The 123,077-nt window shown below is 40.9% G+C and overlaps 2 protein-coding genes and 1 long non-coding RNA gene across 4 annotated transcripts; 1 reads left to right on the top strand and 2 right to left on the bottom strand.

Moving 5' to 3' along the window:
- Positions 1 to 2,171: 2,171 nt before the first annotated feature.
- ATL3 (atlastin GTPase 3) lies at positions 2,172 to 53,532 on the bottom strand. Of its 2 annotated transcripts, none has more exons than XM_039257674.1 (13): positions 53,291 to 53,532; positions 40,197 to 40,411; positions 39,913 to 40,056; positions 30,967 to 31,071; positions 30,418 to 30,468; positions 22,253 to 22,309; positions 20,946 to 21,038; positions 19,875 to 20,013; positions 10,054 to 10,181; positions 9,379 to 9,435; positions 8,037 to 8,108; positions 7,217 to 7,648; positions 2,172 to 6,465 (listed from the first exon to the last, which is right to left on the bottom strand). In XM_039257674.1, the coding sequence occupies exons 2-13, from the start codon at positions 40,401 to 40,403 to the stop codon at positions 6,379 to 6,381; spliced, it is 1,572 nt and encodes a 523-aa protein (XP_039113605.1). In that variant the 5' UTR covers positions 40,404 to 40,411; positions 53,291 to 53,532; the 3' UTR covers positions 2,172 to 6,378. The 2 variants fall into 2 exon arrangements, with proteins under 2 accessions (XP_039113605.1, XP_039113604.1); XM_039257673.1 differs by lacking the exon at positions 53,291 to 53,532 and adding an exon at positions 52,964 to 53,231.
- A 5,107-nt stretch (positions 53,533 to 58,639) lies between these two features.
- On the bottom strand, positions 58,640 to 60,363 carry LOC120249183. Its single transcript, XR_005532796.1, has 3 exons — positions 60,150 to 60,363; positions 59,875 to 60,059; positions 58,640 to 58,916 (listed from the first exon to the last, which is right to left on the bottom strand). It is a non-coding gene; the product is annotated as an uncharacterized LOC120249183 (long non-coding RNA).
- A 95-nt stretch (positions 60,364 to 60,458) lies between these two features.
- On the top strand, positions 60,459 to 120,297 carry RTN3 (reticulon 3). Its single transcript, XM_039257675.1, has 7 exons — positions 60,459 to 60,712; positions 112,300 to 112,507; positions 114,357 to 114,495; positions 114,922 to 114,991; positions 115,951 to 115,997; positions 116,809 to 116,867; positions 118,293 to 120,297. Exons 1-7 carry the CDS (start codon positions 60,574 to 60,576, stop codon positions 118,336 to 118,338), a joined length of 708 nt encoding a protein of 235 aa, XP_039113606.1. The 5' UTR covers positions 60,459 to 60,573; the 3' UTR covers positions 118,339 to 120,297.
- Positions 120,298 to 123,077: the final 2,780 nt, after the last annotated feature.

Raw genomic sequence — 123,077 nt, 5'->3', positions numbered from 1 at the left:
CAGACACTTAACCGACTGAGCCCAGGCGCCCCACCCCCACCCCCATTCTCTGCCTTCTAAGGTGGGGTTTGGCTACTCCAGGAGAATCCACTGTTTTGCCATTTGTGAGAGAGTAGGAGAAAATGGTTCAGGCTTGTGCTGAATGGCATGACGCCTTGTGGGGACCCCAAGCAGCTGGGGTAAGAGCAGCAAGAAGGCCAGGGCAGAAGAAAGGAGGAAAGGGGGTGGGGGAGGGGAAAGAGGGCAGGCAAGCCACATTTAATGGAACAGAATCCATTAGGAACATTTTGTGAGAACATGAGGGTTTCTGTTGCTTGACATTAACTCTCAAGACCTGAACACTTTTCAGGGGAAGCTGTCAGTCAACTGGGTACAGGTTGTTTTTTTTTGTTTGTTTGTTTTTTAAGTAGGCTCCGCCCAATGTGGGATTTGAACTCAAGACCCTGAGATCAAGAATTGCATGCTCTGCCAGCAACCCCTTAGCCAGCCAGGTGCCCCTGAAGGAAGTTTTTCTTTAAAACATTTATCCAGTATACTCTGGTGAGGCTCTGTGAATATGCCAGTTCTGCCAGCTTGCTCTGACTAGAAAAATCAGGATTGTATGAAAGCAAAGGAAGGTAAGGTAGAACTTCCTCCTCAATCTCCATCTCTGAAACTCTCGAAAGTCCTACTGAAGAGAACAAATCCCTGTTGAGAGGCCCTGAAGAGCTTCCCCTGCATCAGTGTGCAGCATAACCCCCACTACCTTCCCCGTGAAAGAACATTCCTGAAATGTCCCAGGCTTTATCATTCCACTGTTAAATGGCCTGTTTGGGGACTGTAATGGACATTCGATTTTGTCCAGAGGTCTTTCACTTGGTGACTCTATGTGGTTCTGGCGGAACCAAATCACACTACTCCATCCCGAATGGGGACATTTGTGACCTAGGTCCAGCTATCAGGCCCCAGCCCCCAGGCTATACCTACTGACCCTGGAAGGAACATATGACCCAAGCCAGACCAATCAGAAGCATTCTCCAAGATGGAGCTATGTATGTACACACTACACACACACACTTTAAAATGGGCAATGGGTCAAAAAAAAAAAAAAAACAGCCTCTTTCCTCTGGAGACATTTAAGTGGTATGATGCAAGTCTGGAAACATCTGTGACTTTCCTCCCCTGCAGCATGGAAGAAATCCATCCGCTTTTGGATTTACCGACAAACACCTGCGAGAAAAGACCTGTTGACATGCGTTCTTTCAGTGCCCGGTATCGATTTTACTCCTAGACATCCAGATACGATTGCTTTTTCTCCGATTAAGCTAATTAGAGTTGAAGTCATCTTTGCGAACTGATATATGGAAACCAAAGGCAAGAATGTCAGTGTGCCAAAGACGAACCAGTTTGCTGGGCTTCTCCCCGTCCACACACCCCCGCTTTCCCCCACCCTTCCCTTCTCCCCGGCTTATGCTAACGGGGGCATCTGCACTCTGATGAGCACCCAATTATTCACCGAAATCTTATCGTACCAGTTTTTGAGTTTGCGCCTTTCCTAACTAAACTGTGAGGACCTCGAACACAACAGCTCGGCTGGCACCTAACACATGACCGTCAGGGGGGATGGGGGGACGGATGGATGAATAGATAGATGGACGTTACTGACCCCAGCCAGCCTGTTTCAAACTAGAAACATACTAGAAATCCTCTTACTAGAGGGTCAAGTGGGCTATGTCTGGCAATTAGTCAATATTTGGGAAGTTCAATGCAACCTCCCACTGGTTCCAAGGTCACCAGTGAGACAGAAAGCTTTCGGTGGAGCTTGACCACACCCCAGTCCCAAAGAGGAACCATCTAACCAGATGAGTCAACCAAATGGAAGTGCTACAAGCTGCAGGGTCCTCACAAGTCCATGTTGTCTTAAATAAGATTTGCATTCGATGTTGGGCAGCGCCACCAAGTGTACTGCCCTCCCCAGCACTGTGCTAGGAAGACTGGTCAGTACAGCTGTGCAGGACAGAGAAAAGGTGACACGCTCAAACGACATTACCATTACCCCCTTTGACTTGGAGTTATCCACCCCTTAGATATCCTATTCGCTTTGCCAAGCCCAAATCTATCTCACACATCTTCCCATATTAAAGAATGGAGAAAGGAAAAAAAAAAAAAAAAAAAAAAAAACAACAGACAGATATGGTGCTGTGATCTTTATTCAATTAAATGACCTTACATCTAAGAAACAGAAAACATGCTTTTAAGAAACAAATTGCATAATCTCATCTCATTGCACTTTTTAAAAAGTATATTAAATTTTAAAGCCGTTCAAAGGCAAGGGTCTAGGAGAAAGTATTTTCAACGAATCATTTTGTAAAGAAAAGGAAGAAAAACTGAAAAGAAAACTTGTATATGCTCGGGATTAATATTGACCCCTTTAAGGCTTAAGTCCATGGCAGCATTTAGCCATCGAGATTAGAAAGCTTCCAGAATCAAATGCAATCTTCCCTTGGTCATAAGAGCACTCACTACATTTATATTTTTGTCTGGCACATGAAATTCCTTCCCAAGGAAGAAAAATTTCTTTTGAAAACTTTCTGCTTCTAGACCTAGAACTTGCAAACGTTCCTGATATGGGGTACTTTTGTCACTAATTTTCTAAGTGATCTCCTTTCTTTTCGTTACTACTTTTATTTATGGCTTCAGGTTTTCTGTACATGAAAGACGAGGGGTTCGAGCCAAAGTGCTGAATTTTTTTTTTAAAGAAAAACAGCTTTCAAAATAGTTTTTTCCAAATCCTAATGACATTTGTTAGTAAGTAGGATACGACGTGTACATTCCTTTTTCAGAGAAGGCACTATGACATTCTGATTTACAACAATGGTTTTAAGGAGCTCAGATGATCCTCTAGATGAGAAGCACCCTCCTTATTACTCTGAACATGGGAAAACTCTGAGCAGGGCCTCTGGAGGCAGACCACCCATTCGGGGCCTCTGGCCAGAGCTGTCCATCCGCTCGCCTCCAGACAGACAATACTGAATCGCGCTTCCCCACCCCCTTGGAGCAGTCTCTCTCATGGTCTCTGAGCACCACCTGCAATAGTGTCTATCAAAGAGGCAATTCCAGGGTCACAACCCAGACCCACCGAGGCCATCCCTGACATAAAGCTAGGAATCTGAATGCTTTTAAACAGGCTTCCCAAATAAGTCTTATACACTTCAAGGTAGATGAGAGCCACTCCCCAAATCCCCTAACTAAAATAAAACATAAGAACACTATTCAATGGCAGCAAATGGTCTTGTACAATGGACTTCTTAATGTCATTTAAAAAAAAAAATCACTTATACAAATGGTTTTTACTTTCGTGACTGAAGCCTGTCTTCATTATGCCCTATTCTTTGACTTAAATCTTGTCAGATCTAAACGTAAGGCAGAAAGATGTAGCCCACACTGGGTACCTTAGATGGTAGCCATCCTAAATCACCCTAAATTACATTTCAATAGTTCTATGTGGGTGGAGGGAAGTCCCATGAAGATTTCCATATAAATTATTAAAAAAAAAAACCTCTAGGAAAAAAATAAAACTTTTATAAGCCAGGTAGAGAACATTGGATATGACCTACTAAGGAAACACACTATCAGTAACAAGGCAGTTTACCTAAAGCCTTTCACTTCATGTAAAGAGAAAAGAGCAAGAACAGATAAAACAAAACAATATTCACAGGCAATTTTACCAAGTATAAAGTGTGTGTTAATACATCAGCCTCCACGGAATAGACTTGTTGATACACTGCTAAAATACGGTAGGACTCCAAAGATGTTTACCGTCATCTGTGATCATTTGATTATTCATGAAAGAACTGAAATTTTGATTCTATTATTTTTACCAGAAAGAGCTAATTTGGAACTATTTTAAAAAATGAAAAAACATTTTTTCCCAAAATGAGTACTTTTCATCGCAAGTCTGAAAACCTTTTATACATGAATAGGAAAATGCCCCGTATAACTATTAGAAGTAAACACGCTAAAAATGCTTGTGTGGGACGACTGGCCAGGAGTGGCAAGGCGACATGACCAAGCCAAGTTCATACCAAGTTGCAGTCTGAACTCCCAACCCACAAACTAAAGGCTGAGGGAAGTTAAGAGGTAAAAGATGTTCTTTTCAACCTGATTATAAATCTCTCCAGGACTACTTAAAGCCAGCAATGAGAATGCATCTTTTATTGGAAAAGATGATATAAAACCATCAACTTACTATAAAAATGGGCCAAAGAAAACTCATCAAGGATCCTCACTGAGAAAAACTTTATAAACACGCTCCAGAGGCATAATAAGTTACTAAAGACAAAAACAGTAAGGCTTCCCCAGAGTAATTAAACCGAATTATTTCTTTAAGATCCGAACAGAAATGGTGACTTAAACAGTAGCTAATCCTAAGATTTCCCAAAATCACACATCATATAATTATTTTAAAAATTCTAATACTTTAGTGTTAAAATAAGTTTTAAACACATAATCCTTTTCTCATTCTTTTTATGAGAATGCTTTAATGATGCTTTTAATGAGAACATCTATAAACATGTTTCTACAATGCATTAAAAGCCAAGAACCTCAACACTTGTAAGGTCTTTCGCTAGTAAGTAAGAACCTTCAGGAAGATGAGGGGCCACCTGGAAATGCACCAATATTTCAAAGAGAAGCTTTCAATGTAACAGTCAAAACTAAGCAACACTGATATGCAAGTAGACAGTTTTTAGAACAAGCTGGAACTTTCCTAAAATTTAATGGCAATTGAAAAAAAGAAGCAAGAACTTCAGGGCAAGATGGTATGTAAATATGGAAAAGTACAAAATGCTTGGAATTCAGGACTTATAACAATACTTCAGTAGTGAGGTGTTAAAATAGTAAAAAGAAACTTCCTTGATAGAGATTACATGCTAGACAAACCTTCTCTCTGCCTTCCATTCAGACTTCACGTATATAGAATCTACACTTGAGTTTTGCCTAAGCCTTCCTATCTTCCCCCAAAACAAAACAAAACAAAAAAAACCTTAAGAATTGAAGCTCTCAGACCTGAATGTTTATATAAATACTTGCAGGCAAGTTTTAGGAAGTTTTACAATGTACAATAATTCACCATTATAAATCAAAGGAAAAGGTAACTAATAGATAAAAGTGTTTTTTATCACACAATCAAGGTAAATAAAGATTTCTTGGCTACTTCTAGATACTGCCCATATTTGGGTGGGACTTTGGTCCTTACTAAGCCAAAGCTATTTTAAAGCTACCAGCCAGTCACGTAAAGTTAAATAAAGGAGATTCACTAAACAAAACTGACAATTTTAGCTTCATTATTAAAAATTAGTGCATAGCAAAAGACAAATGTTTTAGATAAAGACCTGATTTTACTGCTAGGCCACAAGAAACAGGACATCAATTAATGTTTGGTAATGTCTTTTCTCTAAAACTTAACAAAGTTCTGTTCTTACGCAGAACTCTTGAAAACAAGGCCTCTCAAATGGTAACTGTGAGTTATATATAATACGTATATCTATACAAACCGACAGTGAATCTGACCAAGGCACAAGTTCAAGTGACTTATCAGAGGTCACATAGTTCATTTAAACTCAAGCTTTTTTCTTAAAATATCAAGCTCACCCCTTTTATTATGAGCCACTCTGGCTTTTCAAGACATGTTTGCCTCTTTTCTAGAAAGAAGCTATAGGAATGAAGGCAAAAATAAAATAAAATAAAATAAGAGTATATCCCAACAAAACTGTCAGCCTGTCAGGTAAAAGACTGTAAATTTCAGCGTATGGTAGATTTCAATATGATACGATTTTTCCACACTATGTGGCAAACAGGATTCTCTAATATCATAAGACTTTAAAAGTGTAATGGCATCATTTTCAGCCTTTTTGTTCCGAAACTTCTGCAAGTTTTGTAAACTTTTTAAAAAGAGTAAGGTATAAAAAGAACTGACAGGTTTCACCCCAGAACAGTATCTTCCGTGAGGTTATCCTCAATCCCCTCCCTCTCATGTCCTCAAAAGCCTGGATTCAATCTTAAAAGGCACTAGGTGGCACATACAGGATTTAAAACCACATTTGCATTTTCTTTCGCTTTCTCCCCCATAAAGTGCACAAAGCAGAGAGTAATAAGGAAATAGACACAGGCTTGGATCTAGATCAGCAAGGAAAAGAAACGCTTCCAACAGAAATGGAAGTATGTTTAAGAATTGGAAGCCATGGGAAAGGTCTATCTGTTCATTTGTTACTGCCGAGTCTCAGCTTTTCCCGGATGATCCCAGATCTGCGCTCCTCTGGACTGGACCCGTGGCCGTGACAGAAACCCAGAAATCGGTGGGGGCTGGCTGCGTTCTCGTTGGCTCCTCTTATGAAGATGCTATTGAGCTTTTTTATCCGCAGGTGGCCTCCCAACAACCGCATCCCTCACGGCGGCCTGAGTAGAATTACCCATGTGGGAAGTAGCCTGCAAAAGTCCATTTATTCAAATGTGTAAGTTAATAAAACACAACACAGCATCGAGAGAGTACGACTGAGGAGATAAACTTTCAAAAATCTCGGTCTACATCACGGGTATGTTACAGAAAACAGGGAAATGAAAACGCAGGCGCTGGGTGAGCTAGAGGGCCCGCTGAGCCCCCTCCCTGTTACTGTAGTGGGGCGGGCAGCTCTCCCAGCTTCTCACAAGCTTCTGTCTTCACCCATCTGTTCATGCTACTCAGAAAAAGAAATCAATCAGTCTCGAGGGGTCTGTAAACCTGGAGATCACGTCAATGTCAAAAGCCACTGGCTTTTTAAAGATTTGAAGTAAAAAAGATGCCATTTGTTAGAAGTTAAAACAGAACATTTTCAAAGCTCTTGATTTTCAGGGAAGCAAATTAACCTCAGATGGGGGAGAATCACACAGGAACTGTGTCTGAAGAGCATGCGGTTAGAAGTTTCCCATGAGAAACACGGTTATGTCCAAGTTGAAACTTTGTTTGCATCAGAGGACAGTCTTTAGGCATGACAACAAAGTATTAGGAATAAATATTAATATCCTAAAGAAGGATGGTACAACATAACGTCTATCAAAAAAATAGATAAATAAAGAGCCAGGGGAAGCTTCTCATGCCTTCTTTCGCTATGAAACGCTTTTCAAATGGAAATACTTTGCAATAAAAGGACAAATGTCTGTCCCTTAACAACCCTTAGCCTCACCAGTTGGCACCACTTACCTGCTCTAACACGTAGGCTGCACCAGAATCGATGGCTCCGCCCAGCTCACGATATTGACCAGAATACCTGATGTACCCCCATGTGAGAAGCGCTATTAACAGCAGTCCAACCATACAGTTGAACAGCTGGGCCACCACCTCAAGACCGACAAAGCCAGTGAGGCCTGAGGCTATGTACAAAGCCACGATGCCTGTGAAAATCACTGCAGGGGTTCGGAAGGTGCTGAAGACATTCTTGCTGCCATTGTGTTTGCAGAAATTCTCATAGAGTTCCTTGATTTCCTCTTCCAGCTCCTGCTGGTAACGGAGACTAAAATCCTTCCCACCCATCTTCTTGGTCTTCTTAAAATGGTCCAGAGCAAGTTGTTTGAGTTCACAGTGCTTCTCCTCTAGAATGTCTGGAGACAAATAAGGTTTCTCTCCTCCACAAACCTAAAAAGAATAAAGACATAATGTGTTGAAGATCCCTTCGAAAACAGATGCCTAACAAAACAAGTGAAGACACTGCAAAAGAATATTTTAAGAGATTAGGAAAGAACTTCAAAATGATGACCAAGACCAATAAAGTCTGGTTTTGCCTCCTCTGAAAAGTGCACTTAAATTACCAGGCTGACACGGATCAGTGACAGCAATGACACTGTAAGAGAGCCTTGGTTAGACATGGTAATGACTGGAAGACCCCAATTACCCAGGGGACCTTAACACAGCCTGGCTGCCTCATCACATTAAGACACAGTAAACAAGGTGATGTTTGGGTCTCCAAAGTTGGCAACAGGCCCAGGTGATGGATCTTCCAGAATAAGACACATGCCCAACATACCTCCTCCATGCTGTTGTAATAGATGTCTTTGGCAGAGGCTGCAGCTGCTAAATTGTTGGCTTCAGCAGTGGCCTTTGAAGGAAGGAAAGCATAGACCATGAATCCTCCTCTTTTAACAGTCTTCCACAATCTCCTCTCACCCTATCTCCATTCTCCCTTTCTTATGATCCTTCTGCTATTTTTTAGGTTTCTATACAGCCCAATTTATAAAATGAAATCCAACTTTCTTCCAAATTTTCTGCTCAAAAAAGTGCTTATATATTAAGAGTCTTATTGTAAATTAAACCTCTGAAAATATCATTCCCTGTGCTTCTATTTTAAATGTTAAGAAATAGATGTTAAGTCAAAAAAGAAGGGTAAAATTTATCTTTACATGATCCCAAGCTCTAGCTTCCTTTGTGAAAATGTTTTGCTACCAAATAAATAAATAAACCTTTGTTGGTGCCTGGGTAGCTCAGTCAATTGACTTCGACTCAGGTGATGATCGTGCACTTTGTGAGTTCAAGCCCCACATCAGGCTCTCTGCTGTCAGCCCAGAGCCTCTATAACCGCCCTGGTCCCTCCCCCATGCACACACGCCTGTGCGGGCAACTCTCTCTCTCTCTCTCAGAAATAAATATTAAAAAAAGAAAGAAAGAAAGAAAGAAACATTTGGTAATAAATTACCTTATGTTCTGCACATGAAAGTCAGAAATGATATGTTTTAATGAAAAAACATCTTAAAAAACCGAAATATTGAAAATAATGGTCGCTGAAAACAAAAAATCTGACTAAATAAGTATGTCAGGATTTAACAGACCGCAGAAAACAGAAAAGTAATTGGTCTAAGATGAGCAGGCCTGGGGGCACCTGGGTGGCTCAGTTGGTTGGGCAGCCAGCTTCGGCTCAGGTCATGATCTCATGGTTCGTGGGTTCGAGCCCCATGTCAGGCTCTGTGCTGACAGCTAGCTCAGAGCCTGGAGCCTGTTTCAGATTCTGTGTCTCCTTCTCTTTCTGACCCTCCCCTTCTCTGCTGTCTCTCTGTCTCAGAAATAAATAAAACGCTAAAAAATTTAAAAAAAAAAGATGAGCGGGCCTGTTCTACCGGGTGCAGTAAAACAGAGCTCTCCGTGGTGCATCTGGTGGGAAACCCAGGCCCCGTTCTGCTTTCACTGTACCGCCATGAACATGCACAAAAAACCCAGAAGGCAGTCACAATGCTAAAAAATATGCTCAAAAATCACACACCTCAGCATAATATGCAAAGAGAGAGACAGTGTTCTCTTCTTAGAGGGTGCAGTTTCTCATCTATGGGTCACCAGTAACTAGACAGAACCATTTAAGATGTCAAAGAAGTGCTCACCTGAAGCATGGATTTAGGATGAGGCAGATCTTCTCCTTGGTAAATTTTAATATACGCCTTAGGATATAAACATAAAAACAACTGTGAAAACTTTCATTCTGTCACATTCAATCATTCTTTAAGTTTTTAAAAGCCGCCATACAACTGCATTTTCCTAAAGACCTAGATCAACACCCAGGAATTAGCAAAAACACAACACACCTTTCAGTGCATGTTAGCATATTTTTAGTTAACTGAGAATGTTCTCAAGCAGCAGGGGCCTACCAAGGCTAGGATCCCCACCAGATCCCCACGCACACTGGCCTCACCACTGCCTGTGGGCACAGTGACCATCCGCCTTGAGGTAGTCGTGTCACATCTAGGTGCCGTCTCCTCCTACTCACAGCAACTTCCTAACCACCTCCTGTCCACCATCTTCCTTGAGGAACAATCTTCCTTTAGCCACAGTAATTACTCCTCTAAGAAAGTGCAAAGAACATCCATTTGGTTCTTAGACCGATACTGCCACCCAGTGGCCCACTCCTGGAAGGACACCGAAGGTTCTGAAAAGGCCTCTCCCCATCTCCCCCAAGAAACGTTCCCCTAAGCTTTAAAATCGTGAAATTCAAGTTAGTTTACAGCCTAGATCAGTTTTACCAAAAGTCAAATATTTTGATAATTAAAACCCATATTTACCTTAAAATACTCCAAGAGCCCCCGACAGGTGACTTTTGAGCCATTGATCTCCTTTTCCATTAAGTTAGCTGGGTTTAATACAAATGGTACGAGGGTCTGCAACTGCTCTTTGAACTCACTGGCAATATCTATTCAGGAGACCATGAAGAAGAAAACAATAAGCAAAGCAGATTCACTCAACCAAGCAGAGCATAAAATGTGACCTTCATAGTCTATTTTAACATCTGCTGGTTGAAAGTGAAGGGAGGGGGTTCTCACTGTGTCTGACACTTTGCTTATGACCGGATTGCAGATGGACCTCTGTCTACAGGTACTTTTACTGTCTCTTTGGGGGGGGGGGGGGGGAGCGGGGGAAGAGCAGAGACAGAGGGAGAGAGGGGAATCCCAAGCAGGCACTGAACTCTACGATGAGCCCAAACCGGGGCTCGATCTCACAGACCTGAGCTAAAATCAAAGAGTCGGACACTTAACCACCTGAGCCACCCAGGCGCCCAGGAGAGGATTTTCTAAAATAAGACTTTAAAAGCACTTCATAAAATCAAAGGTGAATGAATCCAACCACATTTAAAACTAAGGCACCATAGGGGCGCCTGGTTGGCTTAGTCGGTTAAGCGTCCGACTTTCGCTTAGGTCATGATCTCGCGGTTCGCGGGTTCGAGCCCCGCGTCGGGCTCTGTGCTGACTGCCAGCTCAGAGCCTGGAGCCTGTTTCGGAGTCTGTGACTCCCTCTCTCTCTGACCCTCCCCTGCTCACGCTGTCTCTCTCTCTCCTAGAAATAAATAAAATATTTTAAAAAATAAATAAATAAATAAATAAAACTAAGGCACCATAAAAAAAAAATAATGATAAAAAAAGACAAGACACAAGATGGAAGAATATATTGGCAACACATAATCAGCAAAGCTTCATATCTTAAAATACACATACAGGATCTACACATTGCAGACAAAGACAAACCCCATCTAGAACTGAACAACAGGCCTAAGGAGGAATTGCAGAGGAAAGAAACATGGAAGAAACATGAATGTAAACAAATACATGAAAAGATATTCAATCCCATTAGCAACCAAAAAAACGCAATTTAAGACCATAATGACATTCTATGTCACAAATTTGGCAAAACTAGAAGTCTGAAAATACCAAACATTGCCAAGGATATGGGTCAATGGGAACTTCTTCATACGCTGATGAAGGGAGCAGAAATTGGAACTGTCGCTTTGGAAAACAACATTATCCAGTTGAAGGGAAAATACACAAATTCCGACATCCAATAAACTTGCTTCCAAAGCACATAGCTTTAGGAAACTCCCATTCATCCATATTTACCAGACTGTCCATGGCAGCACTGTTCATAATAGCAAGAAACTGGAAAAGCTCACATTTTTATTGAGAATAAACTGTGTTATATTCACAGAAGGCACAATTATACACAATGACCCATGACTACATGCAGTCATGTACAGATAATCTCAGAATAATACAGATAATCTCAGAAATAAAACTCATTGAAATGCAAGTTGGCCACGTACTATTTTTAATAAGTCAAAATTAAAGAAACTTAGCAACAGACTAAGTGATTCAAACACAAGCATTTTTTTTAATTTATTTTAATTCAAGGGTAGAATAAGCAAAATTTAGAATAGTGTTATTTCTGTGTGGGGAGGCAGGGAGCTGGGCCAGGGAAGAAGCACACAAATACAGAAAATAGCACTGGTAATGTTCTAGACAAGGGCAAACTATAGCCCTTGCGGCCAAATACGGGCTGCAAACTATAATCGTAAATAAAGTTTTATTGAAACACAACCATGTCTTCATTTATGCATTGTCTGTGGCTGCTTTCTTGCTATAACAGCGAAGCTGAATAATTGAATGGCCCACAAAACCTACAATATTTACTATCTGGTCCAATACAGAAAAAACCTGCCAATTCTGGTTCTAGATATTAAGTTGGGTAGTAGGTTCATGATGTTCATTATATGATGTATTAAGCCTTACATATATATGTTCTATGTATTCTTTTATATACATATAATACTGCTACATTCTTTAGGATACCTCACAGTACACTTAAAAATTTAATGTGGCACATTATTTTAATTTCGTTTCATTCCCGTTATTGGTAGTTAGGCCAAACTTTCTTCCATATTTCCTTTTCCCCTCCTAGGAGCCAGTATCTTGGAATACAGTCACTCTTCACAAACTAAACAAATATGCTATTCTTACATGTACTAAATTCTCCAGTCTGTTTGCCTTTTTTCAATACACATGAAATGATTAGGTATTCAAACCTACACCATTTTTCTTTGGCAATTTCTTTCATTCCTCCTAATTTTAAAGACCCCTTCCCCAATGGCACAAAAACAGACAGATCAATGGAACAGAATAAAGAACCCAGAAATGGACCAATGTATGGCCAACTAATCTTTGACAAAGCAGGAAAGAATATCCAATGGAAAAAAGACAGTCTCTTTAGCAAACGGTGCTGGGAAAACTGGATAGCGACATGCAGAAGAATGAACCCAGACCACTTTCTTACACCATACACAAAAATAAACTCAAAATGGAAGAAAGACGTAAATGTAAGACAGGAAGCCTTCAAAATCCTAGAGGAGAAAGCAGGCAAAAACCTCTTTGACCTCAGCTGCAGCAACTTCTTACTCAACATGTCTCCAGAGGCAAGGGAAAGAAAAGCAAAAATGAACTATTGGGACTTCATCAAGATAAAAACCTTCTGCAGAGCAAAGCAAACAATCAACAAAACTAAAAGGCAAACACTGGAATGGGAGAAGATATTTGCAAATGACATATCAGATAAAGGGTTAGTCTCTAAAATCTATAAAGAACTTATCAAACAAAAAACAAATAATCCAATGAAGAAATGGGCAAAAGACATGAATAGACACTTCATCCAGATGGCAAACAGACACATGAAAAAATGTTCAACATCACTCATCATCTGGGAAATACAAATCAAAACCACAATGAGATACCACCTCACACCTGTCAGAACGGCTAACATTAACAACTCAGGCAACAACAGATGTTGGCCAGGATGCAGAGAAAGTGGATCTCTTCTGTGCTGCTGGTGGGAATAGAAACTGGTGCAGCCACTCTGGAAAACAGTATGGAGGTTCCTCAATAAATTAAAAATGGAACTACCCTACAACCCAGCAATTGCACTACTAGGTATTTACCGAAGGGATATAGGAGGTGTGCTGTTTCAAAGGGGGACATGCACCCCAATGTTTATAGCAGTGCTATCGACAATAGCCAAAGCATGGAAAGAGCCCAAATGTCCATCGACGGATGAATGGATAAAGAAGATGTGGTATATAAACACAATGGAGTATTACTCAGCAAACAAAAAGAATGAAATCTTACCATTTACAACTATATGGATGAAACTGGAGGGTATTACGCTAAGCGAATTTAATCAGTCAGAGAAAGACAAATATCAAAGGACTTCATTCATATGAGGAATTGAAGATACTAACCACATGAACACAAGGGACAGGAAGCAAAAAGAATATAAAAGCAGGGAAGGGGACAAAACATAAGAAACTCTTAAAATATAAAGAACAAACAATGGGTTGCTGGAGGGGTTTGAACTAAATGGGTAAAGGGCATTAAGAAATCTACTCCTGGGGCGCCTGGGTGGCTTAGTCGGTTAAGCGTCCGACTTTCGCTTAGGTCATGATCTCGCGATTCGTGGGTTCGAGCCCCGCGTCGGGCTCTGTGCTGACTGCCAGCTCAGAGCCTGGAGCCTGTTTCAGTCTGTGACTCCCTCTCTCTCTGACCCTCCCCTGCTCACGCTGTCTCTCTCTCTCTCCTAGAAATAAATAAAAAACATTTAAAAAAAAAAAAAAGAAATCTACTCCTGATATCACTGTTGTACTATATGCTAACTAACTTGGATGTAAATTAAACAATAAATAAATTTTTTAAAAAAAGAGTACTTCCCCAAGTCCAGAGGTCTAATAAAATTAAAATTTTTCCATGCTTTAATTTTTATAATTTAATTTTGCAATCTATCTAGAATTTATTCATGCCTCTTAAATCAAAAGCTACATGGCCTTTCTCTGTAAACAGTAACAGGTACTTCTTATTTCCATCAATTCACATCCCATCTTTTTTTTTTTTAATTTTTTTTTTGTTTTATTTATTTTTGAGACATAGCATGAGTGGAGGAGGGGCAGAGAGAGAGAGAGGGAGACACAGAATCTCAAAGAGGCTCCAGGCTCTGAGCTGCCAGCACAGAACCTAATGCGGGGCTCGAACCCATAAACCGTGTGATCATGACCTGAGCCGAAGACAGACGCTTAACCGACTGAGCCACCCAGGCACCCCATATCCCACCCTAAATAACTGATCAATTATAAAATCTCGACATTGAAAAATTTTTTAGGTTTATAAATCTGTCCTACTAAAAAGTAAATTGGTACCAATCTCCCATCCAAATACTCTTCATTCTATATTCTCCTCAGGATGGCGCCAAAGTATGACCTATGCAGAAGTTAGAAAGGGATCAATCCCCATATTATACATTGATTAGTGGCTTAATATATGATAAAGGTGACATTTCAACTGGTGGAGGAAACTGGACTAGTCAATAAATACTATTAGAACAAATGAGCAGCCATTCAGAAAATAAGATGAATCTAAACTGGATCATAGGTTATAACATCAAAGATGAAACTGCAAAATTTCAAGAAAAAAATGGGACAAAATCCTTTACGACGTGAAGTGAAAAAAGCATAAAATTGTGTGTATACTATACTATTCTGTGTATATGGTATTCATATCTGCTTGCATACTCCAAAGAAAACTCTGGAAACCTATAAAAATGGAAGAGAGACTTCACTGAATTCTAATCCTTTTTGGGATTTTAAACATGTGAATGTATCACGTGTTTCAAAAAAAACCCTTTTTTTTTTTTTTTTACAGTTTCAACTTTTAACCTATTGAAAGACTAAGAGCTTCAAAAGTATTTCACTCAAGGAACTGGCACAATCTAGTTGCCATAGACTGTTCTTAAACTCGGGTTTACCCAGATTTAAAGACCCTCAAGCATTAATGCTTCTCTGAAGGTTGTACCAAAATACTAATTTAGACTCCGAATAGACCACAATGCTCTCCTGATACTCTCAAAATCTCATGCTGTCAAAAAAAGACCGTGCCCTACAAACTCTTTGGTTTAATTTCTAGCTAAACAACTCAGTGGTGGGGCACCTGGGTGGCTCAGTCCTCGATTTTGGCTCAGGTCATGATCCCAAAGTCATAGGATCAAGCCCCTAGTCGGGCTCCATGCTGAGCATGCAGCCTGCTTAAGATTCTCATTCTCTCTCTCTCTCTGCCCCTGTAACCTGCTCTTGCTCTCTCTCTAAAACAGACTTAAAAAACACACACACCTCTGTGGTCACTGCATTAAGTCTCTCTGCCCTAGAAAATACAAAGATGACAGTTTTCTTTATGGTGATGACACAGCCATCTGTGTCTGATGAAAGGGATCTCAAAAGTGAGCTAATCTTAGCTCACAGGAAGCAGCAGTTAAGCAGCAATTACAACAAAACTAAGATTGTGTCTGCCAAGTGTTCACCTCTGAATAAAAGGTCATTCTTAAAAAAAATAAAATAAAACAGGGGCACCTGGGTGGCTCTGTCAGTTAAGCAAACAACTTCCACTCAGGTCATGATCTCACAGTTCATGAGTTCAAGCCCTGCATCGGGCTCTGTTCTGACAGCTCAGAGCCTGGAGCCTGCTTCGGATTCTGTGTTTCCCTCTATCTCTGCCCCTTCCCCACTTACGCTCTCTCTCTCTCTCTCAAAAAGGATTAAACATTAAAAATAAATAAAAATAAAACCATTAAAATACTTAAGTATTTAGGGGAACATATGCAGAAAAACCTTCAGAATGTAGCTCTTATTAAATTTAAATGTTCTACAGTAATTACATTAAGATCCTTTCTAGGGGCGCCTGGGTGGCTGGATCAGTTAAGCTTCTGACTTCAGCTCAGGTTATGATCTCATGGTTTGTGAGTTCGAGCCTCATGTTGGGCTCTGTGCTGACGGCTCAGGGCCTGGAGCCTGCTTTAGTTTTTGTCTCCCTCTCTCTGTCCTTCCCATGCTCACACACTCTCTCTCTCTCTCTCAAAAATAAAAAACAAACATTAAAAAAAATTGGGGCGCCTGGGTGGCTTAGTCGGTTAAGCGTCTGACTTTCGCTTAGGTCATGATCTCGCGGTTCGTGGGTTCGGGCCCCACGTCGGGCTCTGTGCTGACTGCCAGCTCAGAGCCTGGAGCCTATTTCAGAGTCTGTATCTCCCTCTCTCTCTGACCCTCCCCTGCTCACACTGTCTCTCTCTCTCTCTCCTAGAAATAAATAAAAATATTTAAAAAAAAATTTTTTTTTAGTCTTCCTATGAATAGTCCTAACTGCTCCCAAGTTAATGTCTTTTCCAGGTTATATGGAATGGGGCTGCGGGATCTCAAGCAAGTCACTGTATAAGAATATACTTAAGAAAAGACAGCATCTAGGCATTTTCTTTAACTCTGAAAAGTATACCAGCTCTACTTACAGGTCCCCCATAGTAAAGTTTATGTGGTTCTCAATCAAGCACTTGCCAAATACTTCAAGTCACCAACTTAGCATCCAAGTTATACTTCACTCAAAACCCTTCAATACCTTGTTTAAAAGATTCCCTAAAATTACAAAATTTCTGTCTCCAAAGCTACGAAATACACAGACCTTTGCAGAGCTAATAAGAATTTTTTTTTGAACAATCCTAATGACTATAGTTCCTGAAATAGACACACAAGGGTGGACTATAAACATATTGTTAAAGTAAAGCAAAAAAGGAATTTTTTTATTTTTCAAATCTTTTCTTAAAAACATAATTATGAATATATATTTTGAAATAAATAGTATCATACACATATGCTACTGTGCAATCTTTTTACATTTAATAATATATCACAGACATCTATGTAAATACGTATAGATCCATCCATCTACCTTAACCTTTTAAAGAACTTTAAGTAACTTCTTAAAAGCTTTTAGAAGTGCAGATGTACTGGGGTGTCTGGGTGGCTCAGTCAGTTAAGAGTTCATCCTGTGCTTGATCTTGGTTCAGGTCATGATCTCACAGTTCATGGGATCAAGCCCTGCATCAGGCTCTGCACTATCAGCCCAATGTTTGGGATTATCTCTCTCCCTCCCTCTAGCTGCCCCTCCTGTGCTCACCCTCTAACTCTCAAAATAAATTAAAATAGTTTTAAAAGTGCAGATGTACTATAATTTCACCAACTCCTCAAAAACACCCATTTGTTTCCAATTATTCCCTATGATATAACGCTACAGTAGTATATATCCTTGTCCATACTTTTTAAAAATTCTTGTTTAATGTTTTATTTATTTTTTGAGAGAGAGAGATAGCATGAGCAGGGGAGGATCAGAGAGAGGGAGATACATACAGAATCCAAAGATAGGCACCAGGCTCTAAGCTAGCTGTCAGCACAGAGCCCTACACGGGGCTCAAACTCACAAGCTGTGAGATCATGACCTGAGCCAAAGCTGGAAACTTAACTGACTGAGCCACCCAGGCGTCCCCAAATGTGGCTTTCTGAATTGCCATCTAATAGGCTCTGAAGTCTCCTGTGCAGGAAAGCTGCCGACCACATAAAGATATCAGACAGGGACAAACAGAAGACAATGCCTCTCATACTCAGTTTCTTTTGCAATATTAAGACTAGCTGGAACGTAAATCTTAAGTTCAACAAGTATATTAATGTTCCTGGATCAAATAAGTCCAAAAAATTGAAAATGATGCATTTTGTGTTTAACATGCGGCTATGAAAAACTTCCACTGCCAAAGTTCTCCAGTTAACGAAACATTATATACCCTCTAAATTATTTCCCTGGGGCACCTGGGTGGCTCAGCTGGTTACGCATCAGACTCCTGGTTTTGGCTCAGGTCACGATCTCAGGGTTCATAAGATGGAGCCCCGTGTAGGGCTCTGCACTGACTCTCTCTGCCCCTCTCTCTCCGCCCCTCCCCCGCTCACACTGTCTCTCTCTCTCAACATTAAAAAATTTTTTAATAAAAATAAATAATTTTTGGGGTGCCTGGGTGGCTCAGTCGGTTAAGCATCTGATTTCGGATCAGGTCACGATCTCATGATTAGTGGGTTTGAGCCCCGCGTCGGGCTCTGTGCTGACAGCCAGCTCAGAGCCTGGAGCCTGTTTCAGATTCTGTCTCTCTCTCTCTCTCTGACCCTCCCCTGCTCATGCTGTCTCTCTCTCTCTCAGAAATACATAAAACATTAAAAAATTTTTTTAAAAATCAATAATTTTCCCAAAATAAGAGAAGAACTTCTATTTTAGCACAATATGACTCTGAGGCAAAAAGATTCTAGATGTGAATCTCTACCCAACCACTTATTAGCTGAGTACTTTGAGCAAATTACTTAACTTTCCTAAGCCTGTTTCTTCATCCATAAATAATGGAGATACTATCTGCATATGGAACCTCTGGGAGCATTAAGTGTGAAGCAACCACCAGCGCTGGTGCTATGGTCTGAAGGTCTGTGTCCCCCTCAGATTTGGCATGTTGAAATTCCAATCTCTAAAGATGGTGGTATTAGCAGGTGGGGCCTTTGGGAGGAGATCAGGTCCCAAGGGTGTTTATTCACAAGGGAGCCCCTGTGAACAGGACTCGGGTGCTTATACAGAGACCCCACAGGGCTCACTACCCCTCCCACCACCTGAAGGAACAACCAGAAGCCTGACAGCAGGAAGACTGCCCTCACCTGCCTGTGCGGGCATTCTGACCTTGGACTTCCACCCTCCAGAGCCATGAGAAATACATTTGTTTTGTTTATAAGCCACCCAGTGTATGGCATTTTGGTAGAGCTGCCCAAACAGACTGACGGTGGGGAGCATGGCTGAGCCTCTAAAACTGGCAGCTGTCTTTATTCCTACTTTACTGGGAACCTGAGAAGTTCAGATATGTTTATAAACAAGAGTGCTAATTTATCACCTGTATAAACAGAGGGCTAGTCATTAAATGACTCAAAGTCTTAAATGAATAAGGAACAAAAATAAGATAATGGAATCCAAGAGTCCTGACTCCAATTTCTCCAAGCTGCCATCTAGTCAACTTCCTGACAGTCATACATGACCCAGCTTCATGTTTTGGCGTAATCATAAAGACGAAAATGAATCGCCGTGCCATGCATCACATTACCATCCTTTGGGAACTGAATTTTACTTGATAAGTATTAGCCGACCTAATGTTTAGTCTTCCTTTATTTTAGCACTGTTATCTTTTTTTTTTTTAATTTTTAATGTTTTATTTATTTCTGAGAGAAATAAACAGACAGACAGCATGAGCAGGGGAGGGTCAGAGAGAGAGATACAGAATCTGAAACAGGCTCCAGGCTCCGAGCTGGCTGTCAGCACAGAGGCTGACGTGGGGCTCAAACCCACTAACCGTGAGATCATGACCTGAGCCGAAGTCAGAAGCTTAACCGACTAAGCCACCCAGGCGCCCCTAGCACTGTTATCTCTTGTAAACCAGTAATTACAACACATCTCTTAGAAAGACATTAATGAATATTACCACCACCATTTCAGATGGAAAATTTAAGGTGCACTTTGACGGTCACAGTATGGCAGATGCAAAAACTAGTCTCTAGCCACCATTCTCTCTGAGAGAACACACTATTCCTTGTAAGCATTCCCTGGACTCACAACTGACATTTTCTGGCCACTGGTTCTTCCAAAGCTTGAAGCACATGTCTAGAATAACATGACTGGTGACACACCTTTCAATTTCCCATCAAAGTCAGGGCTTGTGGCCACCTGGAGCCCTGGGTGCGGCAGGAGAAAGCAGGTGACGTTGGAGAAGCATGAGTGAATGTGATTTCGGACATTCTGAATTTCTTCATGCTGATGCTCTTTCACCTGTCAATGAAGACCGACAATTTACAAAAGACCGTTTGTGTTTCTACACTAGGAACCACTGGTACAGGGCAAAGGAGAGATGATATCCCAACTCTGATGCATCATAGCAGCCTATGTTTTGTCCAATGAGGAAACTCAGAACGCTAGAAGCACTAAATGCATACATCTGATTAGCCATGGCATGACTCCTAAAGCTACCCAAGAACAGGTACTAAAGACTTTCTTAGAAAAAAAGTATTGTTGGGGTGCCTGCGTGGCTCGGTCGGTTGAGCGTCCAACTTCGGCTCAGGTCATGATCTCACAGTTCGTGGGTTCAAGCCCCGTGTCAGGCTCTTGTGCTGACAGCTCAGAGCCTGGAGCCTGCTTCGGATTCTGTGTCTCCCCCTCTCTCTGCGCCTGTCAGACAGCCCATGCTCTGTCTCTGTTTCTCAATAATAAATAAATGTTACAAATAATTACAAAAAAGAGTATTGTACAATACTGAGGAAGAACAAGGGAAGGGTTGGCTTGCGGGCAGGAGGAAGATCTAACCAGCTAGTAGCGCCTGACAGAGAACTCTTGTATTTTAATTTTGGAGAACAGGCTAAGCCGGTTTATATCCACCCCAAAACAAGCAAGAATTGTGAATAAGAACAACAGAACAAGAGTTCTGAATATGACATTCTAAATGCACACGGAAAGCCTGGTGTAAAACGTGAAATGGAAATTACAATCAAAGCCTGGGCTTTTGCCGGAGTCCCTCTCTGCAATCTCTATGCATTATGTACCCAGGCTCTGTGCTCTTACACAAATACTATTAGTGTGCCGATATTTGAAAGTATTTAACACACTGAAAAGTTCTATAAATCTGCTTTAAATACAATAGTGAAAGGCAAATGAGAAAGTTATCAAGACGTGTAGGTAATTCCTCAGAAGATTTCAGTTCTACTTACCTGTAGACGCTTATCCAAAAAGGACATTCCTCCCTGTAGTCCATAGTTGTATTCATAAGGGAAACTCCAGTCTCGAACCAAAAACATCAGTGTCTATTTAGGAAAAGGGCAGAGCATATCACAAGGCTGCATAAATGCATAGCAATTGAAATACTTTTTTGTATAATACCAGCTGCTTCAATGGGGGCAAGAAAATATGAAGGATTTATGTCTTCTGTAAAGTCTTAGAAACCTTAAAAATACTAGAAGGACACGCAGAAGCCAAATGTGAGGGGAGCCCGGGTGGCTCAGTTGGTTGGGCATCCGACTCTTGATTTCAGCTCAGGTCACGATCTCACGGTTCATGAAATCGAGCCCCATGTCAGGCTCTGTGCTGACAGTGTGAGGCCTGCTTGGAATTCTTGCTCTCAAAATAAATAAACATTTTAAAAAATATATTTAAAAAAACAAAATAAACGTGAGGTCACTATATCTGTTTTTGTTCTCATGGTTTAGTAAGAGCAGAAGAAGAAATTGATGAGAAGACGTCAAATCTAGGGCCGTGCTACAAAGACAAGTATAAAGAACGTGGTAAAGGACAAGAAAACACGGTAGCAGCTAATCATAGAATCAGATCTACTTTTAATGTTAGAAAGGAAAACTGAACATTAAAAAAATTTTTTTTAAACACAAACAGGGCGCCTGGGTGGCTCAGTCAATTAAATGTCCAACTTCAGCTCAGGTCACGATCTCAGAGCTTGTGAATTCGAGCCCCACATCGGGCCCTGTGCTGACAGCTCAGAGCCTGGAGCCTGCTTTGGATTCTGGGTCTCCCTCTCTCTCTGCCCCTCCCCTGCTTGTAGTCTGCCTCGGTCTCTCTCAAAAATAAACATTAAAAAAAAAATTTTTTTTAAAGAAAGGAAAGCTAAATTAAGAATAATACTTAAAACCCCTCTAATCTCACTAAGGTTACTATGCATTCTCATCCTCATGAAACGATTAACTAAAGCCGGGGCCAGAAAACCTTTTCATATAAGATCTGGGAGTAAGTATTTTAGACTGCTATAATAACCAGCAGCTGTGGACAAGTGACTGTAATTGTGTTCCAATAAAACTTTATCTGAAACTTAAATGTCAGTGTCCACAGCTAAGGTACAGGTCATGAAATATTATTCCTCTTTTGATTTCAATCATTTAATAACAAAAGAACCATTCCTAACTGACAGGTCATACAAAAACAGGCAGCTAGCCTGATCTGGCCTGTGGCCTGCAGTGGGCTGATCTCTGAACTGAAACACAGACAAGTTACATTACAGTTAACATTCTACCTGGAAGGGTTTTTGGAAAATTTCATCCATTGCCAGACGACCATATTCCGTGAAGAGCTTTAAAAAAGAAAAGTCAATGGTTTATTAGGCAAAATTATTTTAAAGTATTTCTATGGTTATTCTTTAGCAAAGAATTCATTTAACAGACTCAGTGAATACTATTTATATAAGACCAAAGTTCTACAGCTTCAAAAGCTCAGAGAGCCACGAATCTTCCAACAATCTGTTATCCCTGTCTCACATCCTGTATCCCAATTCATCAGCAAAGCCAGAATCCGACCGCTCACAGCTTCTGTGTGGCTTGGAATATCACACAGCTTCCTTACCGGCCTCCCTGCCTCACCCTTCTCCGCCCCCCAGACCTACTCTGAATACAGCAGCCACGGTGGGTCTGCTCTGGGAAGGTTAGGTAGATCGCATCATGCCTCTGCTTAAAACCCTCCAACCTGGGGCACCTGGGTGGCTTGGTCGGTTGAGCGTCCGACTTTCGCTTGGGTCATGATCTCGCGGTTCATGGGTTCGAGCCCCGCGTCGGGCTCTGTGCTGACTGCTGGCTCGGAGCCTGGAGCCTGTTTCGGTCTGTGACTCCCTCTCTCTCTGACCCTCCCTTGCTCACGGTGTCTCTCTCTCTCTCTCTCTCTCTTAGAAATAAATAAAAAATATTTAAAAAAAAAAAAAAAACAAAAAACCCTCCAACCTAATCGTGTAAAAGCCAGCCCCTAACAGTGAGATCTGGCTACGCTGGCCCTCCTTGCTCTTCCTCAACCACACTGGGCACACACTGCCTCAGGGCCTTTGTTCTGACTCCCTCTGCCTGTAATGTTCTCCCCCCAAATAACTACACAATCAGCTCCCTCACTTTTTATAGTTTTACTCAAATGGCTCCTTCCCAAAGAAGCCTTGCAGACCATCTATCTAAGAGGATTACAAGTTTCCCCACAATTCTTCCTACCCCGTCTTTTTAATAGTCTTCCTTAACCCATCTCACTATGTGACACACTACACCTTTACTTATTTTGATAGTGCCTGCCTTCACTATTAGCGTATACACTCCAGGAGGGCAGGAATGTTTGCCTGTTCCGTGCACGGTCCCTCTGGCAGTGGGAGGACAGTGGGGCCAGGAGCATATATGCCGGGCAAACGACCAAATGAACAAGTTCTCTACGGTCAGGGTTTACACGTCCGTTCATCTCTATGTCCTTATGAAGGTCTGCACTAAAAGTGCAAGCAAAATGGGGGCACCTGGGTGGCTCAGTCCGTTAAGCCTCCAACTCCTGACTTCACCTCTGGTCATCATCTCATAATTGAGACTAAGCCCCACGTCTGCACTGACAATGCAGAGCCTGCTTGGGATTTCTCTCTCCCTTTCTCTCTGCCCCTCCCCTGCTCACATTCTCTCTCTCTCTCAAAACAAATAAACTTAAAAAAAAAAAGTATAACAAAATGAAGTTTAGAAGTTATAAACCCACACGACAAAGAAGATGAGAAATGATATGGGAGCAAAAAAGAGTTATCAAAAATACTCTGGAACGAAAATCGGCAAATGAAAACGATCTCAAGTGTTGGCTTTCTCTGCCTTAAGTTGTTTGTGACAGACAGGAGCCAACAAGAAATAAGCGCATTTTCTGAGCAGAATCCCTGAAAGGCTCGGAAGTGAGCAGCACCGGTCACCAAGAAGGAGGGGCAGGGAATGGGACTAACAACTAAACAAACAGTTGAAAGTCTTTGGAGAGAACACCTCTTGGAGCGCCTATACTCACAGATCCCGCTTCCTCCCGGCGCACCAAATCCTCTTCCTGCCCACGGAAGATGGGAAGTATACTGTCTGGAGGGGATAAACTAGAAAGAATTTAGACTTTGATACCAACTCAGCCAAGAGGAGTAAGTCCCCTACCTTACCGGAAACAGGCACTTGAGTCAAGATCTACGTACTGAACAGTGAAGACTCCTTAGCCTCTCACCCTGCTGGGGCCTCAGTAAGCTTCTACCCCCTCAGGCAGGGGTTTAAAGGCCTCTCTGGGGAAACTGATAGGCCAAGAACAGTCCGCAAATACAGACATTCAGGGCTTGCGACAAAATATCCAAGTAATCTTGCTCAGTCACCTCACTGTGATCCAGACCAGTGCACGAGGCTCACCCTCTTACCAAAGGTCCCGGTCAGATTTTTAATAACTCATCTTAAATGCACCAGCCCTTTGAGACAAGCTTCTAGAAGGAAAGACAAAAACTGGTGTCCTTTAATTCTAGAACATCATCTTACAGTATTCCTTTTATAATTTCTTTCCCTCCAGTTTCTCCGTTATCTTTTATTAAAATGCCTGTCATTATTAACAGGTGCCACGTCTCCTGAACTGATGCTCAATGTTTCCTTTGTTGCGGTGCCCTCCTGTCCTCCCTCTCCTCCACCTCTCCCTCTCCTCTCTTCTTCCCTCTTTTCCCTCCTCTCCCCTCCCCTCCCCCACCTTAACCCCCCACGCTTCTCTCTCTGCTTCACTTCCTCCCTCTGGTCTGATTTCCGCTCTGTTCTTTCATTCAACCTGCCAGCGAGATCTGGCGTCTAACTTCTTCTCTACAAAACTTTCCATTTTTGCTGTCATAGCTTTAATTTCCAGGAGCTTTGGTTTTCTGAATGTTGCTTCTTAACAGCATCCAGTTTTTTTCTTGGTTGCAACAGCTGCAACATTTTATCTTTCTGAGGATATGTATTTAAAAGAATGAAGAAAAAGCCCACACTAAGGTACATTACCATGAAAATTCATGCCAAGAATAAGAAGATCTTAAAAGCTTCAGAGAGAGAAAGGTCACATACAAAGGATCAGGAATCAGATGGTGTGGGACTTCAGCAGCAGCACTGGCAGCTGGAAGGCAATGAGGCAACGCCCTCAATTCTAAAAGAAAATTATTTCTATCCTATCATTAACTCTAGGATAAAATTAAAATATTTCAGACTTACATGAACTCAAAAAAGTTATCTGCTATGCATCCATTCTATCCTTTCTCAGAAAAGCTAGTGGAGAATGTCTGAATTAAGGAGAGAATAAACACCACCACCAACAACAACAACAACAAAGGAGAGAATAAACAAATAACAGGTTAAATAGGATCCAACTGCAAAAAGAATTGAAAAAAAATTCCCAGGCCCTGATTTCAAGCTATACTACTTCGAGCTATATTAATGTTTTGTAATCAAAAAATTGTATGGTATTGGTATAAAAACAGACACACAGATCAATGGAACAGAACAGCTCTCTGTTCTCCCAGAAATAAACACATATAGATGGTCAACTAACTTTATAACAAAGAAGCCAAGAATAATACACTGAGGAAAAGAGAGTCTCTTCAACAAATGGTGCTGGAAAAACTGGACAGCCACTTGCAGAAGAATAACACTGGATCACCATCTTACACCATACACAAAAATTAACTCAAAATGGATCAAAGACTTTTAAACCTGAAACCTGAAGCCCTAACACTCTTAGAAGAAAACATAGGTGGTAAGCTCCTTGACGTCAGTCTCGACAATTTTTTGGATTTGACAACAAAAGCAAAGGCAGCAAGTGGGACAACATCAAACTAAACAGCTGCACAGGAACTAGGAAAAGACTAACAAAATGAAAAAGCAACCTACCAAATGAGAGAAAATAATTTAAAATCACATATCAGGTAAGGGGTTAATAACCAAAGCATACAAAGAATTCAGGGCACCAGAGTGGCTCAGACAGTTAAGTGTCTGACTCTCAATTTAAGCTCAGGTCCCAATCTCATCGTTTATGGGTTTTTTAACAGCTTGGGATTCATTCTCTCTCTTTCTCTCTCCCTCCTCGCTCCCCCGCATGCACATGTTCTCTCAAAATAAATAAAAATAAACATTTAAGGGGCCCCTGCTGGGTGGCTCAGGTCATGATCTCATGGTATGGGAATTCAAGCCCCACACTGGGTTCTCTGCTGTCAGTGCAGAGTCACTTCAGATCCTCTGTCTCTCTCTCTCTCTGTCCTTCCCCCACTAGTGTACAGGCATATGCTCTCAAAAATAAATAAACATTAAATTTTTTAAAAAAGAAATAACCATTTTTAAAAATTAAAAAATTAAATTTAAAATTTTTTAAATAAAAAAAATGCATATAACTCAACAGCCAACTAAAACAAAAAGAAAACACAAAAAACACACACCCACAAAAAAACTACAATCCAATTAGAAAATGGGCAGAGGATCTATACAGACATCTTTCCAAAGAAGAGACATTGATACACAGTAAATGAAATTAAAATGAAAAAATGACAAATGTAAATGAAACTTCTCTATGATCTAGCAATTCTACTTCTGGGTACTTTTCTGAAGAAAACGAAAACAGTTTTCAAAAAGACACATGCACCCCATGGTCAATGCAGCTTTAGTGACAACAGCCAAGATATGGAAGCAACCTAAGTGTCCACCCATGTTTGAATGGATACAAAAAAAGGTACAAAATTCAGTGGAATATTATTCGCCATAAAAAAGGCAACCTTGCTGTCTCCAACAACATGGATGGGCCTTGTAGGCACTGTACTAAGTTTTACTAAGACAGAGAAAGACAAACACCATGTGATCTCACTTACATGTGGAATCTGGAAAAAATAAATTTAAAAACAAACAAGCATATGGCTACAAAGGTGGAGTAAGGGTAGGGGCAAGAAAGTGAAGGGGGTTACAAAGTATAAACTTCCAGGGGCACCTGGCTGGCTCAGCTGGTAGAGCATGCGACTCTTGATCTCAGGGTTATGAGTTGGAGCCCCACATTCGGAATAGAGATTACTTAAAAATCTTTATAAAAAAGAAGTATAAACTTCCAGCCATAAAATACATGTCATGGAGAAGGAACGTACAATATGGTGACTATAGTTAAGAATATGGCATTATATATTTAAAAGTTGCAAAGAAAGTAGATCATACATGTTTTCATCACGAGAGAAAAAACTAAAATTTTAAATTTTAAATAAAAAAAGAAAAAGAAATTGCCAGTGGGACAGCTGTGCACCAGGCCTAAAGGAAGCAGTCCAACGAGAGAAGAGCACTGAGACCAAGATGATGCCTCCCCAAGGGGTGAGGGAGTGTGGGGGTGTATGTAGATCACACTGAGAGGTTTTAGGAGTCCATCCCTTGAAATATATTAGTGATAAGCACACAGAACACTAAACTAACAACAACAAAAGACAGGTAATTCATTACAAGAAATGCAATCATAATTCACAAGAAACCTCAGTGATTAAAAAAAAAACATATAAATATACCCATATAATAAGGCAAATACAAATACCTTTTTAGTCAAAAGTTGTGACCTAACTATTGGAAGATGAGGGGAAGGAAGCTGTAGGTGAGGCCGGGAGAGGGCTAAAGATGCTAAATCCTAAATCTGCACAAGAAGCTAGGACTATTTCAATTGTAAAAATCCAGAAGGAACAGTAGAAGCATGTTCTATAAACATTTAGAAGCAAATAGCAGAAGGGGCGCCTGGGTGGCTCAGCTGGTTAAGCGTCCGACTTCAGCTCAGGTCATGACCTTACGGTTTGTGGGTTCGAGCCCCGTGTCAGGCTCTGTGCTGACTGCCAGCTCAGAGCCCGGAGCCTGTTTCAGATTCTGTGTCTCCCTCTCTCTCTGACCCTCCCCTGCTCATGCTGTCTGTCTCTCTCAGAAATAAATAAAAAATTAAAAAAAAAAAAAGAAGCAAATAGCAGAAGACACAGCCCAGAGTACAAGTGGTTGCCTCTGGATAAAGAACTAGGAGATCAAAGAATGTTCTTTTTCATCATGAACACTATGATTCTACTGACTTTTATACTGTGCGTGTGTATACATTATTTTGTGTGTATATATTATATACATTACTTTGTTAAAACAATAAAGCGATGCTTAAGAAAAAGAAATCATCTAAAACATATAAAATACTACATATAAACAAGACGAAAACATACATACAAAACCGTACAAAACCCATGATCTCTCCTATGTGTAATTCTGAAATCTAACAAGCTATAAAAATCACCCAAGTTAGGTGGCAAATTCATTTGGAGAAAAACCTGCCCTGAACTGATGTGAGGCTTTTTCTAAGCTTTATTTGTTCCATTTCATCTATCAGACATGCCTTTCACTGCAGAATTGCTATGATGTTTCCTTAGGAGGTATCACCTGAACATCCATTTCTGTCCTCGACCTCATGCTTACATGCACCATATTAATCTATCTAAAATCTATAAAATTTCCAATTCCAAACCACGTGTAGTCTCAAAGGGTTTGCATAAAGTGTGTAGTCACGTGTTACATATTTTCTACAGGGATAGATATGTGCTTACAAAGAAAAAGAACAGAAAGGATATATTCATACAAGATCTATGGTGAAGGGGGGCTTCAGTCTATCCAAAGTGTCCAATTTTTTGCAAGAACATCATCATTATTTTTAGAACAACATCATTCCTAATGTCGTAAGGAATACACTTAACTTTTAAAAACACAGAAACTTCTACAGTGACAGATATTGTATTACTAATTTGTAGAGCTAAATTCGGCCTCTACGAAGAAGGCATAGAGTGAAGACAGCCTCTCCACCAGGAAATGTCACTGGAAACAGGGCCTTCACAGAGGTAGTCACGTTAAGACAAGGCCATCAGGGTGGCCCCGAAGCCAAAATGGCTGGTGTCCTTATGAGAAAAAGTAACACAGACACAGGGAAGACGCAATGTGAAGACAAAGAGACACACAGAAGGAAGACGGAGGCAGACACTGAAGGCCTACAAAGCAGAGGAATGCCAAGGACGGCCGGCAAACTTCCGGACACCAGGCAAGAACGGAGCGGACTCTCCCCCACAGGCTCGGAGAGGGCATGGCCCCGGGGACAGCCCGATTTCTACTTCCACAGTAAGCGTGTGCTGTGTAAGCCCCCTCGCGTGCGGCCCTCTGCCACAGCGGCCCTCGTACATCATCCACGCCTACTCGTGTCTGACCTCTCACTGACTGGACTACTCAATCCATAAAGAATCACGTCCACTTCAGACACCACTGTGTCTACACCCTTGGGTCCGCTGCCTCACACAGGTAGCCATTCAGAAATGTGTGCAAGAGGAAAGAGTCCAGAAAGGAATCAGTTTCAGGGGAAAAGGTGTCAAAGGCAAGTTGTGACAGAAATGGTTAAGAATAGCACTCTCAACCACTGAGTCGTGGCACCGGTGCAGAAACGCCAGTTATCAAGTTCAAGCCCAGGTTGAGGAGTTATTTTCTTTGCTTTTTACAGGACTATAAATGAGAACTAACTCCAGGTAATCCCCATAATTAATGACACCCTCATTCCTTTGTATGCTGATGTGTTTTCTTGAATGTCACTGGGACACGTGGAATTAGAAAGACATGCCAAGAATTGCATCTCACTCTGGAGTCCCCACGGAACAGTATTTTACAGGGAAAACACATTAAGGACTGCTGCACGGAGAACGGAAGACGGCGACTAATAACAGTAGTAACAGTGTCAGTAAATAATGGCTCACGGTTATTAAGCACATACTCTTTTCCAGGCACACAAAGCTATGCATTTTACAAACACTGACTTATTTAGCCTCACCTGGATTACTGCAACAGCTTCATAACGAGCCTCACTGAACACACGCCTGTCCCCAAAAGTCTTTTCCAAATACCGCAGCCAGAGCGACCCTCTGCTCAAATAACATCACTGCTCCACTCAACACACGGCTCCCACCTCCCCCAGAGGGAAAGCCCGAGCCCTTGCAAAAGCTGAGCATCAGCAGGACCTAAATGCCTCGCTGATGTCATGGCTAAGCCTCCTCCTGTCACACTTCCCAGTCCCTGCCACTGGCCTCCTTGCTGTTCCTCGATTCTCCCAAGCACCCTCCACCTCAGGTCCTCTTGCTGCCCTGTCTCCTACACCACAACTCCCCACTCCCCCACCCCCCACCCCAGGTACAGCTGCAGAACTTACTTGCCCACTTTCTAGGGTTCTGTGCTCAACTCAGTAAGGCTTTGCCTGATCACCCAGCAGTATCAGGGCAGGACTGCTGTGAGCCAAACCCTTTCCCCCACTGTTCCACCTATTGCTATAACTACTCAGCTGTAAAATTTTTCTTAGTCTTAAAACTTTTAAATGATACATTATGACATTAAGACTTTTACGATGAATATATACCTGTAGCTGTTGAAGATCATCTTCCTGAATGTTCTGGGACAAATTATAAATCTAGAAAACAAAAATCCAGATTGATACCACTCTCGCTTACTTGAAAGGAACCCCAAATAAGCAAAAGCACTGAACAGAAGCTTTGTACAACTAAAGGTATACGTAGCAGTACCCAAGGTCTGTCCAAACAGTAATACTATCTGTCTTTTGGAAAACGATGCATCTAAGGTTGAAATCACATAATTCTTCCTTTACTGCTTAAAAAACAGTTTTCCTAAGTTCTTACCAAATCTCCAGTTCCTGTGTGTTGTAATTAATGTAATTTCAATTTCCACTTTTCTCACTTTTTTTGGAGAATTATACATATACTTACAACCAAAATAGAAAAACAGTTTAAGCTCCTTTTTGAGTTTGTAAGAGCTTAACTTCTATCTGTAGTCTAAAAAGAACATTTACACATCACCTAAGGATTCTGATAACAGAACAATAACTGAAAACAGATATACTCCATTTATCTTACTTCCTCTGGAAACTTTTATCCTAGTCGAGTGGTGTTACCTGAACAGAACTGGTCATGGTGCTTAGAGCGAAGATGGTGGCACAGTCCTTCACGGTGGACTGACTGTCAAATGCCCCCTGGGTATCCATCAAAACGACTGCCACCTAAGAGAAAGGAAAAGACCAACAGAACAAGTTAAGAGTAAGAAAGGGAAAAATGCAAAAAAGAAATTGAAAAGTATAAGTGACATGTAAATGAGGCTTTGGCACTTGTTTGTAAATTGCACAGAACAGTAGTTATTTAGGTGCTCTGTCTTGATCAGAGACTTTTCCTGGAGATTATCTACCCTGACCTGATGAGATGATATTAAACAAAGGCCTAAAGAGCAATACATATGGAAGGGAAAAGTCCCCCGCCAATTAAGAGTCAAATGTTGGGGACCCTGGGTGGCTCAGTCAGTTGAGTGTCCAACTTCGGCCCAGATCATGATCTCCCAGTCCATGAGTTTGAGCCCTGCATCGGGCTCTGTGCTGACAGCTGAGAGCCTGAAGCCTGCTTTGGATTGTGTCTCCCTCTCTCTACCCCTCCCCCAGCTCATGCTCTCTGTCTCTCAAAAATGCATAAACATTAATTTAAAAAAAAAGAGAGTCAAATGTTAAAACCAATTAGCTTACCTACCAAGCCAGTCACTCATTTTTATTCACAAAAATGATATTATTATTTTATATAACTTCTATATCAGATTCAAGTAATCACATTCTATATTTTTGAGTTTATTTTCACATACCCAACCCACTACTACTGTGGTAGAAGAGATATGATATAAATCCACACAAAAGAAAGTACTACGCATAAGGATAAAAATCAAACCAAATGAAGTTTCTGGCCTCAATACACTGAAACCTAATGACAGACATAAAGGCTTTGTCCTTTCCATACTTACTCATTTTGTGAAAAGGATACGGTCAAACTAAGTAATCAACACTAATTATAGCTGAAACAAAAGAATATCTACACACAAAAGGATCCCTACCTCACATCACTTATAAAAATTAACTCAAAATGGATCAAAAACCTAAATGTAAAAACTAAAACCACAAAACCCTTAGAAGGAAACAGAGGTGCTTCCAAGATCTTTGTGATCTTGGATTAAGCAAAGGTTTCTTAAATATGACACATAAAGCACAAGCAAATAAAGAAAAAAATATACAAATTGGATTTCATCAAAATTTAAAACTTCTGCACATCAAGAGACACTATTAAGAAAATTAAAAGATAACCTATGGAATGAATGAAAGAAACTGCAAATTATCTATGTTGATGAGGATCAAGTATCCAATATATATAAAGAACAATTCAACAATAAAAAGACAAATGATCCAACTAACAAGTGAATTTGATTTGAATAGATATTTCTCCCAAGAAAATATATAAGTGGCTAGTAAATACAGAAAAATATTCTCAACATCATTAGTCATCATGGAAACACAAATGCAAAGCAAAGTCACAATGAACCAAAATAAAAAGCTTTTGAACAAATGGAATTTTTAATTTTTATATTAAAAAGAAAAAAGCTCCTGCACAACAAAGGAAACAACCAAAAAAACACAAAGGCACTACTGAGTAAGAAAAGATATTTACAAATGATATATCCAATAAAGGGTTAATATCTAAAATATATAAAGAACTTATTTACCTCAACACTAAAAGGTAAATACTGATTAAAAGTGGTTAGAGAGGGGGGTGCCTGGGTCGCTCAGTCGGTAAAGTGTCTGACTTCAGCTCAGGTCATGATCTCACAGTTCGTGGGTTCGAGACCCGCGTCGGGCTCTGTGCTGACAGCTCAGAGTCTGGACCCTGCTTCAGATTCTGTGTGTGTTTCTCTCTCTCTGCTTCTCCCCCGCTCACAGTCTGTCTCTCTTTCTCTTTCAAAAATAAATAAACATTAAAAATTAAAAAAAAACAAAAACAGAACCCTATGCACTGTTGGTGGAAAAGTAAACTGGTGTAACCACTATGGAAAACAGTATGGAAGTTCCTCAAAAATTAAAAATAAGAAATAACAAGTATTCATGAGGATGTGGACAAAAAGAGCCCTCATGCACTTCTGGCAAGAATGTAAACTGGTATAGCCAATGCAGAAAACAGTATGGAGGTTCCTTAAAAACCTCCACCTGTATGGTTCAGTGGGTTAGGTGTCTGACTCTCGGTTTCGGCTCAGGTCATAATCTCACAGTTCATGGTTTGAGCCCTGTCAGGCTCCATGCTGACCATGCAGAGGCTGCTTGGGATTCTCTCTCTCTGCGCCTTCCCCACTTACACATGCTATCTCTATCAAAATAAATCATATCTTTTTTAAAAAAGTAAAAATAGAACTACCATATGATCCAGCAATTCCTCTTCTAGGCATCTACCTAAAAGAATTCAAATCAGTATCTCAAGATATATCCACTCCCATGGTCATTGCTTCCGTGGTCATAGACCGATGAATGAGTACAGAAAATGTGGTATCTACCTACAATGGACTACTACTGAGTCTTAAAAAGGAAAGAATCCTGCCCTACACAACATGGATGAACCCAGAGGATATGGAGATAAGCCAGTGACAGAAGGACAAATACTGCCCGATTCCACTTACATGAGGCATCTAAAATAGTCAAACTCAGAGAAAGAGAACAGAATGGTGGTTGGCAGAGGAGAAGGCTAAATGGGAGTTGCTTAATGGGTATAAAGTTTCAGTTACACATGATGGACAATTTCTCGAAATCTACTACACGGCATACTGCCTACCGTTAATGATACTATATTATGCACTTACAATTCTAAGAGGGTAGATCTCATGTTAAAGGCTCCTAACCACAGTAAAATAAGGAAAAAGAAAACCTAGGTTTACACAAAAACCTGTACATGAATGCTCGTGGTAGCATTACTCATAATAGCCACAAAGTAAAAATAACCCAAATATCCTTCAAATGATGAAAAGTGTGACACGTCCGTACCACAGAGTATTACTCAGCCATGAAAAGAAATGGAGCACTGATGATGCTACCCCGTGGATGGGGCCAGAGGGCCCTGCACTGGGTGTGGGGAGAGGCCAGACGCAAAGACCACAGGGACTCCATCTGTAGGAAACGCTGAGAGTAAGCAGATCCACGGGGAAGGAAAGCAGAGCAGGAGTGGCCTGGTGCTGTGAAAAGAGGGAAATGGGGGAGTGACTGCTAATGAGTACTAGGTGTCTTTTTGGGGTGATGAAAATGTTCTGGAATTAGACATTGGTGCTACTTGCACAGCCTCTTGAGTATATAAAAAACTGCTGAATTGTACACATTTTAACAAAATATTTATTTTGAGAGAGAGCGAGCAAGTAAGCAGGAGAGAGGCAGAAAGAGAGGGACAGACAGAACCCCAAGCAGACTCCGTGCTGTCAGTGCAGAGCCTGACATGGGGCTCAAGCTCATGAACCGAGAGACTGTGAGCTGAGCAGAAATCAAGAGTCGAGCACTTAACCAACTGAGCCACGCAGGGGACCCTGACTTATATAGTTTTAAAAGATGAAATTTATGATATGTGAATTATGTCTCAATAAAAAAAGAGTTCATCGTGGCACATATTACAAAAAGAAAAATAAGGCAAATAAGGGAAACAAGAGGAAATGCTAAAGAGAAGCTCTTGAGGCACAGGTCATACGTACACTCAGATAAAGTGCTGGACGTCTGGGGGAGATGGCATTCTCGTATCACGTAGTGAAACGGTAAACTGTCACAAGCATGGTCCAGAACAATTTCGCAGTTGCTAGAAAAGGGGAAATGGGCACTCACACCTAGCCGTTCCACTCCAAGGTGGCTCTAATGTTCTGGACCAGAACCCAGAGAAAGAAATATATTTAACATCATGACTAAATACATTACACACATACATAAGGCTGAAACTAAATTTGTATGCACACTGCACTCTGATACTTTCTGCTCTCTGTTCTAGTGCTTTTTTTTAAATACTGGTCATGAGCCAATAAATTGATTTCTCTACCCTTAATGGGTAGTGGACAGAGTTCAAAAACTGTAGCCTGAAGTCATGCTTACACAGTTACTCAAAGAGAGATTTATCAGATTGTTCACTGTAGCAAGGATTATAAAATTTTTTTAATTTTTTCAAATTAATTTTTAAAAAGGAGACAATCTAAATGGGTTTCATTTAATTTAATGGAGTAGGTAAATGGACAAAATAAAATAATACATATTCATGTGATTACCACAAAACAGTTAAAAAGAATAAACTGGAGCTACATATTTAAAAGTAGATATTCAATTAAAACATACAAATAAATGATCTACTTCTTTAGCCAGATAAGTGCTAAGCTAAAATCTCAACAAGTATATTTAAAAATTTTTTTTAATGTTTTATTTATTTTTGAGAGAGAGTGAAAGAGAGAGACAGCGAGCAGCGGAGGGTCAGAAAGAGACACAGAATCCAAAGACCGACTCCAGGCTCTGAGCTAGCTGTCAGCACAGAGCCTGAGGCAGGGCTCGAACCCACGAACCGTGAGATCATGACCTGAGCCGAAGTCAGACGCTTAACTAACTGAGCCACCCAGGCACCCCTCACCAACTATATTTAAAAGTAAGACAATCATGGAGCACCTACATGGCTCTATTTCTGTCCCTCAAAAATGAATAAAAGTTTAAAAAAAAAAAAAAGAAAGAAAGACAATCATGTGAAACTTTGATTTGGGAAACTTCTAAACAACTGCTTCTTGGCGCGGCACTTATCCATTATTTGTTGAAAGCATTCACGACCCTGCTGAAGGTCCAAACATAATGGTTTTAAAAAGAGCAGGATGGGGCACCTGGGTGGCTTAGTCGGTTAAGCGTCCGACTTTTGCTTAGGTCATGATCTCGCGGTTTGTGGGTTCGAGCCCCCCGTCAGGCTCTGTGCTGACTGCCAGCTCAGAGCCTGGAGCCTAGTTCAGAGTCTGTGTCTCCCTCTCTCTCTGACTCTTCCCTGCTCACGCTGTCTCTCTCTCTCTCTCTTTCCTAGAAATAAATAAAAATATTAAAAAAAAAAAAAGAGCAGGAAACACGACATCAAGGCATCCCTACACACGTGTTAGGATTGCCAAAATCAAGACGACTGACATCAAATGCTGACAAGGATGTGGAACATCAGGAAACTTTCACCATTGCTCAAAAACAGTGCAAAATGACACAGCAACTTTGGAAGACAGTTTGGCAGTTGCTCACAAAACTAAACATCACCTTACACACAATCCAACAACCACGCTCCTTGGTATTTACTCAAACGAGCTGAAACCTGCTCACAAATGCTTACAGCAGCTTTATTCATAATTGCCAAAACTTGGGGGGAGGGGTACAGCTCAGGGGTACAGCATTTGACTGCATAACTGCCAACACTTGGAAGCAAACAAGATGTTCTTCAGTAGGCGAACAGATACACTGCGGTGCATCCATATAATGGAATATTATTCAGCAATAAAAAGAAATGGGCTATCAAGCCATTAAAAAATGTGAGAAACCATGAAAGTACATTGCTAAGGGAAAGAAGCCAATCAAAAAAGGCTATAGACTGTACGATGCCAACTATACGACATTCCAGAAAAGGCAAAACTATGGAGACAGTAAGATCAGAGGTTGGTAGTTCTGGGAGGAGGAGGAGGGGGAGGGAGGGGGAAGAGGCAGGAACAAACAGGTGGAGCACAAAGGATCGTCAGAGCAGTACACCTATTCTGTCTGATACAATAATGGTAGCTGCATATCAGTACATGTTTACCAAAACCCACAGAATGTAGAACACAAAGAGGGCACCCAATGTAAACTGTGGGCTTTAGTTAATAGCGATGTATCAACATTGGTTCATTAATTATAACAATTGCATCAAACTAATATAAGATATAAATAATAGGGGAAACAGGCTGAGGGGAGGGGGTGTGAGAAGTCAGCAGTTTCTGATCATTTTCCCATAAACCTAAAATCACCCTAAAAAAATAAAGTCTATTTGGGGCACCTCGGTGGCTCAGTCGGTTAAACATCTGACTTTGGCTCAGGTCATGATCTCATGGTTCGTGACTTTGAGCCCCATGTCAGGCTCTGTGCTGACAGCTCAGAGCCTGGAGCCTGCTTTCGGATTCTGTGACTCCCTCTCTCTCTGCCTCTCCCCTGCTCATGCTCTGTCTCTCTCTCCCTCTCTCTCTGTCAAAACTAAATAAACATTTAAAAAAATTAAAAAAAGGGGCACCTGGGTGGCTCAGTTGGTTAAGCGTCCAACTTCGGCTCAGGTCAGATCTCATGGTTCATGGGTTCGAGCCCCGCATCGGGCTCTGTGCTGACAGCTCAGAGCCTGGAGCCTGTTTCAGATTCTGTGTCTTCCTCTCTCTCTGCCCCTCCCCCACTCATGCTCTGTCTCTCTGTCTCAAAAATAAACTATAAAAAAATTTTAAAGAAAAAAAATAAAAAAATAAAAAGATTCTATCCTTCTGCCCCTCTTCCCCACTCATGCGCTCTCTCTAAAATAAAATAATAATAATATAATAATAATAATAAATAAATAGGGGCACATGGGTGGCTCAGTCACTTTAGAATCTGACTCTTGAGGGGCACCTGGGTGGCTCAGTCGGTTAAGCCTCCAACTTCAGCTCAGGTCATGATCTCACGGTTCGTGGGTTCGAGCCCCACATCAGGCTCTGGGCTGACAGCTCAGAGCCTGGAGCCTGCTTTGGATTCTGTGTCTCCCTCTCTCTCTGCTCCTCCCACACTCATGCTCTGTTTCTATCTCAAAAAATAAATAAACATTAAAAAAAAAAAGAATCTGACTCTTGATTTCCATTCAGGTTATGATCTCACAGTTCGTGGGACTGAGCCCCACACCAGGCTCTGTGCTAACAGCATGGAGCCTACTTGGGATTCTCTCTCTCCCCCTCACTCTCTGCCCCTCCCCTACAAGAGCAAACTCTCTCTCTCTCTCAAAATAAACAAACATTTAAAAAAAAAAACAAAAAACAATGAAAGTACTAAAGTTTAAAAAAGAAAGAAAGAAACAATGTCAGGAAAAAGGCAAGGAAGTGACATCTTTAAAGCACCTAAAGAAAAGAACTGTCAGCCTAGAATTCTATACCCAGCATAAATATTTTCCAAATAAAGGCAAAATAAACACTTTGCAGATATGTGAAAACTGAGGGGCGCCTGGGCAGGTCAGTTGATTAAGCATCCAACTCTTGATTTCAGCACAGGTCATGATCTCAGAGTCATGAAATCAAGCCCCACACGGGACTCCATGCTCAGCATGGAGTCTTGCTTGACACTCTTTCTCTCTCCCCCCTTCACACTTGCGCACTGTCTAAATAAATAAATAACTGAAAGAGGTCAGCACCAGCAGAGAAGCACTACAAGAAACACTAAAGGGGGGGGCGCCTGGGTGGCTCAGTCAATTAAGTGTCCAACTTCGGCTCAGGTCATGATCTCGCGGTTTGTGGGTTCGAGCTCCACGTCGGGCTCTGTGCTGACAGCCAGCTCAGAGCCCGGAGCCTGTCTTTGGATTCTGCATCTCCCTCTCTCTAACCCTCCCCTGCTCAGGCGGTCTCTCTCTCTCAAAAATAAAAAAAACTTTAAAAAAAAAAAAAAAAGAAAACACTAAAGGAAGTCCTTCAGACAGAAGGAAAAGTGGACACAAAAAATATAAATATGGACCACCAGAAAATGAAGAGCACAGTTAATGATAACTACGTGGGTAAATATATGACTTCTTTCTTATCACTTAAATATCTTTAAAAGATAATTGAATGTTTTAGCTGATTGTTTAAACAAACAAAAAAATAAACACAATGTTATTAAAATAAAATTTGTGACAACAGCCCAGAAGCTGGGGGGGGAGGGGTGGCGGGGGGAATGGAATTTCTATTATAGCTCAATAAAGCTGCTAAAAAATTAAAATGTTGGATAAAATAATATCTAAAGATCCTTCCATGGAAAAGTTTCTACTGTTATATTTCAACGTTGCAACTCCTTATTCTCCTAGATTCTTTCTTTAAAAAATTTCCATTTTGTTACATATTTTTTGTATGTGCATCCATGCATTCAAAAGCAAATTAGAGAGTTTTCCAATATACATTTCTCCTGAGACCTCCCTAAGAGAAAAAGAGAAAGTATTAAAATAATTGATGAGGAAATTTACAAGGAAAAAGAACAAAAGATGTGGAAAGAGCACTCAAGAGTTGTGTATCAATCCTCCAGCTCCCAAAATACCGAATGACAGAACATTTAGGAAAACGTTGAAACTAAACAACCTGGAAAAGACTCAAAACTGAGAGGCACAGACAGCTGTGGACACATGCTTTAAGATGGAACTAAAAACAGAAGGAATGGGTGAAGATCTGTTTCAGAAACAGTGATACCCCCAAATCCTCTCTGCCACTTTGACTCTGACCAAAAAATGGCAGGGAAGGCTCTATGACCGTAGCTTACTAGGCACAGAAGAGATGGGGCACGATGTCTACTGGCAGCTGGGGGGCAAGGAAGGGGTGCTCACCTTCTGAACTGTGAGACACCCCCCTACTGCCCTTTCTCTCTCAGCTCCCAGAACAACGGCCGCCAGCTCTATGTCACCTATGTCATAGCGATTTTTTTATTAGAAACCTTATATTACTATTTGACCTTGTAAACTATACTCATACGTTAATTTTAAACCATGCATTTATATCACTTTGATTAAAAAAAAATTTTAATGTTTATTTTTGGGAGAGTACAAGCAAGGGAGGGAGGAGCAGAGAGAGGGGGACAGAGGACCCGAAACTGGCTCTGCACTGACACATCTCCCCCCCGATGTGGGGCTTGAACTCACGAGCCACAAGGCCATGACCAGCGCTGATTTCAGACGCTCAGCCGACTGAGCCACCCAGGTGCCCCTTGATAAATATTATTTTTAACTGAATTATCAGAGTACACATTAAAGTTCTCATTTGGTTGTTTTTGTGAAGTTAAAAGTCTTTTCTTCCTTACCTTCTTCCCACCTGGCTTCTCCACGGTGAAAACTTCACTCCAGATCTGAATCCCAGTGGTTTCTGGGTCAGAGCCCCCTCTCCATGAAAACCCTGTTAACGGTTCTTCTGAGTCACCCAACCAGTTTGAACGGCCACCTTCCTTCTATAGGAGAAATGGGCGATTTCCATTAAATCTTAATGTTTGAGTAATTTTACATACCAAGGATAATCCATGAGCTTATTTAGCTCTTTTGGACACAAAAGTCTCATTTTCTAACCTAAGCTGCAAGAATTCTCACTTACCTGGAAGTATAAGTATCGTAGCATAAAGTCCAGAAAGAAGGATTTGCCCTTTCGGAAGGCACCAGCCACGGACACGACCACCACATCGAGGTCCCGGATGTGGTCCTGCAAGAGGATGCTGGCCAAAGCTTTCTCTTCCAGCTCAAAAGAATGCTGGTCTTTCTGAACCAAAACCACCTGCACTGGTCCAGGCTTTCCGGTCTCCATGGCAACACCTAGATCGTTGGAGAGAAAAAATGAAATGTCACATCTTTTTAAAATTTGTATTTTTGAACATGGGAAAAGCAAGACCTTCTTCAACAGCACAAAAGCACCAACCATAAAGGAAAAAATGACAAATCAGACTCCATCAAAATTAAGAATTCTTGTTCATTAAAAGACATCATTAAGAGAAAGTAAAAATGAAAACCACAGGCTAGGAGAACATATTCACAATACCTGTATCCAAAACACTCATACCCAGAATCAGTACAGAGATCTAGAAGGACAAAATATTACAATCTTAAAAATAGCAATAAGCAAAAGGCACTTCATGAAAAAGGATATCCAAATGGCCAATAATCATGTAAAGAGGTGTCTCCATATCCTTACTTATCAAAGAAAACATAAATTAAAACCATAATGAGATACCACCACCTGTCCACCTGAAAGATTAAATTTTAAAATACGGATGAGAGGATACCAACTGTGGGAGAAAATATGGTACAACTGGAACTTTCACACACATTCTGATGAGAACATAACCACTCTGGAAAGCTGCTTGGCAATATCTATTAAACCTAAACATAGCTACAATCTAGCAATTCTACTCCTAGGTATATAAGAGAAATAAATGCTTATGTCCACCAAAAGACGTAAATATAAGAATGTTCACATCAGCTTTATTCAAAATAGTCCCAAACTAGAAACAATCCAAATGTCCATCAACAGTAGTAAGGGTGCCCACCACTGCTAAGCCTTTTACGTACATTGTATTTAATCCTCAGAACAACTCTCTGAGGTGAATACCCTCCCATATTTAAAAATAAGGAAACTAGGGCTTACAAAAGCTAAACATCTTGTCCAACAAGTTCTGAAGAAAAGCCTGAAAGGATCTTTAGGGGCGAGGCTTGCATATCACTCTTAATAACCTAGTCAACATTTTAGGGGCAATTAATTCTTTAGTTCAAAATTAAGCACTAACTAGTAGTTTCCCTGCCACAGCTGAAAGCACAGAGGTATTTAATTCTTGGAAATTAAGAGCCAGGGCACCTGGGTGGCTCAATTGGTTAAGCGTCTGACTTCAACTCCGGTCATGGTCTCACCGTTCGTGGCTTTGAGCCCCGTGTTGGGCTCTGTGCTGATAGCATGGAGCCTGCTTGGGATTCTCTCTCCCCCTCTCTACTCTTCCTCTGCTTGCACTTTCTCTCTCTCTCAAAAATAAACAAACTTAATTGAAAAAAGAAAGAAATTTCGAGCCACTTAGTAGCTACAGACTTATGGAAAGTTTTCTAAAAGCTACCAGTGTGGCACAGGGATGAAGCAAAGCACTATTTTCCTAAACGTGAGTACATGCCACAGGCATTAGAGATGTTTTCATGTAGTTAAAAGGAGATTTTTTATTTTAATAATTATGTATTTTAATGTGTATTAGGACATAAAACCATGTTTTAACAGACTATTGCTTAGAAGGATGAGAAGTTTAAAAGGTGAATCAATTCAAAGTAAACTGAGGGGCACCTGGGTGGCTCAGTCAGTTGAATGCATGATTTCGGCTCAGGTCATGATCTCGCAGCTTGTGGGTTCGAGCCCCACATGGGGCTCTGTGCTGACAGCTCAGAGCCTGGAGCCCGCTTCGGATTCCGCATCTCCTTCTCTGCTCCTCCCTTGCTCATGCTGTCTCTTTCAAAACTAAGTAAACATTAAAAATTTTTAAATAATAATAATAAAGTAAATTGAAGGATAAATACTAAGTAAAGCACAGTACAGGTAAGCAGATATGGCCAAAATCACAAATGTGGTCCCCAAATTACTTTTGTCTGGGGAAGACTGAATGAAGGCTGCATGATCACAGCGGGCCAAGCCACAAGCAGCGTCACTGTCATACTGTACCCTTTACGCTAAGAGAGTTGCTGCTCATTTTTTTTTTTTAATATTTTTATTTATTTCTAGGAGAGAGAGAGAGAGAGAGAGAGAGAGACAGCGTGAGCAGGGGAGGGTCAGAGAGAGAGGGAGTCACAGACTGAAACAGGCTCCAGGCTCTGAGCTGGCAGTCAGCACAGAGCCCGACGCGGGGCTCGAACCCACCAACCGCGAGATCATGACCTAAGCGAAAGTCGGACGCTCAACCGACTAAGCCACCCAGGCGCCCCATCATTTTTTATACTTAAAATGTCAGACAGCAACAAAGGGTTCTGGCCACTTTTTCAATTTTTGCAGACTACTGGAAAAACAAGTTATAAACACACAATCACTGTCATGATAGCATTGTAATAAATGGATATTAGTATTTTTCTTTCCCATTATTACTGCCTGGATAAAAAGGAAACATTTCTGAGAATATTCTCTTACAGTTCTTTTTACTGCCACAAAAGCAGGTGAATCCAGGACCTAAAGACCTTCCATCTTTCATATAAAAGAACTAACAAGAACAATTTATTCAGACCTTATGGGTAAGCCCATAAGTCTTTAATGGCGGAATAGAGGAAGTTGAAAGAGCCAGCCTCATGAACTTACTTGTGAAATCCCGGGGGCCTGTGTGAAGCTCTGTGCAATACAGTTCCAAACAAAGTCCCTGAGATGGCTGCTCGCCCCCCCAATATTCATCTTCCCCTCCCGCTATGGCAACGGATTTTTAGCTGGGCCTAACACCGCCCGAAAAGAACCCAACCCTGTAGCAGGTGTATCACCATGTGACTAAGTTCTAACTGGAAATGATCTGGCAACTTCCAGGTCCCGCATTTCCCCCGTCCTGCTAGCTGGATGTACTAGTGGGTGACCGTCATCCTGCACCGGGCACAGGAGGGCAACACCCCAGGAAGACTGGAGCAACAGGAGAGGTGCGGCCGAGGGCTTCATGCGGCAGAACTGCCATGCTGCCTCACGGCTACGTGAGTGAGCGAGTGAGCGAGTGAGCGAGCGAGTGTCTACCTTGTTTAAATGGCTTACTTAAAGGCTCTAGCACATACAGCCAAGCCCAGTAACAAGCACAACAGGCCCCCGGGACTTCACAAGTAAGTTCATGAGGCTGGCTCTTTCAACTTCCTCTATTCCGCCATTCGAGTCTGCTGAGCCACGTGGACGTGCTGACACACAGCAGGCCCACAACAAACGAGCGTAAAAAGAATGAACCGTGTGCTCTGGAACATGTGGAAAGTGACGACCCCGAGGATGCAGGTGGCTGTGTCAGAGCAACAGGCGCAGAAGGTAAGGTCACTGCGCTGCAGACGAGATGGAATAATCCAGTGACGAGAACGTGTGCGGCTGTGCCCAAGGAACTGCGCTTCCAGAGAAGATGACTACGGAGAAGGACAGTTGGGAAGGCGAAGGTGATAAGGGCTCCCCTCACCTCTTCCTCCTCCTGCCCAGTGAAAAGGAAAAGAACTGCGCTCCGTGGAGCTGGAGGACCCGGGTGATCTTGCATCTCTTCACGACAGTCTACTGGGCTCGCTGGATTAAAAAGGTCTTGTTCCTCTGGTTTGGTTCCACTTAAGGGAAAATCATTTTGAACGGCACACACCACCAATAACTCAACTGAAATAGAGTTGCTCTCTTTTCACCACATCATCTTTCTCTCGTTTCCTGAGACAAGACAGTATCATCGATCTCCGAAATAAAAACTGTATTTCTGGGGCGCCTGGGTGGCTTAGTCGGTTAAGCGTCCGACTTTTGCTTAGGTCATGATCTCGAGGTTCGTGGGTTCGAGCCCCGCGTCGGGCTCTGTGCTGACTGCCAGCTCAGAGCCTGGAGCCTGTTTCAGTCTGTGATTCCCTCTCTCTCTGACCCTCCCCTGCTCATGCTGTCTCTCTCTCTCTCCTAGAAATAAATAAAACATTTAAAATAAAAAAAATTAAAAAATTAAAAAAACTGTATTTCTACTCACACCTTTCCAGATGTCATATAAATGTGCTTTGCTCTTAAAATAAATTTTTTTTAAGGGGCACCTGGGTGGCTCAGTCGGTTAAGCGTCTGACTTCGGCTCAGGTCATGATCTCATGGTTTGTGGGTTCGAGACCCATGTCAGGCTCTGTGCTGACAGCTCAGTGCCTGGAGCCTGCTTCCGATTCTGTCTCCCTCTCTCTCGGCCCCTCCCCCACTCATGCTCTGTCTCTCTCGGTCTCTTAAAAATAGATAAACATTAAAAAATTTTTTTTTACTTTTTTAAGATTTTGCTTACTTAAGTAAGCTCTACACCTTACATGGGGTGTAGAAAACAAGAATCACATGCTCCTCCAACTGAACCAGCCAGGTGCCCCCCCAAATATTTTTTTAAAAAGAGGCACCTGGTGGGGCGCCTGGGTGGCTCAGTCGGTTAAGTGTCCAATTTTGGCTCAGGTCATGATCTCATGGTTTGTAGGTTCAAGCTCCATGTCGGGCTCTGTGCTTGTGCTGACAGCTAGCTCAGAGTCTAGAGCCTGCTTCTAATTCTGTGCCTCCCTCTCTCTCTAACCCTCCCCTGCTCACGATGTTTCTCTCTCTCTCTCTCTTCCAAAAATAAATAAAACATTTTAAAAAATTTTATAAAGAGGCACCTGGTTGGCTCAGTGGGAAGAACATGTATGTAACTCTTGATCTCGGGGTCGTGAGTTTGAGCCCATGTAACTCTTGATCTCGGGGTTGTGAGTTTGAGCCCCACACGAGGTGTCAAGATTATTTAAATAAAACTTTAAAAAGTAAATTTTTAATAAACAAATAAATGTCCTTTGCTGACTTCTCTGCATACCTCAGGCTCCCTAATCCCTTAAGATTCCTTCATCAAAACTCTAGCTTAGGCCATACCACCTCCCAATCTTTCTTGCCAGTCGGGCACCGTCCCCAAGGGTTGCTTTAATGATAAGACCTCATCCATTAGGGCTGACCTTCATTATAGCACATAAACACATCATGACAGCAAGTACACAAAGGGCTACCAAACACTTTATGGACTGACAACTCAAAGCTAAATCTCCATCCTCTACGCCAAAGCTGTTCATGGTTCTCCCCACTGCCTTTGTTCCTCTAATTCCTTACTCCCCTCATCCTTCCAGGTAGATTTACATTCACTGGTCTTTCTACTGGAAGAAACTTAGGATTTGGGTCCTGTCCTGCCTGGATTCCAAAACTTCCAAGGTACAACCTATTCAACCATTTGTTCCCATTGTCTGAAATGCAAGTCCGTCCCCCCCCCCCCCCCCGATTCCAGGCAAACGATTATCCTTCAGCACTAAAATTTCACCCTCTGTCTTGATCCCTCCCAGCCCATCTTCTCAGAGCCTATCACTTTACCTGGTATACTAAAAAGAAACAGGCTCTGGAATCCAGACATGGCCGGGCTTCAATCCTTCTTTTCTTTCCTCTAGAATGTAAGCTGCCATTTTTGTGTCTTTTGTTCAATGCTCTATCCCCCAAGATCCCAGGACAGTGCTCACACCTAGTGGATACCCAATAAATATTTGTGGAAGAAATGAATAAACCCCACTACCTAGTTTCAATGTGACTATGGATAAATTTCTTACCACTTATAGCTCCATTTATTTATAAATTGAATCCTCATCTCAAAGCACATATTAACCCTCATCTAACACATATGAAGAACTCAAAGTGGTCCCACTTTCCTATTTCCAGTAACACTTCATACCTACTATTAGTCCACTCATTATAACACTATCAGTTGTGATCATGACTTATCTCCCAGCTGGGAGCTTCTGGGAAGTAGGGAAACTGTCATATTCAGTCCCAGTATCTAAAAGGAAGAGTAAGTTTCCCAGTATTGTGAACACTAACCCAACAGTACATGTCAAGTTACCTTAATACCAATCAGTTTCTTCTCTTCCTGCTTGCAGTCTCCTTTCACTGCCAAACTCCTTGAAGGTTTGTCTTCATTCACTTACCCATTCCCTTCTCAGTACTTTGCAACCTGACTTTCCTCTCAATCTCCCTGTTGAAACTATTCCAATGGCCCTTTCTTGATTCTCATTCATCTCTGTGTGACAACATAACTGCCACCAGCCTCTAGAAGTTCTGAAAAGCTTTGGGCTCAGAGACAGTGCCCATTCCTAGCTCCCCCCCAATCTCATCACTATGTCCTTCAGCTTCTTCTTTTTTCCTTTGGCTCCTGAGTTACACCAGCGCTCTGCTTCAGTCTTGTGGTTCTCATTTGCTCCCTCAGTGAGCTCTTTATCCTTTTAATTTCACTATAACCTCTATTTTGGTGATGCAATTCATTAGTTCCTAACCTGCATTCAGTTCCAAATGTCCAACCGCCCAAGGGACAGATTCACCTGGACATTCCACCATCATCTCACTCTCAGAAGTAAGATGTAGAAACATATGGGTGTAAGAGTCAAGAGACGAGTTCCTATTCCAGTTCTACCACTAACAACCTGTGTCATTCTGGGCATGTCTAGTCTTCGGTCTCAACAGTGAAAGGAGTCAAGATTTAACCTCTAGAAACCCTTCCAGTAACTAACATTTTACAAGTCTACTTGTGGTATCATCAAAATGAATCCTCCTGATTATTCCACTTCTCTGAAATCTCACTTCTCAGCCTCCACATCTCCCCTGATTCTATCTTCTTTTACATTACCCCTGAATCCTATCATTTCTTCCTATGACTCAAGCTCCTTTTTTGGAAAAGGTTGTTACTCTAGTGAGGCAGAAAGTACAGGAGAAAGGCCTGCCCCAACAATCCGGGCCCAGTTTTGCAATGATTCTTAAAGCATGAGTAAATCATTCTACTTCTGTCTTGGTTTCCTCTACAAAACCGGGCTAACAGTTAGGTGAGTGATTTTCTGGCTCTAAAATTCACTAACTCTTTAACAAGTGAAAATTTCCTGGATATTTAAATTGGCCAAACTTGCTAGGTAACCCACTCAATCCTTGGCTTAAATTATACAGGACTGGCTAAAGAACAAATCAAAATGTATAACGATAAAAACATTAAAGCAACTTGCTAAGGATTCACACAAAAACTTTTGAGGTTTGGGGTTTTGTTTTGAGGGTTTTGGGGGGGAGAGATTCCCCTTAATTGCAATGAAATAACTCCCACTTCTCAGGAATCTTAAACTCTAGGGATCCAACCTCCAGGAATGGTACTAGAAAAACTTTTAAGTGGCAGCCTTACATACCTTCTTGCTTTGGTGGAGCTATTATTCCCCAAGATCTATAAATCTACTCTGAGACAATAGTAATGCTCACTTATATGAACAGTTAACGTTCATTTATATGAAGAGTTAATGCTGTATTATGTTCATTTATATGAGGAGGAGACATTTTTGTACACAGAGATATGGCCAAACCACAGGCACATCTGCCATCCATATACCCGTAAGTGAACTTAAAACCTATGTTTAAAAAAAAGTGTGTAGAACAAACACTCTACCATACGTCCAATTCTGATTATTGCTGTAACTCATTCATGGTAATACTGAAACAGCCATCACTTCAGGTATGTAGGAAATGCTGAAAATATATAGATAATTAAAAAGTCTTGGGGCGCCTGGGTGGCTCAGTTAAGCGTCTGACTTGGGCTCAGGTCATGATCTCACATCACGGTTCAGGGGTTCAAGCCCCACATCGGGCTCTGTGCTGACCTCCAGCTCAGAGCCTGGAGCCTGTTTCAGAGTCTGTGACTCCCTCTCTCTCTGACCTTCCCCTGCTCGCGCTGCCTCTCTCTCTCTCTCAGAAATAAAATATTAAAAAATATTTTTTTTAATTTTTTTTTTTAATGTTTTACTTATTTCTGAGAGAGAGAGAGAGAGACAGCGCGAGCAGGGGAGGGTCAGAGAGAGAGGGAGTCACAGACTCTGAAACAGGCTCCAGGCTCTGAGCTGGAGGTCAGCACAGAGCCCGATGCGGGGCTCGAATCCACGAACCGCGAGATCTTGACCTAAGCAAAAGTCGGACGCTTAACCCACTAAGCGACCCAGGCGCCCCTAAAAAATATTTTTTTTAAGTCTTGTAACAGTTTATGCAGAAGCTACAATCTTTTTTCTAATTACTTTTAAAGTACTGATTTATCCTTTACTTTTGGCATAACACACCTTCATCCAGACTAACCAATAGGTTTAAATACGCCTGTTCAAATAATCTCTGTGATAACTGCATTCAGTACACTCAGCTCTGCGCAAAAATGACAAAAACAGACAACCCAAGTAGAAAGCTGAAAGACTAATAGGCGAAACACATTATACAGGGAAGCATTTGTAGAGATCTAGCATATTACTGCATTAACTCTTCCTAGAATGATCTAACTTTGACTTTTTAAAAGACTTTTTAAGATGTAGTTCCATAGGCTAAATTAAAAATAGGTGAGATTGCTGAATCATAATTGGCCTCTTCAGGCCTATGGAAAACATAAATTCTAAGAAATAAATTCTATCAGAAAAGCATTATAAGGGGGCGCCTGGGTGGCTCAGTCGGTTAAGCCCTGACTCTGATTTCGGCTCAGGTCATGATCTCCCAGTTCATGAGACTGAGCCCCATATCAGGCTATGTGCTGACAATGCGAAGCCTGCTTGGTATTCTCTCTCGCTTGCTCGCGCGCTCTCTCTCAAAATAAGCAAACTTCAAAAAAAGCATCATAGGAAAAAAAAGTTTAAATTCCACTCAAATATTTGAAAACACCACCTGAACAGTGATAAAGTCAATGAAACTAGTTATTTGGAAGCAGTTGCAACTGCTACTTCAGAAAATGCATACAGAATTTAGTTGATCAATTCAACAGTGTAGACCAGGGTTATTCAACCTCGCCACTACTGGTATTGGGCTAGATAACTCTTTGTTATGGGAAGCTATCCTATTCATTGTAGGATATTTAGCAGCAACTCTGGCTTCTATTCGCTAGATACCAGGAGCTACCCGCTGATCCTGACTCCAAAATGTCTCCAGACACTGCTAAAATGTCCCACTGTAGCCAAATCAGCCTGGGTTAAGAACCACTAGAGTTGGGTCAGCCTCAGTGCTCATCTTTACTGCTCAGAGGGTTTCAAAAAGCAAATTAACTTCAGTTTCAGAAACATTTCTACTAAGTATAGCGTATGACTCAGGGTAAAGTTATGACCTGAGTTTTCCACTCTCCTTTTGAAACACATTTAATAAAGGGTAAGAGCAACACACCCAAAAAGAGAGGCATATCATTTCATGCCTTGTTCTCGCTGGCAGTCTTTAAAGTTTCTAATTCAGATAAGGCCAGAGAAAACACATCATCATATGTGAGGGTTAAGTACACTGAGCCCTCAGCCAACTCCAACTGCTGGGTGTGGTTCCATTGTGCTCATGGTGGGGGAGCGTTTTTTATACACTCTATTTTATTCTGTCTTAAGGCAGTTAAGTAGGTGCACATATGTGTTTTAAGCTGTTTCAGTGAAAATACTACTTACAGGAAACAAAAGAGAATACTGGAGGAAATTTACATTCTAACCAATTAAAAGGGCTTACAAGGAAATTTTTTCTCAACTCATCTGCCATAAAAAAATCTTTGTACTTTAGCACAGAACGCTGAACAAAAAACAAAATTTTTTTGTTCATATTTTCCTTGTCAATTTTGTAGTGCTTCACGAACTTCTAAAGATAACTGTGACTCAACAGTACCGAAGACTCAGAAATGCAGAGACCAGGCTGAATCTAAAAATGCCAGGCAATATTATAGAAAAAATTTATTTTTTTTAATGTTTTTTATTTATTTCTAGGAGAGAGAGAGAGAGAGACAGCGTGAGCAGGGGAGGGTCAGAGAGAGAGGGAGTGACAGACTCTGAAACAGACTCCAGGCTCTGAGCTGGCAGTCAGCACAGAGCCCGACGCGGGGCTCGAACCCACGAACCGCGAGATCATGACCTAAGGGAAAGTCGGATGCTTAACCGACTAAGCCACCCAGGCGCCCCAAAAATTTATTTTTTTTTTTTAAAAGAATGAGTTCAATACTCCTCTTATTTGGCTCTTCCCTAAAAATGAGAAATCACCAAAATCAATTTGGTTACCTGAAGGTTTTATTTGTCTGTGTTCCAGCTGAATACAGCTTTCTTAATTGGCAATGTTCGCCTTGGGTTTCTTACCAAGACATAAAAAAGAGTTTGTTTTTTCACCTATTATACCAGTATCCTAACTTGTAATATACTTAAGCTGTGAAATACATCAGGTTCTATCAAAGTACGTGCTAATTAAAAAAAATGCATGCTAATAAAAAGTATTTTTTACAAATTTGCAGAATGAATCAACTTCTCAATACAAATATTGATATTGCAGGGGCACCTGGGTGGCTCAGTCAATTAAGCATCTGACTTCCACTCAGGTCATGATTTCGAGGTTCTTGAGTTCAAGCCCCGCATCTGGCTCTGTGCTGACAGCTCAGAGCCTGGAGCCTGCTTCTGAGTCTGTGTCTCCCTCTCTTTCTGCCCCTCCCCTGCTGACTCTCTCTCTCTCTCTCTCTCTCAAAAATAAACATTAAAAAATTTTTTGAACAAATATTGATATTGCAAATTATAGTTCTTATAAAGTAACAAATCAAATGTAAGCAACCACCCATAGGGAAACTTTATTATATATTAGTGCGCAAATTAGAGTTACTTGGGGTTCTCTAGCTATTGGTTGGCCCCTGGATGAATTAAATCAGAATCAGTGGGTCCCACACATCATCAGGTTTTAAATACCACAGGTTACTCTAATGTGCAGCAGAACTGAGATACCAAGGGCTCTACAGTGACTGTTTTTTCTTTTAAACAAAACTCCCCCCCCCCATGTTTTTTAGACAATATACTAAAACTTCAGGTAACTTGGGGAAAGTTTAAAATTCAGATTAACTTTAAAATGCACCTGTGTCACGTGGACAATTCCTCAGTTCACAAGGCCACAGAAACTTGTTAACAGGCATGCCTAGTCATTATAGGCAAATTTTAAACCAGTTTTCAAACCAGTTCACACTGCCTAGGTGCTTCACAGGGATCTTAAAAGAACACTAACCCAACTGTTAAATGCCCCACCACTGGGGCTTTGGGGAGGTGAGAGAACTTTATACTAACTGCTTGCTTCTTATAATTCTCTATTATCTCATTTTAAATAATGCATCTGCATTTATCCTTTTTCCTAAGATTTAGAAATCATGAAAATGAAAAACACACATGCTGCAACGCAGAAGACCAATTTTAAAAAGCCGGTTCAGGGGCGCCTGGGTGGCTCGGTCTGTTAAGCGTCTGACTTGATCTCATGATTCATGGGTTTGAGCCTCACGTCGGGCTCTGTGCTGACAGCTAGCTCAGAGCCTGGAGCCTGCTTCAGATTCTGTCTCCCTCTCTCTCTCTCTGAAATAAATAAAACATTTTAAAAAGTAAAAAAAAAAAATAAATAAAGCCTGCTCTAAACAAGTCCTATTTGGGAACACCAGGAAAATTATGCTAGGACACATATTTATCCCCTATCGTTATTTTTCTTAATTTCACGATTACCCCAGTGAGATAGTAAACGGTGGCTATAAAATAATGCGCTGTACTAGTGTTCATTCTTTAATTACACAGAGATCTGTTTCATCCTAGCGTTTCCTTTACAGGTGGTAAAAGCAGAAACCGGGGATTTCTAGACTGCAAGCTAGCTTCGGTGCAAAGTGGAAAAAAGCACTAATTTGAACTTCAGCTCACTGCAACACTTAACCCTTGACACGGCTTAAAACTACGTAGGTTTTGCGTCGCCAAAAACAAGCCAAAAAGTGAAATGACGTCTTGGGGTCCGTTAGTTCTTTCCTCCCTCTCGCAAAACATTCCACCCAACTTCATACTCGAATTTGAGGGCTCGGATTTAAGATTCTGCAAACGTTCTTTTCTTTCTCTGCCTCGAGATTTCTCAAGTGAAACTTGGGCGATTTCAGTAACACACACAAGCAAGAATACAGCCGGGTAGAATGACAGATGAAGTGTATCCTTCAATCTACGGTCTGTGTCTGAATACGTTTGCTCTCTTAGCTCTCCAGGAAAGCATCAGAACGACCTACGGGGGCCCAGCGTACTGAAAGCACTTCCTAAAAACCCATTCGGACCACATTCTTTTATCTCGTTTAGGGAACGAAGTGTGAGTTTTAAAATCCGCTTTCCTAATACTTGTCAGCGCCTCGAGGGCGTTAGGATGAAAAGCAAGCTCCCAACTCCACGACACTTGGGAGTCCTCCAGCACCGGGTCAAAGGCTGGACCTGGGGCATCAACACCACCCCCCCTCCCAGGCCCCCGGATCCCGGGCAACCAGTGAGCGAAGCGCCAGGCGGGGAGGGGGCCGGAGCCCCGCGGCGCGCGGCTCGGCCAGGGCGGGGCGGGCGGGGCCGGCGGGGCCGGCGGGGCGGCAGTTGCGGGGCTCCGCGCGCCCCGCCCGCCCCACGGGCCTTCGGGCACTGCGGGCCCCCCCCCGCCCCGAGCGCAGGGCCCGACCCCCCAAGGCGGCCGCTCCCAGCCGGGAGCAGACGCGCCGCCCGCGTCCGATCCTCGCTAGCAGCGCCCGGCTCCGAAGGCGCGGCCGAGGGTACCGCGGCCTCCCTGGAGCTGCAGTCGGGAGGGCGGCGGGGGAGAGGAGGGGGTGGCCGTGGAACGGGCCCCGGGGAAACTGGGCACCTCACCTGCTCCTCCCGAGGAAGCCGCTACCGCTCGCTGAGGGGACAACATGGAGCCTCCGCCTTCAGCACAAGCAGCAGGGGCACGGAGAGGGGCGGGCTGAGGCGGGAACGAACCGGCCCAGGAGGCGGGAAACGGGCGGGGCCTGGGCTCCAGACGAAACCCGGGGGAGAAGGAGGGGCGTGCAGAGCGTGGAGGGAAAGAACGCGGGGTGGGTCTTCGAGGCGCGGCAGGCGCCGGGCGGGCCGGAGGGAAAGGCGAGCGCGGCCGAATCCCGCCACCGCCCGACGCGTGTGCCCGACGCGTGTGCGCGCGCGCGCGCCGCTGGCTACCTGGGGCTGCGCACTACAGGACGGCTGTCCGTTGGGAATTGTAGTCCCAGGCTCTGAGTCGCCGTCTGCGGTCCCTAGTCTGCGCACTCATCCGGGGAGGGGAGGAAGCGGAAGAGTGGGAAGGGGCTCGGCGCGGCTCTTCGATGACTGGACTACAACTCCCAGCAGGCCATGCGGAGAGGGGGCGGGGCGATCCCGCTCTAGCCCGGGCCCGCCGGCGAGCCCCGCTGGGATCTTAATCTGGAGACCCGACCGGGGGCAGAGGATTTGGGATAATCCACCTCGAGCCCCTACGCGCCGCGTTTGAGAAGGTTTCGGTGTTTAAGGCCCTAAGGACGGAAGGGAGGCCTCAAACCTGGATGACGTGAGCGTCAGTGGTTTTTTAATGATTTTGACTTCACAAGGAGAGGAGGCCGTGACTTCATCACCACCATCATCAACTTCACCCCATAATCCCGTGCCTCGCTAAGGCTGGTGGTGCAAGATCACCACCGCTCTGATACCTAAGAAATTCCAATGAAACTCCTTCCACAGGCTTTATCCATCCTAAGCCACGGCCATGTCTTGTAAATGTCAGGTTTACAGGACCTTGCTTTGAAGCTACTTTTGCAAGCACAACCTTACTTAAACTGTATGTTGGATCAATGCAAACGCAGGTTCTCCAAAAATGCTTTTATTCACACTTCACATGTGATTGAAAAAATGTCACTTGCCACAGTTGAAGAATCTTGTTATTTTGGATTTGTTGGGGTAGGGGCCGTCATCAGAGGTAAGCTGGCGGAGCTTACCGGAGGCTAAAGCATCCATTACAGGACCACCATGACCTCTTGGTATTACCATTCCCTCATTCATTAGACAAAAATTATACTTTCTTTCTTCTGCCTCTGCCTTAACTATTATAACGTACCCAGAATCTCCTTCCAGCTACCTCTAGGCCTTGCCAAGCCTTTGAGCTGTTTTTACTTCCCGAGTAGATAGGACAGAGGTGAAGCGATGGAGAGAATTCTGCCTAATCTTACCTAAAGAGACCATGTTTCGATTTCTTTCCCCCTGCCCTCCTATTCTTCCCAAACACTCAAGATTGCCTGAATATTCTCCTCGAAGCTTTAGATTTAAGAGTCTAGATCCAGGCTATTTAGGCCGGCAAAAAACTAGACAAGGACATCAGGGCAAGTGGTTACTGGGGTTTCACACTAGGTGTGCAGAATATGACACAAGTACGGGCATTATGTGGCATGCCCAGAAAGAGAGAAGGCCAAAGGCCAATGACTTGTCACAATTGCAACATACGGTGTAAGAATTTAAAATTGCACACACATCCCAGAATTCTCTAGATCCTTTCCTCATCCATTAGACTTCTTACCATCTGACTTATGTTTCAAGTAAAACAGAATCTTTTGTAATATTTATTTATTTTGAGAGACTGCGAGTGGGAGAGAGGAAGAGAGAGGGAGTCCCAAGCAGGATCCACGCTGTCAACACAGAGACCGAGGCGGAGCTCAATTCCACGACCATGAGATCATGACCTGAGCCAAAATCAAGAGTCAGATACTCAACCAACTGAGCCACCCAGGTGCCCCTAAGTAAAACATAATCTTTTCGTTTCTCCTCTCATTAGAATAGGAACTGTCTGTTTTTGTTCACTGCTGTATCTGCAGTGTTTCAAACAATGCCAGGCAGTCAGTAGAAATTAATAAATATTAATTTATTGAATGGAAGAATAAGGAAGGGATGTGTGATACCTAACACTGCTCCCTCACTCTTTGGCTCTCTCAACGGTAGGTCCCTAACTTCTGCTTTTGAACAAAATACCCTGTTCCATTTTAAGAGCTCCCAACAGAGAGCCACTGAAATCCATCCTGTCAGGAAGTGGCCCGCAAACGCTGACATTACATCTGTCTCAATATATCACCAAAGTCCGTGACAGCTGCCTTTGGAACAACACAGTACAAATTATAGGATTTATAACTTTAGGATTAGTCACAGCTCAGAAAACAACTCCTGTAAACAAGAACTATGTTTTGATGTTAGTGTCATTGCTTCTTCCCCAATAACCAGAGCCGTCGAAACAACAGACATTTAAAATGCTAAATATTGATAATACAGATTACAGCCTGCCTTTCCCCATCTCACCTGGAACTGAGCCTGTGCTTTCCTTGTGGTTTTCCAGAAGCAGGTGACGTGTAGACATATTTGAATGGTTAAGGGTTTGGGGTCAGACCCACCTGGCTCTGAATTGTGGCTCTGATGCTTACTAGCTGTGCAAACTTGGGTGAGTTACTTAACCTCTTTGAACTCATTTCATCATCTACTGCCAAATGATTCGAGTGTTGTGGGTTAAATGAGATGTGTTGGGCAATTATGACTGATGCATAGTTGGAGCTCAAAAATTGGTAATCGTAGTCATTCCAGAAAAGCAAAACAATGCCAGAAATACTCCAGATAACCAAGTGTTTTATGAAGCACACAAATAACAAAATTGTTTTCTGCAGTGACATCCATTGTGACTCAGGTCCCAAAGCTTTCCAAAAACAGCTTTCCAAAATTGTTATGTGCCGGGCATAGTGCTTGGCTGTATTGCTGATATACGGGTAAGATGCATTCCTGTCGTCCAGACACTCAAGGTCTTGTGGGGCAAACAGCCAAGTAAATAATTATCACTCACGGTGACTGTGCAGGGACTCAATTCAGGATTTTCTCCTACCGCCCACTCGTAAGATCCATGTTTTTTGTTTTTGTATTTTTTTTAAATCTTTTTTAATGTTTTATTTATTTCTGAGAGAGAGAGAGACAGCATGAGGAACGGAAGGTCAGAGAGAGAGAGAGATACAGAATCTGAAACAGGCTCCAGGCTCTGAGCTAGCTGTCAGCACAGAGCCCGACACAGGGCTCAAACCCACAAACCGTGAGATCATGACCTGAGCCGAAGTCAGAGGCTTAACCGACTGAGCCCCCCAGGCACCCTGATGATTTTCTTTCTATAAACTATGCGACTGGGGGGCCTGGGGGGCTCAGTCGGTTAAGTCTCTGACTGGCTCAGGTCATGTTTGTGGGTTGGAGCCCCGCGATGGGCTCTGTGCTGACAGCTCAGAGCCTGGAGCACAGATTCTGTCTCCCTCTCCCTCTGCCCCTCCCCTACTCATGCTTTCTCTCTCTCTCTCTCTCTCTCTCTCTCTCTCTCTCAAAAATAAGTAACATTTAAAAAGTTAAAGAAGGGGTGCCTGGGTGGCTTAGTCGGTTAAGGGTCCGACTTTCGCTTAGGTCATGATCTCGCGATTCGTGGGTTCGAGCCCCGCGTCGGGCTCTGTGCTGACTGCCAGCTCAGAGCCTGGAGCCTGTTTCAGTCTGTGATTCCCTCTCTCTCTGACCCTCCCCTGCTCACGCTGTCTCTCTCTCTCTCTGTCTCTCTCTCCTAGAAATAAATAAAACATTAAAAAAAAAAAGTTAAAAAAAAAGAAAGTTGGATATCAGGCCTTCAACGTGGTGGTAACACAGTAAAAGCTCAAAATCTATCAGCCGCTTCATCATTGTTATGTCAGCTAACAGCACAGCTATCTGTTTCTTCAAAAAGATACTAGAGGGGTGCCCGGCTGGCTCAGTCAGTTCCAGCCTCACATGGAGCCTACTTAAAAAAAAAAAAAGATACTAGGAAAGATCACTAGAAATTACTATTAAGGAAAGGAAGCAACATACCTGTGTATAGCATGCTACCATTTATGTTAAAAAGAGTGAATAAGGATGAAGAATGGCTCTATTCGCCCTTGCATTTGTCACAGAAAGCTCCTAACGGTACTTACCTATTTGTGTGCAGAGGAAGAGGCTAGTAGCTGGAGAGGGGTTAATAATTGAAGAAAACTATCGTGTATCTACTCTTGAATACATATACTCATATGTATAGGCATACACAAACTATATATATATACACACATATGAATATATTCAACGAGAATTTTTAATTAAAATATATAATTTTTTTTCTAAGTCAGGGAAAAAAATTGGGATAATGAGATGGCCTAGAAGCTGACGTGGGGAACTAGCTATGTCACTGCCAGTCCTAGAGGGACAGGGCCAAGGAATAAGAGGTCCCCTTTAGAGCCTCAGCTGCAAAAATTGCTCCAAAAAGAAATTTTTTTTTTTTTTGCTACACAGAAGTGAGAAGTGGCTATACTCCAGTGAGCACTTCAAAACTCCTGTCTGAGGGGCACCTGGGTGGCTCAGTCGGTTAAGCGTCTGACTTTGGCTCAGGTCATGATCTCACGGTTCATGGGTTCGAGCCCCGCGTCAGGCTCTGTGCTGACTGCCAGCTCAGAGCCTGGAGCCTATTTCAGAGTCTGTGTCTCCCTCTCTCTCTGCCCCTCCCCTGCTCATGCTCTCTCTCTCAAAAATAAATAAATATNAGGCTCTGTGCTGACTGCCAGCTCAGAGCCTGGAGCCTATTTCAGAGTCTGTGTCTCCCTCTCTCTCTGCCCCTCCCCTGCTCATGCTCTCTCTCTCAAAAATAAATAAATATTGGGGAAAAAATTTTTTTAAATACCATCTGAGCCCTTCCCTGCCTGAAAACATCTTTGAATTCGCTGAATCCCCCATATTCCCATTAGCCTGAAGAGGAAGCCTCAGGTTTTCAGTTCTGTAATACTGCCTCTCCACACTCTGGCCCCAACACATCTTTCCCATTTTACCTCCCTCTTGTTTCAATTCAAGCCCTTGGCTCTAGGCAGCTGGGCTAGCCACACCCGAAAAACTTTACACGGAGTCACACCCTGGATCCTCCAGCCACCACAGAAGGCTATGCAGTCTACGGGTAGCTCTAAGGCAGCCTGTGGAGGGGAGGGGCAAGAGGGGATCAAATCTAGGCCAAGTTCTGCTACACAAGCCAGCATTGAAGTGCATTGAGGACTGGGCTGGGAGGAAGGGGTGCTCTCCCGTGACTGGTCTGCCAAGAAGGAGGTCTTACTGTATACTTGCACAAAAGCCACCCCTTCGTTTGTTTCACCCCATTCTCCTCTGCTTTTAATGACCTCCTTCCCATTCCAAACTCTGACTTTGTTCTTCATAAAACCTACCGAGCCTCTACAACTCCGTAATGATTCCCTCTCGCTTTAAATTCCTACAATCCAGTTGCCATCTAATCAGAACACTATGGTTTTGTATTGTTTGGAGTTGTTTTGGTTGCTATCTAAGTTTTGTTTTTATGTGAGTATGTTTTTAAGCCCCAACTAGCTTGTAAGCTCATTGAAGACAGGACAAACTTTTTTTTTTTTTTATTCCTCCACATTTCCCAGGATCGTGTCATTCTCTCAGCAGGTGATCGGTAAACATTTGTGGAACAAATCATAGCTGCAAATAACATCTCACGGAAGAGTCAGTCTCTGGGAAGTTTACTGGTACAGCGAGAGGGAGCCGGTAGGAAAAGCAGTTTCAGGAATTGGATCTCACACACAGCCTCTTATGTAAGAAATCTTAAGAGTATGAAAGGACCACTAATATATCAGTGTCTCGATTTTTAGCTTCTTCTCTCTACTTGCAGTTACCATGAAAACAGGCTTCCTTTCCAATCAGGGACTTCAGAGCCTAGCAATCGCTGTCAGCACTAAGGACCAGCATCATCCATTTTCTTGTCAAGCGCCTAATAAAATAAATTTTTAAAGCTTATGCATTTATCAGAATGGGTAGAAAACTGGCTTGGTTATCAGACTGGTTTCTATTTCCCTTTGTCATCTAAAGGACAGACTGCTGCATTATCAACTAATGCTGTAAGTGTCAGAGTAAGATATTTGCCACGAAGTTATTTTGGGAAATATCTTCTGTGCCGTTTTTTCCAGAGCATTGCAATGGCTGGTTTTTTTCCTATCTGGGCTTTACCTGACCTTAAAAACCATCAAGGGCAGATGTAGTCCACTTCCTGTTCTAGAAGATTTCCACTGGTCAGATCACTTGTCCTCTCTGTTGCTGCCTGGTTTACCACCTCCCCCTTCGTGAGGCTGCACCTCTACAGGATCTGCTGATCTTGCAATTGCCCTTCAGGTCATCGATTGCTGTTTTAGCAATCACAAGGCCTACAGTTTTGATTTTTGTTATTTCCAGTTTACATTCCCCTTTTTAAAAGAATCGTGCACAATTCAAATATTTTGGCCAGATATATGGAGAGGGCTTTGAATTTCACAATCCAACCAAAGAGGAGACCAAAAACAAACAAAAAGGAACAAAATCCAGTATAAGCTAGATATCTGGTTTCAAATAAATTTTCTGCTAAGGACTCCATTTAGGCTATGGATAAAATTCAATTATATGTATTCTGTGGCATATTCTCAAATTTTAAGACCTCATTTTCCCATCCCCCATAACCACAGCCAGGATGTTATCTCTGGGCTCTTCTTCCCATTAGCTCGGCTATTTTTTCTTCAAAATATGTCTTTTTTACTCGATAGCCTATTTGGAGGAGAGGACAACCTTAAGACCCAAGGTGGACCCCTCTCTGAGAACAGAAACAAGATAAGAATATGAAGCAGGTTCTGCGGCTGCATTGCAATGTGACCAGAATGAGTAATAGTTTTTCATTCTGTATAGCATCTTGCTCCACCTACCAAATGGGAGACCGTGCCATCTCTGCCTCATGGTGATATTACGACACATCCAGAAAAATTCATAAAGCACCTTGCAGATGGGCTTTTATCCACATTCCGGTTTTCACTTTTCATTGGCGTCACAGGCAGGAACGCATCAGACAAAAGACATCCACTCAGGAATTTATGGGAAAGACATTCTCCAGCTAATGGAAGCAAAAGAAACTTGTATTGTTAAAACACATGATCCGTCGACCCTAACACATTCACATAAAGAGTTACGAAGGAACACTAACCTGCAGGGCCCCCTCCCGCTTCGACCGCAGTGGTGGGCGGGGCTTGGTGCTGGGCCACGCCCCTCGCGTCTCGTTCCCGGAGGGGCGCGGCCCACCCCGGCCTCCCGCGCCGGCGCTTGGAGAAGCCAGTTTTGCCCCTCCTTCCCCGCAGGAGCGCGGAGGGACAGTTCTAGCGCCTGCGCCCTGCGTCGCTGGGCGCCTAGACCCGCCCGCCGCGCGTCTGGGAGCCCTTTGTGCGCCTGCGCGCTCGCCCTCCCGCCCTCTCGCCGCGCTCGGCTGAGTCAGTCAGTCTGTCGGAGTCTGTCCTCGGAGCAGGAGGGGCGAAGGTACTTCGGAGAGCCAGCTGCACGATTATTTTCTTTCCCCTCCCTCTCTCCCGCCCCACATCTCTCTTCACCCCTCTCCTGCCCTCGCTCGCGCAGCCATGGCGGAGCCGTCGGCGGCCACTCAGTCCCCGTCTGTCTCCTCGTCGTCCTCCGGGGCCGAGCCTTCGGCGCCCGGCGGCGGGAGCCCGGGAGCCTGCCCCGCCCTGGGGGCGAAGAGCTGCGGCTCCTCCTGTGCGGGTGAGGCGCGCCGGGGAACCCCGCCCTTGGTGGGTGGGGGGTGCATTGGAGTGTCAGGGGAGGCAAATGACCCTCGCCCACCGGAGGCTTCAGCCCCCGGTCACGAGCGTGTGGAAAATGGGCTAAGGGGGAGGGGAGCGTAAGGTGGTGCAAACGGTGAGGAAATAACGGGGTGTGAGGCAAACAGGTTGGGGGCGGGGAGATATTCTAGGGAGTGGGCGTTAACGCCGAGGCAGAGCAGGTGGGGGGGGGGACCGCCGTTTCGGGGGAGCCATCCGCTGCACCGGGGTGGTTTAGTGGAGGATTAGAGAGATTGAGAGGATTGGGGCAGGTTGGTTGCAGGAGAAAGAGCTAGCTGGGGTTATGAAGGGATGATGGTGAAAAGGTTGCATTGCAGGTTTACAGATGGGTGTTGACATAGAAATACATGGTAGTCCCCCCAAAATAGAGAAACAGCTCTCGGTTTCCCGTGGGGGAGGATTGGGACCTTTGATGGCAACATGGTAGCCGTTTTCTAGACTCTCTTCGTGTGTTTGTGATTTTTGTGGGTGGTTGGACCCTCTAAAATGCTCGTTTTTCTGGGGCTGCGAGGTGAGAGGAGGCGCGATGAGAACAGCTCCGGGAAGATGCGGGAGGGAGCCGCCGATGGTCCAAGATGGATCCGGGGCTGCATCTGCAACACGGCCCGCTCTTCACTGGCGCGGCGTGGGGGGTGGGGACGAGCCATCAATTGCTTATATATTCTAGAAGATAATAGAGTCATGCCAAGCCATCAACACATGTTGATTTCATGCTCTCTGTGGGCTATTGATCGCAGCGTAACAAAGGGGAGTGTTTAGCGCAGAAAGGGGGGAGGGGGAGAAACATTTAGACAAAGCAGGAGCTGGTTGAACCCCCTTCTCCTGTCTCTCTGCGAAAGACTGGGAGGCAAGCTGCAGGCCGCTTTTAGTTTCCATTGTATACGCGTTCGCCTGCTGGGGGGAGCTGGCTGGCAAGCTCCCCTCGTGCAGAGATCTGCAGTGCAGATGCCTTCTTGAGGGGGAAAAAAATGCACCGTGAGCAGGTGGTGGTTCTTAGAGGAACTCAGTCTTTGAAAAAAAAGAAAAAAAACCTTTCTGTCAAAGGAAGGGGGCCATAGCCCAGGGAAAGTAAGATAATTTTGCTCTGCATTTAGTTACCTTAAAGGATTTTGAGCCATTTTAAAAAATACTCCATTGTCTCCGTTGCCAGAATCTTGGGTTGATTGTTCTAAGGAGCGAAGAACTTCTGATCTTCGCTTTAAATATTCTCTGGGTGTTCTGTTTTGTTCAGATCATCTCTACACCCAGAGTGGGGCTCAAACTCACGACCCCCGAGGTCAAGAGTTGGATGCTCCACCGGCTGAGCCAGGCTGGTGCCCCTTTTCTCTAGGTGTGTCTTGAGCCCTGGATTTCCGCATTTAGAGCTTTGGCACTCTGTTGGATTTTCCAGTATGGTTTTGGCCGTTTTGGTAGAAACCCTATCAAAGGAAGCTTCTGCAAGGTCAAGATTTAGCTGTACAGATAAAGGGATGAGGCAGCAAATTTAGAACCCTTGTTCCCTTTAAACCACCAGCCTTTCTCCTCCAAATTTTTGTATTCTGGGCAAAGGTCCAGATGAACAGCAGCTTCCCTATAACTTAGCAACTTGGTGTTTTGGATTTAATCACTTGTCATTTCTTACCGTTTTGTGGTTGGCCCTTTTGTGCAGACCTTTTGATTCTTCTTGATTTTGAATTCTTGATTCACCTGCAAAATAGATACTCTGTCTTAAATTCTCATTAATCGTAGGTGGGTATTAATAGTATCTAAAAATCATTAATACAGTTTTGGTGGGCCTCATTGGTCGGGGCACTACTTGAAAAGTTGAGCTCAAGATACTGTAATGTGTAGCTTTTATTCTGTTGGAGAAGCTCTTCCCCTTGTAGAATGTTTTCTCTGTATCTTAAAGTAAATGTCCTAGGCTTCTGCATGATGAAAATAAGGTGACGTTTGTTATTCCAAAATTTAACCTATTTAAAATGGACATTTAAAAATCTACCTCGATTGTTTAAAAAGTCTACAGTTGTTGATTGATGTCAGCTTTCAGCTTCACATTCCTCCACCAAGCTCCTCCTGGTTTTAGAGACTTTTTTGTTTTGTTTTATTTCTGAGAGAGAGAGACAGCATGAGCAGGGGAGGGGCAGAGAGAGAGAGGGAGACACAGAATCTGAAGCAGGCTCCAGGCTCTGAGTTGTCAGCACAGAGCCTCACACGGGGCTCGAACCCACAAACTGTGAGATCATGACCTGAGCCGAAGTCGGATGCCCAACTGACTGAGCCTCCCAGGCGCCCCTAGAGACTTTCAAAATGTAAAAGAAGTGGTCGCTTGGTGTCCTGCAGGAAAAAGTTTTGTCCCAACTGACCTGTCTAGTAACAAACAGCCTTTAGAGATATTATTTCCTCCCTACAGGTAGAGAATGAGTGATGACACCCTCTGGTCTAGTGCCCAGGTACTAGAGCAGGCAGCAGAGTATGCTTGGAGAAGGAGGTCGAGGGCCAGAATTGGCTTCCCCGAGTTTCTGCCCTTGAAGAAAATCAAAGATCACAAAGTCAGAAATTTGAGGTTAAGGTAAAAGAGACTTAAATATTTAGTGTTTTTTCAGGAGGAGGGTTGCCGTTATTAGACGTCAAGCATAGATACATTATTTGAACTTTGAATGCTTACTGTCTTTATAGCCTTTAAAGTTCTACAGCTTGACAGAGACTGTCCTTTATTATTGCTATGAATATCATGATGCCAAAATAAAGCTGCATCTTGTGTCTGTTCTTGGAAAGTAGCTCAAAGCAAAAACAACTTGGACAGTTTTAAAAAAATAAGTTTTTGCTTTAAATATCTCTTTTCTCACTCATGAAACTTAGTTGTCCTGTGTACTTTTTATGGCATCATTTTCACAGTTTATTATGTCAGTCACATGTGAGTATGTAATTTGTATTTTCCATCTTAACCCTTAGAAAGGAATCTACCTGTTGAACACTGACATTGACTGTATTATATTCACGTCACATTATCAGTGGCAGTATAACATGGTGATAAACATGCAGCTGCCGAAGCAGATAGATTTCAAGCCTGATTCTGTCTCTTAATGGTTGTATGACTTTGTGTATGTATATTCTGAGCCTCAGCAATATGACGTAGGCAAATTTGCTTTGTGCCCGTAAATCCTAACTTATTGAATAAAAGTACCTAATACTTGGTACGCTTATTTGTGGGTTGCAAACTGTTTGCACACAGATACAAAATAAGTTGAGGGGCCCCTCGGTGGCTCAGTTGGTTAAGTGTCCGACTTCAGCTCAGGTCATGATCTCACCGTTCGTGGGTTCGAGCCCTGTGTCGGCCTCTGTGCTGACAGCTCAGAGGCTGGAGCCTGCTTTGGGTTCTGTGGCTCCCTCTCTCTCTGCCCCTCCCCTGCTCATGCTCTGTCTCTCTCTCTCTCTCAAAAATAAATAAATATGAAAAAATTTTAAAAACAAAATACCAGTTGAATTACATGTGAGAAGTCATAATCTTTCTCACAATGAAGGAAGATCTTATACCACTTTCCTCTTTATGAAAGTGAGTGTTGCAGCTTTTGCTTCACATTAATGGCTTAAAGCTACCAGCCCTTTCACTCGGCTAGTCAGTTAAAAAGGAAGAAGAGGGGCAGCCAAGGTGTTTTGTAGATAGCTTGGCATGACATTAGTATGCTTAAGTATTGGGCCACCAGGCTGGCTCATTCAGAAGAGCATGCAACTCTTCATCTCGGGTTCATGAATTTGAGCCCTACATGGGGTGTATAGATAAATAAAGCTTAAAAATATATGCTTAAGTGTTTTCTGCAGCATTCTGACAGTAAGTGTGTTACAGTGGTCAGGGAATGCAAGAGCGCAGGAGACAGCAAGAACAGCTATGTCAGTATGTTTTACATTTGCCTGTTGACTTGGATGGTTTTTATTTCCCAGAAATAAAACGTTTCTTTTAATACTATTTTCTTTTCGAGTCACATTCACAAATAATTTAACCACTCTAATCAAACAAACCAGTCTTTCATATGTAACAGGCATACCTTAACCCTAAATTGAAATTTCTAGAGGATTGTTTATGAAATTGCTGGTAAGTGCATCAGTGTTTTTTAAATTTTTATGACTTTACAGGTGGTCTGAAAACAAAATAAAATGAATATTATTGCTTTTATCGCATTCTGTGGTAAGGAAATTAAATATTCATCCTGATCTAGGACTCACTGGTTTTATTTTATTTGAGGGAGAGGGAGGGACTCACCTCTTTAATCCTAGTGTTTCAAACACTTGTAAATGAAGTTTAGTAGTGAGGGAGTTGGTGACATGTCACTGAAGGTTAGGGAAAGTTAAGGTTCCCAGGGTTTTTTTGAGGTGGTTTGTTCTATAGAAAAGCACTTCTCTTTAGCAGTAATCCTAGAATTTACCATTTTTGTAATTCCAAGTGGAATTATAAAGGCTCCCAATAAATCAATAATTACACATATTTGTTCTATGTACTTAATAGTTTGTGTTCGGCTTTATTGTTAATGATGAATTTTATAACTCCCTCCAAAACTGTATAGACTTGTGAAAAATATGTAAACTTCATAGTAAAGCTTTTTTGATAAAAATTATCAAGTTGATATTATGTTTATATAATTATCTCATTCAGAAGCTGCCCAGGAAACTGACTTTTTATTCAGTTCTTTTATTACAGTTGTTAATACTAGAATTATTTTTGGTCATTGAGTATGTTAACAGAGGTTTTAAAAAATTGTATGTGACACGTAAGTTTAGCTATAATCAGTATTGCTTATGATTGCATCATTGAAGTCTTTTACTGCATATTTGTGACTTATGTAAGACCTGTTACTCTGTGATACTGCAGTTTCAGAGAGAATCTCTTTAAATAAAACTGTATCGGATTTGTGTTTCTGTCTTATTAGGAAGGGGTGTAATTGTCAGAAGGTAGCCTTCTCATGATTTTTTTTAATTTCAAAGAAATATACTTACCTATTTTCTCCAGTCAGCTGTTTTATTTCTCCCTGTAAGCACATCATCATAACCTAACCAGGAGAGGCTGTTGGAGCTTTCTGACATGTTCCTCGTTGGCACCTTGCCCTTGAGGAAATTGAAGGGTATCCTGGAAAACTTTTTAAGCAAAACTGATACAGAGGCCCTTTTGTCCTGTTACCTGAAAGTATTTCAACAATGGAAAGTGTCTTTTACATAGGAGATAGAAATAGTTGATTTTTATATCTTTTATTTGTGTACTGCTTTATAGTTTAAGCTGTGCCATACGTTAACTTAAATGTTTGAGCATCTAGTAAAGCTCTTTGGGAGATAGGCAAGTAAAACAGATCATCTACATCTCTGGAGGCTACATTCAATAGGAGAAAGACTTGTATTAAGTCTGTCTATGACCTAGGTAGTGATATAAGCCTCATTTTACAGGAATCAGGCTGAGGGAGATTAAGTGATATGCCTAAAGGTTTGTTGCTGTAAAGTGGAGAGTAGGATAAAACTAAGGGATTGAGGGCCCAATTCAGTTCTCTTTCGAATATACACATTGCTTCTCTTTAACATTTGAAACAACATGTGATCAAAGTCTTTCGGTCACCCTCTTCATTTTAGTTATTGGTTGAACTTAAAAACTTTATGACTGTAAAACTAACTTGAATTTAAATAAATAAATTTTTAAAGAATTTAATTTTTGGTCCCATGCTTCCTAAGCCATGTGCCTTATCGTTCTGCTTTTCCACAGAAACTTCTGTCATGCACTAGTTATTTCCCACCTTGTTAAATCCAGTGGCCACTTCTCAGTCCTCATCTGAAATGCCCTATCAGCAGCTTCTGGTAAAATCGATCACTTGATTCCTCCTTGAGATACTTTTCCTATTCGCCTTCCACAACACCACATGCTCTATCCTGGCTGCTCCTCCCTTGTGTCCTTTGCTAGTTCTGCTTCCTCTCCTCCTTCTCCTCCAGCTCCACCTCATCCTTCTATTTCTTTTCTTTTTTTAGATACAATTCACATAATATTAAAAGCATCGTATTAAAGTGGTGTTTTGTATAAACCCAAGGTTATTTAGCCATCACCACGGTCTAGTTCCAGAACATTTTCATCAGCCCTAAAAGAAACCCTGTACCTGTAGCAGACCCTCTCCATTCTTCCCTTCGTTCCTTGGCAACCACTAATCTCTCTGACTATGGATTTCCTTATTACTGGGATTTCATATTGCTAATTCTCTCTTTTTTTTTTTTTTGGTCTCCCCAGCTTCTAAAGTTTAGAGTGCTCTAGGGCTTATTTCTCAGAACTTTTCTCTGTGTATTGGTCTCATTTATGATAGCCATCTTGTGGTTTGAAACACCATCTGTAAATTGGTGACTTCCAAAACTTTATCTTCGGTCTTCATGTCTAATGGGCATCTCAGACTTATTCTGTCTAAACCTGAATTCCCAATCTTTCCTTTTATAAGTCTGTTTTTCTCCCAGTCTTCTGCATCTCAGTAAACAGTCTTGGAGTCCTCCTTGACTCCTTCCTTCATATAACTATCAGCAAATCCTGTTGATTCTACCTTCTATATCCAGTGTCTGACCATTTTTCTCCACCTCCATTGCTGTCACCCTGGCCCAGGCTGCTGTTGTAGCTCTGCTGGATTATTGCATTTGCCTCCTTTATACTTTATCCCTTGCCTCTTTTCAGTCTGTATTCTATACAACAGCTGGTGTAAGCCTGTGAAAAACATAAGTCGGATCATGTCACTCATGGGCAAATGCTCCAGTAGCTTCTGATCACACTCAGAGTCACTGCCAAAGTCCTTAGAGGGCTTTTAAAGCTTCATGATATCCGGCCTCACCCTCCCCCTTGCTCACCCAGTTTCAGCCACACTGGCTTCCATGCTGTTCTCACACCAGGAATACTCCTCTACCTCAGGGTCTTGTTTGCTGTTCACTCTGCCTAGAATGCTCTTCCCCCATATAACTTCACAGCCTTTCACTCCCTTTCTTTAGGTCTTTGACCACCTTATCTACATTGCACAAGAAAAAACACCTTATAGGCATCTGCTGCTTTATTTTTCTTACCATCTGTCTTATCTGTCATAATCTTACTATATGATCTGACTTATTTTGTTTATTGTCTGTCTTCCACACTAGATGCCAGTTCCATCAGTGTAGAGATTTTTGCTGTGTTATTCACTGCTCTCTTTCTTGTTGTTTTTTTTTTAATGTTTATTTATTTTCAGAGAGAGAGAAAGAGAAGAGGGAGGGGGAGAGAGAGAGAAAATCCCAAGCAGGCTTCTCCCTGTTAGCACAACGCCCAGTGCAGGGGTTGATCTCTGGAACCATGAGATCATGACCTGAGCCAAAAATCAAGAGTCAAATGTTTAACCAACTCAGCTACCCAGGCGCCCCTTCATTGCTCTACCTCTAATGTCCAAGCAGGGCCTGGTACAAAGCAGGCCAGCAGGTAGTTTTGGATGGGCAACTAATTGTTTTAATCAACTAAAACTACTCCTTGGTTTATAATAGGTTCAGTAAATATTTATGAAATGAATGGAGAAATTTTATTCCCAGAAAAACATGCATATAAACAAAGTACCACATAAGCTTTCACAGAGTTCATGAACTACTACAAAATTGTTCATAAACCACAGATTAAGAATGTTTGGTTTTTGGAAACTGAATTACGAGTTTTGCAAAAAACTTATTCCTATAGAAATTGATATACCCACGTAGGTGCTAAGAAGAAAGTTTGTACGTAAGCCCATAAAATCATATCTATAATAAATATATCTTGTGTTTAAGACTGGCTTCTTTATGTTTGGACTTGAGGTGTGTTTCACTAATGGTTTTAACCCAGAAAAGTCTCTTTTTTATAACACTTGGATGCCTCATTTTGGTGTGGCATTTCGAATAAGGATTCAGTGGTAGGCTAGTCTGATGTGTCAGGATTTTTAAATGTGTTAAAATAAGTTTAATTTCCATTTCATTCCTTAAAAAAATATGAGAGTTTGGGGGCGCGGGGGTGGCTCAGTCGATTAAGCATCCGACTTCGATTCAGGTCATGATCTCGCAGTTTGTGGGTTCGAGCCCTGCGTCGGGCTCTGTGCTGACAGCCAGCTCAGAGCCCGGAGCCTGTTTCAGATTCTGTGTCTCCCGCTTTCTCTGACCCTCCCCTGCTCACGCTGTCTCTTTCTCTCAGAAATAAATAAAACATTAAAAAAATTTTTTTTAATGAGATTTTGATTCAGGACATTGATCTTGAATATTATTTGGAGAAGGGTAAGACATTTCTAAAAATAAATGTAGTGCTGTGTTAGAAGTTGGGTCATTAAAATATTTGTAACCAATTTCCTGTTTATACAGTCCATTTTGTTTCTTTTTGATAGACTTTCTGTATTTCTTTTGCAACAAGAGTTCTGCTTACTTTTCCTCTTGGATTGCGTATACATTTATTCCATAAATGCACAAAGAAAGCCTTCCAACTCTTTTAGTGTTCTAATGGAAGAGTTATAGTAGGAAGTGCTTAGTGACTTGCTTCCAGAGAGTACAGTATGGAAGGACTGGGGAGAAGTACTACCTAGAGAAACCTGGCAAACTCCCTCAACCAAGGGATCAAGGTTAACATCTTCAGTGATAAGTTATATTGATATACCATGTACTCTTAATATGTTAGAAGGAGGGCCCTTCACCTCAGTTGTAGTCTTTCCCAAAACTCCAGTCTAACCATGAGAAGAACATCTAAACATGAGACAAACCCAAATTGGTGGACATTCTGTAAAGTATCTGACAAATGCTCCTCAAAACTGTCAAGACCATCAAAAGCAAGGAAAGTCTGAGAAACTGTCATAGTCCAAAAGAGACTAAGGAGACATGAAGACAAAATGTGATATAGTATCCTGGATGGGATTTTGGAACAAAAGAGGGCATTAGGGAAAACTAATGAAATTAATGAAATGTATCAGTGTTAGTTCATTAATTGTAACAAATGTACCACCATGTTAATGTAACTTGTTAACAAAGGAAGATAATGAGTGCTGGACACAAAGTAATACTCTCTACTACCTTTGGGCCTTTTCTGTAAATGTAAAATTATTCTAAAATAAAAAGTTTGATGGGGCGCCTGGGTGGCTCAGTGGGTTAAGCGTCTGACTTTAGCTCAGGACAAGATCTCACGGTTCGTGGGTTCGAGCCCCACGTCGGGCTCTGTGCTGACAGCTCAGAGCCTGGAGCCTGCTTCAGATTCTGTATCTCCCTCTCTCTCTGACCACTCACCCCACCTCCCCCCGCACTTACACTGTCTCTCTCAGAAATAAAATTTTTTTTTTAAATTTTAAAAATAAAAAGTTTGTTTTAAAGAAAGCCTCAATCATGAAATCAGAATTGCTTTGGGAGAGGCAAAGAAGCCTACTTTCACTATTTCTCTTCAGTAATACAGTAATAGCAAAAATAAAAGGAGAAAATGGCATAAAGTTTGGGGGGAAAATTGGTCTACTTATCCCCAGAATTCTGATAGGAGAGGGTATTAGTTGGCTTAGTTTTAGCACTTCCACTGAAATGATACGAGTTACCATCAGGAATTGTGGTCACGAGAAAGAGTAGAAAGACCTTTTCGAGGAGCCTACTTTTGTAGGCAAAAAGGAAAACTCTAAGCTATAAAAAGAAAAATCTTTTATTTTACTGTTAGATGTTTGAAAGAGCTGATGAATTTCTAATTTTTTTTAGATAAAAATTTCAAATACTGCTTTTCCATAAGTATTGAAAGATGCCTTCTAACCTTTGCTTCTCTGTCTAAAAATACAGTTTGTATTCTGCTGGTGTTGAAGGACAGCTGTCACTAAACTAAACAACTCATTGGAATAATATTTTTACTGGGGGTTAGAAAATTCAAACAATGAGATTTATTTGGTTTATTTTCCCCTGATCTAAATCAAAAAACTTAAGTCTGATGTACAGTCCACAGCGCCTCTCTTCCTATCTCCTCTGCCCCCAACAATATCTAGCACAGGCTTGGCCCAAATTTGAAAACCTACAGTAATGTACCCTTTTGCTCTCTTTACTCCTGTTTTTCCACTTCTCACCCACTCAGTTTGCTGCTAGGGAGAGAAGGGTTAAAAGGTAAGGGGACAAGATCTTATTTTACTGGTCTGATGAAGTTTTAAAATATAAACTGGACTAGTAAATTTCCAGAAGGTATCTGACATATAAGACAGGTGATCTGACTGGTAGATAGAATTATATAAAAAGAAAGGCACAGACTTTCAGGAAAAGTATGGATTTAAATACTGATTCTGACACTTAGAAGCTTCAAGTTTTCATGTTTTTGTTTTTTTTAATCTTAAGTGAGGTTTGTAAGGATTTCATTTGGTGTGTATAGAAATATTTAGCTCAGTGTCTATCAGACATTCGGGACTTAGTAAATGGAATGACCTGTTTTCAAAGTGGCATGATTTTTGTGTGTGTGTGGTAGTTTTGACAGTTGCAGGTTAAAGTCTTAAGAGGATTGAAAATCTAGTGTGAAGACTAAAAAGATTATTCACTAAAGTTTTATTGGAAGATGTGTTAGAGATCCCATTTTAGGGATTTCTCCTTTAAGTTTGCTTATTTGTTCCCTGTAAGGAGAGGGGAATTAGAATTTTATAATTCTTGAAAAATGTATATAACAAAATTTAAGAAAACAAAAAATACAAAGAAAATTAAAAACCCAGCTAACAATTACTATTATTACTTAATGATAATGTTCAATTTAATTAATAGCATTTGATAGTTAAGATCACCATTCTTGAGTTTAGTTCCCTGTGGCATAAACATGGACTATGAATCCAGTGTGGTTTTGTAAGTTAGAAGATCTCACAATATTGTTGCAAACTGTACTGGTTATCTGTGTTTTTGTTTCAGAGTAGATGCTACCTATAAGAATTTGTATGTTAAAATTTTCCATTAGGAGGGGGTGTTAGGTAGAGGTGGATAGGCAAGTTCACAGGATCTTTTTTGGCAAATTGTTACTGGTTATCTGTGTTTTGTATCAGAGTAGATAATATGTATAAGAATTTGTATGTTAACATTTTCCATTAGGAGAGAGTGTTAGGTGGCTGTAGATAGGCAAGTTTACAGGATCTTTTTTTAGAATTGGGTTTATTTGGCATTTGTTTTTTGTTTATTCAGATTTAAACTCATAATCTGGCAGAAATTTAATGTTGAAGGTAAATGCATATAGGGATGAACCCATCTGGAAACATCAAAGAAACCTATAGAAATGCTTGCTTTAAAAAGAAAGATGGGTGCCTGGCTGGCTCAGTCGGAAGAGTGCACAACTCTTGATCTCAGAGTCATGAGTTTGAGCCCCACATTAGAAGTAGAGATTACTTAATTAATTAACTAATTAATTAAAGGAGAGTTTTTCATTTGTAGTGGTAAATGTGATGCTTTATCTTAAGATGATTATAAAGCAGTGAGTCTTAAGTCTGGTCTGGAGTTACTGAATTACTACTTGTTGTCCACTAAACTCTGTTTTGGTATTGCCTTCTCCATATTTATTGACTAAATAAGTACTTATGACTATAGCCCAGTCCTTTAAAGCAATCTCCCCATTTTAAGTATATTTCTAATGTTTGTAAAAACATTTTTTAATTGCAAGGAAAAAAGGAGGTAACAAGTAAAGGCCAGTATATTTAGGGGGACTCGGCGGGAGGTTGCTTTTCATATGCTGTTTTTATTTTTTCCTATTTTTACTGAAGAGAGAATTTATATGCTTTGGTTTGTCTATATATTTTTTTTTAAGGGCCAAAGGTTGTAGTTAAAAGCAAATCTCCCCCACCTCAGACCTTACAGTCCTTTTTGCTAGTCCCCTGTTAGCAGTTGACAAATGGGGGCACATGTATATACCTCTGCACTTTGGTTTTTCATCAGCTATAACAATGTACATAGCTGTGCTTTATTCTTTTTCAGAGCAGCAAGTATTCCATTGTTTGGACATTAACTATTTAACTAGTCTCCTGTTGGTGGTCATTTTGATTATTCCTAATATTTATTACCAGTGCTTTTATGAATATTCTTATAAACGTGTCTTTGTGGTAAAATTGTGTGTTAAATTCCTAGAATTATAACAGGCCAAATTCAAAAGAATAACAAGGGTTGGTGGGGATAGTACATGCATTTAAAATTCCGATAAAAGTTGCCACATTTAGAGAAGTATGATTTTAGAAGGTGAAAGAGCTCTCGTGTAGTTCTATTTGCCTAGTGGATTATTAGTGATTTTTTTTTTTTTAGTAATCAGGATCAACTTTGCATATTTGCCAAGTATATAACTTTAAATGTTCATATTAGTGAGTAACTCCTCAAAATGCAATTGAAAATGGTTAAAAGCAAATATCAATTAGTACTAAGGTACTTCTTTCTTCTTTCTCAAAAAGAATTTCAGGGGAATATCATCTTTCTTGAGGTTATATTTGTTTAAAAATGCTAGAGGTTCCTCTTTCCTTTCTCTGAAGGTGAGAATATTTGATCCAAAAAATTGAATTGATTAACTTTTAGAAATGCATCTTGAAAATGAAATAAGGTTTTGCTGCCAGGTGAGTGAAAACAGCAAATGGAAATAAAGATTTGAGTTTTCCCATCTTGCTCAAACCCAGTGAAATTATGATGCTTGGCCAAAGGGAAAAAAAAGAGTAAAGTTAAAATTCCTGTGTGAGGTTGTCAAATTCTCACGCTGTATATTTTCTTTCAGATTCCTTTGTTTCTTCCTCTTCCTCTCAGCCTGTATCTCTATTTTCGACCTCACAAGGCAAGTCTGTCATTTTTTTTGTGTCCATTTATAAAAGAAAAATGTTGAGAAAGAGGCTGTAACTGGGGATATGAGGCACAAGTTTTCTATTGCTCCCAAATCCCTTGAAATAAAATCTGTAAGCCAGTTCTTCATATTTAGCAGTTTGCTTTGGATTTCCTATAAAGGTTAATAAAATAGAATAAGCCTAGGTATGTGGACTCTTTAACAGTGCAAAAGCTTTAGGTATAGTTTTGAGCATTTCTTAAAAATTATAAACTCACCCACAGAACTTAGAGCAGACAGAATTGTGGCTCAGAAGACAACTCACTGCAGGATGCATTTAACTTACTGATTTGCAGTTATGTATCTGATTTAGAGAGGTAGTCGATTTGGAAAGACAGTATAAAAGTGTGCTTCCACTGAACTGCTAATCCATCAACCTAGCTAGAGTCCTTTAGTATGAATTTATCTAAGATTTGTCTCCAGAGCTAGCTAGGCTAGTTCCAAATTGCCTAGGAACATTGAACAAGTCAGTTGACTCTTTGGCAAGCAAGGTTTGTTTTCCTAGGGATTAAGCTGTAGCTTTGTGGGGTTGCTTGTTTGTTTAATTTTCCAGCCAGTGAATTGGAGTGTGATAGCTATATGTTTGTGGGGGTAGCACTACCAGGAATCTGCAAGGGAGAGCACATTTGCACTAATAATAAAGCACAGTTTCATTTCTGTAGTTGTACTTGACTTAGAATATAGGTCAGTGAAAAACCCTTATTTTAAGAAAAGGTAATTAAACTCACTAGATAGGTCTGAGAAGCCCTGTGCAAAGATTATTGTCCCAGTTGGAATTGTCCCATCTGTAGATGCCAAGTCTGGATGCTCGTTTGGTAGGAAGACTTTGACCTTATACGAATAAAAACTTACTGGGATAAAGTGAACAATTATATTTTTTTCAGGGGTTTAATCTGCTTCTTAGCATGGTAGATAATTTATTGCTTTTACTTGAGACATAGTATTAGGTTCCCCCAGCCCCTTTGTAATGTCTCTCATTGTGTGAATTTGGGCATCTTGTGGGTCAAATTAGGAACTCTGAAATTCAGCATTTATGTTAAAGGGTAGATATTTTGTGAATGCTAGAAAAGAACTCAGACCTACAAAGCAACTCGACATCTGAAGCCCAACCAGATGATATTTTTTAAGTTTTTTTTCCTTATGAGAAAATAATTTAGGCAAGTAGGTATTACATGTATTCTACTCTGGAAGATAAACTGGTAAAAATATCATAGTGTAAATGGAACAAATCCATTTTTCTCTGTTGTAAATATTTCAGTTCTTTTAAAATACATTCTTCATGTTTATAACTTTTAGTCACTTTTTTCATAAATGGGATAATTGATAATAATTGATAATCCTAAGTAGTGTAACAGTGCAAGCCAAGCACAGCATCCCTAATGAATGGAATGTTGACAAGATAAGTGTCGAAGCTTCAAAAATTGTTTTAGTTCCTGTTAGGAAAAATACACGAACATTCAAGTAGGATGGAAGTAAATAAAGGATTTTGCTAATTAAAAACTAAGGTTTAAGTAGGCTTCAGTGGCATAGTGACTTTGTAAAAGAAAACAGATTTGCCATTTTTCTTTTTGCTTATAGCTGTTTTGACCAGTGCAGATTCAGGATAATGTTATTGTTAAAAGGATATCATAAAGTGGCAGTTTATTTTTTTAAGCTTATTTGTTTATGGGGGGGGGGGGAGGCGGAGTAGCAGAGAGAATCCCAGGCAGGCTTGTGCTGTCAGGACAGAGCCCAATACAGAGCTTGATCCCACAAAATCAGGAGTTGGACACTTAACCTAGACTGGGCCTCCCAGGTGCCCCATAAAGTAACAGTTTAAAAAGCTATATCCCTGAAGGTGTTCCAGCCTGTATTACTACTAGCATTTTTCTCCTGCAAAAACAAACAAAAAAACACATGATGGAAAAGTAACCCAACTGGTGCTCTGCTTCAGTGTCAAATCTAGAGATCGGCCTGTTGTTTGAGGAAACACGTAGGCAAGTAATTAGGTATATTCTAGAATAGCCAAGAATGGTAGCTTCTAGTATGCCTTAATAAAAATGAGGAAAGAGGATGTTGATATCCTTGATCAACTAGATTAAAACCCTTGGGGAGAATAGCTGAAACCATTCTGACCCAAAGCAGGGCTTTCAGAGTGACTGTTGCTACCAAGAGGAACCTTGAGGGATGCCTGAGCTTCAGCTCAGGTCATGATCTCATGGTTTGTGAGTTTGAGCCCCACATTGGGTTCTGTGCTGACAGCTCAGAACCTGGAGCCTGCTCTGGATTCTCTCTCTCTCTCTCTCTCTCTCTCTCTCTCTCTCTCTGAAAAGAAATAAGTCATTAAAAAAAGAAAAAAGAGGAACCTTGAGTCCATCACTGGAATTAACCCAACTAACTAATCTGCCTCTGGCTTCCATAGCCCTTAGCCATTTATTTAGTCTTGGAGAATTGTGTCTCACTTTTATGTATCTAAAACGTATTAAGCAATATGTAGCAGTTATTGAGTAGAACATTTTCATATTTAGGAATGACATCTTCAATCCTAAAATAGTTACTATTATTGGCCTTCAGTGAAATGCATTTACAAAAAATTGTAAATGCCATTAATTTGGACTGAATAAAAGAAGAGCAGTTAAATTTTTCAAAAAAATGATGTAATATTTATTAAATTGTACTACTTTGAAGTATACAGTTATTTAAGTTAGCAAAGTAAACTTTTTGACAGCTATTAAATACATTTGTAATGAGAGTAGAATACTCCATTTCTTTTTAAATAAATTGTACTCCTGAGTAGGTCCTTTGTAGTCTTTTTCTTATTGATTCCTTTTTTCTCATCAAGCAGAATTTGATTTCAGACGAATCCCTGTTTCAAAATAGGGGAGTAAATTTTCATGGTGTTTTCCTATACTGTAAAATAAGGATACCAACAGAGGTATAGATGTAGGATATGGCTCATTTTTTTGAGCTTTTATCAGTACTTAATGGGAACTGTCTCATTTACTCCTCAGAGCCAGTTTTATGGAGGAAAGGCACTACTAGCTCTTTTACCAGATAAGGACACTGGGGTTTAAAATGGTGTAATAACTTGCTCCAGATCACAGAGTAAGTGACAGATGGAGGACTCCAAAGTCCATGCTCATAAACAGTGCCTGTGGTAAAGATAATAAAGTATATTAGTCATAGTTTAGGGATTACAGATATTTTTAGATATGTCATTTTCAGGTTAATGTTACAGTCATGAGAGCAGGGTAAGTGGCAGAAATTACTATTTGAACCATATTACCATCGTTGGTGATCTAATTTAGTATCATCGGGGAGATGTGCTCCCTCCATCAGCACAAAATCAGACTGAAATTTGGTTTCTACTTTTGAAACCTTTGGTTAAGAGTGGAGGCTGAAAAATACCCTGGTTTTCTTTAGAAAACATGGAAGAAAAGTAGGTGAAAATAAGATGGGAAAGAGAGGAGCCACCTACCCTGGAGAACTGGAAGCACATTTGCAGTAATGAACATTTGCATTCAATTTGAGTAATGCAGTAGGCATCTGGAATAGGAAGTTAAACACTGAACTTTGGGGCAAGCATTGAGGGAAACATTTGCCAGTTACAGCCTTTTTTTTAACAAAACCAAAACATTTTTCTTTGTACAAAAGAGACTTTTTGTTTAGGATCTAGCTTGGCTGCAAAGTGTCTGCTGGCTAACTTCCTATTTTGATGCTGTGGCTGAAAGTTGCTGATACTGTTTTGCACGAGAATTTGTCTTTCCTGTTTTGTGAACATGAGAAAATTCAAGTGTAGGAAAACCTATACCTGAATATTTCAAGCCTCCCTTGTATGAATATGCATAGTATTTCTTTACTAATGTGTATGGTTTTCCATGTTACAGCTATCCTTTTAATTAAAAGTAATAAATTTCCTTAGGGCAAGGGGGTGGGGGGGGCAGAAACCAGACGGTTTCTATAATACAATTCTAGGCTATTCACTCATTTTAGGAAGAATTCTGATGTTCTTCCTAAAAACATTTATTGTTTATTTGTTTTCTAGATCACAGTGTTTTCAGTAGTTAAGTTACCAACATCTGAATACACATACATCTTTTTTGAAAAGGCAGTTTGGAGAATAAGAAACAAAGCAAAGAGGAGCTGTTTTGAAGGATAGAGTAAACACTACATGAAGGGATTTTTTCAGTTCCTGTGCATTTAGTTGGTGTGAACACAGTGCTCACTTGGATTGATTTTTCATCTTGCCGTTTTTAACTCCCCTCCTTGTTATGTGAGATAAAATGCTGCAGGCATAGGAGAGAGGAGCTTCTTCCTGAACTCCTACATCAAAGTCTAGTCAAATGGAGCTTTTGCCGTATTTCAGTCAAAACTTCAAGTTCCTATACTTTGAAATGAGTAGGTAGAAGCATTTAAACCAGGCACAAAGGACCACCCTTGCACCACTAACCTATAAGCTGTGCTTCTGGACGAGGACCGTCTAGGGGTGAGAGTGAGAAAGAAGAGTGTCAGGCTCATCTCCTGTGGGATTTTTACAGGTTGGGAGTTCTGAAGTGCAGTAAGGCTGTGGGTTTCAGACCAGGTTCGTTACCTAGGAAACTTGTAATGCAGATTGCATCCATCTCCGGAAACGCTGAGTTAGTAAGCCAGAGATCATATATGAAGTACTAGCAGTTCTAAAATTTGAAAGTGATTGTCAAGGATGGTGTCAAAGGCTGTTTTTGTGCCAGGTTGTTGTACTGGTCAGCTAGTTGCACCTTGAACTAAAATATAAAATATACTTTGACCTTGATGGTGGTAAAATGAAACCTCTTGTTCAGAAAGGTTTTTTTTTTCTTTCAACATTGGCTTCAGATTTTTTCCCTATTGGGCTGTCTTAAATGTCTTTACCTACACAGAACCTAGCATGATTCTTGAAATGCCACAGGCATTTGTTGAATAATAACAATTCAGAAGTTGCATCACTCAAATTTTTGAAACAGATCAAAGCTCCTAAGTTATTATTATTACTTCTTTTTACTTGAGAATGATAGGAGGGAAAGTATATAAGACTCTGAATTTTCTCTGTGTTAACATACTCTCCCCTATCAAAAAGGCATATGATCTGGAGTCTTTATGTCAGGAGAGGTTTGGTTTTTTTGTTTGTTTTTTGAGAATGCGGTGTGGTTAGGGGACATTTACTGAGGATTTACTAAGTGCCAGATAGGTTCTAAGCACTTCTCACATAATAACTCATTGAATCTTCACAGTTTTCAAGTATTTAGTATTCCCATATTTTAGATGAGGGTAAGCAACTTGCCAAGGCCACGTAATTAATAAGTATAATAAAATGATTTTGCATCTTTTAATAGGAATTTTTGGTCTGTGAGAGGTCTAGAAATTTAGACTATGACTTCCAACTTAGTTTCCTAGTCTTATTTCAGATAATACACTTAAAGGAGACCTCTAAATATTTAGAATTTAAGAGAGGGGTAAGCAAGGAGCTCATCAGTACTGGATACATTTGGGACTGTTCTCATGATCATTATGGGCTTATGACATTTTTCACCTTTTAGCACACATAATTCCCTTTTTAACAAATCTGTTAAGTGTAAAACCCCTTTGTTAATAGGGTAATGCCTTACTTTTAAGTAATTAGAATTACTGAAAATGAATATGCACATTAATTCCTATTACAGAAAATAAACAAGAAAATATTCACAATGAGCAAGGTTTTTGACAGACTTTGGTTTTGAGTAATGTTATAAGTCTTGTGATGCACGTGAGGGGTTGGATCTTCTGAAAAAGCAAAGGGACTAGACATTTCCTGAGATGTAAGAGGATCCCAAGTTATTCTATCAGGCAGTTTTATGGTATACAGTATTTTAAAAACCAACAACCTTCAACTCCCTGGTGTTTCCTGCCATTTTGCAGACTTGGACAACACCAATGACTATTAAGTGTAATACTCACTGATGGGAAGAGTCTTTGCTTTATGGGAGCTGTTCTGAAACAGGCTTAGTAGGTTCCAGTCTTCATTCTGTTTAATGTTTTCGTGCCTTTATTAAACTCTTTACTCCCAGCCCAGTTTTTTCCATTGTCGTAGTACAAGTCAGCTCTGTACAAGTTTGTTAGGGTTTCAACTAGCCAAAGAAACTTCTTTTCATTTGCTGAAATTCTAAACATGATAATTAAAATTAAAGCACAGGTGAGGATGCTAACTTACTCTGCTACACGTGGGAAAGCTTGATTACTGATGGTGAGAGCCAGCACCTGTGTCCGTTTCTGCGCCATCACTGCAGCATTGAGCTCTGTTTGCCCCCCAAGGCTAACCTCCCAGAGAGCACTATCCACCCCATATATTAAGTCACAGGATTACCAGAACACAAAGTTATTTTTGTGTGCGTAAGAGTGATGTCATACCAGAGTCTTAATTAAAGGATGTCAGAAGTTTTATTTATTGCAGGACTTGCTGGTACTCAGAGAATGATTTCTAACCTAGTCTTCTAGCTTTACCTCAGATTATTATATATCTAGCTTGAAACTTTTGGAGTATTAAGAGTTCAAGGAAGATAGAGAAACAAGGCTTGGAAAACTGACAAGTTTGTATCCTGACAAAGCATGTTAGAACAGTTCCAACATGCTTTTAACCCCCCCCCCCCCATTTAGCGTGCGCATTCTTTGATTAGCAGTCAGTGGAGGTTGCTTTCTTTTTCATTTTTTCAAGCCCACTACTACCAAATCATTTTACTTACTGATTTTGCTTATTGTCTTGTCTCCCACTCTGTGCTATAAGCACCAGAAAGGCCAAGGATTTTTTTTGTTTTGTTCACTGCTTTTGATCCAGTTTCTTTTCTTTTTTTTCTTTAATGTTTGTTTTGGAAGAGAGAATTGCGTGAGCAGGGGAGGGGCAGAGAGAGTGGGAGAGACACAGTCCCAAGCAGGATCCACGCTTTCAGAGTCACTATATCCAACACAGGGCTCCATCCCAGGAACCTGTGAGACCATGACCTGAGCTGAAATCAAGAGCCAGACACTTAACTGAGCCACCGAGGCTCCCCTTAATCTAGTTTCTAAGTCAGTGCCTGGCACATGATAGACACTTAATAAATATTTGTGGAATTATTACTAATTGATTTTGTCCACTTTTGTCTGTAAGGTAATTGGTCTGAATAATCTGATATCTCAGTCTCTATAAATCATGTAAGCTGAGCATTCCCTGGAAGATGGATTCAATTCTGATCATGTCACAGTTCCATTCATGTTGGAAGGGAGGGGTTCCCAAACAGTTTTACCCCAATCCAGATTTAATCCATTGGATGTTCTGGTAGAAATAATAACCAGTAAGTTCAGCAATAATACATAGCTCAGATCATGGAATATTTTTGATTTAAGTGTAACCTATAAATTAACTACTAAAAATGTAGTTCTTGAAGTTACAGGGTTTTGAACCTTTCTTTTTTTAACGTTAAATTTTTTGACAGAGAGTGATCTGGGAGGGGCAGAAAGAGTTGGGGACAGAGGGTCCGAAGCAGGCTCTCTGCTGACAGCAGCGAGCCCAATACAGGGCTCGAACTCACCCACAAACCATGAGATCATGACCTGAGCCAAAGTCAGATGCTCAACTGAGCCACCCAGACATTCCAGGTTTTGAACCTTTTAACCTATAATGCTGAGCTTCATTTATATTGTTTCTTTAATTCGGTCTTGCTGAGTACTATGTAATATTATATCATACTATATAATGATAGGTACAAACCATCTGTGTCTTCTACATTAGAAGTAAATGTGCATTACGCCTTGCTTCAAATATTTTCTGTCTCAGCGGTACAGTTTGTACCACCAAACTTTATTATTCCTCAATTTACAAAGACTTTTTCCTCAATACCCAGATTCCAGTTAAACTGTTCTAAAAAGTCAGATCCTATCACATGAAATTTCAGAGATGCATTGATATAGAGGAACTTTATCATCGGGCATTTGGAAGCATTTTTATTTTTTATTTATTTTTTTTTAAATTTTTTATGTTTTATTTATTTCTAAGAGAGAGAGAGAGACAGCATGAGCAGGGGAAGTTCAGAGAGAGAGGGAGTCACAGACTGAAACAGGCTCCAGGCTCTGAGCTGGCAGTCAGCACAGAGCCCGACGCGGGGCTCGAACCCACGAACCGCGAGATCATGACCTAAGCGAAAGTCGGACGCTTAACCGACTAAGCCACCCAGGCGCCCCTGGAAGCATTTTTATAATAGTGGAATTTTATTTACTGTAGTAAGATATTTTTCTTTTCAGCCTTATAAAATGATTTTGAATAAAGTCACAGTTTTGCTTTTGTCTGTTATTCAGCTCCTCACATGAAAAAGAATATAAGCTGAATAAAAGTAATCCCAAAGGTTTTTCTTTTTCACATCTTCACAATTACTCATTCACACTCAAGGCTTTGCTTTCTTGAGCCTGCTTCGGTCTCATCTGACCAAACTGAATCTTTGATTCACTCATTTGGAACTATTTATTTAGGACCTACTTTTGTTCCAGCTCCAGAGATAACAACGTGCACAAAAGACAGCACCTGCCCTTGGGATGGTTGTTTTGATCTTTTCTCCAGTAAAAACTTGTTAGATTGGAAAGTTGGAAAACAATGTGATAAATCACTGGCTGCTGTGATATTAATAGCTAATAAGACTTAATATACTACTTTCAGAAGGATATTTTCTGTTTTAAAAGGATTTTTGGAGTTAACTCTTCCTAACCAAAAGACGACAAAAAAGTAACTGATTCACACAGTTCAGTGTTAGTTAAATTGGGAAGTCGATGCAAGAAATTTGGAGTCAGCCAACCTTTTCATACTCTTTAGTTTAAAATCAATGAGGCTATCTGGGGTGCTTGGGTGGCTAATTGGTTAATTGTCCAACTTAGGCTCAGGTCATGATCACATGTGAGTTTGAGTCCCACGTAGGGCTGTGTGCTGATAGCTCAGAGCTTGGAGCCTGCTTCAGATTCTGTCTGCCTCTTTCTGTCCCCCCCGCCCTCCCCACAATAAATAAACATTAAAACAAAAATTAAAAGGACACCATCTGTACCTGAGACTGATTTTCCCTCTGGATAGAATACAATAATTCTAGTCTGATTCTTAAATCCAGGAGGGATCCACTGTATCTCCTGACAATCAAAAAGACCTGTGGTTGCTTTTTTTTTCCTTCTCAAATTGTCAAACTGTGATAGTGAATTTGTAGAAGCTGTGTGTACTGAAATATGCAGCTTACAGATGAGAGCAATCAGTACTTCATGAGTTGTTTTCTATGGATTACTTTGAATAGCTCTACCAAAAAACCAAAGGGAAAAACTTCCCCAGACTTTTCAGTCTTCTTTATGCTTTACATTTACAATGGAAAAAGTAGACTGAAAAGTATGTCATGTTTTTTTTGTCATTTGCAATTTGTAGCATGATATAGCTTTTCTGTTTCACTGTTAGCAATTTTATGCATGTTTTATAGGATAACTGTTGGTCATTGTTCTGTTACATATTTGTGTGTGTGTGTGTGTGTATGTGTAACTTGAAAAATGAAAAGCATGCTGCTTGGCCTGACTAGTTAATGTGTAATTGTGCCTGGTAAACAAACTTTTTTCTTTCAAATTCTGACCATAGAGGGATTGAGCTCTCTCTGCTCTGATGAGCCACCTTCAGAAATTAGGACTTCCTCCTTTTTTTCATCTTCTGAAATGCATAACAATGACCTTACAATACTACATGGAGAAAAAAGCAAAGTGTCAGGAGGCCAGGCTATTTTAGCCAAAGAAGGAAAAGACTCCTTGGCTCTTCTAGATGTGAAAAAGATGGAAAGGCCTCAAGAGACCAGTAAAGACCTAGCAAACTCCCTAGTTTCTGTGGCAGAAGGAGTTCAGTGTAACCGTCCTTTCGTTCCGGCCAATTTCCCAGATCGTCCTGCTTTTCTCTCAAAGGAAATCGGTCTACTGGTACAGCAAATAAATAAAGATCAAGAGTCCAAGGACCCAAATGAGGTACCAAGTACAGATGGTAAAACTGGCTTGGATGCTGATAACAAGTTCACTTTGCTAACAGCTCAGAAATCACTGACCCAGCAGTCTAAGGCAGAAGGCATTTGTAAATATTCCTTGTCCCCATCTGAAGTTTCAGGAGGTGGTATTATTGAAAAGGACTCCCCTGAGTCACCATTTGAAGTAATTATTGACAAAGAAGCATTTGACAAAGAATTTAAAGATGTGTATAAGGAGAGCACAAATGATTTTGGTACCTGGGCAGTGAACACTGATAAAGAAACATCTGCAGACATTTTAGAGTCTAATGACAAAGTATTTCCACTGAGAAGTAAAGAGGCAGGGCGTTACCCAACCTCTGCATTGCTTACTAGACAGTTCTCACACACAACTGCAGCATTGGAAGAAGTGTCTAGATGTGTGAATGACATGCATAACTTTACTAATGAAATACTGACTTGGGATTTGGTTCCCCAAGCAAAAGAAGAGAGCAGTAAGTCTGACTACATCACAAAAACCACAGGACTTGACATGAGTGAATATAATTCAGAAATCCCGGTTGTAAATCTTAAAACTAACACTCACCAGAAAATTCCTGTACGGTCTATTAATGGGAGCGCTTCCATCACTAAATCAGTGGGTGGTTGGGGACAGCAATCCCTCCCACAGGAAACTGCTAACATTGACAAACCTATACCAGATTGTCTTGATTCCCTGAAGGAAGAAGTCAGTAGTAAAGGTGTGGGAGGCCGTGCGCAGAAACAAGATAACATGGCCTCAGAGTTGCCTGGATCTCCGTCCGAGAAAGGTGTTTCTCTGGGTTCTGGAGTGGCTGCTGTGAAAGTGATTTTACCTGATGACCACCTGAAAGGTGAAATGAACTGGCATAGCTCTGTGCTAGGAGAAGTGACAGAGGCTGATAGTTCTGGTGAGTCTGATGACACAGTAATAGAGGACATCACAACTAGTATTTCATTTGAAGGTAACAAAATTCAGGCTGAAAAACCTGTTTCCCTTCCAAGTGCTATTGTGAAAAGAAATGAAAGAGAAATCAAAGAGAGATTCAATTCCAATAGGGAAAACAAAACCTATGAAAACTTTGAAGGGCCAGTCAGTGACCCTGAGGCAGCACAGGTTCAGCCTGATATTCCTGAAAGGAGTACGGTGGGTGAGGCAGCATGTTCACAAGTACCTGATCTGAAAGTCGTGTCAGAAGACGTGAAGCGCTCAGGTAGTAGGAGTGAAGCTGCTCCTGAAAACCGCATTGCAGCTGAGAACCCAAAGCCTCCTTCACGTGTATCTCCAAGTGTTCTTGAGACAAAATCCTCATTAAATGGGACGACCTCTGTCTATTTGGAGTCATTACATGAAAAAAGTGTTAAAGATGTAGATGATTCCTCCCCAGAGGACCTGATAGCGGCCTTTACAGAAACCAGAGAGAAAGGAATCCTAGATAAAGGTGAAGGAAATGCCTTTGAGGCAACATCAGAGAAGGATAGGGACTTTAAAACGAGTCTTGCTGTGGAAGCCTTGCATGAAAGGGAGTCAGGTGGTTCTGAAATTGAAGATCAAAGAAGCAAACACGTGGAACAAAACAAAGAAATAAATGGAAGTGAGACTCTGGGTGTTTTCCCTGCCCAAGGTACTCCAGTAGCATCTCTAGACTTAGAACAGGAAGAACTCACAATCAAAGCCCTTAAAGAATTGAGTGAAAGGAGGGCTGAGAAGTCAGCTTCTGTACAAGGTGATGTAGAATCTCCTCCTGAAGAAACACTCGAGCACACTCCAGAATCCCCTTGGCTTCAGAGAGCCTATGATGTCCTAGAACACACAGAAGTTAACACTGGATCTGATCTTGGGATTTCCAAGAAGCCCACAATTGTCAAAGAAACTACTAGGGTAGATACTATTCCGAGCCTTAGTAAGACTGAAGTGGTAAACAAGCAAGTCCTAGCAAGACTTCTGACGGACTCCTCAGGTAATCATTTACATTAGAAATACTGCATGTGATTACTTCTGCTGTGACTGATTACTTTAAATAGAGTGCCATTTTTCTAAGTCTGATTTTATATCATCAAAATTATGGCAAGAGTAAAAACACGTTGTATAAGGGGGAAAGGTAGATTTTTTTCATGGTTGCTTGATTTGGTTTTCTTCTACAAATATTTACCAAATCAGTAAGACTACTTGTTAAAATTAATATTCTCCTTAAAACATTTTTTTATGCTCCAGTTTTTTTCAGGGTTCTCCTTTCCTTATAGATTGGCCCTAGGGCGGTGCTGCATTTAAGAATATCATTAAGCATTTATTTATTTACAAAGCTTATTTTTATTTTTTTAATAATTTTTTTTTTTTTTTTTTTTTTTTTTTTTTAGAGAACAAGCACAAGCAAGGGAGACGGGTAGAGGGAGAGAGAGAATCCCAAGCAGGCTCCACACTCAGCACAGAGCCTGATGCAGGGCTTGATCCCATATTCTGGGATCACGACCTGAGCCAGAATCAAGAGTCAGATGCTCAACCGACTGAGCCACTCAGGCAGCCCCAAAGCTTATTTTTAAATCTCCATAAGAGTTGCACTGCTTCGCACTTGGGTTTTTTGCTGTGGGCCTTGTGAAACCTATTTAGCAATCAAAGATAAAGGAATTCCTGCTGGGAATGACAGCAGATGAAACTTTTAATTAATTTGATCTTATCCTACAGAGATTTTATGCTCTGAAAGTAGGTAACCAGTATTATAGTACTGTTTTGTGAGTGTTGCTTAAGAGAAGTCATGCATTCTTCTGCTTTGGACCTTATTTAATATTGTTCAGGCCAATATTTATTATGTGTTACTAGATGCCCTTCCCATTGTCTTCTGTTTATTTGAATGATTACTTTCTCACAGTCAGCTTTTATTTAAATTATTTCAAATGCTATCTGTTCTGGGGTCTTGGAAGGTGTAAGGAAAAAGAATATTTAAAGCCTTCCAAAAGGTACCCCCAACCTCTCATCTAAGTTCTGTACTTACTATGTGGTTACTCATAGGTGCTATATAAGGATTTCTGGTTGTCCAAACTTCTTTGACAATAGGTCCCTTTTTTCAAATGAAATCATATATGAAGTTACAGTATTTAAAATAAAAATGAGATTCATTTTTGTTAGGATAGACTTATAAATGTGATTATACATACCATTTTCCTCCCCCCCCTCCCCCTTTGGTAAAGGTTTTATTAGGCACAAAGTAGACAGGAGGCTCAGCCCTTAGCAGCCACTTTCCTATCCTGGTGACAGCCAGAACCCTACTCATCTCTTCCTGCTGGGGTGCCTCTTGCGAGGAGTGAAACCACATACCTCTCAGATCTTGTCCTGCACTGATTTGATGTGCTTGGTGGGGTGCTCATGCCAGCAGTGCCTTGACTTGCTCACGTTCTTGGCCACCTTGGGGCCCTTATTGAGGCTCATGACCATGGGGTCTGCAGAGCCGTGACTGCTGCTCTTCTGTGGCTGCTGACATGGAAGGGCACCATTTATTTCCTTTGTATTTCCTTTCTGAAGACCACAGGTGGATTACTTAGTCTTTCTAAATTTTAATCTTTAATATAGAGATAATTGTGCTTACCTTATATTAATACTGTAGGGATTAAATGTGGAAATGCAGGTAATGCAGTGCCTAGCATATAATAAATATTCACTTAACACATAGTACAGGACCTGACGTATAGTAGGTACCGGGTAAGTTAATTGTTAGTGAATGAATTCTTCGGTATCCGTGAAAACATTGAGACTATTTTACAAACTAAACAATTTGAAGTGGCAGCTAAGGATAGCTGTTACCTCTAGTGATTGAAGATTGCTGAGCCTTAATTAAAGAGTGAATTCTCATTGCTGCTTTACAGCATCTAGAAGTGTGGCTTTAAACAATTAAGTGATACCACCTTTTGGGGCCTTAGTTTCCTTATCTAAAAAGTGACGATGTTGAAGGAGATTATCTTCAATATTGTTTTAATAATATTCTCTTACTGTAGGGGCTTCTGGATGGCTCCATCATGGGTTGAGCATCTGACTCTTGACTTCAGCTCAGGTCATGATCCCAGGGTCATGGGATTGAGCCCCACATTCAGTGCAGAGCCTACTTGAGATTCTCTTTCTCTAAAATATAAAAATAATATTCTCTGACTCTAGATTTCTTCATGAGTTGTAATTCTTACAGATTCTTTTGTGTAATGAGGCATATGGGAATTAGGCTACAAGAATTTTGGTGTCTAATTTTGGCAGATTCCTGCTTTAGCATGACCTTAGCTCACCTAACTGGTTCAGCATCTTCCTTTGTTAATATGGCTATAATTATTTTGCCATGCTTTATAGTGTCGTAGTAAATAATGAACTGTGTAAATACTAATTATTAGTAATTCTTAACTGAGTTATTTAATCTATTGTGAGAGGTGAGAAGGGCTATGGAAGTTTAGGATATTTGTCACTGGCTAAATTCTATTAATAGATATATTTAGATGCTGATTAAAGACCAGTATAATTAGATCAAGAAGCTAAAAGGTCTTCCTTTGTAGGCTTCAAAACAGAAGACCTTTTTATTTACTTTTTAAAAATTTGTATATTTATTGGGGGGGGGGCAAGAATCCGAAGCATGCTCTGTGATGTCAGAGTGATGGGGCTTGATCCCATGACCCTGGCTGAAATCAAGAGTCAGATGTTCAACCAACTGAGCCACTCATACACCCCCAGAAAATCTTTTTAAATTGTCTTACTTTGGGGCGCCTGGGTGGCTTAGTCGGTTAAGCGACCGACTTTCGCTTAGGTCATGATCTCGTGGTTCGTGGGTTCGAGCCTCGCGTCGGGCTCTGTGCTGACTGCCAGCTCAGAGCCTGGAGCCTGTTTCATTCTGTGATTCCCTCTCTCTCTGACCCTCCCCTGCTCACGCTGTCTGTCTGTCTGTCTCTCTTCTAAAAATAAATAAAACATTAAAAAAAAATTTTTTTTAATAAATAAATAAAAATAAATTGTCTTTATGAATAAATCTTTAAAATATAACTACTTCAGCAAAATACATCAGCCTCTAGTTCTAAGTAGTACATCTGAATAGCCTTCCTTTTAAAGTAAAATCAGTTCGGGGTGCCTGGGTAGCTCAGTCACTTGAGCGTCCAACTCTTGATTTCAGCTCCGATCATGATCTCAGGGTCATGAGATCGAGCCCCGCATCGGGCTTATTATGGAGCCTGCTTATGATACTCATTCTCTCTCTCAATCTCTCTCTCTCTCTCTCTGCCCTTCTTTCTTTCTCATGCTCTCTCTCTAAAATAAAAGATAAAGTAAACCAGTTCTGTAATTACGTTCTGCCCAAAATTGTGGGGGGAAATAGGTAAAAAAAAAGAGAAAAGTGTTAATGGTATTTCATTTTTCTTTTGTTATTTTATGGTATATTGTGTACAAGCTCCTAATGAAGGCTAACTTTCATTCCTTTTTTGATGATATTATAGTTTAATAATTGTGGTATGATCTATGGTATAACTAATTGGGGAAAATTTAGATCCCTGCTCATACACCTAATTGAGTGAAGACAGCTTTTTGGATTTTAGTATCCAGATTGGCAAGAATGCAAGGAAATAGGCAGGTAGATATTTTGGTTCTGATGTGTGTAAGTTGTTACAACATTTTTGGAAGACATTATGGCAGTATGTAACAAAGACCTAGCGATTATGTCTAGGAATTTATTCTAAGGGGAAAAGTTTTTATGTGCAAAAACAACTACATAGATGTTTTTTGTAGTACTGTTCGCAATATTGGCAGCTATCTCAATGTCTTAACAATTAGAGATTGGTAGAATATGTTATGACATATCCGTGCAATCAAGTATGCAGCCATTGAAGTCATTATAGGTTTTTTTTTTTTTAAGAAATGGAAAAATACAGGAAAGTACAAAAAGACATACTCACATTTCTATATGTAGAATTAGCTTTTGTTAATAAACATTAATAGTCATAATTGCCTCCAAACTAGAGAACCCTTTGATTATCACCTGTCCCACTTACTCCCTTCTTCCCTTTTCTGGAAGCAACCACCATCATGGACCTGATAGATGCTTCCAGTTTATTTTAAATGTATGTGTATGTAGTATTCTTTTGTGGTTTTTAAACTTTATTAATATTGCCATCTTCGATATCCAATTTGTTTCATTCAACATTAGGGTTTTTTTTAACTACTTCTACATTGAAATATATATAATTTCAATGAAATGAAATGAATAATCATTTTAACAGCTGTGTAGTAATCCTTTTTATCTATGTTATTTCCCTTTTGAATAGTATTTGGGTTATTTTCCATTTTTTACTCTTAACAGTGCTGAAGTTACCATCTTTGTACTTGTCTGGTTTTACACATATACAAATATTTCTTAGGGTCAGAGTGCCACTGCTCTTTAACTTCTAAGTATGTACATTATTTTTCTAGTTCTTGTCAATTTGCTCTCAGAGCTGGAGTTTCAGCTGGTATGTGAATATGTTTATCATTTGCTTCTTTTTTTTTAAAGATTTTATTTATTTTGTTTTTGCGTAATCTCTACCCCCAATGTGGCGCTTGAATTTACAACCCTGAGTTCAAGAGTCATGTGTTCTGTCTGAGCCAGCCAGTTGCCTCAAATGTTCATAATTTAGTAATAAAAAGTGTATTATTGAATGCCTTTGCAGAGTTTTTGTTACATGATGGAATGATTACAGTAGAAAAATACAAGTTAGAAAACAAGGTACTCAGAATAATGATTAAAAGTGAATCTATATTGGGCACCTGGCTGGCTCAGTCAGAAAAGCATTCAACTCTTGATCTCCGGAGGATCATGAGTTCAAGTTCCATGTTGGGTGTAGAGATTACTTAAATCAACAAAATTTTAAAAAGATGGAAAAAAATTAATCTGTATACCCACACACATAACACTGAAGTAAATTTTTAAAAAATAACATCACAATGGTTTTTCTTGCAGTATGGCCAAGTAGGCTTTTACTGGAACTGATATTTCTGCATATAACTGTATATTCTGGACAAAATTGGAAGAAAACAAAAAGATCTGAAGTCACTGGAAAAATGAACAAAAGCAGGCAGATTCTGAAAAGAGGCTGACACTTCTAAGAAGAGAGAACATGAAATTTGTTCTCCATGTTTAGTGCTTTTAGTCAGATGACAGGCTGAAGTTGGCACCTGGCAGATTGGCTAAAACTTTCATAGAAAACTTATAAGAGGACAGAATTTGGGTCAGCCACAGCCATTCAACCAATAGAAGGAAGAATCCTGGAGAGGAAAGATCCAGAGAGTGAGAGCTTGGAATTCTGTGTATATACTCTCTGTATACATCTCTGTTTAATCTTTGACTATACATGTGCATGGAAGACAGATAAGTGAACTAAGATTGGAGATGTTGCCCAAGAGACCAGAGTTTGTAATTTGATCCAGCCAAATTTAGCTGCATACTGGAACAAATACCAGTACTCTCCAGAGGAATATAACAGAGTCCAGAGGCTGTACATCATAATATTCACAGTGTCCAAGATATCATGAAAAACTACTCATTTGAAAAGCCTAGAATATATGACCTGGTCTGAAGAAAAAAGACAACAGAAATTAGCTTCATTTGTTAGAATTTGGAAACTGGGATTCGAAGACCGCTATTATTATAAAATAAAGGAAAATACGGGAGCCAAGTGGAAATTCTAGAACTGTAAAATACAGCCACAGAGATCAAAATTCACTGAGTAGCCTTAACAGCAAAATGGAGATCAGAAAGGGAAGAGTCAATGAAGTTGATGACAGATGAACATAAAGTTATCCAAACTGAAGAACAGAAAGAAAAATATATTACTGAGCTTCAGACACCTTTGGGAAATTATTATAATATCCAACTCATATAATTGGCAGTTCCAGAAGGAAAGGAAAATGAGAGACAGAGTAAGAACATATTTGAAGATAAAATAGCAAAAGATTTCTCAAGTTTTAGAGAAAAAACAATTTACTGATTAAAGAAGCTTTAGTGGCACCTATTAGGATAAGAAAAAAAACATACCTTGGTACATGTGTCAAGGGTCCCCAAGACCACCTTCAGGCTCAGTGATTTGCTAGAATGGCTCACAGGATTGAGAAGCTGTTATACTTACAGTTAAGAGTTTATTGCAGCAAAAGGACATAGATTAAAATTGGCAGAGGGGGAAGGCACGTGGGATAAAGTCCAGGAGAAACCAGGTGCAAGCTTCCTGGTGGCCAGTGGAGTCACACAGGGATGCCCTTGATTTTCCCATCAGTAATGTGACAGCATATGCAGTGTTGACAACAAGGGAAGCTCACGCAGTGCTTGGTGTCCAGAATGCCATACAGTCCCCACATGACTGACCCTAGCTACTCAGACCCCCAGGGAAGAAACAGACATTTGCCATAAATCATATTAGGATAAACTTAACCTGGTCACACTGGTACAGCATGGCTCAAGTCCTCAGGCATGCAAAAACACACCAGCCAAAATAGTCTGAGGGCTCAGAGTTTGTCTCCTAGGAGCCAGCCAAGGGCCAGTCCTGAAGACTGACCTTTCTTTGGCATATGCAGGGTTTGAGCATTTGAAGCCTACTTAGTTAACACTCCTTACACAGTATTACAGTCAAATTGCTAAAGCCAAAGATGAGAAATCTTAAAAGTAGCTGTAGAGCAATGAATGACATATAAAAGGGAATGACAATTATAATTAGAGCTACTTCTTACCAGAAACCACAAATGCCAGAAGACAGTAAAATAATATCTTCCAAGGTGTCAAACATTGACCCAGATTTCTCTGCTTGGCAAAAAGATCCTGTAAGAATGAAGGCAAAATAAAGGCTGAATTATTAGATAAAAGAAAACAAACAATTTGTCACTAGAAGATCTGCACTATAAGAAACTCTAAAGGAAATCCTTCAGATTAAAGGGAGTTGAGGGGCGCCTGGGTGACTCAGTCGATTAAGCATCTGACTTCAGCTCAGGTCATGATCTTGCAGTTTGTGGGTTCAAGCCCCGCATCGGGCTCTGTGCTGACAGCTTAGAGCCTGGAGCCTGCTTCAGATTCTGTGTCTCCCTCTTTCTCTGCCCCTCCCCTGCTCATGCTCTGTCTCTTTCTCTCTCAAAATAAATATAAACATTTAAAAAAATTTTTTTAAATAAAAAAAAATAAAGGGAGTTGATGCCAGATAGAAACTCAGACCTCCAGGAAAGAATAAAGAGCATTAAAAATGCTAATTCCTAAAAAAATATTAAAGATTTAATTTTTCAGGGTGCCTGACTGGCTCAGTCTATAAAGCATGCAACTCTTAACCGACTGAGACACCCAGGCACCCCTAGAGCATGCAACTTTTGATCTTAGGGGCATGAGTTCAAGCCCCACATTGGGTGTAGAGCTTACTTTTAAAAAGAAAAAATGTTTTTCCTCTAATTTAAAATATATAGGACTCTTCGGGGCGCCTGGGTGGCTTAGTCGGTTGAGCGTCCGACTTTCGCTTAGGTCATGATCTCACAGTTCGTGGGTTCAAGCCCTGCGTCGGGCTCAGTGCTGACTGCCAGGTCGGAGCCTGGAGCCTGTTTCAGTCGGTGACTCCCTCTCTCTCTGACCCTCCCCTGCTCACGCTGTGTCTCTCTCTCTCTCTCTCTCTCTCCTAGAAATAAATAAATAAAATAAAATAAAATATATAGGACTCTTCAAAGCAGAAATTATAATGTGTGTGGAGGTTGTAATATTTCATATAACAATTTATAACAAAAGAGTATGAACTGTAGGAAGAATTTCTACATTTTTTGAAGTATACAGTATTTTAAGTAGATTAAAAAGTCAAAGATATGTATTACGTACTTTAAAACAACCACTAAGATAATAATACAAAGACATAGCTGAAAAGCCAATAGGTAAAATCTTCAAATAATCAAAGAGAAGGTTAAAAAAAAAAGAAAATGGGAACAAAAGACAGGAAATGGTGATAAAACAGGAGACTGAACACAACCCTATCAATATGTTTAGTGGACTACACACTACAATCAGTAGAATGGCAGATTACATAAAACTGCTATACCCATCTGTATGCTGACTATAAAAGCTGCACATTAAAAACTCAGATAGGTAAAAAGACAGATGGAAATGTATATACCAAAAAATATATAAATGAATACCATGCAAAATTTAAGCATAAGACAACAAAGGGTTACCAGAAATGAAAAGTGACATGTTGTCATGATAAAAGGTATCAAGAAATCGTCAGAGTCCTAAATGTGTATGTGCCTAATAACAGCTTCAAAATATATAAAGCAAAAATTTCAGACTTGAGAGAAATAGGCAATTCTATAATCCTAATTGGAAGGGTTTTGGGTTTTTTTTAAGTTTGTTTCTTTTGAGAGCTTACATGTGGGCAATGGAGGGGCAGAAAGAGGGGGAGAGACAATCTCAAGCAGGCACTGTGCTGTCAGCGTGGAGCCCAGTATTGGACCCAGTCTCATGAATCATGAGATCATGGCCTGGGCCAAAATCAAGAATCACACAGTTATCTGACTGAGCCACCCAGGTACCCCTGGAAGATTTAATACCTCTTTCTCAGCAGTTGATAGACCAACCTACACACACCTATGCACACACACAGACCTAAGCACTGTAATCAACCACTTTGACCTAGGTAATATTAATAGAACACTGTACCCCACAATGGCAGGATACACACTATTTTTGCAAGTGGACAAGAAATAAATTTGCCAATGTAGACCATATGCTAGGCCATAAAAAAAAAAACTAGTGAACTTAAAAGATTAAAATCATACAAAATACATTCTAAGACCATAATGAAATTAAATCTTAAATGAAAATAAGATACCTAAGAAAATTCCTAAGTAAGTATTTAAAAATTAAGCAAGACACATTTACATAATCCACAGCTCAGGAAGGAAATCACAAGAAAAAATTTTAAGACTATAAACAGAAGGATAGTGAAAATATATCAAACTTCTGGAGTGCAAAACAGAAAGAAACGTATAGCTCTTAATGCTGATATTAGAGAAGAAAAATATCTACATTCAGTGATTTAAGGTTTCAATTTAAAAAGCTAGAAAAGGAGGCACCAGCTGGTTGACTCAGTAGAGCATGCAGCTCTTGATCTAGGGGTTGTAAGTTTGAGCCCCATGTTGGGTATAGAGATTACTTAAAAATAAAATGTTTAGGGGGTGCCTGGGTGGCTTGGTCGGTTAAGCGTCCCACTTTCGCTTAGGTCATGATCTCTCGGTTTTTGGGTTTTTGCCCCTCGTCGGGCTCTGTGCTGACTGCCAGCTCTGAGCCTGGAGCCTATTTCGGAGTCTGTGTCTCCCTCTCTCTCTGACCCTCCCCTGTTCACGCTGTCTCTCTCTCTCTCTCCTAGAAATAGATAAAAATTTTTAAAAAATGTTTAAAAAAATAAAATATTTTTTTAAAAACTAGAAAAAGAAGAGCAAAGTAGGGGCGCCTAGGTGGCTCATTCAGTTAAACGTCCAACTTCAGCTTTGGTCGTGATCTCATGGTTCGTGAGTTTGCGTCGGGCTCTGTGCTGAGGAGCCTGGAGCCTCCTTCAGATTCTGTGTCTCCCTCTCTCTCTGCCCCTCCCCTGTTCATGTGCTGTCTAAACATTAGAAATATTTTTTAAGTTAAAAAAATATTAAAAATAAGAGCAGAAATCAACGGAATTAAAAACAAAATTAACACAGCCAAAGTTTAGTTCCTGGAAAAGATAAGCAAAATTGATTTTTTAACTGATCAAGAAGAGAACAGAACCAGATTACCAATCCCAAGCATGAAAAAGGGATTACCACTTCAGATCCTACAGATGTTAAAAGGATAATAGAATATTATGAACAGCTTTAGGCCAACAACTTTATCAACTTAGATGAAATGGACAAGCTCCTTGCAAAAAAACAACTTGCTTAAACTAACACAGTTTCTGTTAAATTCATTATCAAAAATCTCTCACGCGAAAAAGTTCAGGTCCAGAGGTTTTACTGGGACTTTTTCAAGCATTTAAGGAAAAAGGAGGAGAAAACACTTTCCAACTCTTAGACAAGTATATAGTAGTACCAAAACCGGACAAAGACATTGCAAAGGAAATTATAGACTAATATCCCTCATGAACATAATAAAATGAGAAATCCTTTTAAAAAAATGAGAAATCCTTCACAAAATATTAGTAAATCAATCCAGCAATGTATCATGAGGTTAATACACCATGGCTAAGTACAGTTTGTTTCAGGAATACAAGCCTTTTTTAAGATTGGAGAATCAGTGTAACTTATAAGGTTGACATAATAGGAAAATTGATTATTTCAGTCAATTACCGAAAAGGCATTTGAAAAACCTCAACATCCTTTTTCTGATCAAAATTTTCAGCAAACTAGGAATAGAGGGTAATCTCTTTAGGCTAATAAATGACATCTCTTGAAAACTACAGCTGACATCATACTTAATGCCAAAATACTGAACGCTTTCCCCTTGATTGAGATTGGTTATGAGGCAGGAATGCTCACTCTCACTGTTTGTATTCAACATCACACTGGAGATCCATCCTACCCATTGAATTATGACAAGAAATAGAAGTAAAAAGAATGAAGACTGGAAAAGAGGTTGTTAAACTGTCTTAATTTACAGTTGACATGATTGTTTACATAGAGAATCCTAAGGAATTTACAAAACAACTATCAACTAATAAGTGGAATTTAGCAAGGTTACAGGATATTAGGCTAATGCACAAAACTCAGTTTAATTTGTTATATGCTGGTAGCAAATAATCAGAGAATGAAATTTTATCTTTTTCTTTTTCTCAGTTAAGACAGTGGAAGAGACTATTATATACGTGTTACATTCAGCCACAAGTGAAAATAGAATTAGTTTTGAAATATTTTGGCATTAAGTATGATGTCAGTCACAAGTCCAAGGCAAAGGATAAAAAGGACTGTTTTTATATAAGCAAGGCAGGTCTCTCAAAGGTGGTCGTATGATCAGATGGCAAAGGATGTTCTAGATCCATTGAAACAAGCTCTAGAAAGTAGACATGCAGTCCAAAAAATTGTACCAGTGTCCCTGGCCTCTGGCTTTCCTTATTTCTGCCCCTGTAGCTTCCATGGGTGCATAAGCTAGTGGTTTACTTGGATCTCGGCCTCATCTTTCTTTTACACTTTAGCCTATGGCCTGTACATTCGATTCTTCCTAACTTGGCTTTCATGGTGCAGAGGTTTCCAAGACGATGGTGCTATGGCCGAGAGAGAGAGAGAGCTCAAGTGGGGGAGGCGTAGAGTGAGGAAGAAACTTCCAAGCAGGCTCCAGCTGTCATTGCAGTGCCCTACACAGGGCTTGAACTCATGAAACCATGAGATCATGTCCTGACCACAGTCAAGAATCAGACGCTCAACCAACAGCCACCCAAGCATCCCCAGAAAATGAAATTTTAAAACAATAGCATTTACAGTAGCACCAAAAGCATAAGATAGGAATAAATTTAACAAAATATCTGCAAGTCCTCTGTATTGAAAGCTGCAAAAGTGAAAAGTTCAAGAACTGTCTAACAGGAAAGCTATGCTATTTCCTATTCATGGATTGGAAGCCTCAGTATTGTTAGGATGTCAGTCCTACCCAGATTCATCAATGGATTCAATACAATTCAAAATCCCAGGAGAATTTTTTCTATAGAAATTGATAGGGTCATTCTAAAATGGCTATGGGAATACACAGAACCTAGAAAATCCAAAGCAATTTTGAAAAAGAACAAAGTTGGAAGACTTGGAATACTCACTTTAAGACATTATAAAACTCCAGTAATAAAGACAATGTACTTGCAAAAGAGTCAGAAAATAGGTCTAAGAAACAAAGATTTCAGAAATAACAGTTTGTCGCAAATTTAGGAACTTAAGTCAACAATTTATTATCTCACAGTTTTCATGGATCAGAAGTCTGGGCACAGGTTAGCTGAAATAAAGTGTGCTCTGAAAACACCAGGTGTGAACAGGATTGTGATCTTATGTGAGACTTGGCGTTCTCTTCACAGATTGGCAGAGTTCAGGAGGTTGTAGGGCCAGATCCCGTTTTCTTGGTTGCTGGTTGGGAGCTGGGAGCCATACTCCACTCCTAGTCTCGTCACCCCCTCATCACATGGTAGCTTACTTCTTCAAAGCTGTAAGGAGAATTTCTCTGCAGTCCACTACCAGATCTTACGTAACTGAGAGATAAACACAAGAGTGACTACTATCCCATCGTATTTACAGGGTAGGCTTACTTTGGGAACAGGCGGAAATATTGTACAGGACATATACACCAATGAGCAAGAGGCTCAGGAGCCATCTTAGCATTGTATCTACCACAATCCCTACTTCACATGACATGAAAAATTAAAATGGATCAGAGACTTGAACACAGAAACTAAAACTATAAAACTTTTTAGAAAAAAGCATAGAATATCTTTATGACTTGGGGGTTTAGGCAAAAGTTTCTTGCACCATACAGTGAACTAGTCATAAAATAAGAACTCGATAAATAAAGACTTAAGTTTGAACTTAAAACCTGCACATTAAAAAATGCCACTAATAGGCAAACCATTGGCTGGGAGAAAGTATTTAAAAACCATGTGTCTCATGAAGGACTAGTATCTAGAAAATTCTAAACACTACATTTCAGCAGTAAAAGGACAGACATTATAAAAGAAAACTAAGCAGAAAAGATTCTGGCATCCCACCAAAGAAGATGTACAAATGACCAGTAATCCAACAAAATGTTCAACGTGGAAGTCTTCACATAATTAAAATGAAAATAAGATATCATTGAACATCCATCTGAGTGGCTGGAACTAAAGACTGACAACACCTAATGTTGACAAGGATGTGGAACAACTGAGATGCTCATAAATTATTGGTAAGAATGTACAAATACTTTGGAGAAAAGTTGGTCAGTTTCTTAGCGACCTAAACATGCAGCTACGCTATGAACTTGTAATTCCCCTGTAGAGAAATCTAAATATATTCATACAAAAACTTGTTAACGTTCATAGCAGTTTTATTTATCGTAGCTCAAAACTGGAAATAGCCAGTGGTCCATCAACAAGGGAGTAGATAACCTGTGATGTAGCTAGTTATCTTTTGATACTTGTGGCAATATGGATAAATCTCAGAAGTTATGCCAAGTGAAAGAAATAGTACAAAAAATGTCATACTGCGTGATTCCATTTAGGTGTAATTATAGAAAAAGCAAACTGGTCTATGTAGGAAAAAGAATCAGCACTTGTTAACTTCTTGGGATGTTGGCTGGGAAGAAACATGAAGAAAGTTTTTGGGTGATGATATTTTATAACTTGATGGAGTTACATAGGTGTATGCATGCAAAATCAGTGAATGTGTTGTGTATTTCAGTGTATATAAATTTTATATCAAAAGAAAAATAATAAACGCTAAACTTCGTTCAAGCTAAAGTAGATTCGTGGACAAAAGCATTTAGGTCTGTTATTCAGTGATCCTTCTGTGCCTTTTTGAAGGGAATGTCTTTGGTAAAGGGTAAATCTGTAGCAGGGCAGACTATTAACCTGTCTTGGCAGTCACCAAATTTGAATCTCACGTCTTTTACAACCCAAAAAGTGGCTTCATTTATTATGAGCTATTAATGTAAGAGTAACCAAAGAAGATAATCAGTATGAACATATCTTTGCATTTTTCTTTACGTAAATAATTGTTCATAGCAAAATCTTAATTCCCTGTTTCCCTTTTGTGATCATAAGGCCTCACATTTTTTTTTCAGCCACATTTCAATTTGCTTAGAGATATATATTCACAAAGTTTGAAAAACTAATACATGGAATATAGAACAAGTTGTACAGATTGAGTTGGAGGTTTATTCTTTTTTTTTTTTTAATGTTTATTTATTTTTGAGAGAGAGAATGTGAACAGGGGAGGGGCAGAGAGAGGGGGAGTCACAGAATCCAAAGCAGGCTCCAGGCTCCAAGCCGTCAGCACAGAGCCCAATGCAGGGCTCGAACTTGTGAACCTTGAGATCATGACCTGAGCCAAAGTCAGATGCTTAACCACTGAGCCACCCAAGTGCCACAAGGAGATTTAGTCCTCAAAATGAAATTAAAGCTGATTAACTGCTAAAACTTAAAATTTCTTATCCATTTATTTCTTTTCATAATAAGCATTCAACAACCTTTCTTCCTTTTAGGTGTATACTTTGGAAAGTAGATTAAAGTCAGTTGGCCTTTGGGAATGGCTAAAGTTAGTCAAACCAAGAGCTTTCCCCAAATTCAGTAATAAAAAATCAATAGGGATTCAACAAGATTTGCTCTTCTCACTTGGATAGACAGGTACCAGTTTCTTCTTCCTTAGCCTTGAACTAATCACCGTGTGTATTAGCGCCCTCTTTTGGTGTAAGGAGAGTACTGCAGCTGGTGTCCTTAATATGGGCAGGCAATAGACCTCCTTTTTAGTTTTGTGGGGTTTTTTTAAATTTATTTTTAAGAGAGACAGAGCACAAGTGGGAGAGGGGCAGAGAGAGAGGGAGACACAGAATCCAGAGCAGGCTCCAGGCTCTGAGCTCTCAGCACAGAGTCTGACGCAGGGCCCGAACTCCTGAACTGTGCAGTCGTGACCAGAGCCGAAGTCAGATGCTCAGCTGACTGAGCCCCCCAGGAGCTCCTATCCTTTTAAGTTTTTAAAATAAAATAATATGGTCACATTATAGAATATTTGGAAAGCTGAAGGAATCACTCATAATTCTACCCAAATATAAACACCCTTGATGAATTCAGGCATTCGTTGTCAAATGCTTCAGCTGCCATTAGTAAAATAATTAGGAAAACTGACCAGTGAAGTTATAAAAAGAGGTTGTATTGAGGCACCTGGGTGGCTCAGTTGGTTAAGTGACTCTTGATTTTGGCTCAGGTCATGATCTCACGGTTCCTGAGTTCGAGCCCCGTGTCGGGCTCTGTGCTAACATTGTGAGCCTGCTTAGCATTCTCTCTCTCTTTCTCTGTCCCTACCCTGTTCATGCATGTGCATGCATAACGCTTTGTCTCATACAGAAGAATAAATTAGTTTTAAAAAGCTTTAGATAAAAACATAACATTTAAGAAGAGGTTGTATTATGTATTGAAATATTATGTATCAAAATAAAACATAATTCATATAGCACAAGACTTTGAAGTAGAGACAACTAGAAAGAATTAAGAATTTTCCAAATGAAAAGAAATGTTAGGTATTGTGATACTAAATTCATAACCTGAAAAGTAAGGAAACAGTAACTTTGCACTCTCAAGAACTTTTGGCTTTCATTTTTCCAGTACTCATTAAACTAGCTTAGGTCACTACTCTTTAGGACTTTCAGAAAAGGCCAGCCAAAGCTTGATTCTGTCTCTGTAAGATAAAGGACCAAAGTGGCACTTTGTTAGTCCATTGGCTCTCAGTTAAGATCTTATTCTACTGTGGATAGATTCAAGAAGGTAGATCTTGTCAGGCATTGGTGTTTGAATGTAGGGAATGAGGGAGGAGGAGGAGTGAGTCCTGTTTCCCGATCTCTGTCTTGGGTAGACATTCCATCAGGTGCTTAGTGGAATCTCATTGTAGTTTTAATTTGCATTTCCCTAATGATTAATGGTGCTAAGCATTGTTTCATGTATTTACTTGCCATCCATTCATCTTCTTTGACGAAAGATCTGTTCATATTTTTTACGAGGTTTTATTGTTTCGCTTGTTTTTGAGAAGATTTATATGTACGTATTCTGGATGCAAGTTGTTTAGATACAAGCCAAATACATTTTTTGCAAATACTTTCTAGTTTGTGGCTTTTACTCTTTTAACAGTGTCTTTCAAAAAGAGCAGAATAAATTTAAAAAAGGGGGGGGGCGCCTGGATGACTCAGTTAAGCGTCCAACTCTTGATTTTAGCTCAGGTCATGATCTCCCAGTTCGTGAGATTTAGTCTCACATCGTGCTTCGTACTAATAGCACAGAGCCTGCTTGGGATTCTCTCTCCCTTTCTTTCTGCCCTCTCCTCCCTTTCTTTCTGCCCTCTCCTGCACACGCTCTCTCTCTAAAAATAAATAAATTTTAAAAGAAAAAGCAGAAAATTTTAATTTTGATGAAGTACTATTTATCAATTTTTTCTATTACATATCAGATGTTTATTGTTGTATGTAAGAAATCTTTCCTGAGGCGCCTAGGTGGCTCAGTCAGTTAAGCATCCAACTTGGCTCAGGTCATGATCTCACGGTTCGTGGATTCGAGCCCTGTGTCGGGCTCTGTGCTCTTTTACATAGTCAGTTTGGCTTTTCTGGGTCCTTTGAATTTCCATAGGAATTTTAGTATCACTTTGTCCACATCTACAAAAACACTTTCTAGAATTTTGATTTGAATTATATTGAGATATAGATAAACTTGAGGACAATGAACACTTAGCAATTTCAAGTCTTTTAACCCATGAAAACAGTATCACTTTCCATTAATTTAGGTCTTTATTAGTTTCTCTCAACAATGTTAAATATTTCAGTATATGGGTCTTAATACATCTTTTGTCAGATTTGTCCGGGTATAGCTCAGTGGTAGAGCATTTTGCATCAAATTTTCTATTAGGCGATCATGCCATCTGTGAATAATAGTTTTACTTCTTTTCTGATTTGAATGCCTTTTATTTCTTTTTCTTGACTTACTATACTGGCTAGAACCTTTAATACAATGTTCAATAGAAGAAGTGAGAACATTCTTTCTTCTTATTATTAAGTATGTTAGCTCTAGGTTTCTTATAGATTCCCTTTATCAAATTGAGGAAATTCCCTATAACACAGTAGTTTGCTACTACTTGAAAGGTTGTTGAAACCTAGTGAAGGGTTTTATCAGAGAGGATATTGGATTTTCTTTTCTTTTTTCTTTTTTTTTTTTTAGTGTTTATTTTTTGAGAGAGGGAGATGAGAGAGAATCTGAAGCAGGCTCCAGGCTGTCAGCACAGATCCTGACGCGGGGCTTGAACCCACAAGCTCTGAGATCATGACCTGAGCTGAAGTCGGCCACCCAACTGACTGAGCCACCAGGCGCCCCAGATATTGGATTTTCTTAAATGCCTTTTCTGTATCTTTTGAAATGATCATATGGAATTCTTTTTTAGTTTTAGTTTATCAATATGGTGAATTATATTGAATGATTATGAATGTTAACCAATCTTGCATGTTTGTGATAAATTCCACTTGGTCATAGTGTATTCTTTTTATATATTATTGGGTTTGATTTCCTAAAATTGTGTTAAGAAATTTTTTCATCTTTGCCCAGGAGCAGTATTGCTCTGTAGTTTTCTTGTAATGTCTTTGTATAGTTTTGGAGTCCAGATAGTGCTGGCCTTATAAAATGCATTGGAAAACATTACCTTCTCATCTTTCTGGAAGAATTTGTGTAGAATTGGTATTATTTCTTGATAATGTTTGGCAGAATTCCCCAGTGATGCTATCTGAACCTGGAATTTTCTGTGTGGGAAGCATTTTATTTATTTATGTTTTACTTTTTTAGTAGGTATAGAACTAGTCAGTTTACTTTCTTTTTTTATTAAATTATTAAAAAAAATTTTTAATGTTTTATTTATTTCTGAGAGAGAGAGAGAGCGTGAGCAAGGGAGGGTCAGAGAGAGAGGGAGACACAGAATCCGAAGCAGGCTTCAGGTCCTGAGCTGGCTGTCAGCACAGAGCCTGACACAGGACTCAAACCCACGAACCATGATATCATGACTTGAGCCGAAGTCAGACGCTTAACCGACTGAGCCACCCAGGCGCTCCATAGTCAGTTTATTTTCTGAGTGAGCTTTGGTAGTTTGTGTCTTTGGAAGAATTTGTCTACTTTATCTAAATTATCTAATTTATTGGCATGCCGTTCATAATATTCCTTTATTATCCTTTTAATGTCTGTAGAATCTGTAGTGATGTCATCTCTCATTCTTGATACTGGCAGTTTTTGTACTCTTTCACCTTTTTTTTTTTTTTTTTTAAGTGTATTCATTTTAAGAGACAGCACACGCACAAGGCAGAGAGAGAATTCTCAGCAGGCTCCATGCTGACATGACAGTGCAGAGCCCCATGTAGGCCCAATCCCATGAACCCTGAGATCATGACTTGACCCGAAATCAAGAGTCAGACACTCAACTGACTGAGCCACCCAGGCACTCCCTTTCACCTTTTCTTGATCACTCTAGATAGAGTTTTATCTCTATTTTTATTTATCTAGTTTTATAACTATTATTATAGTTATAAATATATAAATAAATAACTATCTAGTTTTATTGATATTCTTGAGGTCTTTGCTTTCATTAATTTTGTCTGTTGTTTTTCTGTTACCTATTTAATTGATGTCTGTTCTTATTTTTGTTCTTTCCTTCTGTTTGGGGTTCAGGTTGTTCTTTTTCTAGTTTTTTAAGACTATACCTGAGGTCACTGATTCGTCATCTTTCTTTTCTAACATAGGCATTTTTATACTATGTATTACTTTAGTTGGAGAACACAAGTTTTGATTTTCATTCAGTTCAGAATACTTTCTAATTTCCCTGTTGATTTCTTCTTTGATTCATGGGTTGTTTAGAAGTGTGTTTAGTTTACAAATATTGGAGTTTCCCCAGTATCTTCCTTTCCCAGTATCTTTTGTTACTATTTCTAATATAACTACCTTATAGTCAGAAAACAAAAGTGACTTGAACCCTTTAAAAGGTATTGGAACTGTTTCGTGCCCCGAGATTTGGTTTATCTTGGTGAATGTTCCACATGTACTTGAAAAGAGTATGTATTCTGCTCTTGTTGTGTGGAGTGTTCTATAAATGTCAAGAAGGTCAAATTGGTTAATAGTGTTTAAGTCTTCTGTGTTTTTATTGATTTTCTGTCTACTTGTTCTACCAATTATTGAGAAAGGGGTGCTGAAATCCTAAACTATATCATGAATTTGTCTATTTTTTAAACACCCTTCATGAGGTATATTTCCAATACTACAGTCTATCCATTTAAAGGGCACAACTAGGGCCACTTGGGTGGCTTACTCAGTTAAGCATCTGACTTCGGCTCAGGTCGTGATCTCATGGTTCATGGGTATGAGCCCTCCATCGGGCTCTGTGTTGGCAGCTCTGAGCCTGGAGCCTGCTTCACATCCTGTCTCAGTCTCTCTCTGCCCCTCCCCCGCTCACACACTGTCTCTCTCAAATATAAAAACCATTAAAATTTTTAAAAAATTTTTAATTAAAAAAAAGTGTACAGCTGGGGCGCCTGGGTGGCTCAGTCGGTAAAGCGTCCGACTTCAGCTCAGGTCATGATCTCATGGTTCATGGGTTCGAGCCCCGTGTTGGGCTGTATGCTGACAGCTAGCTCAGAGCCTGGAGACTGTCTTCGGATTCTGTACCTCCCTCTCTCTCTGACCCTCCCCTGCTCACACTGCCTCTCTCTCTGCTCTCTCAGAAATAAATAAAACCTTTAAAAAAAGTGTACAACTAAATTTTTTTATCATCACTATCCAATTTTAGAACATTTTAGTCCCCCCTACAAGAAAGAAACCACATACTCATTAGCATTTGTTTCCCATCACCCACCACCACCACCACCACACCACAGCCCTAAACAACTAATCTACTGTCTGTCTCTCTAGATTTGCTTATACTGGATGTGTTACGTAAGTGGAATCATGCAATATATGCTCTCTTGTAATTGGCGCCTTTCACTTAGCCTGTTTTCAAGTTTGAGTCAATTCGTAGCAGGTTGCAGCACTAAGAACTTCACTTCTTTTTATTGCCACGTAATTACATTGTATGGGTATATATTGCATTTTATTCATCTGTTCATCAGTTGATGGACATTTGGATTGTCTCCACTTTGGGGCTATTATGAATAATGTTTCTATAAATATTGGTGTACACAAATTTTTTGTTGTCATATGTTTTTATTTCTCTTGAGCATTTGCCTAAGAGTGGAATTGTTGGGTCATATAATGACTCCTATGTTTAATTTTTTGAGGAACCGCCAAACTGTTTTCCAAAGTGGCTGTGCCATTCTTCATTCCCACTAGGAATGTATGAAGGTTCCAGTTTCTCCACATCCTTGCCAATATTTGTTACTGTATTCTTTATTATAGTTGTCTTAGTGGGTTCATTGTGGTTTTGATTTGTATTTCCCTAATGACTAATAATGTGTGTAGCATCTTTTTATATGCTTATTGGCCATTTGTATGTCTTTAGAGTAATGTCTATTCAGATCCTTCGTTTATTTTTCTCTTGGGCTATTTTTTAATTATTGAGTTATAATTCTTTATTCCTACCATATTCTGGACACAAATACCTTATCAGATACATAATTTGCAAATATATTCTTTCTCTCATTTTGTGAGTTTTCTTGCCACTTGCACAAAGGTTTTTAATTTTGATATAGTCCCAGTTTATCTTTTTTTTTTCTTTTGTCACTTGTGCTTTTGGTTGAGAAATCATTGCCTAACCCAAGATGACAAAGATTTACTCCTGGTTTTTTTTTTTATCTTTTGATTTATCTTGGTGAATGTTCCACATGTACTTGAAATGAATGTATATTCTTCTGTTGGTTGTGTGGAGTAGTCTATAAATGTCTATGTAAATGTTCTATAGATATAAAAAATTAGTTTTTTATCTTAATTCTAGTTAACATACATTGTTATATTAGTTTCCGGTGTACAAAATAGTGACTCAACAGTTTATATATCCCCCTGTGTGCATCACAAGCGCATTCCTTAATTTCCATCACCTCTTTAACTCCTGTTTTCTTCTAAGAGTTTTAAGACAGTTTCTCATTTTTCTGAAACAACTATTTACCTTTTTCTTTCTCAGTAGACCTTCTTCACCACCTTGCCCCCACCTCAGCTGATGACTTAAGCACCTTTTTTATTTAGAAACGAAGCATTCAGAAAGAAATCCCTCTTCTTACAATCTTCATGTCTATGGATAAGCCTGTATCTCTCCTCATCTTCTTAACTGTGTGGTTCTGACAAGGATCCGTCCCTTCACCTGGGTTCTGGATTGCTATCCCTCCCTTCTCCTGAACTTCACTTCTTCTGCCCCCCATCTTCAACCTCTTTCTGCTTGTGTCTGCATATAAGCATGTTTTAGTGAGTCCCATCTTTAAACTGTCCTTTGGCTCCAAATGCCCTACTCCCCTTCACAGCCAAACTTCTTAGACATTTCCTCTCACGCTGCCTCCACACCTCACCACTACTTCCTCTGCCACTCCCTCATCAGCTTTTAGCTTTCATCAGGTCACCAGTTATCCCCGTGTTGCCAAGTCCAGGGTTACTTTTTTCCTTATTCAGGCTTGGCAGAATTAGCCAGTTTCCACACCTCCTCCTCAAAGTACTCCTCTCACCATTTCTGTGATTCCATACTCTCCCAGTCCTCCCCTGCCTTCCTGGTTATTGCCTCTGCTCCCTTTCCCTAGCTCCTCTAGTTTTATTCAGTATTCAGTATTGTGAAATACTGGAGTACTGTAGAACTACGACCTGGGCCTTCTTCCCTATCCATACGAGGTAACCTCATCCCTTTTCATAACTTTTAAATATTATTTGTGTGCTAGTCACTCCCAGATTTGTCCCTAGCTCAGACTTAACCCTGTGTGTTGCACGCTGGTGGATCTAACTGCCTTTTTAAATAACGGATATCTGTAAACATGGATACCCAGATTAACATGCTCTGCACTCTGCTCTTCCTCACCTCACTAAACACTACAGCCATCCATTTGTTCAGACCCCAAACCTATGTGTCATCCATATTTCTTCCCAGTGTCATCTCCCACATCCTGTCTGTCACCAGGTTCTTCCTGTTCTAGCTCCAAACTGTAGCTCATATCTGTCTACTCCTCTCCATCCTGGCTGCCCCCATTCTAATCTAAATGACCACCATCTTGCATTTAAACTTCTGCATTAGCCTTCTAGGGAGTCTCTCTGCCTGCACTTTTGCCCTCCCCAATCCATTTTCTATACGGAAAAAGTATTCCTCTTCTTATAATACAGTATATCTTGTTATACCCCTGCTGGACCTTCATTTCACTTGAAGTTAAACTCCATGCTCCTTACCTTGCTCTATGAAAGTACTTCATGATCTAGCCCCTGACAGTCTCTCCAGCCTTGTCACACCCTGGCTTTTTCCATGGCCAGCTCCTTCTCATTTTTTATATCTCACCTTTCCTGTCAGTCCTCAGAGAGGCTTCTCCTGACCACTAGCTTCAGTCATGCTTGTGTGTACACCATTCTTCTCATCGTGGCACAAAGGATTCATATCCTTATGGGCCTCTGGTATAAGTGACACTTACCTTGTTTGTTATTCGTGCCTCTCCTCCCCCCCGGAAAGTAAGTAAGGATCTTGTTTGCTGTGTTCACCGCTGTATTGTATTTCCAATTCCTAGTACTTGCCTGGCACATAGTGGGCACTTAATTAAAGCTTGTTGAGAAAAGAGAGGAATAGGAAAGGAAGGAAAAGAACTCATTAAAAATAAGGAATTCCCTAAATGGGTAAGGGGCATTAAGGAATCTACTCCTGAAATCATTGCTGCACTATATGCTCACTAAATTGGATATAAATTTAAAAAATAAATTTTCAAAAAAGGAATTCCCTGCTTTTTTTTTTTTTTTAAGTCTACTTATTTGAGACAGTGCAAGTGAGGGAGGGGCAGAGAAAGAGGGAGAATCCCAAGCAGACTCTGCTCTGCCAGCACAGAGCCTGACGAGGGCCTCAAACTCATGAAACCATGAGATCATGACCTGGGCTGAAACCAAGAGTCAGACACTTAACCAACTGAGCCACCCAGGTGCCCCAGAAATTTCCAGCTTTAAAAAGTTCTATACTGAAGTAGTAAGAGCAAATGAATGAAAGTAGGAGAGAGAAAAAAAAAAAAAACATTTTATGGAACTAAACCATTGCAGCCTCTTGGTGCCTTCCTGGGTACACAGAGAACACTGAAACCCAGTCCAGGGGCTTCACCATTTTAAACTTTTGGCAGCTGCGTCATTTCTTCCCTTTGTCCTTGCGTGTTTCATCCTCCTAACTCTTCCTTGAGGATCAGAGGACAGCGTTTCCAGACCGTGCCAGGTTTCTGTCGTTAGTATTGTATCCTCCCAATCCATGTCCACTGTACTTGATAAGATCTAGGTGCAGGAACTGGGCCTCTCATAGACTGAGAGAGATTATCAGGAAACAAATGCAAACTGTGGTTATTAGCTTAGCCTATGTTTTAAGCATTCAGTAACAGATCTGAAAAGCTACTGTAAGTAAAGTGATCTGCACTCTGAAGAAAAAGCAGAATAAGGAGATATGGAGCATGATTAAAGGAAGGGGATGTTAGGTAGGATGTGCTTTCTGGGGGAAGTAGCCCATGAACCAGGACCCAAATGAGGTGAAGGAGCAAGTCACATGGAGTTGTGGAGGAAGAGCATCCCAGACAGGTTTGAGCTACTAACCAGGGTTTGCTGACTTTTCCTCTGTTATCCCCCACCTTTAATCAGTGTGTCCCCTTTCTAGACCACACCATAATTCTGCCATTGATTTTTAAGACCCAGCCCAGGGCCTTCTATACTATTGTGCGCATTATATACTGCACACCTCTAGGGGGCACCATTCACATGTGTTATCATGGTACGTTTGAATATTTCTTATGACACTTTTCCAGTAGACGGCAGTAAGGTTCATGAGGACAGGGTGGCTTTTGCTCATCTAGGTTTGCATATAAGCTAATGTCATTACCCCTCTTTCCTTCTCTGATGCATCCAAGTCTTTTAATCTCTGGGCCTCAGTCTTATCCTGTAAGCTTTTCTTTCTTTTTTCTCTTTCTGTTTTTCTTTCAAACATTTGAAACTTAAAGAATTGCACGTGTAGTACAGAAAACTCCCATATAACCTGCACTCTAGTTCACCAGTTGTTAACATTTGCCTACTTTTGCTTTATAACTGTGCCCCTCTCTCCAAGGAGAGCTGGTTGCAAACATCCTGTCCCTTTACACCCTGACTTTGGAGTGTGTGGTGGTGGTGGTGGTGGTGGTGGTGGTGGTGGTGTTTTTTGAGCAGGAATGTTGTTTTACATAGCCGCAGTACACTTAATCAAATTTAGGAAATTTAACATTGATACAGTATCGTTAACCCTTGAACCTCACAGTAACGGACTCTGACCTCCACGTAGTTGAAAATTCGCATATAACTTTTGACTCTCCAAAAACTTAACTACTAATAGCATACTATTGACTGGAAGCCTTACCAATAACACAGTCAATTAACACATATTTTGTATGTTACATATATTGATTTCTTATAATGAGCCAGAGAAAAGAAAATGTTATTAAGAAAATCAAAAGGAAGAAAAAATATATTTACAAATACTATACTGTATTGGGGAAAAATCCACATGTAAGTGACCCATGCAGTTAAAACGTGTGTTGTTCAAGGGTCACCTGTACTTTTATCAGTTATATAGTCCGCATTCACGATTTGTCTGTTGTCCCAGTGATGTCCTTTGTAGCTACTTTTATCCCTTTATCTAGTGTTCAGTCTTTGATCACATTTAGATTTATGCTTCATGAACTCGCCTTACTCTATTTTCTTATTTTTTATTAAAGTATAATTAACATACAATGTTCCATGAATTTCAGGTGTACAATATGATTCAGCAATTCTACACGTTACTCAGTGCTCATCACAATAAGAGTACTCTTAATCCCTGTCACCTGTTTCCCCCATTCCCCACCCACCTCCCCTCTGGCAACCACCAGTTCGTTTTCTGTTTTTAAGAGTCTGGTTTTTGTTTGTCTCTTTTTTCTTTGTTCATTTCTTTTGTTTATTAAATTCCACGTATGAGCTAAATCATAAGGCATTTGCCCTTTTCTGTCTGACTTCACTTGATGTACCCTCTAAATCCATCCATGTTGTAAATTTCTCAGTCTGAGTTTGTCTGCTGCTTTCTTACTGGATTGAAGTTCTGTGTTTTTGGTAAAAGTATCATAGAAGTGATGTTGTGTTCTCCGTGCATTACACCAAGTGGCACATGGTATCTGTTTGTTCCATTCCTAAACATTCTGAGTGGAAACTGTACTTGTGGACTTAGGAACTGTGACATGTGTGTACTCGGACACTGACTAGGAACTGGCTTAGTATTTGCTCTCATAAGAAGGCAGCACTCTGTTCAGCTTTTCTGTCCAATCAGGTGCCTGACTTGTGTCCCAACTCTTCTTTGCAATGTCACTAGCTGGGACTCTCCACTTCCCATCAGGAGTCATAGCCCCTCTTACTTCTCCTAGTGTCACATCCCTTGACTGGAATCTTTGAACCAGAGATTACTTCTTCTGTACAGTCAGCATGTCTTTAGTGTGAATGTTTCAAGTTAGGTTCCTTTGGCTCTAGCAAGGTTAGGCTTCAGAGGAGAGGATTGTGGCTGAATATGGGGAAGAACTAGGTGCCAAGGGGCCCACTTGAACAGATTCAAGTTCATTTTACCCTCAATCACAGTCTTCCAGGCCTACCGTACTTTGTAGTTAAAATTTGAGTGTTTATTGTATGCCATTTACAGTGCTAAGCATTCTACTACATTACCCTTATATAGTCCTTAAAACAACGCTAGGAAATAGATATTACTTTCTTTGTTTTACAAAAGAAAAAAAGGTTTAGAAAGGTCAGTTAAGACCATATAGCCAAAAAGTACCAAGACTCTAAACTCCTGTCTCCAATTCCAGAGCCCTTGCTTTTCTTTATAAATAGAAGAATCCTGCAATAGGGCCATTAGTGTTGAAATTAACCTTCACGGTTGACATTCAAATATAGTGTCATTGCTAAATAGGAGATAATTGCTGGCAACTTTTACATACATTTTTTGAGGTGTCTGTAAGTAGCAGAACTTAAATTTTTCCTGTTTGGATGTCCCCTACCATAAGACCCACTTGCCTAAGACAGTCTTGGTTTATACCTATTTCCTAACAGTTATTAATAGTGGCCCCATTCATTTTCAGAGGTATTGTGGTTTGGTTTGGTTTGGTTTTAATGTTTATTTTTGAGAGCAAGACAGAGCATGAGTGGGAGAGGGGCAGAAAGAGAGCGAGACACAGAATCAAGAGCAGGCTCCAGGCTCTGGGCTGACAGCGCAGAGCCTACGTGGGGCTCGAACCCACAAACCGTGAGATCACAACCTGAGCAAAAGTCAGATGCTTAACCGACTGAGCCACTCAGGTGCCCCCAGAGGTATTGTGGTTTAGATAATGGTATGGTCCCCTGCCTATCATAATCCTTCCTGAGATCTCTTCAGATTAACAGAGACTGGTATGTGTTATTGTAACTAACGCTAATAGATTGGTTTGTTTTTATCCATCACTCTTTCTGGCCTGGCCCAATTTACACATTAGCTTTGGTTTTATAGTGACCAAACTATACTATATCATCACAGATTGCTTAATTTATTCAACAGTTATCAATACTTTATCACACTTGCTGTACATCCTTTCTGCTGAAACACTTAAAGAAAATGACACTTTACCCCAGTGTGGCCATCCCTAAAAAAATAAGTTTCTAAGTTTTTATGAACCTGTCCAGAAACCACAAGAACCTTTTGCAGTGTGAATCCTCATTTCTGATAGCATTTGATTTTCATGTATCAGGTTCTCTTATGGAGGGTGCACCCGTAATGGCATACTGGTGTGTTGCTTCTCGGGTATGCAGGACACAGCCGAAGAGCAGTGCTGGCCATGTGGCCACATGTAACCTGTGTCCCCTTTCTTTTGGCAGTGCACGATCTGATTTTCTGGCGAGATGTGAAGAAGACTGGGTTTGTCTTTGGCACTACGCTGATCATGCTGCTCTCGCTGGCGGCTTTCAGTGTCATCAGTGTGGTTTCTTACCTCATCCTGGCTCTTCTCTCTGTCACCATCAGCTTCAGGGTCTACAAGTCTGTCATCCAAGCTGTACAGAAATCAGAAGAGGGCCATCCATTCAAGTGAGTTGAAGTATCACAAGTAACGCGTTACAGCTTAGGGAGGGGGGTTGCTGAGGCCGGTAGGTCAACAAGTCAGACCTGACATCATCAAGAATTTATAGGGCCTAATGCAGCTGGTTGCTTGTATGAACTATCAACTAAAAACCTTGTCACTTAAAAAGTGGCCAAGAGCTTTTTGACAAACTCACACTTTAAGGCCAAAGAAGTGTCTGAATTCCTGAGCAGAGCAGGGAGAACAGGGCCTCCATGACAGCACTCAGTCACATGGGTTCCCAAGGACACATTTAAGCTTCCACATAGTTAAATCTTAAAACAGCTTTCAAAGCCAGGTATTGAGTCTGCACTCTTGGCGATACCAGAATTTGATACGTTTGCTTTTAGTTTTATTACTGATTTCCTTCTTAATTCTCCTTTAGTTTTCTTTATACCAAGAGCAGGTCCTGATGAAGTCAGTAGGTCATGCATTTCTAGAATCCACTTGCTAGCTTTCCTGACTGTGCTGTGACTTAAACAAATGTTTCCCTCCACTTTTCCTCTTGAAAATCTTAGGCCGTAAACATTTTTAACATTTGCAAATGTTGGGTTTTTTTCAAAACCCGTTTCTTACAGGGAAAGAACCTCTTCTGTGACCTCTCAGGACTGCAGCTCTGGTCCTTTTATTTTCTCTTGGTGAAAATAGAACAGACAGTTTAAACTGTATGTGGCATTAAAAAAGTTATTCCAAATTACTTTTAATAAATCAGTAGGTGTTCAGTGAGTGAATACGTTTTATTGTTTTGCCACAAGCTCAGCTGTCTTAGCTCGGGTTTCCTCTTCTGCATGACACTGTTGTGGATTATAAAGTGTGTACTGCTAAGCTGTATGAATTACAACATCAAATTTTTGTAATTTTTATATTTGGTAGTAAATATTTTCTTAAATACAGAAAGTAAGCATGCCTGTTCCTTTTTGTTTTCCCAAGACTGTAGGCTCTTTAAGGCAAAAGCAGTCTTCCCTTTCCTCATATGCCCAGCACACAGCAGAGGGTCTGATACTCAGTCGGCACTCAGTAGGTACTGCGTGAATGAACAGGTCAGGAGCACACGGTTACATCTCAGTTCTGTAGTGCATCTGGGAGCAGACCCAGGTCCTCCTGTCTTTTTCTGTAGTTGTCAACCCTATCAAACTCAGTATCTCCATCTTCCTTTTTGTTGACAAATGTTTTATAATGCCTCTTTTATCATTTTGAAGTGAAATTCATAGATATCTACAAACAGAATCTCAAAACTAGACTCTGATTATAAAGAAAGAAGATAAAAGCCCATTTATAATAAAAATCATACATATTCTAGTTAATATTTAACTGCTTGGACGTGACTACACACACACAAAAATAAATACAGACATCAGATACTTGGAGTTAGGTGTATAATCTCCAATACAGAGGTGATTTTTCAAAATAGTGAAAAGCATCTCAGGGAAGTTTAGCATGAACAAAATTCAGTGTGAAAATATTCAGGATATGTTAAAACTGTGGGGATAATACCCTGTTTTTAATGTTCTGGGCTTTTGGTAATTATAAATGGGTTCATACCTTCCCAAATATCCTTTGAGGCAATAAAAGTTATGCAGGGCATAGGACTGCCCTTTATTGTGTGAGAACATCCCACACTTTGCAGACCTCTGGCATCTCTGCTTCTGCCCACTGAGGGACAGTGGTGCCCTCTCCCCACCCCATGACAGCAAAAAGTGTCCCTACAGATTTTCACAATTGCCCTTAGGGGGGAATATCATGCTGTAAAGAACTGCTCTGCTAACAGAAAGAGATCTTCCTTGTCAAATGTATGACTATTGTTTCTTCTTCTGGAAGAGCCTACCTGGATGTAGACATTACTCTGTCCTCAGAAGCTTTCCATAATTACGTGAATGCTGCCATGGTGCACATCAACAGGGCCCTGAAGCTCATTATTCGTCTCTTTCTGGTGGAAGACTTGGTTGACTCCTTGAAGGTTAGTTGTTCCTACAGCTTTTGGCGGTGAGGCTGAGGAAAACCAGGGACTAGGTTATAGTTCCGAGGAACAACAGTAAATAGGGGTTCCTCACACACAAAAATACATGTCTGCTTCTCTCCCACATTTGGGGTAGGAGTGAAACGGGGATAGGAGTCAATGGCCTCCTGCACCTGAAGAATTTTAGAACAAGGAGAATGTCATTGACAGAAATACAGTTAGAGTCTGAGCTTAAGAGAACACAGAATGGTCTCATGCCTCCTTCAGATGAATGGTACAGGGGAGGTAACCTTCATTTTGAAGTTATTGATGACATACATCACTAAATTTATGCAGACTTCATTGTCAAGAGGAGAATGGCATCAGTTAACCTAAATTTTGCGTTATGCTTATTCCCACTTAACTCTCTGATGTTGGCATTCACAGCTGGCGGTCTTCATGTGGCTGATGACCTATGTTGGTGCCGTTTTCAATGGAATCACCCTTCTGATTCTTGGTAAGGTGACAAGGAAAATGTCTCCGTGCTCTCGGAAGTACAGTTAGCCCTTGAACAACACAGATCTGAACTGCATGGGTCATAACACTTATCCGTAGAATTTTTGCAGTGCGTTGTGGTAAATGTATTTTCTCTTAACGATTTTCTGACTAACGCTTACTTTTGTTGTAAGAATACAGTATATAATGCATATAACATACAAAATATGTTCATTGACTGTGTTCTCAGAAATGCTTCTGGCCCACAGTAGGCTGTTAGTCAAGTTGGGGGCAAGGGATCAGCAGTTGTGTGCAGACTCTCAACTGCACAGGGTGTCTGTCAGTGCTCCTAATCCCCACAGTGTTCAGGGGTCATCTGTGATTGGTGGAAGCAGGAGCAAAGCATGTCTCCACTCTTCCCACATGGCCCAGCCTTTAACATCCATAAACCTTGAACTGGATGTTGGAAGAACCTATGTTTGTTGGCCATGGGTTTATTGGAAGGGCCTAACCGTAAAGAAGTATCAAAACAGCTAGAAGTAAAGGAGAGTTGTCTACAGTTGGGTTAAATATGAGGATCTCAGAGAAATCATTTTCAGGGCGCCTGAGTGGCTCAGTCGGTTAAGTGTCTGACCCTTGATTTCCACTCAGGTTATGATATCATGGTTCATGAGGCCAAGCCCCGTGTCAGCGCAGAGCCTACTTGGGATTCTCTCTCGTTCTCTCTCTCTCCCCCACTCCCTCCCTCCCTCCTTTCCCCCCCTTCCTCCTCTCAAAAATAAATAACATATTTTTAAAGAAGAAATCATTTTCATAATTTGGAAATTATTTGTAATACAAAGAAGGCAGCCTGTGTACCTATAGATTGAAAGTTTATATTTCCCTATATTTCATGAAGAAAAATGGTGTGTGTTACTTGAGTCTTGGGTCTTTTTGACTGCCTCACATTTATACCTGCCATGTCCTGTGATTCTCTTACAGCTGAACTGCTCATTTTCAGTGTTCCAATTGTCTATGAGAAGTACAAGGTAAGCATGTCTGTTTTGAATCAGATAAGCCTGTTGATTATGACTAGTTTCAGTTCATGTTTTAGGCATTGCAAGTTTGGGGCAACCGTTTTCTAACTATTTCTCCAGTCTAATTTTATAAGTCAAGAGCCTATAAAAAATTGGTAATAGTGGTTTCCTATACCAAGAAAAACTGAATGTTCAGGAGAGAAAAGTTGGTAGGAAGGAGACTTCTTTTTGTGCCTCGCTGTGTCTTTTAAGTTTTTATCATGTGGATGCATTACTAAGTTGAAAAAGTGCTTAAATAAATAAAAGCTGGTATCTGAAAATAAATTCAAACTATCAAGGCTATTATGGGAATCCCGTTGGTGTGAAAAGATGTTTGCATTGTGGAATGCAGAGCCTTGCTGGATGCGAGAAGGTTATTCTTTGTAGGTCAAGTGATCCATTATTTATACCTTTTGGTATTAAATGGATTAGTCTTACGTGGGAGCCACAACACATTAGTGATTACCGAGCACAGATTAGACAGTTGCTAGTATTCAGAAAATGCTTTATTCTCCAGTGTCTCCAAAGGAAACAGCTAGCAAGTAAGACCTTCGCGGAAGAAATGAGTGATTTTTACTTCCAACAGAGTATGAGGTGTTTGTGGCATAATTTAAATTCCGAAACCTTAAGTTTTTAAAATATTTGTTAAAGGGGCATTATTTTCATTTCCCAGAATATGCAGTACTATTTTTAAAAAATGATTAAACTGGACAACAGAACATTACCTTCAGGAAAATTGTTAATCTGTGTGTTGCCGTAACTGAGTCTCTTTCCTTCCTTAAAGACCCAGATCGATCACTATGTTGGCATCGCCCGCGATCAGACCAAGTCAATTGTTGAAAAGTAAGTACGCTTAAGTTCCACATTTTATCATGACGTGTGTGTTTTTCCCCAGTTAATTTTAGCCTCCTCTGTAAAATAACTGACTCAAAGAAAGTAATTTTCACCCTGAAGAAAAAATGTTGGTTGATAGTTTTATTTTACTAGAACTTATTTCATCTGCTTCTTAAAAAAAAAACATCCTTTGTGTCGTAGACTAAAAAGGACGGATGGAATTAGAACCTTTGCGTTTAGAATTGGCCTTTAAGTGTTTGTGGCTCCCAGCGCACATGCATCTGTTTTCACACGTTTCAGTTTTAAGCCAAACTCTTCCCTTTCTTTTCAGAAATAAGAGTTTTACTAAATAAATGACTCAAGGCACTAAGCTACCTCTTTTCTAAAACTACCAAACCCCTCTGTTTTCTCTATTTTTTAAACCAATTTAATATTAATATCAATTAGTAATAAAATATCTCCCTCTATCAAGGAACCATTTGGGGGGTTTTGGAGGTTTTTTTAATTACTTAACAGTAAACACTTAGGAACTTTTAATTAAAATGTTAATATTTTTCCGTATTCATATATTTAAGAAACAAAACCTCAAAAGCAGTTAAATCTCTTTTGTGCTCCACCCACACCCACCCCCAGTCCCTTTCACACCCCAGATTTTAGTGCTTTTTCCAGTTTTGATATGTGGAAAGCAACTACATGCACACAGCTCGGGCTTGATGCCAGGGTCTTTACTTGCTCTTTCGCTTTTGTAGGTATACATTGGAGTTAAAACCAGGCAAGGACAGTTAGCACAAATACGTATCTGTTGCTGTTTACTCCTCACTGGGAAAGATGGTGATAGCGTAGCTTTGAAACCTAATGTCTTGGGTAGTCCCTGCTGGCGTGGCTTTGACATTGGTTGAGAGGTGTGTGAATGACCTGAGTGATGGGCAACCTTAGTGCACAAAATACAGGGTAGCTTTGGTGTCCGGTGACGGGCTGGGAACTGTTGCCTGCTCCCATTGTCTTTTTATATGTCACCCTGACCCTTGACTCCGGTTCCTTTGGGGCACCAGTGGGTAACCTAGCACTCCCAGAGAAACGGGCTCTTGCACCATTGGTGTGGAGAACATAGCAGGCAGTACGCCCCGACGCCCCTTACTCTCCTCTCTAGCCCCCCCCCCACCGTGAGGGTGCCGGGAGGCGCACGTGGTGAAAGAGAATGGGGAGCCCGCACCGTAGCAGGGAGGAGGGGGTGGACCCCTCAGCTCATCCCACACCAGCCTCCGCCCTGCCTCTTTTCATCCAGAGTAAGCCTGCTGGAGATGGGAGGGTGTTTTCACAGCGCTCCAGCAAGGTCAGGACTGTCTTCCAGTATCACTGTTAAAGTAAAAGCCTAGAACCGAGGTCTGGGTTTTCACCTTCTTCTTCTTCTTTTTTTTTTTTCTTCTTCAATAGGATACAAGCAAAACTCCCTGGAATCGCAAAGAAAAAGGCAGAATAAGTACATGGAAACCAGAAATGCAACAATTACTAAAACACCACTTAATAGTTATAAGGTTATTACTTGTACTATGAAGGAACGTGCTCAGTGTCAGCTCGAGCCTGCATTCCAAGCTTCTTTTTCTTAATTTGGTGTTTTCTTCCCTCCTTTCCCTTTACCCTCCGTATCAAGCACAAGAATTGTTGGACTAAAAAAAAGAACTGATATCTTAGGACCCAAAAGAATAAAGAAAGAATCTAATAGGATAAATCAGTACCTTAATGGTGGTGGGGCTTTTACTTGGAGCTTGAAAGGGGAGAGGTTGGAGGTCAAGGAGAAATAAAAGACAAAGCACTGCTCGGATTCTGCTATCCAGCTTTCAAGGACTAGTCTTACGCAACTTCCCGTCAGGGTTTTACCCTTATTTTTAAGTTAAAAAATAATGATTAACTTATGAGGAAATTATCTGGGGACAAGAGTGGGATTCCTTCCCCCGGGTCTTTGGCAGCTCTCTGACCCCGTCTTCCTGCCCCACAATGTGAGCAGCTGCTCCTGACATTCCTCTTCCTCACGTAATGATAGAACTTTCAAGTCTATGAATAACCTGTAGGTGATAGTGCGCATTCCTGATTCCCAGAATGCCGTCTGGTAACCAAGAATGGAACCCGAAAGTGGGGCTGTAACGGCCCTTGCTCTCCCGCTCATCCCTAGAGAGGAAAGCTCCCGCCGTTTGGGAGGGTGGTGTCTGTGTTGTTTGTGGTGGGCACCAGTTCTGAGCTTTAGTTTGAGAACTCATTCCTGAATGTGCTTTCCTCCCTCCTCCCTGCCCACCTCACCTCGAGTTTAATAAATATGGTTGTACTTTTCTTATTATGAAATAAATGTCTGTAACTGCTGTACACTGCTGTAAACTTGTTAGAGAAAAAAAAATAATCTGCATGTGGGCTCCTCAGGTGTTGAGTTATTGTAATCCTATCTCAGTCCGTGGGGGGGAAACATTCTCAAGAGGTGAATACAGAAACAAAGGGCCTTTTTTGCTTTTATCTTTTCTCTGCAGCTTCCTCCTTCCCGCGCTACATCCTTAACCTGTGCTCCTCATCTTACCCTAAGCACCAAAGCCAAGCTGTCTTGAGAGGGGCTTGTGTGTGGTGGAGGGGCCGCAGGGCAGTGTAAGGAAGTGCGTTCTGTGGTTCACAGGGAGCTTTGACTTTGAGGCCCACTCGCAGGCATGCGTTACCCTTTGAGGGCTCCTGTGTCTTCAGGCGCCTTAAATGTTGTATCGCGCCCCTGCGTGGCCCAGGGTGCTCCTTTGGAGAGCGCTTTCCCCGAAGCTGTAGGTCAGGGCCACCGCGCAGGGCCAGCTTGTGCTGCCGGGCTCCGTGCACAATTGGAAGCTAACGGAACAACCCAGACCGACGTCAGAGGGAGGGCGATCAGGAATCTTGATTCCTGTTGAGACCGATCTGTGTCTTTGTCCCCTTCCAACGTGAAAATTCAGTCAGCTTGGAAGAAAAGTCATCTGAATTCCTTCAGGTTGTAAACTCCTAGTCATGAGGGAATGTGCGCTGGTGACTTTAAAATAAGGGCTCGTGTTTGATGGTCCCAAAGCAGTGCAACTCTGTAGAAGGTAGTGGAAATTTTCTTTCTACTGTTTTAGAGAAGTTACTTCAGCATTTAGATGGGTAAAAGGTACCCTTGCCTTACTCCATTTTCCTATTTTCTCAGCCCTCTTTCCTTTTGAGTTTTTAAGCTGAGTTCATGTCGGAGTCGGAAACATGTTCTCTGCATCCTACCTTATGCCCTCCCAGGAAGTCAGTGCACTGATCAGCTTTTTGGGCTTCCCCTCCAAAGGACCCTTTTCTGCACTGGAAGCCCCCACACCTAGATCCTCTGTTTTGTTACTGCTGTGTTTAGGTGATTGGACAGATCTTTGTGCCACACAGGAATTTTCTTTTCTTTTTTTTTTTTTTTAAAGAAAAACCCATAGGTGAACTATTACTAATGAAACTGTGTGCGTGTATGTGCGTGCAACATAAAAATACAGTAGCACCTACGGAACTTGAATCTTCGTTCCTGTAAAACTGCAAATTGATGTGGTATTAATAAAAAAAAATGGAAAAAAAAACCCACAGTGACTGGTGTCGTTCTGCTAACTTTATTCTTTATACACAGTTTGGGTAGAGTAAGAACCAGGCCCCCACCGGCCCCCGGCCCCACTCCGCTTTTGAGGCTTTCAGAAGCGACTACTAGTTGATACTGGTCATGGTTCCCAAGGCTGCAGAATTTCCATAGTAGAGCAAAGCTGTGCGTTTGGTTTCTGAAAGATCACAGAGACCCTCTGAGAGGTGGCCTTGGGAGGAAGATGAGGAGTGGAAGGGGCCAGAGGGTCTGTTGTCCCAGTTCGGCCTCACACCAACCTAGGAGGGTTTCCTGCCCGCGACGGGAAGCGGCCTGTGAATCCCAGCCACTGTGCTGGAGTCCGTCACTGCGGAGAGCGGAAACTACATACAGCAGGTCTTTGCTGCAAGAGCTGTATCACTTCCGATTTATTCTTCCCCCAAAACTAAGGCTGCCATGACCCTTAAGCTGGATTTTAAAAATTTATTCAACATACCTCTTAGAAAACTTAGGCTGAAATTTTTAAAAAATAACTGATGCAAACAACTTCACAAATACACATACAAATGTTCGAGTAATGTCACTAACATGGTATATAAATATGGATTCAGAGTAACATTTACATATTGGCCATAATAGCAAGCATACCATTAACAAAAACTTCATGAAGAAACTTCACCTGCTCATGTCAGACTCCCAAGGCAAGGAGGAGGCACATAGAGAGGAGGCCCACCTAACCCCCCTGACCTCTAGCCCACAAGGCCATGGCCGCAGTCAAAGCCGAAATCAGTACAGTGGCCCTTCGATCACTGGGGCTTCAATCTTCAGTTTCATGATCGTTGGAGGACTTATCAGAAAGGACTGGCTGGGTGCCACCCCAGTTTCTGATTCATGGAGATGGGGGCCCTAGGATTTGCATTTCTAGGAGGTTCCTAACGCAATGCTGATGTTAAGGGTCCCTGGCCACACTTTGAGAACCCCTGAAGTGCTTGGGGCTGCCTCTCAGTGAAGACATTCACTCCTGTCTAAGGCCTCTCTCCCTGTCAAGAGGAAAAAGCCATTCCAAACCGGCTCTTGGTCCCGGCTTACCTGAACTTCGGCGGCGGGCTTGGGTGACCAGAATAGGTCGCCCCAATTTTGCCTACTGTTTTTGAACAGGCAGAGTAGTAAAAATGGTAAAATACTCATTCTGGATCTGAAAGCAACATGCATGAAGGAAAAGAAAAGAATGGCAGTGCCCAGCCTGGTGCCATCTGTGATCCCTGTTCTCACACTTAATACTGTCTCAGAGACCCTGGGAATTAACTTTTCAGTCCACTGGCAGCTCATGCAGGATTTCCTGACTCGCTGGTGGCATCTGCAACAAAAAACAATGCCAGAGCCCTTGCCCTACTGAAGGAGGCCATGGGGCAGGTGTTAGACCCACTTACGGGGTTCTGATGGAAGGCTGCCGCCCAAACCCCGGAGCTGAGGCCCGTGGCGGCCCGGAGAATGCTCATTCCTGGGAAGCGTGCAGCTCTTTGCCATCCCCGGGTCACGGCTGCAGTGAAATGGCCTTGCGACACCCGGCACGTGCCATCCTTTGGCAGGCCTGATGGGAAAAGAAACTACGAATTTACAGAGACTGGGAGGCAGTGTGGTGTAGTGCAAACAACACTGAATTGGGAGTCGGGATTTTCATTCTAGTTCTATACTCTTCCCACCTGGCTGTGTGAGAATTTAGGTTTCTGTACTTCATTCACTACCTTATCCGGGAAAGGGGTTAAGGGGGCATGTACTGGTTGATCTCCAGGGTCTTTCCAACTTTGACAATCTTGAATTATATAAAAATGCTATAAAATCCATGGTATAAAAGCCAATTCCCAATCAGGAAGAGTCAAGGGGACTGGGCCTGAGGCACTTGAACCTTGGGCTCTGGCCTGGGGGTGCTGGGATGAGGAAGGGCTTCCTCTTTGCCCTGGGCTTTCCCACCCACCCACCCAGCCACACAGGCCGACTCTGGCCCTGGGCGCCAGGGCCCCTCTACCTCCAGACCTAACCCTCAAGTCCGCCCGCTCACCTTCCCACTCTCAGGCTTTAAGACCAAAGGAACCGGCCTGGCTATGTGAAGAGCAGAAGCTGGGGCCCAGAGACTCGAGGACAGGCCTGGAGCGTCACACATTAGTGTGGGATGTTCGGGGTCCCTTAGCCCCACCTCTGTCCTCACTCCTTCCTGTAGGTCCTTCCTCCACCACCTCACAGCTTATCTCTGATACACGTATAATAAATAAGACATTTGCACATAAGGGTGACTGGGACAGCTCTCTCCCCGCCCCTCCCCCTTTCATATAAAAGCATTAAATACAGTTTCAAAATAAAATACAAAGAGCAAAAAGGGCCTGATCTCGGGGCCACCTGTTCTCCACAGGAGAATGAATCTACACATCCCACTCGGACCTGCCTGGGAGATCGCGGGGCCCCTTCCCGGCCCCACCGGACCCGGCGCTGCCGCGGGTTAGAGGAAGGCCGAGGCCCGGCCCCAGGCCCTTGGGTGCTGAGAATGGGTGGCACGTCCACCGTGTACAAAGGGGGACAGGGAGGGACGGGAATAGAACGCCAACTGCCGGGACCTCCAGTGCCCCGGGTTCGGACTGTCGGGGACG

The sequence above is a fragment of the Hyaena hyaena genome, unplaced genomic scaffold, assembly GCF_003009895.1.
Source record: "Hyaena hyaena isolate Hyena2069 unplaced genomic scaffold, ASM300989v1 scaffold_632, whole genome shotgun sequence".
Taxonomy (NCBI): domain Eukaryota; kingdom Metazoa; phylum Chordata; class Mammalia; order Carnivora; family Hyaenidae; genus Hyaena; species Hyaena hyaena.
This window is presented reverse-complemented; position numbering and strand designations above follow the sequence as displayed.

Bases quoted from the DNA above. Each gene is read 5' to 3' on its own strand.
- RTN3 (XM_039257675.1), top strand. From the start codon at position 60,574: ATGGCGGAGCCGTCGGCGGCCACTCAGTCCCCGTCTGTCTCCTCGTCG. The intron at 112,508-114,356 runs GTGAGTTGAAGT...TTCTTCTGGAAG, and splicing joins GAAGAGGGCCATCCATTCAA to AGCCTACCTGGATGTAGACA. The intron at 115,998-116,808 runs GTAAGCATGTCT...CCTTCCTTAAAG, and splicing joins TTGTCTATGAGAAGTACAAG to ACCCAGATCGATCACTATGT.
- ATL3 (XM_039257673.1), bottom strand. From the start codon at position 53,009: ATGTTGTCCCCTCAGCGAGCGGTAGCGGCTTCCTCGGGAGGAGCAG. The intron at 30,469-30,966 runs GTAACACCACTC...TTTGTTTTCTAG, and splicing joins CCATGACCAGTTCTGTTCAG to ATTTATAATTTGTCCCAGAA. The intron at 9,436-10,053 runs GTAAATATGGGT...TTATATCCTAAG, and splicing joins GGCTCTTGGAGTATTTTAAG to GCGTATATTAAAATTTACCA.